Below are 136650 nucleotides of genomic sequence, written 5' to 3'. Positions count from 1 at the left end.
CATACACTTCCGAATTATAAAAAGCAACCAAATTAATCAACCAAAACAATTAAACTTTATTCTTTTGTTTTTTGGGTCCAAAAACAATTAAACCTTCTGGAAAGGGAAAATTACTATTTATTCCCAATTGAAAATGGACACTGTTTTCCTCTTGGGTTAAAAATACAAAAAGAAAAATCTCTACACACACGTCAAACTGTGATTGGCGGGAAAGCACACTCCACCTTTGAAAAAAGTAAATTATTTTGAATTATAAAAAAAAGAAGAAGAAAGAAGTATATTATTAATTGAGAAATGGAGAATATAATAAGCTTCTCCTTACAAGGCCATAAACCATGCAATACTTTGGTATACAATAGTTTATTTTTCTCCTTACTTACAAGGCCTTTATTTTTTGTTTCTTCTTGTTCTTTTCCTCAAGGAACTACAAGTCTGAGAGTTAGATGAATAGACGAGTGGGATACTTGAGGCAAGATACAGTGGGCACAGTAGAGCCGGAATTTCCTTTGGCATTGTTGCAACTTGCGTAAACCTTCTTACTTGGAATCGTTGAGGTGATATTTATTTTCACCAGTTCAATGTTTTGACAACCCCAAATTTGGTTGCAGTCTAATTTGATGGCCTCCTCATTTCCACAAGTTCCTCTAAAATCAGTGAATCTCACATTGCTCACCAGCACAGCTTTGCTCTAATAATCAGTATTTCAAACAAGTTAGCATTGCCAACATATTTAAAACCACGAGAATTGATTACGTTGCCAAATCTTGAATCAAGACTCATTGATTATGTCGATTCTCATTTCAATGTGTAGTCTAGATTCATAATCTAGCAACATATAAGTATGACAGAAAAACGTTACCTGCTTTGCGCAATCGTGAGCACCGTTGCAGTATTGTTGGTCAATAATGATGGGGTTTTTAGTTGCGGTAAGTGTGATGTTCTCGAAAGTTATATTCCTAGCATATCCGGATCCACCCTAGAAATTTACAAGAACAATACTTTAGAGCTTGAAACTAATAGATATCACATGATATATGAGATTCTTAATGGTACATCGATCGTTATAATTACCGGCCATGTCTTGATTCTTGCTCCATTTTGAGTTCCATTAAAACTACAATCTCTCACGTATACATTTTCCACTGCAGCATAAGCCCCATCTGCTCCTAAGCTTCCCACACTGTTTGCAAACAGAATTTGACAAATTAAACACTGAATATGGTAAATTCAAATAACTTCAGTTATGTGTGGTTATTTTGGACAAACCTAATTCCATGACCTGGTCCGCACGCAATCTTGGCGATCCTAACATTGGAAGCACCAGTACCGAGTGCAATGCAGTCATCACCTGTAACAAAAATGGAAAGCAAAAAAGAAGCTATAATTGCCTGCAAAACAATGTGCATGGTCAATGAATGAAAAATGAATTAACTTTTAATTACCAGTTCCAATTTTAGAGTCATGAATATAGACAAAGGTTGAGTTTGCGACGTTAATTCCATCAGTGTTTGGACTTTCATCAGGTGCAATTATAGTAAGATGGGAGATATCCACGTCATTGCTTGTGCCTATACCAATATGAGATTTTGGGCTGTTTATATGAGTGAGTCCACTCAATCGAAGATGATCACATCGGTGGAATTGAAGAGCCTGCATTCACATTATAAATTTTTAACAAAACTTAAAATTTAATAAAAACATAACCGTTCATTCAAATTCAAAGAGTAATGTTTTCTTGTCAGACGTATTTAGAAAAGAAAAAAGAAAATCAACTTAATTATGGGTCTAAATTTACAGTACGATAATATAATAGCAACTAACCTTTGGTCTTTCGCACTTCTCCCTATTCCCCTGTATAAATTGAGTGATAGTATGTGGTATTAGATAGTTGATTATATATAAAATATATAATGACCACAGAATTTCAACAGATGTGAATAGAGTTTTACATTTATAAAAAAGCTATTTTCGGTCACTTTGCTCCACCAAGCTGAACCCTGGCCGTCAATTTGTCCTGAACCATCGAGTATGAGATTGTCCACATTTCTAAATGAAAGCCAACTATATGGTGGACACACTTTCCATGCATCGGGCGTTTTGGGTGCCATCAAATTACCCGAGACCTGCCCTCCACCCCCAACAGGAATAGGAAAGGAAAAATAAAAAAATAAAAATCATATGTGAATAAATAATCACATATGAATAGAGGATTTATAATAAATTAGATTTACTTTCCATTTTAAAATAGTTGAGTTTATTTGTTAAGATTGATTGTCACTGCTAATTATATATATTTTAGTGTTGTCTTACCTGAACATGAACACTCTTTGATTTGCAGGGACCTTCAAATTCCAAGGGCTGCAATAAGAATGTTTTTCTCCCTGGTATGATAAGTATTGGTACGTCATCACCAGCTGCAGCTGCTCCACATAAGGCTGTCCATGCTTTTACAAAAGCCTGTATCATGCAAAGTCAAGAATATAAGACAATGGAAAATGGAAAAGAAAAACAAAATGTTTTAATTTTTGACTTATTATATTGTCAGATTGAATTATGGTCTGAATTGACAGTATGACAACATTAATATGTCGGGCTATCTAACGAAAGAATATTATACTCGACGGAAAACCTATACACGTTAAATGCCTATAGACACAATTGAAAGAAAGAGAAGTTACTTCGGTATCATCAGTTTGTCCATCTCCAACAGCACCAAATTTGACAACATCAAATGTTGTTTTGCTGTACACAATACCAAGCAACTGAGATGAAGCAATGCAAAATACGAAACAGCTAGTAAGTATGGCCAGCATTTTTTCACAAAACTAAACCGAAGTTGAAGCAGCAGAAGAAAAAGAATAGTGGAGTCCACCAGTTGAAAGAAAAGTATCAAATATGTTTTTATAACAATATGATTAGTTTGAGAAATTTACTAGGCTATGTAGCAATATATGTAGTACCCGATGAGAGAAAAAATAATGCTTATCCAACAAATTCATCAAAATGGATAATTTAGATCTTGCTGATTGAGAATTATTTTTTTCCATGTTAATTACGAATCCAGATATATTACTCAGAAAGTGGCATTTTCTTAGAAAGGATGACTAGCTTTAGAGTAAACTATTGATCACCTAGATATCACAGGAAACCAAGTAGGCCGCATATATAAGAATTTGTGTAAATTTTCCATTTCAATAAGTTACGAATCATCTTATTAGCTTAACTGGATTAGATTTTATGGTTGAATGATGAATCAAGCAAGAGAACGTTATGCCAAAAGATTTACGCTTGTTTTGGCAAACGAATGATGGTCATATGCAAGGTCTAAAATATCGATGGTATTGGAAATATCGGTAGTCCAAAAATATGGAAATTTCAATGGAAATATCATGATATTATCAATATCGATAAAAATTAATAAAAATCACATAAATTGTAAGAAAAACTTGAAAATTTTTATTGAAACTTTGGAGGATGTTTATTAGGTCAATTATCTATTATTTTTTCACACAAAAAATTAGAAGAAAATTCATTGCATGATGGGTTTAACTGATTTAAGTTAATTATATAGCGAGTTGACAAACACTTTGAGTGTAGAAAATATGTAGTAATTAATGAAAGAAGATCAAGCACACCATAATCATTTATATATAATGATTTACTACAATATTTTACACTTTATACATTGCATGGTAAGATACATGAGTGACTATGAGGTTCAAAAATTTCAGTATCTTCATCATCTCTATGTGTAGAGTAAGTGTATTGTGAGTAGTTATCAAATCCCCAAAATAGTTTTCCATGTAATTGTTAACATGTCACCTATATGGATCAGAGATTGGTTGACGTTGTCCATAAACAAAATCATTTGAAGATTAAGTCTCGGATTCTTTCCATAAGCTGCTCGATTCCATCCCAAAAGGAAAGGTCAAAGACTCACGTTCTCATATGAAAATATAATTCTTGCAAAAACAGTTCAAAACAAAACATATTTTAGCATATTATCACAAAAACATAAGCAACATAGTGGTTAAGGCGTTGGTGGAGTGAAATGGTAAGGGTTTGAATCCCCTTTTTCCTGTGTGCTTTGTGTTTTTTTTTCCCCATTACATCGATATTTTAGATATTATAGCGATTTTGACAAAATATTGCTAAAGTGTGAGCAAAATTATAGACATCGATATTTTTCGATATTATTGTTGATATCGATATGTGTATGGATACATTTCGAAATATCCGTGACCTTAAAAAACGATAATATCCTCGATATTTTGTCGATATTATCAATATTTTAAACTATGCTCAAATGTTCATTTTTGTAAGCGTTACACACATTAATAACTACTCTGTTGGCATATACATATCGCATAAATATCGATAATATCGATGATAATACATGGATCCTGAGCCTCTGCATTTAATTTTCGTGCATTTACTCGCATTTTACAATATCTAGATCATTGTTATAATTTAATCGTTTAAGACTTGACACATGAGCAAATGTTGAAAAATCTAATAACTTGAAGCAACAGAAATTTTAATTCTATCTAAAATTTAAAAATAAGACTAAAAATTACAAAAGCCAAAATTAAAAAAACCAAAAAGCCAACTCCCCCTTCCCAATCCCTATCCCCGCCACTCCTACCCACCCGCACACCACTCATATCGTCATGCATCTCTCAAAACACTTGTCTGTTCCGGTGATCCTAGTCGGTACAAGGATTGTAGGCATAGGATTTGGCACACTGAAAGCCTAACTCCCCTTTTCCCTTCCCCTTTACCACAAGCACCCCACCAATTACGGCTACACCAGTGAGCCCCCAAAGCAATCTTCTAGTTAAGGGACGAAACCCACCAGCCAATTACTGTCTCTGCCTTAGGTAGAAGAATGATCCACTACGAATGAATGTGAAGATTGGAGCAGCCTCATCCGGAGCCCTTTTGCCAAAGAAGTCGTAGTCCCTTCCCCCACCACCTATGGTGGCAGCTGCGTGATTTTTAATTTATATTTACTTAATTTTTTTGAACGATAAAATAACTGTTTATTTTAAAATAATTTTCTGATAAAAAGAAAAAGAAAAAAAATAAATTTTGATGTGTCATATCATAAACGTTTAGATTATAAGAATGGTCCAGATATTCTGAAATTTCGGTAAATGCATGGAGACTAAATGCAGAGGTTTGTGATCCTCTGATACACTGCATACATCAATCACTTGATTTACTAATTTTCTTTTAAGGTAACATACATCCACTATTTTCCCAATTCACAAAATTAATACATGATGAGCTCAAAAGGCAATTTAAACAAATAATCTTATTATAGAAGAAATTATTCCAGAAAGAAACACATCTCATTTGGATAGGCAATCAACATGAGGGGATGTAGAGATTGATGTTCCATTGGCATTCTTGCATAAAGATCTGAGTGGCTTTCCAGGCACCATGGAGTTTAATTTGACATGATCCATGACAATGTTGGTGCAGCCCAAAGCTACAACAATTCAGTGTTGTTGCTTGCTGGCTAGTCGAAGTTCCTTCAAAGCCACTAAATGTAATGTCGCTCACTTTCACTCCTCTGTTATCATCTACATAGTTTTGGTCAATGATGATCGGATGCTTGGTCTCTGTGACTGTGATTTGCTCAAAAGTGATTGCCCTAGCATACCCTGATGATCATGGCCCACTCTCAATATAGGAAAAGGTTCTATATAAAATAAATAAATAAATAATAAAAAAAGAGAAGAAAAGGCATTCAAATATATTACTTTATAATTACTTAGAATGCTTAGAATGCTTATTAGAAGGTTCATGTTTGAAATTAATCAGATAAACTGAACTGAGTTCATGAGAGTATGAAAGTGTTGGATTTAAGTTTAATTTTGAATTTATATAATAATACGATTTGAATATATTGGTTCATGAATTTACTTATTTACATGTATAAATAGAGTATATAGTTTCAACAGCTTGTGTATATTAACCATCTGCCTCAGTTATTCCGTGGTGTTATTTTTTTAGACTCAAATTGAAACATTTGCATCCAAGCCCTATATGTTTTTTTATTCTCACTATATTAATTACTCAAATTCCCAATCATCAATGAGCCCTCTTCCAAAGAATATTAGACATCAGAATTAAATTCTCTCTAATTCACCACTCCTAATTGAATTTTTTTTTTCTTTTAAGTACAAACGATAGTCTAAACTACAAGAGGGGGTTCTCTCACACACAACCAATATGTCATGGAGGTTCGAACCTTAGATTTATGGTCTGCAAGTCAATGTCATTTTCTACTGGGCTAGACCCTATTGACACCACTCCAAATTCATTTGTGTATATATAACTAAAGAATATACTTGGCTCCTTGCATGTAAAGAGTCATTCCTTCTTGTAGACAAATCATAATATGACATATAATCTTTCATTCAATAATTTGAATGAGTTACATTTGCATATGTACCACGAGACGAATGACTCCTGTAAGGAGTCAAGTAGTGTCCTATAATTAATCTCCATAGGCATTTTGATTAAAATACAAAATCTTCATCTTCTCTATAGCGGAGCCCCAGGCAATCATGGTGCAGGCAAGGCACAGCAGGGGTGGTGCAGCTTGAGGTTCCATTAGCAGAAACTTGATGAGTTCCAGAGGCCCATGATGTTATGTTGACGTGGCTCGTTCTGATATTTGTGCAATTTGTGCTTGCTGCACAGTTCAACGTGATTGCATTCTGCACAGCGCTGGTTCCCCTCATTCCAGTATATGTCACATTGCTCAAAACTGAGACTGCCTTGGTCTGCCACATTATTATAAAGCATATAATTAGTAATTATATTGTGTGTGGATTTAGTTGTTATACTGTCTCGGGTTTAAATCCAGGCAACACTTAATTAGACTTTCGAAATAATAAGCTTATTGCTTGCCTGCCAGGTCTTGATCCTTGCTCCATACATAGACCCTTTAAAAGTACAATTTCCCACAAACACTTCTTCAACTGTTTCATATGCTCCACCTGCTCCAAGGCTTCCCATGCTACAAGAGACAGAGTTATATTCATTTTCATATTTACTCCCTCAGGCAACGTTCTGAGTTCGAGTCCTAACATTCGTGTAGTGTGTGTGAATTTAGTATATTATAACTCATCTCAATAAGAAAGGTCCTAAAAAATAAAAATAAAATTTACCTCATTCATATCCTATTTATACATTTTCATCCTATTGCCGTAAGTGCATCCTGTAAAGATATCAACAGTCCTCACTCTGCCACATGTCAGAAGATTGAAGAAGAGAGTTGTTGAAATATTGTTAAGACTGTTAGACAGTTTTTAGCAAAAGAGTGAGTGTTCTGTTAAAGAAGTTAGAGAGGTTAGGAGGTTAGAAACAGTTAGAAACAGATATACAAAGCTTTGATCAGCTAATATAAAGACCATTGACTGTACTGTGTTGATCATCAATGAATGAATACATCAGTTCTTTTCCTAAGATTTTCTGCTTCTTTGTTCAATATTGCTATTCTGACATGGTATCAAGAGCCATAGTCCGATCCTGAGCTTCTTTGCTTCCGCATTCCTCTTCTTTGCTTACAATCTCTATTCTTCTGTCTGTATCTTCTCCTCTCTTCTTCTTTGTTAAAATTCTTGGGTTTCTTTCTCTCTTCTTTCTCACTACTTTCGTAGTCTTTTGCGCTGCCTACCAGCTGTTTGTTCTTTTGCCTCACAGAATCTTCTCCTTGTTCTATTGCCTATTTCTTTTCTTCTCAAGATATTATCTCCCTAAATACTCATCATGGTGACTGCTACTCAACTTCAGATTATTCAATCTCCAATTACTACCTTAATTCCCACTGTCTCTGCTTCTGTGACAGTTAAGCTTGATGATACAAATTACCTCACATGGAATTTTCAGATGCAGCTTCTTCTTGAAGGTCATGGCTTATTGGGGTTTGTTGATGGTTCACGGCTGTGTCCTGCTCGTTTTGATGAAAATTCTGATGTTGAAGGTGTACAAACTGATGCTTATACAGTGTGGAAAATGCATGATCGTGCCTTGATGCAATTGCTAACTGCAACTCTTTCTTCTACTGCAATCTCATATGTCATCGGGTGTACTAGTTCTCATGATATGTGGGTTCAGTTGAAGGACAGATTTTCTACTGTTACCAAAGCTAGGATTTTTCAGATGAAAAGTGAGCTTCAGAATATCAAGAAGGGTGCTGAACCAGTCTCTCAATACTTGCAAAAGATAAAGGATGCTAGAGATCATGTTGCTGCTGCTGGGGTTTCCTTTGATGATGATGATATTGTGATCTTGGCTCTTAATGGTCTTTCCCTAGAATATAATACATTTCGGTGTATGGTTCGAGGCAGGGAAAATGTGCTCTCTCTCAAAGATTTTAGATCTCAGTTGCTTGCTGAAGAGGCTATTCTTGAACATACTACCTCTGCCACTCTTTTTGCCTCTGCGATGATGGCGAACAATCAAGGGTTCAAAGGAAAATCTCTTGTTCTTGTTGACACTTCCACATCTATCCCATCTTCTATTTCATCTAGCCACAATGGTGGTGTCAATAGTGGTGTCAATGGAGGTTTCCACTCTAGCTCTAATGGTGGCTCTTTTTCACATAATAGTGGTTTCCACTCTGGCCCTAATAGAGGTTCCTTCTATCGAGAAAGAGGCAGACCTCGGCATCAGTTTTCCTCTGGTCCAAGACCATATCAAGCTCCACCTAATTCTGGTCCTGGCATCCTTGGTTCGGGTACTGATATTCCAATTTGTCAAATATGCAACAAGAAAGGTCATCTAGCTGCTGATTGTTATCAACGACATCAGCAATTCACAGGTTCTAATTCATCTGTTCAATGCCAAATTTGTTGGAAATATGGCCACACCGCTATTCAGTGTTACCACAGGGGCAATTTTTCCTATCAAGGAAAACCTCCTTCATCCAATCTTACTGCAATGCATGCCAATTGTTCTCCTTCCTCATCAACTAAGCAATTTTGGGTAGCTGACACTGGAGCAACAGCCCATATGACTTCTGATTTGTCTCAACTTAGTCTTGCTACCCCTTTCTCTGGAAATGAGACAATCACCACTGCAGGGGGTTCAGGTTTGAATATTTCTAGTGTTGGCTCTTCTTCCTTGAATACTCCTCAGTGTTCTTTACAATTATCGAAAGTTTTACATGTGCCAAAGATATCTCAGCATTTGCTTTCAGTGCATCGGTTATGTAAAGATAATAACTGCAGATTTATATGTGATGCCTTTGGTTTTTGGATTCAGGACAAACTCACGGGGAGTGTTCTTCTCAAGGGACTGTGTAGAGCTGGCCTATATTCTATTCCTTTCTTTCCTTCACAATCTCATCCTACTCCAGCTGCTTCTCTCATCAAACAACATTTCTGCTTTCTTGGACATCCAGTAAATACCAGTTTGTGGCACAAGCGATTTGGTCATCCCTCCAATATTATTACTACTGCTCTTTTACGTCAATCACAGGTTCCTATTTCTTCGGACAAAGTCCAATCTGTCTGTCATCATTGTTTAGAAGGCAAACTAGCTAAACTTCCTTTTCATTATCCAGCAGCAAAATCTGTAAACCCTTTAGAGGTAATTCATAGTGATGTGTGGGGTCCTTCTCCAACAATATCTGTTGAGGGGTTCAAATATTATGTTAGCTTTGTGGATGAGTGTACTCGATTTACTTGGATCTTTCCAATGTTCAATAAAGCAGAAGTTTACTCTATTTTTGTAAATTTTCATGCTTACTTAGTCACTCAGTTCTCTGCTTCTCTTAAAGTCTTTCAAAGTGACGGAGGTGGTGAGTATCTTAGTCATAAATTTCAGCATTATCTTCTTGCTAGAGGTATCATTCATCATAAATCTTGTCCCTATACACCTGAACAAAATGGCTTAGCCGAGAGAAAACACAGACACATCTTAGAGACTGCTATCACTTTGTTGCAAACTGCTCATTTACCCCCAAAACTTTGGTTTCATGCTTGTGCTACTTCAGTCTACTTGATCAATAGAATGCCTTGTAAAACTCTTCATTTCAAATCTTCTTATTTCTTATTGTTTGGTTCTGCTCCAGCCATTAATCATCTAAGGGTATTTGGTTGTGCTTGCTTTCCTTTGCTCAAGCCTTATAATACAAACAAACTTCAGCCTAAAACTTCTACTTGTGTCTTTCTAGGCTATGCAGGCCAATATAAAGGCTATATTTGTTTTTCTCTCACTACCAATAGACTGTTTGTTACTCGACATGTTCTTTTTGATGAAACTGTGTTTCCATTCCCATCTGTCCATCCAGTCAGTATTTCTTCATCTCAGTCTCTCACTTCCTCTTCTCCTCCTCCATCTATTTCATTCACTAATACTGTTTTATCGCCTATCCCTTCTCTTTCTGTTTCCTCACCTTCCCCACCCATCTCTGAAGTCGCTGCACCTTTGAATTCTTCTCCTTCTGCTACACAGTCTCCTCTCCCTGTGGATCCTGATTTTCAGCCTGAAAGTCTTCGTGTTATCTTGCCTCTGCCACCTGTAAATCTGCATCCTATGACAACACGGTCTAAGAATGGCATCTCCAAGAGGAAGGCTTTTTCTGCTTCTTCATCTGTTGATTTATCTACAATTGAGCCAAGTTCCTTCAAGGCTGCCTCTTAATCATCGGAATGGCAATCTGCAATGAAGGAGGAAATTGAGGCTCTTCATGCTCAAGGTACTTGGGATTTGGTTCCTCTCCCAGCTCATAAGAATCTTGTTGGTTGTAAATGGGTTTATCGGATCAAGAAGAATGCAGATGGTTCTATAGCTAGGCATAAGGCTCGCTTGGTTGCTAAGGGATTTAGTCAAGAGGAGGGTATTGATTATTATGAGACCTTCAGTCCGGTAGTTAAACCAACCACGGTTCGATTAATTCTTGCTCTTGCTGCTCAGTTTCAGTGGTCCTTACGGCAGCTTGATGTTAAAAATGCATTCTTGCATGGGGTTCTTCAAGATGAGGTTTATATGACACAACCTCAAGGCTTTGCGAGTAAGCATCATCCTTCTGACTTTGTTTGCAGACTCAAGAAGTCCTTGTATGGTTTAAAACAGGCTCCTCGTGCCTGGAACGAAAGGTTTACTAGCTTCTTACCAAGCTTGGGTTTTCAAGCTTCAAATGCAGATCCGTCTCTCTTTATTCAACATTCGTCGCTTGGTACTGTGGTTTTGCTTCTTTATGTTGATGATATCATTCTTACTGGCAGTAATTCCTCTCTTATTACATCTGTAATTGGTGCTTTAACTCAGGAGTTTGATATGAAGGATTTGGGCCAGTTGACTTATTTTCTGGGGATGCAAATTTCATATCAGTCTGCTGGCTTGTTTGTGTCTCAAACTAAGTATATCAAGGAACTGCTTGACAGGGTTGATTTGCAGGATTCAAAACCATGTCCTACTCCTTGTCTCCCATATCACAGACTGTTGAAAGATGATGGCAAACCTTATTCTCATCCAGAGCAGTATCGAAGCATTATTGGTGCTCTGCAGTACCTCACTTTCACAAGGCCAGATATTGCCTTCTCAGTGAATCAAGCTTGTCAATTTATGCATAATCCCATGGAGTCTCATGTTGTGGCAGTTAAGAGAATCCTGCGGTATTTGAAAGGAACTCTTGATTTTGGCATTTGGTTTAAGCCTGGTCTTCTTCGTCTGCATGCTTATAGTGATGCTGACTGGGCTGGGGATCCTAATGATCGCAGATCTGTTTCGAGATTTATTGTTTACTTAGGCTCTACTCCTATTTCTTGGGCTTCTAAGAAGCAACATACTGTCTCTCGTTCGTCCACTGAGGCTGAATATAGGGCTTTGGCTATTGCTGCTGCTGAACTTGCATGGATCAGACAGTTGTTCTGTGATCTGCACGTCCCATTACATGTTCCTCCTTTAATTCATTGCGATAATATCTCTGCTATTGCTCTCTCTTCCAACCCGGTGTTTCATTCCCGAATGAAACATCTCCAAATTGATTATCATTTTGTCAGAGAACGAGTCATTCGAGGTGATTTACTTGTGCAACATGTCTCATCTGCATAACAATTTGCTGACATTCTCACTAAGGGGCTGTCTATTCCTTTATTCCAGCATCATTGTTCCAATCTCATGCTTGGCTCCTCCAAGCATGAGATTGAGGGGGCATGTAAAGATATCAACGGTCCTCACTCTGCCACATGTCAGAAGATTGAAGAAGAGAGTTGTTGAAATATTGTTAAGACTGTTAGACAGTTTTTAGCAAAAGAGTGAGTGTTCTGTTAAAGAAGTTAGAGAGGTTAGGAGGTTAGAAACAGTTAGAAACAGATATACAAAGCTTTGATCAGCTAATATAAAGACCATTGACTGTACTGTGTTGATCATCAATGAATGAATACATCAGTTCTTTTCCTAAGATTTTCTGCTTCTCTGTTCAATATTGCTATTCTGACACATCCATCTCTCACAATAGTGGATGTGGAACTCATAGTTTCACATAAGTTTTTCTCTTATCCGTCCTGTGCTATACCTAATAATACGAGACCAAAAATAAACAAAAAATTTGGTCATTGACATACCTTACTCCATGCCCTGGGCCACACATAATCCCCGTAATATTGATATAAGAAAATTTTTCCTTAATAGCAATGCAATCATCCCCTAACATTAATAATGAGTATTTTCAAGTTGTTATCATTCATAATAATAAGAACAAGAACAACACGCAGTTTTTTTTAAGAGAACCTCGCCAGTACGAAGAAAATTATTTAAATCAAAAAAGAATACCCGATAATTAAGTGGTAGATATATGAGATTACCAGTTGTAATGGTACTTTGATGGATGCTCACATTTGTTGCGGAGTAGAGATCAATTCCATCAGTGTTAGGGCTTCATTCAGGAGCATTTATATTGAGATGAGAGAGAGTTACATTTTGGCTGTAACTTATACCAATGTGACCTTTTGAGCTATTAACATGAGTGAGTCCCCTAAGCTGAAGATTAGGGCAGTTGGAGGTGTAATGCCTGCAATATATATCACGCTTAATAAATTAGCCAATTCTTAATTACCTAAATTCTATTGGGGTTTTTCATATTATGTTTATATATAATATGTAGTGAATAAAAAAAAAAGAGATTTTCTATTTAAATAGCAAGTTCCCACACCCTGAAAAGGACCCGGATCATCTGCTTGGATTTTCTCTGTCATGATCTACTTTACTTTTCTTCTATGCGCGCCACCTCATTAAAATTTCATCTAAGGGACTCTAATGTTGACACATCACACACAAAACCCAAATAGCTCACAATTTTTATTTTAGAAAATAAATATCCGGTTTGAACTAACTTGAGTTAATGTGGTCTTCTTTCTTCATCTTTTTTTTTCAGCATCCCAGCACGCTCTCCTTTCCAACCTCACAGTCTCTCCTCTTCCCATATGAAATTCAGTTCTTGCTAATGCCCAAAATTTCATCATGCAACTCTGGTACTACTTTCATATCATAAACCCAATCTCTCAAGTATGAAATATGAATCAAAACATCTGAACCAAACTAACAAATAGTGAGCACAGTTGGCTGCATCCATTTTTCTTGGAAAACGAATGACCTTCCTAGAGCAATCTTCACTTATGTATAGATCTATTATTTTAATTTTTTCCACAGAATTTCTTGATTTTGTAATTCTAGTTATGTTTTTTTTTTTTTTTTTTTTGAGAAAGAAATGTAGGTTTATCTTCCGATTCAGTTCAATTTTGATACGGGTTACATCTGAAAACCATGGTTGAAATGGCTATGGTGGTCATGTACGACTCATTTGACATCTTCTGATCTTTCTTTGGTGGTAGCCCATTCAGTGAGAATATTTGTGTTGTGGTTCTTATTTTGTGAAAAACAATTGTAGTCACATGAATTGTGTTTGTTTCTATGATGAGAGTGATAGTAGAAGAGGACTAAGATAGAGGCATGGAGAAGATACTGTGTCTTTGGAAGAAAGAAAAATTGAAAAGAAAAAAAATGGAAGAGAAAAGGGCTGCACACGTTAACTCACGTTAGGTTTAGGAATTGTTTTTTTCAAAACAAAAATTATTAGGCATTTAGGTTTTGTGTGTGATGTGTCAACATTAGAGTCCCTTAGATGAAATTTTAATGAGGTGGCGCATATAGAAAAAAAGTAAAGCCGATTATGATAGAGAATATCCAAGCAAAGGATTCGGAAGCCCCTTTTTTAACCAAAAAAATGAGTCATACATAGGTCTCCAATCGTGGATCCACGAGAAATGAGAGAATCAAAATAGTTCAAATCCAAATATCGGTGCCAAGGATCCATTTCAACATGATCATAGCGTTTTGTTTCCTTTTTCCCTTGAAATGGTCGGGAGAGAAAACACTACGGATTGTGAGTTGATTAATTTTTGTCTCGAATTTTGGCCGAAATGGCCGGAATTACTGGACTCTCATCATTTTAGGGTTCAAGGCACCGTTCTATCGGCCTGTTTCTTTGTTTATTTCCAGACCAAAACATCGCTAATTTAACATACAATTTAAAACCAAGTTCCTGTTTTTTAAAATTATTCCTTCATAGGAGAGGACTTTCATAAAGACTGCCTAAATTAAGAAAACTTGCATAGCACGAGAACAATAAAGGAACTGATTCTTCTCACACAAGATATTTTTCTTGTAAAATCTTCATACCGACGTTTAAAAGCGGAGAAAGTACATAAAATTCCCTCCAAGTTGTTCTAACCCACGGGCATAAAAGTTGGAGAGCTAATTAATACAAAATAATACTGCAAATGGATACTAAAATTTCAAACGCGGCTACACCTCAAAGCCGTAGTTATGCCTGCCTGCTGCTACCTTTCTTTGTTGTGTGGAGGAAGGGCTGCAAGTTTCTAGAGACCACAAGTTCAAAGACTTATACATCAACTTTGAGCTTCTACCTCATAAAACAAATCGTTTAAAATCAATCAGTCTGACAGAAAAAACAGAACGTCCTGCGACACACTCCTTCATCCCATCCTCCAATATCCCATGCCTTCATTGTAAACTGAGAGACCCAAACTTCAATTAAGACGGCACTGCATACAACAATAGTAGATTATTATGCGTAAGTGGGATCCTGTTAAGCCATGTAACAAAATGGAGAACAGGGCATAAAATTTGAATGGGTGAACCAAATGAGTACACTAATCCCACCAAAAGCTCCCTCAGTTTTCAAGGGAAGACAACATATATACCACTCGTATTTTACTCTTTTTTCTGTTTTAAAAATAGAACTATCCTTCTGTATTAAAGAGATGAACTGTAACAAAATATTGCTGTTAAATTTTTCGCTCGAGAAAAAAAGTTGCAAGTGGCACTCCATGATCCCAATGAGTTATTCTCCACCCTTTATCCATTTTTACATTCCCATATAAGACCCAAACATTTATGATAAAGAACGATCTCTACTTCTTTCCATTTTCAAATAATATGCCAAAAACTAGCAGTTAGCACACAATGAGAAATCATCAAACAAAAAAACCAAGGCCGAAATACTATTTTACTATCAAAGTCGACCGTATATCAGAATGACACCAAATAAACTTTGAACCCAGCAAGAAAACATACTGTATGTGGCAGTATCAATCTGTTCAGGAAGCTCCTTTATATCAACCTCAAACCTTTCCTGAACCTGCATTTATAAACCCAAAAAGATTAAAACTGACAAACTGCAAAAATAAAAACAATAAACAAAGTGAAAGTTCAGAAGGAAAACTGATTCCATACATCATTAAGAACATCAGAGTCCGCTGCAGATGAAACAAATGTAATTGCCAGACCTTTGGTGCCAAACCTACCAGCTCTGCCAACCTGTGCAAATTTCAATGTGAACACTCGAAGTTAGATGCATCCGAGGTATATTCACCAATGTGTTAAATTTCATATTAACAGTAATAATATAACCAAACATATGTTTTGCATCAGGGATAATCTAAATAAGCTTATTCCATTCACAGTTCTCATATAACTCCTAAGAGATGCACTACACAACAAAATAAAATAATTGAATACCATTTGCATAAAAGATACATAACTCTGTATAAAAAGGCATCCGCAAATAGAAAATGTATTGGGAACAAAAATAAGTTAATATTCCACACCGCACTTGCACTTCATTGGCATGCATATTCGATAGAACCATTGAACTTTCCAACCTTGCATATTAATGTTTGTCAACATGAACACAGCCGCAAGTAAATGTATATGCATTAATATCATATAAATAAATGCATTGTCAATATCAGGCCTCTCATTTTCTCGCAGCCACAAGTAAACCCATAATTCCCTTCTGGAAAAGAAGCAAGGGCATATATTGATGTACCACATACCATCCGCAATACCCCCAAAAGAAGAGGAAGAAACAGAAACAAAATCATAAAGACAAATATGATACCTACATTAAAAATTCAGTTAAAAAAGAGACTACTTTCAAACCAAGGAAATAATATTAACCTACCCTGTGTAAATAAGTGTCAGCAGAATCTGGCATGTCATAGTTGATAACAATGTTAACACGCTCAATGTCGATTCCTCTGCCAACCAAATCTGTGGCCACAAGAATCCTGTTATGACCCTCCTTGAATCCTTTGTAGCGCTTCAACCTACAAAATGCATACCATTTAAGATTAAACACTAGAATATAACTTAGCAAACAATGAGAGTTCAACAAGACACTTCATATTGGAGATCAGGACACTCGAAAAAGCTCGCTTGCTAAGTTTACATCAAACTTTATAAAAACTTCACACACACAAAATCATCAGAGGGAAAATTACAAACCTTTCTTCTTGGTTCATTCCAGAATGGATGCATATAGAGGGAAAATTGCACTCTGAAAGTAACTTGTTCAATTCAGCGGCTCTGCTCACGCTCTTGACGAATATAACAACTTGGTTGAAGTCCAGTGCATCAAGGAGGTCGTTCAACTTGCGGTTTTTCTCTGCCTCGGTTAACTTGATGTAGTGCTGAAATATCGTATATAAAGGTGAGATTCACATTAATGAATAACTATAATCAACTGAAAGTCCACTTGCAAAATACAAACCTGTACTAGACCATGCAGGGTCAACTTGGCTTCATCGTCAACATATATTTCCATAGGCTGAAAGGAACAAATGTCACAGTAAATCATATTAGGGGCCTTCCTCAAGCTAATAGAATCCAGAACGAAATGAATGACGGATGCAGATCTCCTGAATCAAGATTCTGGTCCATCTGTTTTGTCTCCTCGAAGATACTTTTTCTAAACCACACCAAGCCACCACCATTTACACATTGACCCTCAATACTAAGAAATTTGACAGCTTACCCAGGCTGATCCCAGTTGACACCAACTCGATCACCCCACAGACCCACTCACCACCCACCCTCAACTAGCGAACCCCAAAATATCCTTGACTGAAAAAAATTAAACCCACGGGTGACTTACTAAAAACATAAAAAAGCCCAACCAAGAGGGGAAAAATGAACCTAAGGATATGGTAATGCAGAACACAAGGCACTCATCCAACAGAACTGTGAGAACTCCTAAGAGATGGCCTCCTCCTTGTGTCTCACTTTTTCTTTTTTACTCCAGTTGAACACCCTCGTCAAGCCGCAAATTCCAAATAAATGACAGACTATGGTATCCATATTAACAAAATGCCAACGGCAAGCACGTCATGGAACCGCCGCATTCAACCTAATTACATAACTCTCGGAGAAAGTGGGATTATGAAAAAAGAGACTTCAAAATTGAAGTAGAATCAGCCATGGGACATTACATCTTGCATAAATTTCTTGCAAACCGGGCGGATTTCTTTGCTGAGTGTTGCAGAAAACATCATCACTTGCTTATCATGCGGCGTCATCTTGAAAATCTCTTGCACGTCTCTCCTCATGTCTGCACAGAGTATAAGGCAAATAATAAGAAAATGAGTGAACAATAACTGAGACATACATGAAAATTGAAACAGAGCGCAAACATTATCTGTAAAATGAAAAGCAGAAAAAAACATACCTAGTGATTCAAGCATTTTGTCACATTCATCAAGGATGAAATGCCTCACATTCTTCAAGGAGAGGTCTTTATCCCTTGCCAATGCCAATATTCTTCCAGGCGTTCCAACAACAATGTGAGGGCATTCATTTTTCAGCAAATCTTTGTGAAGTTTGATATTGACACCACCATAGAAGACAGCAACCTTGAGATCAGGCAAGTATGTACTGAACCTCTCAAATTCATGACAGATCTGCACAGGAGTAAAGTAACATAAGTAGGGAATTTATATACATGAACATAAGGCAAAAAATTAATTGAACAATAATATTATAAGAAAGAATGCAAATCCCAAATGTACCTGGTAAGCTAATTCTCTAGTATGGCAAAGAACGAGTGCAGAAACTTGGCCTGCTACAGGGTCAATCTGCTGCAAAGTTGATAGAACAAAAACAGCAGTTTTCCCCATCCCAGATTTAGCTTGACAAATGACATCCATTCCCAGGATAGCTTGAGGAATACATTCATGTTGCACTGATGAAGAACCAAAGAAAACCGCATCGATGGAACCATTGGTAAGTAAAACATAACCTCTCCAATCTTTTTATGAAAGTCTTTATCAAAAGCATACTAGTTCTCTGAATTCAAGATTATGATAGTAGAACAAATTACCTGCACAAACATGCATCAAATTGAATTAGAATTGAACACATAAAAAACAAACAAGAAGAAGGTAAAAGAGAACAAGAAAAAAAACCTACTGAATCCTTATAATGGAAGCGAATTTCCAAAACATGTGCAAACTACTTAGGAGAGAAGGACCATTATCTAACCTAGAGCATAGCAATCCAGGAAGTTAAAAAAAAAAAATCCACCAACACCCTTTCCATGAGAGAAAAGTGGAAATTCCATTTTCAATTTTATTTGTGCATTTAAAAGAATTTACATGATACATCAGAACAATCATTTTTAGAATTTAAGATAACTAAGAGTGAATTCATCCTTCTTAGGATTTAATTCTTAAAGGCAAATTCATCCTTTATAGTCATTTGACTTGGAAAGGGAAAAACTGATAAGCAGTGAGTAAACTAAATCTTAATCCCAGCTCTGTATCTAAAAGGAAATTCCAAATGAAACAAAGAGAACACAGGTTTGAAATGTCACAAGAAGAAACCATCCAAATTTCCACATGTTAACTGAAAAATAATTAGTCTGATGAACATTTATGACATAAACTGGAATGAAAGATATACTTGTATATATGAAAATAAGATCACGGGCTTAACTGGCAAACTAAGAGTCAGGATAACATTGTTTGTTTTCGGCTACAAATTCCCGCAGAAAACAAAATCAATAAGTATGAGTTTAAAAGTTTGCCTTCAGACGGATGCTCAAACCCGGAGTCCACAATAGCTCGAAGAAGCTCTGGCTTCAAAAGGAAATCTCTGAACCCTGAACTGTGAATTCCAACATATCCCCTGCACAAAACCAAAAATAACTTAAAAATTATACCTAAATAGAAATTAGAAGCAGTCATGATCACAATTCGTATTTGAGCAATCCCATTCAAGCAACAGGAAATATACAATTCATAGAACAAAAAGGTTGACCTTCTTCATTTTCATCCTAATTTCCTGTGTTTCCTAAGCAACCAAACTACAAACTTATTTCTCTTCGTTGCCTAATCAATCTGATCAAGGAAAATAGGTCAAAATCCATAAAGCGAAAACTCACTTCTTAGGGGCTTCGCCATTGACTTTAGCTGCGGAGTCGGGGGCCTTCTCCTCCTCTTCTTCATAATCGACAAGCTCCTCCTCGTACACATCGTCCCTTGTTTCGCCCATATTCTGCTGAGAGAGACCTCCAATTAGGGTTTCGAAGCTTGAGACGCAAATTAGGGTTTTGAATTTTGAATCGGACAGAGTTAAAACAAATTAGGGATTTGGAGAGAGAGAATATACCTGTGTGAAAGTGTGAGTAGGTTGAATTAGGGTTAGGGTTCGGAGTTTGGAGTCTGCAAACGAAAACGTTAGATGAAAAAACGAATTTGAAATTTTTCGCTAAGAGACTCGAGAGAGAGCCGGGATGAGACCTCGACGAAAAAGGAGAGCAGAGTGAGGTAGATAGGGTTACGAGGATTGGATTGGAGCCACATATTTATATAGCCTAGTCCCTTAATTGCCCTTGCCGTTTACAATAATTACAACAACAGCTATGATTTGTTAGCATTTTTCGTGGGATTTTTTCTTGAGGTACCAACTTGGCATTTTTTTACCGATAATTTTACTTATTAGAAATGAGAGAAGTCATCAATTTCGAATTAGGAAATTGAGGTTTCGAAGAGAGAAGAAGCAAAAATAAGATAAATTGCTCTCTTACTCAATTTAATTTATCTTTCTGTAGATATTGAATTGTTAATTTTTACGGAGAACTCACAAATTTTTTATTCCCATATATTAGGAAATGCAAAATAAACACAAGAAAGTCATAGATTTAATAATTCCAACACATGAGTAATTATATAATTAGCTTCTTTTACTAACTCCAAAAAAAAAAAAAATAGAATTTGGTATTACAAGTGTGTACAAATTATTAATTAATATTTAATTAAATAATGAGAGAAATATAAGTTGCTAATGGTCAATTTTATATTAAAATGACATGTTTTGATGAAACTAACTTAGAAAGATTCTTACACTGATCCAACAACAATGAAAGTGAAATCCTTTTTGTTTTATATCGAAGCATATTAAGATTGAAACAGATTATCACCAACTTATTAATTGTATCTCATGTCATTGGAGAACTTTATTATTAGTGGCTCAGTAACATTTGGCACGTTATTTGTCGCATGAAGTCACACCCTTGCACGTGCTAGAGTCAAGGGAAGGTTTTTTATTTTTTTTATTTTTTTTATTTGTTGGTTTTAATATTAAAAAAAAAAATGTGAAGTATAGCTTAGTTGGTTGAATTCTTCTATCTCTACTCTTGTGGGCTGAGGTTTGAAACCACCAGGTACCTAATGAATACATGGGCACAGAGGTTCGAAACCCTCAGGCACCATATGAATATTTGTGTAAACTTCCCTTCCCAATCGCTTATACTAAAATTAAAAGAAATTAAAAAATGGGAAAACACTTTCTTTATAGATATAACCAAAAAGGTTAAAAGATGCTTTATGCCAAGTTACACAGAACACCATTCTCAAGCCCAATGGCCCAAACAGAACCTTCAAGACAAATCTTCCACCTATGAGAAGATATCTCATTGTGAGGCTTTAGCTCCCAGCCACATCCTGAACTATAAAGCTGACTGATGTTGCTAGCTAGCTAGCTACTTGCTCCCTCATTCTTCAATGGCCTATGCTTTGTACTTGGTACCTTTAAGCTCCCTAAAAGCCACACCAGAACCAGGTCTCTCTCTCTCTCTCTCTCTTTCTCTTGTTTATCTGAGTTGTTAATTGATCACTGACTCAATGCTTACCGAATGTGTAGGCAACCATAGCAGCACTCAAGGGCTTGTTCGAATAGATAACCTGGTTCAAAACTCTACAACTGCTAGGTTTTTCCATGTGAAAGCTAAGGTTCTTTAACTCTTTCCTCCTTTAATCTTACTTGAATTACTTGCTAATTTGCAAAATATTTGGAATTCAAGTTATTTTTCGATATACATAGCTTTGATGCATAGATAAGTACATATAACATACTGGGTTTTATTTATGTTGGTAGATGTTAGATATGTTGGATGCTGAAACTTCGGTCTTTTTGATCCCAATAGGCTGAAAAAAGTAATGAAAGCATAAAACCCAACAGCATGGTTTGCTCTGATTGTGAAGGAAATGGTAAGCTGGCTGTTGGAAATAAAGAGTGCTAAGCATGTAATCTATTTGGATTTGGATAAATTTGTATTGTGCTGTGCAATTGAGCAGGTGCAGTTCTCTGCTCACAATGCAAAGGTAGTGGACTGAACTCTGCTGATCTCTTCAATGGGCAGTTTAAAGCTGGTGACTCATGTTGGCTTTGCGGGTAACCGAGCACCTCCTCCCTCCTTTTTTTTTACATGGCCACCATCCTTCATTGCCATCACAAAAGAACACAATTTTGGAACTCACTGAGACAGATTCTACGTGTTGTTTCGTTCTTATTATTAGCATTTCCTTGCAGTGGAAGAAAGGAGATGTTGTGCGGAAATTGCAACGGAGCTGGGTTTCTTGGAGGATTTATGAGCACTTCTGATACTACGGCTGGCTGATGAAGCTAGCCTTTCTCTCTGCCAAATTTGAAGTATGTCATTTGGTGTACAACCTTCCTAGCTTCATACTTATGTACATTGCACTATGTATAGATGATGAAGTCTATAAGCATATGAAATCTTCAATTACAAAATTTATTTTTCGAAATATATTCATGACCTTGTAGCCTATTAGTACTTGCTATGGATGGAAACTTATGGGATTTCAGATTATAATGTGGAGTTTGCTGTTCGGGATCGAATTTGATTGGGAATTTCATCTTAAAATATGCATATATTTGAATATTATAAGTACAGATAGAAGTAGAAGGTTTTCATATATCCATTAGCTTCCATATGGCTCATTGGGATGTCTTAGTGATGGCCATCTGAAAATGGCTAATGGCTCCAGATGAATTCAGTCATATTTCGCTCAAGCAAACGGGTTGCCTCAGATTCAGGGTGAAAAACATGAAACACATGAGACTCCTTCTCAGCCTCCACCAGCTTCACTTCTGTAACTCCTTTTTTCTGTAGAAACTCAGCATACATCACTCCCCTCTCTTTCAAAAAATCCAACCCTGCCACATAAACTGCCACAGCAGGAAACTCATCGATCCATTCGGTTGCAGACAGTTGTGTCTTCTCAAAGTTACATCCGAAATAGTCACGGTTGGAGCCCTCAGGTATACTTAGTCTCCAAAACATGTCAATGCTTGCCACATCCCCTGCTCCCTCTTCAGCCATCTCTTTCTCGGTTCTCTTTTCACTCCCAAAATAAGGATGTATCAACAATAAGCCGCTTATTTTGACATGACTGATTTTATTCCGAATGACTTTCACAGCAACGTTGTGTGATATGTTTCCCCCTGCACTGTCCCCGGAGAGAAACACCCGGGAGAGGTCAGCTTGGTCCAGCCATGGCTCAGAGCTTACTTGGTGACCAAGCCAATCAAGTGTGCAGTAACAGTCTTCATAAGCTATGGGGAGCCGGTTCTCTGGAGCTAAACGGTAGTCAACTGAAATAACAATGGATTGGGATGCAACAGAGAAGCCTCCTAGGAAATGATGGTAGCCAGGCCATGTGGTTGAGCCAATGCAGAAGCCACCACCATGAAAATAAACCACTACTGGAAGCTTACTCAAGGATGTTGGATTACCAGGAAGGAAAATCCTTCCAGTAATTGGCTTTGAGGAGTCAATGATCACATCCTTGGACTTGAATCCGTTAGTTGATTCTGGTGAGGCAGGGACCACACCCGGCACAAAGCGTTTTACAGATCCATCAGAAAGAACTTCAAGAAAGTCTGGTGCTTCTTCAACTGTGGACATTTTTCTTCAAATGGAAAAGATTACTATGCACCAAAAAGATTCACATGAATGGTTTAGTGTTTTGGGGTTTAAATAGGTTTATTGAGCATTGTAAAAGCTTTACATTTTGCATAATATACTAGCATGAACTGGTGATGAAGGATTAAAAAACCATTAGAAAACTGGTGCTGGTAAGGATTTGATGTTAGGTTCCTCATGTAAAGTGCATTTGATAATAAATAAATAAGTCATCAGTATTAGAGAAAGGGTTGGTAGAATGTAAGAGGAACTGAAAAACTTAGCAGTCAAATAGTGTGTCATGTATGTTTCTTTTTTTTTAATACAAATTATAGTCTAAGCTAATTAATCTAGTTTACGGAAGGAGAACTCGTACTTGAGTGCAAGGGATCGAACATGTTTCTTTATAATAAGCATATTACCCCATGCCCCCATTGTGTTCTTCCCACCCAAATATAACTACTCCAAGATTGTCAAAACTTTCAAAGGAAAAATGAGAATTTAAAATTATAATAAAAATTCCGAAACCTTTAACATGGGATAAGCTTTGAATTTTTTCCTTATAAAACTCTTTTCAGGAGAGATATCAAAATTCCTACAGACCCCCAAACTGCCCATTTTGGAAGAATTGCTGTCTGGGAAAAACAAATTAATTATATCCATACATCTTTACTTGAGTGGCTATCTCGTTCCTCAATTAGACATGCAAACATCACACTCGGACATGGCGATTGACAATGGCCAGGGAAAAAAGAAAGGATTTCCAAGGCTCAATCACATCGTTATGAGCATACCATTTGTATCTGATACTGGTGTAAATTCATTAATAAAAGGAAACCTACATCCCAAATTTGTCAAAGGAATTTATTTGGCCGCTTGTTCTAAAACAGGTATATTCTTCAAATCCTCCTCTACCACATTGGTTTGCAAAGGGGGCAATGAGAAGGCACTGACGGTTGAACTTCCACTCCGAACTTCTTTCAAGACACGCAATGCCGATATAGTTTGTCTCACATACACGCTCTCCATATGCTTTATTTCTGCAAGTTCTGTAGGAGCTCTAAATAGCCTATCTCTATTTTCAGTCACAGTCGTAGACTCACACCGTTCTTCCACTTTGGTTCCTTCAGATGGGACTGATGGGCCATTCTTCGAGAAAACATGATCAAGCATAGCCTCACACTCCTTCACAAGCTTGTTCAGTACATCAGTTGTGAAGAATGGCTGTTGCATGACCCTTTGGACAAAGGGAAAGCGAATTAGAGCACCAGTTCGCTTGTCATGCTTCTTTAGTATCTTCAAAAGTCCTGTTGAGAAAATAGGAAGCAAAAACACCAAAAAAAGAACGTTTCAGGCTTCTAACAGTTAGGAAAAATCAAAGGTTGACAAGTTCCTCTATCAATTCTAGCCATTCATTTTGTGCAGAGGAAAACTAAGACAAATAGCATGCCGGCTTTAACCAGAGAAGAGATCTAAAAGATGTAAACCCAAACCAATGATCTTAAGTAAATTCAATCAAACTCTCCATGTTCGCTTTACTGGGTTTTACATCATTAACAACATGTAATATTGCATAATTAGTATTTTTGCAATTACAACAATAAGAGATTCATCTCATGTGTATTTGCATAACCAGAATGTCAATCTTTTCAAGACTAAGCCTCTCTTCTGCAAGCCCTGCACAACTACGGGATAAAGATTTGTACCTGTATAGTTGAGGGCACTGTAATTCTCTAACAAAACCATCTCTCCATGAAAATCCACTATTTCTCTCCCTACTTTCATCAACTCCTCAGCCGAATCCTTCACTTCTGCTACCCTGTCTTGCAGCTCCTGCATTCCAAAACCAGACCCAGAATATATAAGTAGTGAAAGTAGTCATCAACTCTTGGCAAAGAAGATAATACAGTTAATATAGCATGGTTGACAATGATTGCTGTGGTGATTAAAGACAGAAGAATTACAAGTCACAGTAAAATTAAACTGAGGGTCACAAAATGAAACATGGGCTAAGTTTTTCAATACAATTTTTCCAATCAAACTAGGTGATTAAGGATGGAAGAACAAATTGCAAGTCACAATAAAACTAAATCCAGGGTCAGAAAATGAAAAGTTGGCTCAGTTTTCTTTCTATTCAATTGGCTAATCAAACTCAAATTACAAACATAAATCTACAGCATAGTTACAAGAATCTGCGCCAATCAGCAGCAGAACATGGCCTAAAACAACGAAAAACTAACCAATTTCATCCAAAATTCAATATTATGCATTAAAGACACAATCTTTTAATCTCCTGAAGCAAAATTACCATACAAAACTGAACATAAAGTTTCTGAAATCCCAAGCAGCAATTCAATCTCTCAATTTCTAAGCAAGTTCTCAAATTCCAAAAAGAAAGAGGAAAATTTTTGTACAGAACCAAAAAAAAAAAAATTATACCTTCCATCTAATAACATACTCTTCCTCTTTCTCCTCAAAAAAAACATTGAACTTTTCCATTTCGTTCTCTAACAACCTCACAAAATCGGTGACCTCCTTGGAAACCTCAGCACCTTCGCCGCCCTCGACGGCGATATCTCCACCGTCCCTACGGTCGTCCTCGTCGTCGGGGTCGGCCAATCTGGGCCGTTTATTGGGAGGCTTGTCTCCGTCTTTGGGATAGATCAGCTTCAGCTGCTTCTTCAAGTCCTTGTACGATAAAAACTTGTCCCGCCATTCTGGTAAGGCCTCCTCGATCAGGATGCCGAGGCTCTTTGAGAACTTCATGCTCCCGCGCTACACCCAACACCCGAATATGGAAATTCGCCGGTGAAATGTCGGGTTTTGAGACGGCGACGTTTGGGTGAGATGAGAGACGGAGAGAGAGAGAGAGGGATCGGTGATTATATTTAGAAGTGGAATTAGAATATTCGCCAAGTGGGATATGGGGAATATTCTCTTTGTTGATTAAAGGATTGTATTTTATCTTATCTTTTCCTTTTTCTTTTTCTTTTTGATATTATCTTTAGGACTTTTTTGTTTTGGCCTCATTTCTTCATAATGTTGTTTTCTCTCTATGAATTAAAAATACGGGCTTTACCATATAAGGACAAATAGAAAAACACTAAGATAAAATGATCAAGTCTCTCAAAAATTGGATAAATTAGTTCACTCACTGTCCATAGTGACGTGAATTAACTCTTATGTCATTGTCGAACAATGACCCGATAGTATTTCATGTCATCATTGGACAATGACCAAACCGTTTTATCCAATTTTGGAAGGGTTGGACCATTTTAATTGTCTTGTGTGAAGGACTTTTTAATCATTTTTTATTATAAATTACATGTTTTCAAAATATTTTACCTATAATCCATGTGGCGTGTTATTATTGGACATTTAGACTCCACACATGTGTCAAGTAATCAATTTAATATCATTTCTAATAGAATCTCACGACAAGAACCAATTTGATATACTCAACATAACCTTGAGGACCAACCATGTCACAAAAAAATTACATAAAAGACCAAAGGTGATAATTTCGTAATCATCAAAGACCATTTGTGATAAATAAATAAAAATGCTTTGTATTTATAGATTGAATTCAAATAATAGGGACTGTTTAGATTTTGGGGGTTTTAGATTGCAAATTCCACTTACTTAATAGATTAATCTTGAATGCACAAATTTATAGAATGATGGTGAGAGTGGTGGTGCAAAATCTTGCTTACTTGGTGATATTTCTATTTTAATGCTAGAAGATGTCTAGAATTTGAATTTATCATCTCTCATTCATAAAGAAAAAACGAATACACACAAAAGCGGGTATGGAGTGTATGCCCCTTGATATTTCCCTATTTTTTATAGATAAAATTGCAAGACTACTCTTCAAATCCCTAATGGTATGTTTACTAATCAAGAGTTGGAATTCTCATCAAAAATTGGATTCCACATATGAAGGATTCTTGCGTTTGCATCAAGGAATTGAAAAGTAAGTGAGGCTCACACAAAATTAGGAATTGAATTCCAGATTTTGGAGGAATTCAATTCTTGTGTGGGAGGTGGTATTCTAATTACTGGAGAACTAACCCATTATGAATTCTTTTCTTTTTTTTTACCCATTACATCCTCACACAATTTTTAAAATTCCAAATTTGTCATCTACTTTAACCCAACAACTAGGACATTTTAGTATTAGTACTACTCCTACCCCTATTTCATATGGTTTAGTAAACAACTTCAATAGGAATCCGAAATCTAACTCCCCTCAATCCAACTCCTCCTCAATTCAATTCATCTTCCTCTTAATCCAATTATGGATTAGTAAACATGCCGTAAAGGCATTCATTTATCTTTATTTGCTCATGTTCGCGTTTGTTGTTTTGCTCACTCTCACAATTCCTCTCACTCTCTCACAATTTCACTATTCTTGTGACTTCCACAATCGTAGCTTCATCCACAATTTAAAGGTAAAATAAAAACTTAATTTGAATTGCATATAATAATTTAATGAATGATATAGTTAGATTCAAGGTCTAAAATATCGGTGATATCGGAAATATCGGTAGTACAAAAAGACGGAAATTTGGATGGAAATATCGGGATATTATCGATATCGATAAAAATTGAATAAAAACCACGGAAATCCTAAGAAAAACTTGGAAATTTTTATTGAAACTTTGGAGGATGCTTATTTAGTCAATTATCTATTAGTTTATCACAAAAAATTGGAAGAAAATGCATTGCATGATGGATTTAACTAATTTAAGTTGATTATATAGCAAGCTGACAAACGCTGTAAGTGTAGAAAATATGTAGTAATTAATGAAAAAAGATTAAACACACCACAATCATTTATATATACTGATTTACTACAATATTTTACATTTTATACATTGTATGGTAAGATACATAAGTGACTTAGTACCACATAGAGTTCCTATGAGGTTCAAATTTTTCACTATCTTCATCATCTCTATGTGTAGTGTAAGTGTATTGTGAAAAGTAGTCATCAAATAATAAATCCCCGGAATAGTTTTGCATGTAATTGTTAACATGCCACCCATATGGATCTGAGATTGGTTGACGTTGTCCATGAGCAAAATCATTTGAAGATTGAGTCTCGGATTCTTTCCATGAGCTGCTTGATTCCTTCCTAAAAGGAATGGGATATGAAGGGTAGGGAAATGGTTGGTTATGTGTATAATCATGGTTACTACTTCCCATTCTCATGTAAAAAAATTTGTACTTGCAAAAAGTGTTTGTGTTAATACTAGAAACGACATTCTTCCCTCTTAGGACCTCACTTTGAAAGCAGCAAGGGTAAACAGTGCAGAATGGCCCCCATTTGTATAGAAATGATGAAGAAATTGGTTTCAAGAATCTCATTTTTATACGTCCCAAAAAAAAAAAATTAATGATATACATGTGTGAACTTTGTCAAAGTAAGAAATGTAAGGTCCATCATTCCTTGCATGTCCATGTCTCAATATTCATAAGAAAAAAGAACTTACCACTTGGACGCCACAATACAAAGCAAACCAAGGATGACTAATTTTACGAGAGGAAACACCTTGAATCCCCTTTATGTTTTTTTCTCTCTTTTTTTCCTTTTTTTTTATTACATTGATATTTTCGATATTTTAGCGATATTGTAACAAAATATTGTTGAAAAGATAAATTTATTTTTAAAATAAGGTAGATTGAAAAATAAGACAGGTGGTGGAAATAGCCGCTCAATTTTAAAAGAAGTGCTGAACTGAAAAGTTCTGAGGCAGAAAGATTCTGACAATTAATTTGTCTCAACATAATGATTATCCTTTCTTCATCGTCAAATCAAAGTAAACAATAATCACAGCAGATGGGAAATGAGCGATCACACTTTTTTGACTGAGGCATTTCATCGAGCACTTGGCAGATGGCATTTACTATTTTGAATTTTCTTTTCCTTTTTTCGATTTTAGTCGGAGTCACAAAGCGGGAACTTCTTGAGGAAGGGCAACTGAAAAGGCGTGAAGGACAAGCTCAGTGCTCACGCTTGTTGGGTTTCATTCATATAAGTCTCTCCCCTTACAGGCTCAGTCTCTCTCGCGCATTGTCTCGCTCCGATTTCGAATTTTAGCTTCAAGAGGTCAGTGTGGCTTTTCTCTTTCCTGACTCTAATTTCTGTTAATCTGTGATTGTTTCCCGAAAAAATGTGGGAATAAAGTGTTTATTTTTTGTTTAATTTTGTGAGAATATGATCAGTTTCTGTTCAGTTTGGCTCTTTATGAGCAAAATGAATAGCGGATGATGAGTTTGAGAAAAAATTTCCTCTGGTAACATTACATGTTTTGAATTCTATGCCAATTATTTTATCAATCCTCTGCATTTGTCATGATGTATTGAATTATGGGAAGGGGGTAGGAGCTCCCATAATGTGGAAGCCCTTTTTCCCAAACCAGATACATCGATCCCAATCTGGGTTAGGTGTGGCAGGGCTATGAGTTGATCTTTTGTAAAATAGGTGCAAGGGGGTCTTGGACCTTTTAGTTGTGGAGACCACTGTTCTTGTTTTGATTTACACCCTTTTATGCCTCAAAATTCATTGAATTTCTTGCCGTCTTTGTATTTGAGTGGAAAACAAAAGACAAAACTTTTTGTTTTGTACTTCTTGTGCTATTCTTCAATCCAGATTGATTTAGTGGTAGATTAGAACCTCAATCCTTAGGCCTGTGTACAACATCCTTTTCTGATAAGCAAGGACGTTCAGGAACAAGTCTTGGTACAATATTTGCATTATAGTTCTTTAGTTTTCGTTACGAAGAAAACACAGAGATGAGATTCAACTTTTCCCATCCTCAGTGGTCATGGTTACCAAAAGGTTTTTTTTTTTTTTTTTTTTTTTTTTGGTGTGGTTCCTGGGCTATTACTTTGGTGGTTGAATCCTTTTGTGAATGCTAATCTATGTTACCATATTTGCTCACGCACATGTTTTTTATTTGTATCCATTCAACTGATGAGGTTATTTCATTTTCTTTTTCTCTTTTGTTCTCAAGCTTTGAACTGGCAGTGGATATTTCTTACAGAAAATGGAATTCGAAGGAAGTGAAAATGGCTCAGTAGTAACTCAAGTCAGTTTTGGTGGATTTCAGCATCATGTTAGGGCAAAAGATCTTGTAACCTACTTGGAAGATGAAATTGGGGTTGTATATAGGTGTAGGTTAAAAACTTCTTGGACCCCTCCAGAGTCCTTCCCAAATTTCGAGATCAATACTGCAGATGTTAAAAGAACAGATGATTATAGCAGGGTGGAGCCCCATGCATTTGTGCATTTTGTATCACCTGATTCAGTAACTTTTGCTATGGATGCAGCAGGCCGTTGTGAACTTTTTTTGAACAATGAACCATTGAAAGTAAGTATGGGCCTTGAGAATCCATATTTTTTGAACAGGAGGAGGAGGACCAAAACTCCATTCAAGTTATCTGATGTGCATGTTGAGATTGGAAGTTTAGTTCGCCAAGATGAGTTTTTTGTTTCTTGGAGAGGACCTCCTTATGGGGTGGATTTTATTGTGGATCCTTTTGATGGAACGTGCAAGTTTTGCTTTACAATGGACACTGCATTTTCATTTAAAGGGACAAAGAAGCATGCAGTGATTAAATGTGATTTTAAGGTGGAGTTCTTGGTAAGAGAAATCGCTGAAATCAAACAATACACAGACACCTCATATCTTGTGATTCTGTTGCGGCTGACATCATCACCCTGGGTTTCATATAGAACTGCTGATGATGACATTGACCAATCAGTCCCATTCGATTTGTTGGATGATGACGATCCTTGGATTAGAACCACAGATTTTACTCCTAGTGGGGCCATTGGGCGTTGTAATTCTTACAGAGTTTTAATACCACCCCGCCATGGTGCAAAGTTGAAGAAGGCCATGAATTATCTTAGAGAACGAAGGGTGAAGGAGGTTTGCATCAAATGGCCACCTAGGATTCAGGATGAACCTGATTTTGGAATGTCTAATACAGAGCCTTTCTTCAGTATTCAGTACGAGGAAGATATTTCCTTTGAGATAATGTTCTTGGTTAATGCAGTAATGCACAAGGGCACTGTTAATCAGCACCAGTTGTCAGACAGTTTCTTTCATTTACTGAGGAGCCAACCAAAGGAGATCAATGTGGCTGCATTGAAGCACCTGTGTTCTTACAGAAACCCAGTTTTTGACGCATGTGAGAGGCTGAAAGTTGTCCAAGATTGGTTGCTGAAGAATCCCAAGCTTGTCAAGGATCCTAAACGGTTGGATGATATTGTTGAAGTTAGGAGGTTGGTCATCACCCCAACTAAGGCCTATTGTCTTCCGCCCGAGGTTGAACTATCCAATAGGGTTCTTAGAAAATATAAGGAAGTTGCTGATCGGTTTTTAAGGGTTACCTTTATGGATGAAGGCATGCAGAAAATTAATTCCAATGTTCTGAACTACTATGTTGCTCCTATTGTGAAGGAAATCACGTCAAATTCCTTTTTACAGAAAACAAATGTGTTTAAAAGGTTTAGGAACATTCTGAATGATGGATTTTACTTATGCGGTCGTAAGTACACTTTCCTGGCCTTCTCATCCAATCAATTGAGAGACCGTTCTGCCTGGTTCTTTGCTGAATGTGTGAACATTAGTGTCGGCAAAATCACAAGTTGGATGGGGAAGTTCAACAACAAAAATGTAGCAAAATGTGCTGCTAGGATGGGTCAGTGTTTTTCGTCTACATATGCAACTGTAGAAGTTCCATCAAGCGAGGTAAATGACATTCCAGATATTGAGAGGAATGGGTATATTTTTTCGGATGGGATTGGTATGATCACTCCTGACCTTGCACTGGAAGTTGCGGAGAAATTGAAATTGGACAGAAATCCACCTTGTGCCTATCAAATAAGATTTGCTGGCTGTAAGGGGGTTGTGGCTTGTTGGCCATCCAAAGGCGATAGGTTCCGGCTTTCTTTGAGGACTAGCATGAACAAGTTTGAGTCAAAGCATGCGACATTGGAAATCTGTTCTTGGACTAGGTATCAGCCAGGTTTCTTAAATAGGCAGATTATAACGTTGCTTTCAACACTGAAAGTTGAAGATGAAATATTCTGGAGGATGCAGGAGAAGATGGTTCTCAAATTAAACCAGATGCTCGTGGACACGGATGTGGCATTTGATGTACTCACTTCATCCTGCGCTGAGCAAGGAAATGCGGCAGCTATAATGTTGAGCGCAGGTTTCAAGCCCCAGACAGAACCTCATCTACGAGGCATGTTAACCTGTATACAAGCCGCACAACTTTGGGGCCTTAGGGAAAAGGCTAGGATTTTCGTCCATTCTGGGAGATGGCTTATGGGCGTTCTTGATGAGCTAGGAGTACTTGAGCAAGGTCAGTGCTTTGTCCAAGTGTCTACCCCATCGCTAGAGAGCTGTTTTGCAAAGCATGGCTCTAGTTTTGCTCAGATAGAGAGGAATCTTCAAGTGATTAAAGGATACGTTGTGATAGCAAAGAATCCGTGCCTTCATCCTGGAGATATAAGGATTCTTGAAGCAGTTGATGCCCCAGGTTTGCACCACTTATATGATTGCCTTGTTTTCCCTCAAAAGGGTGATAGGCCCCACACGGATGAAGCTTCTGGAAGTGACCTAGATGGGGACCTCTACTTTGTCACATGGGATGAAAATCTTATTCCTCCCAGTAAGAAGAGCTGGATGCCTATGCAGTATGATCCTGCAGAAGCCAAACGTCAGGGGCGTCCTGTTACTCAGCAGGTACTTATCTACCATTTTTAGTGATTATCTATTATATTCTATGATATTAAATTTTGGGAACATGATTATCATTATTTTTTCTCTTTCCATGAATGCTTTTCTTTCTTAGACAAGCAACCTTCTCATTATCTGCTTGCTTCTACAAGATTATTAATAAAATAACATTGTGGTGTCGTTATATTGGATAAGGCATGTCAGACTCCTATTTTTTAAGGAATTTTCTTGTAGAGTTGATAATGTTAGTACACTGTCCCGTTAACACTTGTGAATCATGTCTAGTTTATCCTTATACAACAATATTTTGTTTTATGCTCTGTGGGAGCATGTAAGCTTTTGTTACCAGATTTCCTGCAAACGCATTAGATGCCACCATTTTGTTATGGCTGTACTATTAAGGATACAGGCCTTAAATTTGTTTGTTTACCCTTAATCCTAGAAGTCTATGCCAGTAAGATGTGGACTGCAATATTTTATATGATAATGTTCCTCCGCACATGGTCCTTTTTCCTCTACTAAAGGTCTGAATATGTAGAATTCAACCTATATTTAAGGATTCTAGGTCAGGATCTTATGCTCTGATACCATGTTAAGTTTTGTTGCTTTACCATTGTTTCTTAAAAGCTTAAATTATTAAAATGCATGTCACTAAATGTTTTATATTTTATTAGCATGAGTTGTCATCATGAAGTTTCCTAGCAAGTGGTTTTTGTACAAGAAACTATTCTATTAATTAACACATCCATGGCAAAATCATATCACTAAAAGGTGGCCGAATTCTGAGCCATTGTCTAAATTAAGAATCAAGCTATGATTCATGGTAACTTGTTTTCATTTATATTAGGTTTACATTCTAAATCGTTTGTTTTTCCTTGTTGGGTTGCACTATTTTGAAATCCCAAGTTTGTCACAGACGCTCTCTTACTATCATTAGAGTCTAAGTTGGTAAGCTGAGGACTACAATTTTCTTATAAGCTGACGTTTCCCCTCACATGTTCCTCTCCCCACTACTAAACGGCCCAAAGTGTAGAGTTCAACTTATACTGGGAGGTTGTAGTTTCAAGGATTTATCTCCCTCTTTGATACAATGTTAAATTTGTTTTGGCTTTGCCATTGTTATTAAAAGCTTAAACTATTAAGATGCATGTCAAGAAGTATTTTATATTTTATGACCATGAGTTGTCATTGTGAAGTTTCCTTGCAAATGGTGTGTGATCACAAGAAATTATTTTAATAAACACATCCACAGAAAAATCATACCAATAAATGTGGTAGGATTCTGAACAATTGTATAAAGTAAGAATTGAGCCATGATTCTTGATAACCTGTTCTGTATTTGTTTTAGGTCTAATTATAAGTAGTGTTTTCCTTGTTGGGTTTACACAATTTTGGAATCCCAATTTGTCACGGACACTCTCTTACTGTCGTTGTGTTTATACCACAGGATATAATAGATTTTTTTGTGAAAAACATGACGAATGAGAACCTAGGGCCGATATGCAATGCACATGTGGTTCATGCTGACCGCAGTGATTATGGGGCTTTGGATGAGAACTGCCTTAAACTAGCTGAGTTAGCAGCATTAGCAGTTGATTTTCCGAAAACTGGGAAGATTGTTACCCTACCACAGCACCTAAAGCCAAGGTTGTACCCAGATTTCTTGGGTAAAGAAGACAACCAGTCATACAAGTCAACTAAAATTTTGGGGAGACTCTATCGCAAGGTTAGAGATGCGTATGATGAAGATGCTGCAACCACTTCTGAGCTACATTATGTTCCCAGTGACATCCCATATGATATGGATCTTGAGATTCCTGGAGCGGCTGATTTTATATTTGATGCATGGGAGAAAAAGTGCTCGTATGATGGTCAGCTGAAGGGTCTAATGGGACAATATAAAGTCAAGAGGGAAGAAGAGATAGTTACTGGGCATGTTTGGTCAATCCCCAAGTCCAACAGCAAGAAGCAAGGGGAGCTGAAAGAGCGGCTGAGTCATTCTTACAATGCTCTGAAAAAAGAATTTAGGCAAATGTTTGAGAACTTGGATTCAAATTTGGAGGCTCTTACTGATGATGAGAAGAATATATTGTGTGAGAAGAAGGCCTCAGCATGGTATCAGGTAACTTACCACCCTAAATGGGTGAAACAATCACCGCCTTTGCAAGAGCCAGATGGTCCTGGAGATGTTGTGGTGATGTTGAGTTTTGCATGGATCGCAGCTGACTACCTTGCCCGAATCAAGATTAAGTGCCGCGGAGTGGAACATATTGACTCTACAAAGCCAATCAACTCTTTGAAGAGGTACCTTGCTGATCGGATATGACAAGCATTTGAAGTCATTGAGATTGTGTCTCCTGTTGCTCTCTGTGAAACTTCATGGTGACAAGGCCATTCTGCCATTTTATTACGTCCATTTTTATCTTTCATTTTCTGTTTGGATTTTCCTTTGAAAGTATGACTTTATTTGAAGCTATAAGTTTATTGCTTGCTTGCAATTAAATGTCTTTTGGTTGACTGCAAAACATTTTTCTTTGCTCCTTTGAATCTTCAAAGCCTAATTGTCAGATCCATTAATCACTACCCATGTTTGAATCTTCAGGAATAAACTGAAATTGCATGAGCTTCTACTTAGAGTCCTTTAATTCCTTATTAGCAAAAAAAAATTCTTCCAAGGTTTCAGTTCTCTTTTCTTTGATGGGTTTCAATATTGTTTTCCTCCAGGATCCAAGGAGTTCCATATGGATTTCATTTCATAGCAAAATTAATGTCCATGAAGATGAAAATGAAAATGCAGCTTATTTCGCTTTTGGGTTTTGTCGGAAACTAAAATTAATTTGGCAAAAATCAAATTGTCCAAAGGGTTTCTTTCACTGTAATGAACGATAATCAGAACTAAAAATCTTCTATATGTCACTGTCACTGTCACATCCACCATCAACTGCCCCATTTGATAATCACATGCCCCGAAATTAATCCTGCAATGAAAACTTGTCCCTTCTCTCTCTCTCTCTCTCAGAGTCTCAGATAGCAAGTGTCTGTAGATGAAGGGCTTTTAGTCTCCTTGATGTATGGAGCATTGATCACCCAACTACTGAGAGGGCTTTCTCTTCACGATTAGGTCAGTTTCACATTCATGGCCTCTCAATCGTACGGACACTAAAGGAGCAACTCATGTGGTCTCAGTTCGTTGTAATTCACACCACAAGACGTGTTCCTCCTATTTTTCTCCCTCTTGGAAGCTCTACATCTATTTATCTTCTGGTCCAACAATACTCTAATTTGTTATTACTTCTTGAATTATTGGCAGTAAGTTAACTTCAAAATCATTCTGCTTACATTCACGACGAGAATTCAATTCCGGTTCTGCGATTTTCATGAACTAAAGTAATCCAACTTGATATGATTTTTTTTTTGTGATCAAAGATCTCTCAAATTGAGGAAAGTTTAAGGAAATATTAAAGTTGGGTTTTTTTTTTCATTCAAATTAAAAATAAGTTCAAGAGAGGATTTGGTATGATTTGATATGTGATGTCTGCTAAGTTGATGCTGATTCTATTGATGTGGAAACAAAGCATGATGGGTATGTGAAAATTGCTTAAACAATCAAGAGATGTTCTTTTCAATATAATTAAGCATAATCAAGTATAAGTTTCTTTTTCATTCCAAAAATTTCATTCATTTCATGTTCTAGGCATGCAGCATAGCACGGAACTACCATGATGGTGAGCACTTTTATGGTAATAATAATATATTATTATTATACCTTTTTGTGAGTGTCTTTGAGATAGGCATGCCCGCAACATCTAATATAAAAAAGTATATAAATTCTATATGATGCATTAAAACAAAACAAAAAATATAGGTTGGCATGTCCTAGGTTCGAATTTACTGAGAAATAAAATGTCAGGTTTTTTTTCGTTTGTTGTTGGAATATAATACGAAATTCCAATTGCTGTGTTTTTTTTTCTGCCTGAAAACTCTCACTGTAATTTATACAGCAATCATCTGAGACACACGACGACACCTAGTGGAGAATCAAGATATTATGACAGTCCTAGGATTTGGCCAAAAAGATAAAATAAACATTCCTATATATGGAAAATATCAAGTATATTTGTCAAATTATTTTTACTATTTTTCTATTTTTGAATTTGTCTGTAAAAGGATGCATGTACGGCCCAATGTTACTGTGTTTTTATTGTTTCATTAAAAAAAAAAAAAAAATTTAAAAAACCACACCAGAACAGTAACATGGTATGATGCTATCAGCATTTTGTCTTTTCTCATCATATTTGGGTCATTAATACAAGATAAAGTGAAAGTATAATTATTATATTTACCAAATTGGCAAGTAAACAAGTTATAAATTATAAAGTATGCTGAAATGAACCAAATCCGCAGAAAGAGATGAGCTTAGTTATCTACATTTTACTATTTCAAGACAAGTATTTGCTACAACCAACCACAAACCTTGACCAGCATCTACAAATGGTTTTAATTTAATTAGTCTTTATACAATTTTCCCAGTTACCAGTCACAACACAAGAGTGAGGTGGCATTTTATGATTTGATATACTACTGCTATGCTTAACTTCAAGGACTGATTAAAGGCTAGGAATTGAAGCAGCTGGTTGGTTCCTAACTTCCCTTTAAATAATATTTCCTTCTTGAACATTACTTGTTGTTGAAGGAATTGGATAATTCCAATTAAGTAACTCTTCTATCATCTGCATTGCAAGCTTATCCTCTTCATCCTGATCTGCTTCACTCATTCCAGCCTCAATCAATCCCACCATTGATGAACTCGTCGATGACGAAAAGGATGAGGAGGATGAGGAGGAGGATGAAGAGCACATGGATCCATGATGATCAGAAATGTGTTTCTTTTTCTTCCCAAGCTCGATCCTCATGACCCAATTGGAGCTTGCCCGTGATCCGGCAGGGCGCTTCTGCCACACCCCAATGTGAGAATTGTCATTGTCAAGCCTCAGGCAAGTGAGGGAGGGAGATGGGTCTTTGCAGCATTTTCTGAGCTTGGAGTTGAGCAGCTCTGAAAGTGCCTTGGGAGACCATGGAGAGTCTTGGTCAGTGGGCTTTGTGTCTTGACCAGAGCTGTTGTTGTTATTTGAAGTGGGGAAATTGGTCTTGGCATTTTGTCCATTCATCAATATGGCTGCTTGGTCATATGCTCTTGCTGCTGCCTCTGCTGTCTCAAATGTCCCTAGCCACACCCTCCTCTTACTAAATAATAATCACAAACAACAACAAAAACCAAAGAGAAATCAAGAAAGATCAAAATCTTTGCAGATAGAAAAATCATAATTAATATGCAGATAGTCTCACATGTTACGCTATGAAGTTATCATATTCTTTCCATTGTTAGAGAGTCTGATATGTTTTGTTGTTAGACGGTTGGAAAAGTGTAAATGTATGGTGGACTTACAGTAAAGGGTGGCGAATTTCTGACACCCAAGAGCCCCACTGGCGCTGCCTCACTCCTCTGAACTTTCTGGACTGTACCATGTTATTAAAATTCAGAGAGAGAGAGAGAGATAGAGAGTTTTCAGAGACGGGATTTTAAGTATGCATAATATTGGGTGGATATCAAAGAGATGAAGAGAGTTTTATGTACAATGTGGAAATTTATAAGAACTGTCGGTGGCTTGCTTTGGTCGGAAAGTCTCTATGTAGTACAGAGTGCAATAAAGTTTTCACCTGCACAACACAAAACCATTATAACACAACCCTCAGGTTCTTGACAACTGGAACCAAAGGAAAAATGAGCATCCTGTTATGCCCCTCTCTTCTGCCCACCCAAAAGAAAAGCATTTATTATTTCCACTATTTACACAACAGTTATCTTTTCTTCACACCCCCAATTTTTTTTTTCTTTTTTCCTCGGATGAGCATTAAGGTGTGTTTGGTTAGAGGTTGACTCAAAAGACTCTTGTGGATTTGTTATTTACTCTGCTAGGACCACAGGGGTCTCTAAATTATTGACCTTTTGATGTCTAAATTTATTGCTGGTGTTGAATTTTCTGACTATTATCATGTAGCATGGGTTGAATTATTGAAAACTTTTTTACATGATTGGCTTAACACTCTATTTTTCAGACCTATCATGCTGATTTGTAAACTGCAACTGAATAAATAATCTGATGAGCAAGAGGCTGCTTTTTTTCCGGTCCATTTCTTTTAATCTTTCAAGCAAAAGAATAACGTGATCATCTTAGATTTACCAATATGTCAAATTTCGATTATCTAATGGGGTATGATATAACTCAGTTGGTTTATATCTTCCACCTTCATTCATATGGGCAAAGGTTCGAAATCCCCAGGTACCCAATGAATTTGTGTACCCCCCTCCCTCAATCACTTATACTCAAAAAACAAAATAAACTTACCAATCAATTAGTATTTGAACGCACCATGGCATGTTACATAGATTGAATTGGTTTGTGATGTCTTGGGAAGGCACCATGGAAGCAAATGTGGAACAGATTCTAGCTTGACTTCTCTGCAGATACATCCCTTCCTTCGTATACAAAATCAACGAGATTCCTCTTCCACTTTTCTCTTTCTACATGTATAATAATTTGATTCATTCCAAACCCTAACAAGCTACCAAATTTTCTCCAACAAAGTCAGCTTTTTGTGCAATACCATTTACATCTCCCAAGTATTCCTTGAAAGTTTTGTTTCATTTTATATGTTGCTTTAACTTTTCCTTGAAGCTATAAATATATATATATATATATGCTTTTATATGTATATATACGTGCATGCTAATATCTTTGTTGTTTTCGTTTTTCTGTAGCTCTCTCTCTCTCTTTCTGTTTGAGCAAATTTCCAAGAGTTTTAGTGAGAGAAGGTGAAATTCAATGCCGCGTTTGCTTCATGGGACACTTTTGGCAACGATATATGAGGTTGACAGGCTATACAGTGGATGTGGGCTCCACTTATTGTGGAAGGTAAGCCATTTTTTTTTCTTTAACATGAACTGAAAACTTTTTAGTTTTGTTCCTATTTCTTTCAGCAAGTTTTGTTGTGACATTTATTTGTTGTTTTATGTTACAATCCATATAAAGTGATCATACTTTTAAGGGAAAAGAAGGTATAAACTGACCAAGGAAAAATGCTTACTTTTTCTTTTTCTCAGAATCATGGTAAGCCATGTAAAGGGGAAATTTCAAAAGTGATAGCCTAAACAATAAATGATATGGTTGTAAAGATTTTTATCTGATTTTTTTTTTCTTTTGGGGTAGAAAATGGTTGTAAAGTTGTAGAGAGAGGTTTGGACCAAAAACAGAAAAAAAAGTTATGGAGTTATGAGGCGGAAAATATATCTATCCCAACTAGAAAAACTTACTTGCAACGAGATAGCACTTCCCATGTGTCATTGCGTTTTTGGTCTAGGATAGAAAAAGTATTATCCTCGTTGCATGAAAGTGTTTCTCCCAACCCAACTACTGGCAATAAAGCCTCAAATGACTTTTCTAAGGGTGCTTTTAGAACAATCATGCAAAAATCTGAATTAGAAAGACAATAGTGGCTCATTTAATTAGAAAGAAAATGCGAGCTTGAAGTTTTGTTTGACTTGTGTATCGGTGATCTCAAATACCATACAATCTATTAGTTTGTTATGTGTTTCTCTCTTTGTAGGCTTGATTGCTCATAAACTTTGATACATCTGATATTTTCATCCAACGAAAATTTCTATTTGCATATGATTTACATCTGGATATTTTTAAAGAAGCTTATGAAATCCCTGACTAAATTATAAAATCACTTTCCCCAAGTTGTCACCAACCAACCATATCTCCAAGAATTTGTTAAACTCTGTTTCTCTTTCTGAAACTATGGAGCATAGCGCTAATGACAAAGTCCTAACAAGATTCTGATGGAAAATACATATCATTTGTAACTTGAAATCTTCTTTTAACTCCTGCAAAAATGAAGAGATGTCCTGTGAGGTGCATCATCTTTGATCAGTTTAGCCATGCAAATTAATCTGCTGAACTTAACTTTTGTTTGCACAAATTTTACTGTCATGCCAAAGTACCATGCATAGTGTCTAATTGAAACTGTTTTGTTTGTTTTTTTTTAAACCATCTTTCAATGGTAAAAGTGTCTGTACAATTTGTGGTTTTTCTTTTCTGGTGAAGTGTTCTTGCCCTGATTATTTTTTTCCCTTACTTTTGACTCTGTCGTTGCACAAAAGTCACCTAAAATCTTTGTAGCTCAAATCAAGAAGTTGGTGCTGTGCGGCCCTAAACAGGTATATTATTAACGTCAATCTCATTTTCCTCCAAACTACTGATCAATCTATTTCTGTGCATAAATTTACCTTAAATATTTTGTAGATTGTTGGATCCAAACTCTATGCAACAGTTGATCTAGATAAGGCCAGGGTTGGCCGGACCAGAATGGTAAACGATCCCAACAATCCCAAATGGAGGGAAGACTTTCACATCTACTGTGCTCATAATATCTCAAGCCTTATATTCACTGTCAAAAGTAACGATCTGATTGGGGCAACTCTGATTGGAAGAGCTTATATACCTGTTGAAGAAATAATCAAGGGTTATGCGGTGGACAGATGGCTTGAAATATTTGATGAAGATGGAAATCCCATCTATGGAAATTCTAGAATTCATGTCAAGTTGCAATTTTCCAGTGTTAAAGATGACTTCCATTGGTCTCTGGGGATTAAAAGTCCCAAGTACGATGGTGTTCCTTGGACATTTTTCAATCAAAGAGAGGGTTGCAGGGTTACACTATACCAAGATTCCCATGTCCCGAATGATTTTATCAGTCACATCCCTATGTATGAGCCCCAGAGATGCTGGGAGGACATCTTTGATGCGATCACTAATGCAAGGCACTTCATTTACATAACCGGGTGGTCTGTGTACACTGAAATAACCTTGTTGAGGGACCCGAGTAGGCGAAAAGATGACATTACACTAGGGGAGCTTCTTAAGAGGAAGGCAAATGAGGGTGTTTCAGTTCTTTTGCTTGTTTGGGATGACAGAACTTCTGTTGAGGAACTGAAGAAGGATGGTTTGATGACAACCCATGATCAAGGAACCGAAGAATACTTTCTAAACACGAAAGTGCATTGCTTCTTATGCCCCCGGAACCCTGATGTTGGAAAAAGCATAATTCAGGGTTTTCAGACTGCAACAATGTTCACTCACCATCAGAAGACAATTGTAGTTGACAGTGAGATGCCTGGAGGAGAATCCCAAAAAAGAAGGATTGTGAGTTTTGTTGGGGGTATTGATCTTTGTGATGGAAGATATGATACGCCAAAACATCCCTTGTTTGCAACTCTAGACACAACTCACAAGAAGGATTTCCATCAGCCAAACTTTGCTGGCTCTTCGATTAGGAAAGGCGGTCCAAGGGAGCCCTGGCATGATATTCATTGCAAACTGGAAGGGCCTGTTGCTTGGGATGTCTTGTACAACTTTGAGCAGAGGTGGAAAAAGCAAGTTGGTGAAAGGTTCTTAATTTCACTAGGCAAGCTTGAAGAAATCACAGTTCACCCACTAAAAAATATGTTCTCAAATGTCAAGGAGTCATGGAATGTTCAGTTGTTCAGATCTATTGACAATGGGGCTGCTTTTGGCTTTCCTGAGAAACCTCTGGAAGCAACACAGCTGGGCCTTGTGAGTGGGAAGAATAACATCATAGACAGAAGCATTCAAGATGCATATATCCACGCCATTCGTCGTGCCAAAAACTTCATTTACATAGAGAATCAGTACTTCCTTGGAAGCTCATTTGGCTGGAAATCAAAAGACATTAAGGATGAGGATATTAATGCTTTGCATCTTATACCAAAGGAGCTCTCACTAAAGATTGTTAGTAAAATTGAATCAGGGGAGAGGTTCACTGTCTACATTGTTGTCCCAATGTGGCCAGAAGGTATACCTGAGAGTGCTTCTGTTCAAGCTATATTGGATTGGCAAAGAAGGACAATGGAGATGATGTATACTGATATCTCTGAAGCCCTTCAGAGAAGGGGTTCAAATGAACACCCCAAGGACTATCTGGCATTCTTCTGCCTAGGCAACCGGCAAATGGAGAAGGATGGAGAATATAAACCTCCAGAGACTCCAGAGCCAGACACTGATTATAAAAGAGCTCAGCAGGCCCGGCGTTTCATGATTTACGTGCATTCAAAAATGATGATAGGTAAGTCATAACTGTAGAGTTCCGTCATGTTTGAATGTGAAATTTTCCCTAGCAACATAACATATTAGATATATTGTAAGAGAATATTTATCATGTTCAAAATTTCGAATACATAATAATGAAAGTCTGCTAACATGTGCCTGTTTCAGTTGATGATGAATACATAATCATTGGATCTGCCAACATAAACCAAAGGTCCATGGATGGATCAAGGGACTCAGAGATTGCTATGGGGGCATTCCAGCCTGAACATTTAGCTACCACAGACCCAGCTAGGGGTCAAATCTATGCTTTCAGGTTATCAATATGGTTTGAGCATCTTAGAGTGCCTGACAACTCCTTCGCGCATCCAGAATCTTTGGAATGTGTCCGAAGAGTAAATCAGATTGCCGAAAAAAACTGGGATCTCTACTCAAGCGCCACACTTCATCAAGACCTTCCAGGTCACCTTCTTCGCTACCCTGTTGAAGTAAGCAAGACTGGAGATCTAACAACACTGCCAGGCTTCGAACATTTCCCTGATACCAAGGCTCGAATTTTCGGTAATAAATCTGAGTACCTTCCTCCAATCCTCACAACCTAGCAGTTGGATCTGCTCAAGATGTGTTATTACTAAATGCCTAATCTGGATGTAAATTCCTACTAGTCATTAACAACATTGTTAAGTCCCTGAATTGTACAAAACATATGCAAATTATTATCCAAATAAAAGTTTAATGTTCATCAACTATGATCCTGCATTGCTTTTCTTAACAACAAAGTCCAAAAATGTCCTTCCTTTTTCCAGTTCCTCCTGTTCAATCATGCAAATCTAAGAGACAACCAGCCATCAAAATGCCCACCTTCACCACTGTAGGCCCAGCCACAGCTCCATCATCATCACCATCCTCCAATACATGAATCATTGCTCTCATTAAAACCTCATTTAATTGCTTCTAAGCTTGTATTCAAAATGTAGGACCCAGTCCAAAAAAGCCAGGCAAACAAGGATAAGATTGCTGATCTAACTGTAGAGTCAGTGGTCATGGTCTCATTGTTTTGGATATGCATTCTCTCAGATACCTTATAATTTCAAATTAAGGGTTTGCCTGGGAGCATTTGTCAAAATGTTGGCAGAGGCTGTTTGTTGCAGATGGTTTCTTGCATATGATGGTCAACACAATGGACAAGAAAGCATGGGAGGTCTTTATCTTAGAAACCATAAAATTTAGGAAACTGATAAAATAACACATACTTCTACTCCCCCAGTGATTTACAGATCAAACAGACAGAAAAATCTCACATTTTGCTATGTGTCACATACACAAACTTTTGACTTCCTCTCTTGAATTTCAATATTTGGACATATCATTTAATATACCTGAGAGGTGCTTTTCATAAGGGCATATAGAATTATAGATTAGTTGATACTTTCTTTTGCCTTATCCACTTCAAGGGTTAAAGTCAATGTCCTGGTTCATTCAAATCTTTAGTATATAATATATCATATCCAATGCTGGAGCAACCAAGAAAAAAGTAATTGTACATATCCACAGCAAACCCACAATGGGTTGGCAATCAAATAATTGAGTTATTGCTACAATCAACTAAAACCAATATAAAAAAGGATCTAAATATACAACAACAATAATGATCCAAAAAAAACTAGATGGATTATGAGAGCATGATTGATGGATTCCATCAAAACCACCATGGACCCCCCAACACCAACACAAATCAAAAATTTCATACAAGTGGTTGTAACCTACAAGAAGAAAATAGAAAGAATAAAAAAAAAACCCCAAAGCAACCTTTGGTTTTGCCTCCTTCCTCCCAATAAATAAAGTAATAATCCTTCCATCACAAAACACATAAAATTAGTGAGAATAATTAGAGAGAGAGAAGAGGGAGTTTTTAAAGAAAGAAAGAAGAACGAAGGGTGCCCCTTTGGTTGAATCAGAAGACAACCAGAGGGCCAGCTTTTCCATGAAGGAGAGAAGAAACTGACCTTACCCAATTGCCCATCCAACCATGCCATCTATCAGGTCCATTATTATAAAGAAAATTAATTCGAAAATAAAAACTTGTTTTTTTAATTGAAAGTGGTTGTAACTTGTATTTCCTTTCTCTGATTTCAATTTCCCTTTTTTTTTTTCTTGGGAATCAAACAGAGCATGAATATTTGTGATTGTGTTTGAATTTGGCTGAAATTAAATTGGTGTTTATCTGAGTGCTCTGTTGCCAGCTCTAATTGTATGCATTACGCAGGATCGTGAGGTGTGTTTCTCTCCTTCGTGGATTTAGCGTATCGGTGGACAAGTTTAAGCTTGGCCGCGTCTAGATGAAAAGCTGTAGATATCTTCCGTCTTGGGTCTCTGCCATTTTCACATGCATGGGGTGAGTTTTTTTCTTAATCCTTTCTCTCTCGCTCTTTTTTTCTTTAAAAAGAAAAAGTTGTGGCCTTTGTTTGTTTTATGAGACAATTAAGGGAAATGAAGAAGAAAAGTTGAAAACTTGGATTGTTTTTTGTGAATTTTCTCAGCAACCAAACAGAGGGGATTTTGCTGTAAATGTCGGGTTGTTGGGAGAAGCAATGAAATAAGAATAATAAAAGTGAGACTTCACTCTGAGAATGATATTTTCTTTTCCTATTATTGAGACTAGAAATCCAAATCTGAGCTCAAATTGGACATGCAACTACTTGGTGTAGTTAAATCGATTTTGCTGGTTCTGGGATGCTGACATCACTGGTGAAAAAACAAAGATCCAAAAGTGCAATATTTTGTTTTTGTTTTTGTTTCTTTTACCCTTAGCTTTCTGGATGACCAAGCAGGGACTTGAGGTTTTCGTCTGTAGCTCAAGCTTGTTCCTTTAACTTTGTTTTGGAATCTTTGTACTCGGGTTTGCTTGTTTGTTAAGCGAGCTTGAACTGAGTGAACAGGGAAACGTGTTGGTGGCTTTTTTATTTGCCATTCTTTGCTTCAAGCCTTAGGCAGTTGGTAATTGTATTCTTAGGGGTTTCCCTTTGGATGGAATTCTATAGAAAATATGTATTCTAGGTGTTGTTTGTTGTCCCAGACGGAGAGATGCTTTGGGAAGAAACCCTGCTGTTCATTTTTTGTATTCACTGGTGCTTGTTTTCGAGCTTTTATGGCTCTACTTACGGAGAAATTCAAAAGGAAATGCGAGGCACTTTTCAGTGTAAGGGAGAATATTTTCTTTCTTTTTCTTACCTAAAATTTAATTCTAATGAATTTCTCCAGGGAATGACCATGCCTTGTCCTTATTTTAAGTTTTTCATAATTGAGTATTGAGTACTGTGGTCTTTGTAGAACTTGGATCTGGTGGTGTGAGTTTGAGTGGCTAAGTTATTTTCTTATGTTTTAATTTGATACCTAGGTTTGTTACAAATGGTGGATTTGATACCACTGATATTTTGGTTATAGAGAATCAATGATGAGTTGCATTTGCATCAGTTTCTTCCTTAAGGTTCTGTCTATTTTACCCAAAAAAGAAAGCTAGATTTGATTATCATTGGAAATTTCGGTAATTGGAAGATTGTACAGTTTTAAATCATGGGAAAGTGTACGCAATTGGGCTTGTACTGTTTCCTATTTTCTTTGTTTCTGGAGTGTGGGTACTTAGGGGGGGTCCCAAAGAACTTTAGGATGCAAACTATGTACGCCCATGTAGTATTATTAATTTTCAATTTGTTTTTTTCTTGTTACAGTTTTTCATAAATCCTGGCTCCAAGACTGGGAATCAAGTTGATAGGTATCATACTATTACTAATCATTTTTTTGTGGTTACTTAAACCTAATTTGTAACAGAGCAGAGGCTGTCTTGGATGCTGTACTCGTACCCAACCCCGACTACTTATTGCGGTCGATGAGCCATCAAACAGACTGAGAATTCAAGGTCGATCGGCGAGGAAAAATAGCATATCAGAGGACTTCTGGAGCACTAGCACTATGGAAATGGAGAACAGTGGAGTCCAGTCCCAGAAAAGCATCTCGTCGGTCAGCACTTCAAACCTCGTTGATTCCCATGGTACTTCTGGCAGCACAAGCAATACACCTGAATTTGTAAATCATGGTAAGTCACATGAAATAACCTCTCTATTTCTCTCTCTGGTATGAACTTGCCCTTTAGTCACTCATTGAAACTGTCTTTGATGTTGTATGTTTATTTTGCCCTTGTCATATTGTGCTGTTTGAGTCACCTACTTCATTCTAATTTATTTAGTATAGCCCAAGGATTGAAATATCGGCCGATATATCGGTATTTTCAACCGTCGACACCGATACTAGGGGGTAAGGCCATATCTTCTCCTGTATCGACGATATATCCCTGGTAAGTGCGATATCCCCGATATTTCCCGATACCCATAATAGAACCCAAAAAAAATTCAGAAGTTTTGAAGGCAATTGAAGCAAATTGAAACACAAAAATAGCTAATCTTTGTCCAGAACCCTATAATTTATTAATATGAAGAATCTATGCACAGTCCATTGCCCACATACCTCAAATCCATCTGAAGAGGAACACAGCGATCAGTTTTGGATCTATGAGCATAGGAACTAGACCTAGTACTCAAATGAATCTTATGATGGCTATGGTTATATCATGTCTGATTCTAGTGGAACTAGATATAGAGTTCAAGATGATAAAACAAATTATGGACCTACTAGTTGGTTAATCCTAACTATTCCATATATGGGAGGATAATAGGGGTCTTAAGAAAGACCCATGTTCAAACATGGTTTACAAACTGCTCGGGTTACATGACTTGGTATGACTATTGTATGAATCCAGATGATTGTTCCTCATTATTTGAACCTCATAGGAGCTCTTCATTGATGTAGATGGACACTTATCTAAATTGTAATCCAATGTTTAAACAAACTATGGATTTATGCATGGTTTATTCATTCTAATTAACATTTTATTTTCAAAATTTTCATTAACGCACATTACATACCATTTATATTTCATCCTATGTGTATCTTATTATTAGTAAATTTTGAGTTTTATTTGTTCAATACATTCTTTGATAATGTACATAACATCTATGAATGTTTTACACCAAAATTATGTGTTCCAATGCCTATATCTGTCATTTTTGTTGATTTTTTCCCGATACCTAAAACGATAACGATATATCCCCCGAAATATCCGTAAATTGGAGGCCCGATATTATTTGCACGGCCGATATTTTAATCCTTGGTATAGCCAAATAGATATGGCCCAGCCAATCTTGGGACTAGGTGGTTCTGATAACCTTGCTTTGGGTAAGTAGTCAGAGAAAGAGCTACCTGTTGGTTGTATGGTTTCATCCATCTCAAGAATTTTACCACTGTTTTCAAATGTGAAAATGCTCTTAAATACAGAAAACATATAACTGGGAGTAGCTTCTTGTACTTTTTATGGGTTTTTCCCGTATGGCTGCTATCCATGTATGTTTTATTTGTCTTCAACAACAAAAGAGAAGACAACGGTGGATATTCAGGAAAGCTTGATTACATAACCATTTTATTTCCTATCTTCATTGTTTTTATTGATTTTAATGTTTTATCTGTGAAAACTTAAGTTTGGTGTGGTGTTGATGTTTGTGTCATTTGATCAATTTTTGTAATCTTTTAGACCTGCAAAGTGAAAGCAATGGGTGATGATAGGTTTTGTGGTGCTTTTCTGAAACTTTTTTGGCTGAACTTACGTCCAGAGTCATAATCATTGTTCGACAATGCCTTTAATTCCAATTATTCTAGCAAACTAAATTTTTAACTGGTGAAAATTTTAATGGGCTCAGGTCTTTTACTCTGGAATCAGACAAGGAGTCAGTGGCTTGCAAATAGGTCTCAACACCAGACGCAACTTCGAGAACCTAGAATAAGGTGAATTTCTGTATTGCCTATGATACTAGAAGTATTTAATCGTCGTAGGGCCATGTTACATTCGAGTAGGAATACGTGCCCTGATTTAGCAACTTAACTATTTACTAATTTTCACTTGATTTTAGCTTTCTCTTGTTTGCACCTTGGATTGCACTAGATACACAGCCTATGCAAGTTTTTGTCCCTTGCAGTTCTATTAGCATTTTTCACATTTCCAGCATCCATAATATATACCAATGATCCAACTACTGTGTTTTGTAGTTGGAATGCCACTTATGAGAGTTTACTTAGTACCAACAAGCCGTTTCGCCAGCCGATCCCTCTCCCTGTAAGTTGACTTGGCTCCACTTGTTTCCTCTGCTGGTATTTGCTTCTGCAACCTCTTTGGTTCTGACTGTTGAATTTAAATGACAGGAAATGATCGATTTTCTTGTTGATATATGGGAGCAAGAGGGTTTGTACGATTGATCCAGCAAAGCCTGAAAAACTTTCTTTTCTTTAGCTTTTCTTGCCCAGCTTTGTAAATTTACGCAAGTCTTTAAATCTTTGATATTGATGCTTGCTTACATATCAATTGCGATGTTAGATACATTTGAGCTTTTTTATGGCTAAGTGCCCCAAAAATACACCTGGCTTTTCTGATTAATTACCCTGGAGATGAAAAAAGCCAGTAACCAGTAAAATCAAAAAGGAAAAGAAAACCAAGACATCAAAACTATTGGCAAACTTATTTTTTTTGGGGTCAAAATTGGGATCCTGCACTGATTATTTCTCTGTGAAGAGAAGACAATGTATTATTAGTTCATCCACAAAAGCATAGTGCTTTCTTGGTGGCATCACGACCTTCATCATTTCATCAGAATTTGATATGATCCGGCCCATGATACCAAGAACTTCAAAGTCATGGATCACTTTGCCAAACGTCTTGCTCTAAGAGCACTTCCAGCAGTGCAACCAAGGGGAGGGATTTTTGGTTTGGGGTGTGGTGTTGTTGGTTTGGGCCAAAATCGCATTTCTAGCAACAAAAAATGGCTCGGGCAGATGGTGGGACCCAATAGACTGGGCTAGTCCGAGGGCGAGGCGAGCTCAAGCGTTGGCTTGAGTTTTGAGATGATGTCAGCGTGGTCAGCACGAACGTTTAAAAAAAATTTGACATGCCCAACACAGTACCGCCAATGGCTAGCTTCCACATGTCGGTGTCTGGGCTCTCCGATCGATTTTTCCTCCAATCCAACGGCAGACACTTTTTGTGCAATAAAAAAATTAAAAAATTAAAAAATTAAAAAAAAAATACTTAATTTTTTTCTATAAATACCAACCAATACTCTTCATTTTCAACACTAAATCCTCATACATTTTCTTCTCCTTCTACTATTATTCGCTTTGTACTCAATATTTTTATCCGATTATGAGATATGAATAGAATTGACACTTAGGAACCCAAAAATCTTATCCGAAAATATTATCCAAATTAATTGTTTAGGTAAAAAAAAGTTGTGAAAAAAACAAATGAATGAATAGTATTTGTCATGACAAAGGGCAACTGCTGGAAACACACATTGCTTTTTGCAATACTATTTACGTGAATAAGAATCGCCTAGCCTCTCCCTTGTCATGGCAAGGGCAAACTGCTGGAAGTGCTCTAAGAAATAAAGGTGATTGGACAATGTCATACTTTAATCATATTTTACACATTTGAAAATTATCAAAGACGTAAATTTGACGGAATTTTTTTAAAATCTAAAAATCAATCATGGTTTGGTAATCAATGATCTTTTTTAAAAACTGAAGATTTAGTTTTGATATGACAACAAATCGAAATGAATCAGACATGAATTAGACTTATCATTCGATATAAACCGGAATTAGACCTAACCACTCAATATGAACCGTAGAAGACGACGGCTTATTAAAAAAAAGGTGCGAGCCATCTCAAATTGACCCAAGTCAAACAAAACTCAGCACTTGATTAATGTGATTAACATTTTATTATCAATCTAGATACAATGTCATGCATGTCCCATGTTTCACGTTTAATAATCCTATTCGAGAATAAAATAATAAACAAAAATGGATGTGTGAAGTATGAAACCTACTTTCTCCTTTTAAATTCAGTCCCTTTTTTTTCTTTTTCTTTTTTGGGGTAAATGCAGTCCTTGAATGCCCCTTTGGTGTGTATGCTTCCAAGTAATGGTGTTATAAAAACCAAGCCCCGCCCCACAGCCTTCTTCCTGTTTCTCTCCTACTACCCACGAGACATTGACATTTTAACACCATGTTTTGTCCCGCCTCTTCCAACATTGAAAGTGGACGTGGGCCACCTCCATTTGAACTTTTAAGATGAGATGGGCCAGCCCAATAATACATGTTCTAGGGTTTTTATTTATTTAATAAAACGATTTGACGTTCACAAATATGGTGGCAAACACGGTCTGAATTGGATCAGTTTTATTTTAGAATTACTACTGAATCAATTATAATGTGGCGGTTTGCTTCGAACTAAATTAATATTTAACATTTTAGTAATGTTAAATATTAAACCAATGTGAAATATGTTATTTACATGTTAACTTTAAGAATAAATAAGTCAATCGTCAACATATTGAATGATGTTTAGGGTAAATTCAAATATTTTAAGTTCGAGCCCAACATAGAAGTTCGAACTCTCACGAATATAAATAAGTCTATGTTTACATTAGAGATGCAAGTAATTGTACCCATTTGAGCTTTGGCTTAAGATAATCGGGTCGTTGTAAGGATTATTTTTTATTAATAAAGAAGAAGAAAAAGAGTAGGTTGGCAACTTGGCATGATCCTTCACAAGATCTTATAGGTTAATCAGGGGATGTCTTCCATTGGATTTTCTTTTTATTTTCCAGGAGGAGTCCTTGCCCTGCAGCTTATTTAACGTTTTTTAGCTGGAAAATATATTCCAAAGAATCATGGAATTTGGATGCTTTCTTCATTGAGAGGATCCAAATCCATATCCCTAACCAATGGAAAGAAGAAAACAAAACATATCTCATGGAGAGCTCAGCCACTAACTCAGCCACTAAGCCAGAGAGGTTGCATGCTAATTAATTAGCTTTAGCTGGCTAATGATCTGCACCTGCATAATTTAATTATACACTTATAGAAAGCATCCTAGTGCTTATTACTTGGGCCTCTGGCTCTGCGTGGGACTAATTATATTATAATTCAAGTTGCTAGATTTAGTTGCTTAATTATATACCCAATTGGGATTAAGAATAGCGATTAATTAGCCTTGGATGAATTGGAATATGGTCAAACATAGCAGGTACGCATGTTATGATGTTCTTCCAAATTGCTTGAGTAGGATACATTATAAAATCTAGAGAGAGAGAGAGAGAGAGAGAGAGAGAGAGAGGTCTTCAAGTAAAGCAAAGATGATGAATGCTGAAAGTGTTCTTGTGGTGGGTGGGTATCAAAATGTGAATCAGAAAACATTAGAATTAATCTTCTTTCCTTAACCTTCCCTTAAAACAGACATTAGGGAATGTAATAGCCTTTGTTCATGTGGCAAAAGAGAAAAGAGAAAACAATTGACTGGCAAACAGCAAGAGCAAGTTGGGTCAAAAGAGAATCGTATAGGGAAAGGCGAAGAATCAGTGAGCCTCGTTTTTTTTATTTAAATTTGAAGGTGCATATCTCTGCAAAGCTGTGCATTGTACATTGTACATGGATTTGCTGTTATATATTGTTTAAGGTAACTAATATAAATAACTAGTGGCACCGGCCAGTTGCGTTATAGATTAAGTTAGCTTAGCTTCGCGTAATTATCGCTACCATAATCATTCTTCTATACTACGCTTGGATCTGGATCCCATGAGAATGAGATGGCTTTTCCAACTGGTGATAACATATTGTTAATTAGCATTTGTTTACCTTGGAGGAGGTACCCTACCAAGTAAGAAAGAGTACCCTGCAATTGTAGGTTAGTTGGCCCCCCAATCCAAGGACCAGGGAATTCTTGGAGCTCTACAATTCTCTTTCTAATTCAGCCAACCCACTTGCCCTGTTTTGCCAATTATGATAGCCGCGCATTGATTGATCATATGAGTGGCTATAATCAATTGTAGGGCATGGATGATTCGATCCACAGCTGGATTTTAATTTCCCATTTGTGAATTGAATAGAATAATTTCAACTTGATGGGCTGGGCAAGTGAAATTACTTAATTATTTCTAATTTGGGACTCTGCCTCTTGGGAAGTTTCCAAGTTGGAAATCTGCAAGTTGTGATTAATTAAGCATTTAAATTAATCTGATGTACTAATTGGATGGTTCAAGGAATGGGAGGGGGAATTCACATTTCTTTTTCATCTTCTTTGTCAAAGTAATGTGATTCAATGTATTTGATATGACTGACAAAATAAACATACCATATGTCATTTTCAGTCCAATTTTCAAACAACACTATAGATTTCAATTCATTGTTCCCTTGTTATGATGCAGAGGGTACGTACTTGGTTGACTCTAAACGATAGTTTTGAATTTCTATCGTCACAAATTTAAGGGCGGCTGTAACTTGTAATTAATTTAATAATGGTTGTGTATTTTTCTTGATGGTCTTAAGGGTTGTTGTACTTAGTTTCTTTCGATTTATAATTACAAAGTTAAGTTTATCCTAAACTCAGTAATCACAACTCATGGCAGACAAGAAACCTTTCAAGCCAATCACAATAAAATAAAACCAATTCGCTATAAAAATTACTCTTGGACCAAACCCAACCAAATTATAATTAATTTGGTTATGTTTGGTCTATTTGGAGATCTCTAAATCGTGCCAAACCACCTCTATATATATATCACTTGACATTTTATTATTGATTGACATCTTTACTATTATGTTTCATCCAACATATTGCTATCAACAACTTAAAACCCTAACTTATTCAAATTTGATGTTCTCTCTCTCAAAATTCTTTCATTTTCAATGGTAAGAAGTTTTCTCAACTATTGTACAAGTGTATAACTTTCACTTCAATATATATATATATATATATACATATATAAGAGATAATAAAACAATTTATTAGTTTCGTATAAAGGGAAATAACTACCAAACTGGTCAATAAATGAATTCATTTGGCTGAGTGTTTGGTTTGTGACCTAACAAGGCCAGGTCGGGTCCACCTTTACGCGTAAAATATATGTATTATTGAATAAATCTAACATAAAAGGAAATCAAAGCGTACCAAGCTGGACCGCGTCCACATCTATCCAAAACAAGTAAAAGGTTATATAACTTTGACTAAATTTAACATAAGAGGAAATCGAACAGCATAAAACCGGACCACATTCACCCCAACACAAAATAAGTAAGAAATTCATATTTAAAAATAAATCTAACATAATAGGCAATCAAATAAATTAAGTCTCTTTATTTTAAATATATATATATATATATATATATATATATTAGAACAATTTCAGTCTTGTTTATCAATTTTAGTCTTGAATAGAATTCTTAGAAATCTTCCTACTTCTAAGCATCCAAAAAGTGTTTTATATTAAGCTTATTCCAATAAGAAAGCTTCGTTATCCTGTTAAACCAAGACTTCTACCATAGAGAGGGATATTTCCACATCAAATCCAAACCAAACAGCACCACACCATAACCTTGTGTCCAAACAGCCCCACTAAGCAAACCAAATACCAAAACCAAACGTAAAAAAAGCAGGTTGCGGTTTCTGGTATTCATTGGGTGGGTGGAAGAATATTACAAAGAAACCCACTTTCATTGCCCAAATACACTGCATGTGAGTTTTCATTGCGTGTATAGTCAAGTACCGAAACCTCCCATTCACAATAAAATCTCCTAGCTGACCAATACGCACCCTTCATTTCTCTCTTCCCTCACCTCCTCTCTCTCTCTGTGTCTCGCTTTCCTTTTTGCCCTATCTGATAGGGTTTTCATGTCCTTGTAAGCTCCAATCTCTCATGCATCACTGCATCCAAGCACTATACGCCGTTGTTGTAGCCTTAATCTTTTCTGGGTCTCTCTTTTTTGCTCTCTTTCGAGGGTTTTTCGGTGGAAAGCTTTGCGGGTTCGACCTCCTGGGGTTTTTTGAGCTGTACCCATGTCAAAGCTCCTTGGTTTACCTGGTAAGCTTTCAGCTTTTTCATGTTTACGTGTTAAGTTTCAAGATTGTTGACTTACCATATTTGGGGGTTTGTTTGAAATTTGTGGTTTCAAGGCTGTTTACCTTAAATAGTTGTAGATCAGAGATGAAATTTTGTGACTTGACATGATCTAGCTTGTTGATTAGTCGGGTTTTCTAGTTTTGTTGTGAAATTCGTGCATACATGATTCAGAGTACGAGTTCTGATTTCAGTTTCATTTTTGAAATGATAATTTAACTGTTATTGGTCATGGATCCTCTTGAAGGCTTAAGTAAAATAGTTGTACGTTTGAAACCTTGAGATGGGATGTGCCTTCTGGTTCATGTATTTAATTTTAGGATTAATCTTTTCCTTTTTTGGGTGAAATTTATTGCTTTGGATAAGTTAAATTAACGCGTCATGGATCTGATCTGAGATCTTTAATATGAATAGCTTATTGCTTTGAATGAAAGTCTAATTTTGAATTATTTTTTTCTCGTTTGATGTTCTATGCATATGTATTGGATTGGATCTTGGTTAGTTTACTGCAAAACTGTATATAGGGATTTGTATCATGTTAGATAACTGACGCTACTTGCAGTTACCTGCCTGCCTTGTAACATATTATGAATGCTAATATTATGTTCTTGGTTAACAGGTAATGATGATTTTTGCCCTGGGGGGTCAATTTATACAAACCCCAAAGAACCTAGCCTCTTTTTGTCCCTTGGTAATCATGCGGATGTCTTTTTTACTCCTCGCAAGAGGTCTCGCATCAGTGGTACATTTGTTTTCAGCGAAGAAGGTTTCGAGCAGAAGAAGCCGGTGTCTATTGATGTTCTACCAGATGAATGCCTCTTTGAAATCTTTAAACGGTTACCTGGAGGTGAGGAAAGGAGTGCCTGTGCTTGTGTTTCCAAGCACTGGCTTACACTTTTAAGTAATATCCATAGGGACGAATTCTGCAGCAACACAAACGACCTATCTTTGAACCCTCAGGATGAGGTCACTGGAAATAAGGATCAGGAGGTTGAGAGTTGTGGATATCTTTCCAGGAGCTTGGAAGGGAAGAAGGCAACAGATGTTAGACTAGCTGCCATTGCCGTTGGAACTGCTAGTCGAGGAGGATTGGGAAAACTTACAATCCGAGGAAGCAATTCTGGTCGTGGGGTGACAAACCTTGGCCTTAGGGCAATATCCCATGGCTGTCCTTCTCTGAGGGTTCTTTCTTTGTGGAACGTGTCCTCTATTGGGGATGAAGGCTTGTGTGAGATTGCTAATCGGTGTCATATGTTAGAGAAGCTTGACCTCTCCCAATGTCCTGCAATATCTGATAAAGGTTTGGTTGCAATTGCAAAGAAGTGTCCTAATTTGACTGACTTATCACTTGAATCCTGTTCTAACATTGGGAATGAAGGTCTTCAAGCTATTGGGCAGTGCTGCCCCAATCTCAAATCCATTTCAATCAAAAACTGCCCTCTTGTTGGGGATCAGGGAATTGCTAGTTTGTTATCTTCGGTCTCTTATGTCTTGACAAAGGTGAAGCTTCAGTCGTTGACCATCACTGATGTGTCTCTCGCTGTCATTGGACACTATGGCAAGGCTATCACTGATCTTGTCCTTACCAGCGTCCCCAATGTGACTGAGAAGGGTTTCTGGGTCATGGGCAATGGTCATGGGCTGCAGAAGTTGAAGTCCTTCACTGTTACATCTTGTCAAGGTGTAACAGATACCGGGCTTGAAGCAGTAGGGAAAGGCTGCCCGAATTTGAAACAGTTTTGCCTTCGCAAATGTCTATTCATTTCTGACAGTGGGTTGGTATCATTTTGCAAAGCAGCAGGATCGCTTGAGAGCCTTCATTTGGAGGAGTGCCACAGGATTACCCAATATGGGTTTTTTGGCGCTCTTTCAACTGGTGCAAAATTGAAGGCTGTAGCATTTGTCTACTGCTTGGGACTTAAAGACCTGAACTTAGGATTGCCTGAGGTGTCTCCATGCCAATCTCTTCGATCATTGTCCATTCGTAACTGCCCTGGATTTGGGAATGCTGGCCTGGCACTGTTAGGTAGACTTTGCCCTCAACTGCAGCATGTGGACTTCAGTGGGCTTGAGGGTATAACGGATGCTGGGTTTCTCCCACTACTTGAGAACTGTGAGGCTGGCCTGGTAAAGGTTAATCTTAGTGGTTGTGTGAATGTAACAGACAAGATGGTTTCATCCATGGCTAAGCTACATGGTTGGACTCTGGAAATGGTAAATCTTGAAGGTTGTAAGATGATCAGCGATGCAGGCTTGGTAGCAATTGCAGGGAACTGCCCATTGCTTAGTGACCTTGACGTCTCAAGGTGTGCAATCACCGATTTTGGAATTGCATCCCTGGCCTGTGCAGACCAGCTAAATCTGCAGATCCTCGCCATGTCAGGGTGCCCTTTAGTGTCAGACAAAAGCTTGCCTGCTTTGGTAAAAATGGGTCAGACCCTTCTGGGCTTGAATCTTCAGCACTGCAAGGCAATCAGCAGCAGCACTGTTGACCGGCTTGTGGAGCAGCTATGGCGTTGTGATATCCTTTCCTAGGCTGGGAAGAAAAGGGGTAATTGTCCACTCTGGAATCAGAATCACCACCTACAACGATGAGGGTTGAATAGTCAGGAAGTCAAGAATCGTAGTCAGCTTTTGTGAGTAACCACAGCTTATTTAGTTTTTGGGTCCATCAGCAATGGGTCTTTAGACATCAAGTTCCCCGGTTCCCTTTTCCAGGGAAAATGGCCATTTACTCCTTTTTTGCAGGTTTCCTATCATTGGAGATCTGTTCCTGGTATTTTGGCGCCCGGTAAAGGGCTGTCGCTTAGTGGCCATGTATCCCTGAGAATATTGCTACCGGGTTCTTGATCTAGGTTGTCTTTCCAGTTCGCATTTGTCCTGGTTTTGTATTGCTAGGTGTAGGGAAGCTCTTGTTTTTGCTTGGTTATGTTTAATGCTTAGGCCAAGCTCTTTTAGGGTTCCTACCATATCTAGTTCTAAGTCTGTCGATTGTTGGTTTTACCGAGTCGTTCACGTTTTTTTTGCTTGTATTCTGTACGTGATGGTTGGGTCTTATGTTTTCCTCAAAGGGTTTAGATCAGAGTTCCGTAGTCATTGATTTGTCTAGAGGTCCTGTGTTGGGTTGCTTTTGGCAGTTCAAAGTTTTGATGCCTTGTGTTTGGGGGCTTTGGCCTTGGCAGCTTTTTATGAGTCTGCCATGACAATCCTTTCCCTTCGTGGAGGGATTGTTTTTTTATTCCAAGCCCCTGTTTTTCAGGCATCATTTGTTCATGAGCTGTACTCTGCAACTTGTTAATTATGTAATGAACTCTCTATCTGCCCTTTGCGATGTATGCTTTGAATTATAATGAATAAAATTCTCAGTCGTGTTTTATGATATAAGATTGTGATCTTGATTTCATTTTTGTTCTAATTTAGTCATATTCTTTCCGCTCCAAAGATGGAAAAATGATGTAAGCAATTCTCGATACTGTGGAAGCTGTAAACGCGTGCCAAATTATGTGAGCTCGCTTTCTGCGAAGCTTCCTTGGCATGTGTTTTGGACATTTCAAAAATGATGACCATAGATTCAGCCTTTGTGGCAGAAGTCCTTGGAAGGAGAAACACGGGTAAAACGGGGATAATATTGTTTTGCCATTCTTGGCGGTCAAGTGTGATAAATTTTTCATGTGACAGTTTGTAATTGGTTGAGAATAACAAAAAAATACTATCTCAATTCAATACAAGTTTTTCCGTGGAGGTTTGAAGGGCCAAATAAAACTTTTCTAAGGGAAACTGTGGAGATAGAAATAAAGGTCGAAGAGCATGTGGGAAGTTAACTTTTTTCGTTTTTTTGTTTTCTCTGGCCCATGACCTTTAGTTAAAGGCACCTACAACAAGATTGTTTGTATGTCTTGATGATGGTGGGCTTGATCTAGTTCACATTTGCCTCTCTATAATGGTGGTTGCCCTAATTATTCTTGTCTCTATGATTGCTGTCTTGTCTTGTTCACACAAGCAAAACACGCATTCATGGAAAGTGGAGCCTTACTAGAATATGATGGTGGTGGTGATGGTGGTGGCAAGTGATAACCACTAATAAGAGTTTGTGCCAAATACTTGAGAACCACATCTCTAAAAGCTTGAATTAATGCAAGTCCTGGAAATTGTTTTATTAATTTGGAAATTGGAAGACAATTTTGCTTTTTCCATTTGATTTTTTTTTTGTTGCCACATAGCAGACAGCCTGTTCATGTTAATCATAGAATACCACTAGCAAGAGTATTTCTTTTTCAGTAAATTTAGGTTTTAGCTACAAAAAATAAAAATTCACTTTTGGAAAAAGCCAAAACTTTTCTGAAGAAGACAGAAAAACCTCTTAACTTTCAAACTAAAGACATGCAAATGTAATAGATTCTTTAGGAAATCCAAAAATTAGTAAGGGCATTTTTATTTATTTTGGCTCTTTAAAAAATATTTATCTCTCCTTTGGTCTTTTCTATATGAGTAACCAATCATTTACTCCAAAAAAGGTTATGCTGTTATCGTCTGAATCAAGTTAAAGAAGAGGATTGAGTTTTACATTCACTGTTTGCTTAGGTCGATTTCATGTTCATATCTCCATTTCAAAGCAAATCAGCTCTCTCTTCAAAAGCTTTTGATACCCTATTAGTCAATCAATGGCCGGAAGGCTGTTGTAAATTGCAAGAAAGTGGAAGAAAGTGGAGAAAAATCGAAAGAAATTGCATAGGATGAACTGGATAAATCAAGGAAAACAGAGAAACTGAAGAAAATGCAGGAAAACTGCAATAGACCTGGTTATACATGCCCAAATAAGGGTGTCTTGGTCTCTATGTAGCCGGTTGTGGCCTTGCGGTTGCATACCACAACCGGATACATAGAGACCACGGCCACAAAAGACTCTGGTACTGCCTTGTGGTTTTTGTTTCCAACACTTAAGACTCACGTCTAAACCAAGCAAAAAGTTTTGACCCAAAAAAAAACCCCAAGCAACAGTAAACAGCTTGGCTTGTTGTTGACCTATAAAACTAGCTCCATCCTGGTTTTCTCATAAATTGCACAAACCATGGTTCGAAGTCAAAGCCATCTAACTTCGAAATTACCCTGCTTGGAGTTGAAGTAACATAAGAAAGCAAATAGGTCAGGATATTTACATCACAAAATCAGCCTTGATTGATTCCACAATTCCTAATTGTTCAACAAGACAGCTTAAACAGGATATATTTCCAAGCACGAACTATCTAACAAAAGTTTCCAAAATTTTCCCCAAGTCTTCTTCCCAATTATCTGGCCAACTAACGCAATGCTTAAACATATAAATTAGACAAAACAACCTGGCACATAGTTACATACAGTGCGGAAAACTGGAGTGCAGAATTCCAATGACAAGACCAGCAACCTTGAAAGCAAGCAAGCACACAACAACAACCATGCTGCTGACTACAGACAAGACAGACATCACAAAACTATAATGCAAAATTCTTCATGCCTTCTTCGTCGAATTGATTCAGGTATAATACCTTTCTTATTTTCATAAACGGAGTCTTTTGAGGGCTCTCTCTGGTGCATCCAGTTTTGTCCATACTTTGTACTCAATGCTCCAAGGCTATAGGTTCTTCTTGAACATAGATGGGATCATGTTGCTCTTCAACCACTGTCTCGTCATCTGTATGGGGCTGTGCTTCACTTGTCTCAGCCTTCGGAACTGCCTCCTGCTCTTGGGTGTCAGATCCAGCTTCACTTTTTGCATTGGGCAAGATGGCATTCTCCTCATTCATTGCATCAATTAAGTTGTTTTTTCCCTCATTTGTTGTCTTAGAAGTAATTTTTCGCTCATTCCCCGCATTAGGTAAAGTGGTCTTTTCAGACGGCAGTCTAGGAAGAGACTTCCGTTGTGGCTTCTTTGGATGCACAGGAGAAGGCCCTTTAGCAGAGTTCTGAGGAACTTTCTCATCCAGACTAAGCCTGCTTGATCGATCATTGGTATTACTGTTTCCTTCAGAAACAGCAGGAGGTAAGCTCTTTCTACGGCCGAGCTTGGGAGACTTAGCCCTTGTTGTTGGTATCTGCATCCATTGCAATAAAGATGTCAAGGCCAAAACAAACTTCACTAACAATCCCATATCCAATAAATAAATTAACCCTGAATGCTGTCAAATAACAGCAAAGTACAGTGAAGCAGGATTATCATGATGTCATGCCCGCTTTAACCAAAAGTAGGCCTATAGGAACCCATTAGAGAAACCCTCAGATGCAACTTAGGAACTATATAATCTAAACATAAGTAGGAATTCATGTTCAGATTTTATATTAGTCAAGAAAACTGACACAGATTCCTTTTTCTCATTGCAAGGAGGTTAACAAAAAACTGAGAATCCATTTCTGCACACGCACTTCTTCATATACTTCCAGTCGACTATCAAAATGAAAATGGTAATAGCTTGGTGCAGTATTGGGTACAAAGAAACTTGTCAACAAAAACCAGATATGAGTAGTTGTTCCCACCAGCAAATTGAATGGGGTAAGATGATGTGTTATGATTGAGTGATTTATAACTTGTAGGATTGGCATGGTTAACATTTGCAAATTGCCAAGGATGAAGGAGGTATGAACTTAAAAGTTTAAGTGATAATAGATGCATTCTGTTCATATCATGCCTGAAATAAAAGAAAGGGTACAATACAAAAGAATAGGCAATTAACTTAAGACTAGTAAATCTACACACTAAGGGAACATTGTCCACGGATACACATGCCACTAAACTAAGAAATATAAGCACAAATCCATGGGAAGATCTACCTCAGGAATCCATACTAATGCACGTAAGACAACTGTAAAGTAAGAAAACTAGCAATGCAACCAGCATGAGCCCAACAGGGGCATGGTCACTAAAGAACACGCTTGCATTACAAATCACCATTCAGAACCTTCTCAAATAATATATTTGCACACCCTGCGACTAATCTATACATAATTGAAAAATGAATTCTCCAAACTATAGCAACCAAATCAGATTCACCAGAAGACTGCCACTTACACATGAACAAAAGAAAATGCACTATGCCATTTGTGATTTTAAAAAGAAATAGAATACCTTCTTTAGCTCCACCTTAGGAGGTGGAGGCTCCTGATAGAAGCTTGGCATTGGAGTTGCTTTAAAAGTCAGTTTCTTCCTGAGCATCCTAATCTCAGCTTCTAGAGTTTCCTGTAAAAGAATGGAATAATTTCAAATTAAGAACAGGTTGCACGAGCATGTTTATCGTTAAAGATTGATTGAATACCACCTTAGACTTGGCCTGCAAATTATTCTTCTCCATCTCCTTTGCATGTATCTTTTCCTCGAGTTTAGTGTAGAACTGCCAAATGTAATTGTAAACATTACATTGATAACAGAAATAATGCTGGAGGACACAGCATAAATAGAGTAGAAGATGCAAACGCAGAAAGCTAACCTCTCTCCTTTTCTCAGCTCGTTCATCACACCTAAAACTGAAACCGTAGTTCGGAAGTGTACTGACCCTAGGCGGTTTCATGTCTCCTTCTGTAGGACTTCTAAGCAGCAGTTAAGGATAAATGATAAAACAATAACGAAAACCTAGACAGAAAATGTAGGAAGACCAACAGCTTTGGAAGACAATAAATGTTTAAAATGAAAAGGATACAAAGAGGATTGTGATTCTCCTTCAGCCTTATTAAGGGAGTCTTTTTTCAAAGGCTTCAGCTTTGTCTTCTCCCTGTAAAAGGAAAATCACAATAAACAAATAGCTAAGTTAAGAAGTCAATAGAGATGGTTGCTAATTTAAACATCTCAACTAGAGCTGATCACCAAAAATTACGAAGAGAAAATAAAACATAAGAGATATAAGGCACTAGGGAGAGACGAAGAAATAGAGCATAAGCACAAGCAGTACTCACATGGTGCCTTCAGACAATTCTGTATCGGATTTCTCAAGTTGCTGCTGCAATAAGATAGAGATTAGATACAATGATCAACAAGCACAATGATATATAAAAAAAAAAAACCAAACAAAAAGGTTATATCCAAATATTGGGCAAGCTGCGAGGGAAAGAAATCAAGGGCAATTATCGACTTTTACATTGGATGACTGAACCTGTCGCCCATTAAATGATCTAGTCTTGTTAGGGTGTTTTGGGCGTGAAGTTGTAGCAGCTGAACCATTTGAGACAGCAGCTGTCACCTCTCCATCATTTCCATCTTTACTTTTCTTCACCCAAACTGGCGAGACATTCTTGGGACCAGAAGGCTTCTCATTCTTGCTCTTACCTTGACCTTTCTGCACTTTGGTTTGCTTTGAATGAGGAGAGCCTTTCACTTCCCCTTCCTGCATCACAAACACATAAATTGGCATTGCAATCAGGTCTGAAGTCATATAATTACTAAAACCAGCCAACCAAATTCCAGCATTCCCTACCTTAGCAATAGTCAAAGCAATAGTCAAACCATTTCTTTCAGGGTTGACAGTGGATTCCTCTTTGGCTTCCCCAGTAGATGAGTTATTAGTCACACCATCATCCAACTTGACAATATTTTCGATTTTCCCATTTGAAGGTGCAGTCTCGGTCGTAGTAGTTTTGCTGACAGTCCCATTTATGTTGTCTGAAACAACACCAGGTTGTCCATGAACACCATTTTGATGAGCCACCTCAAGCCCATAGGTGGCTACCAAATTATCCGAATCCATGACACACAGGAAGCTACAAAAACAAAAAAGACATTATCATTTTTAAACCATAAACAGCTGAATATAGGTCATTGGTCATAAACATTCCTGCATGCTAGGACGAGAAATAACCATATGTTTAAAACTGTTATCCATAGAGGAGTTACAAGACATCTCGGACTGTAAAATATGAACTCGAACTAAGGATTTGCATATATTGCCCCATCAAACTGTTAATTATTTTCCCCCAATTTCTCAGCAACCAAACAAAGTATTCACATACTCGCTGCCCTTAGGCATCAATCAATTGAAGGAAATTCCAAAATGATTTCAATCAGAAATCAGTAGAAGAAACAGAACCAAAATGAATCTGTTCACCTCTATCCTTTGTTTTATCAAAATACACCAAGATTTAAAATTGAAAAATAAATACATATATAATATAATAAAATCCACATCAACCGCAAAACACAAGCGCATTTCCAGGAGCAAGAATCTGTCATTTTACATTGATCTAACATAAACATGCAACAAATAATTAGTAACAGAAACCAACGATCCGTACGGTTATTGAGAAAGTGGAAAACAATAAAAATCGATAATTAAGCTATCCCGAGAGCTCAAAACTCAATCTTGAAGCCGAAAACAACACAAAAGGCACACGATTCAATAGTTCCCTCACATTTTCCGCTCATTTTCTCGGCACCCAAACGGACTATCAATGTAAAACAAGCTCAACAGTTTCCACTCACCTCGATAAGCGTGAATCAATCAAAACTCCATTAGCTCTGGCCGGACCGGGGAGATGTGTTCAAGGATCTGAACGCCGGAGAGCGAGGGTACGACAGTGACGACGGCTGAAGCGGATCGGAGGATCCGAACCCAGAAAAGGGAGGATCTTTTCGGATTCAAAAGTCGGAGCTTTGATTTTTCCTTTTCATTTTTTTCGGGTTTAAGAAAGAAAATGCGAATAATAATAATAAAAATTCTAGTGGATTTGAAATTTGAAGGAGCGAGTTGAAGCTTATGAAATATGGAAAATGGAAAAAGAAATGAAATTATATGTGAGTTGAGTGAGTGAGTGAGTGAGAGAAGACACGGACTGAGTTATGACTCGGAGGGAGAGGTTTGGGTGTGTGTGTGTGCGTTTGTACGATTGGGATTTAAAAACCAAATCCAGGTCAGGTCAGGTCAGGTCAGGTCACTCTCTGTCTCTGCCCCAACCAAATACATCCCATATACGGCTACGAATACCATACACGGTTTTACGGTTTTACGGTTTTCGAACAAATACAGTTTTAAGGTTAAGTAACCACCTACTTACCAAGTAACCAACCCCCACTTTCCATCTATACTTCTAGAATTTGAAGAAATATTTGTTAAATATTAATATAATTTTTTCTGAACATAGGTGGAAAATCGAACTCTTTCATCATTAGAAGAAGAAATACGAGTCAATGAGATCTATCCCAGTGAAAAATGACATTGTCTTGCATACAAGAGATCTCAGATTCAAATCCCCATGACATCTTCGTTGTGTGGATGTGAGAAATCCAACTCCTCTGTAGTTTAGACTATCGCTTGTACTAAAAAAAATGAAGAAGAAGAAATATGAACCAATGGGGTCTAGTGCAGTAGAAAATTGTATTGATTTGTATACTAGAGGTCTCATGTTAGAACCTCCATGGCACCTTACTAATGCGTGTGTGTGAATCCCCCTTCCCTCTTATAGTTTAAACTACCCCTTATATTAGAAGAGAGAGAAAAAAAAAATTTATTTTACTTGCTAGGAATTGAGGAAGCTAACTTTTATCCATAAAATTTTATGTGTTGAATGAATATAGTTTTAATTTTGATATTTCAGGTTTCACTCATATTCACAATTGATATATTGTTTAAAAGAAACTCCTCTTTCAAAAAATAAATAAATTTGAAGGTAGTGGGTACCTAATTTACTAAAAATGATGATTCATATTTCCTTTTCGTTGGTTATTTTGTTTTCAGATCATAGAGGTTTCTGATTTCTTACTTTACTTTCTCTGGTGGAAATGTGTCTCCTCTCTTCTATCACTTTCTCTTACCAATCATATGGAAAGTGCAATTATGGAAATTAGTTTTCTTCTTGCCAATTATGTGATAAAATGCATTTTGCAGATCTAAAATCTTTATTTCCTAAACAAATTTAGAAATTATCACCTCTCTCTCATTCTGTGGATTTTGTGGGGACAATGACTTTTCTTTTCTTTCAGTTGTTATCAAATTCAGTGTTTCTCCACTAGAAAATCGATATTTTACTCTCTATATGGAAGAACGAAACAAAAAATTGTTATATTATTTACATTTTTGTCTATTTTCCTTTTTTTTTCTTCAAAAATATATGGAAAAAAAATAGGGAAATACTAGCTACATAAATAAGTTTTGTAGTATATTAGGCCACACTTGCATTGTGAAATTAATTAACGAGTTGTAATATGGGTAGACAACATTTTATATTGCATGAACTCGAGGTATAGAAATAATAAATATATATACGTGTGATAATATGAGTTAATTAGTAACACCATCACACTGAAAACCTACTCAACTACATATCCTTTCTACATTCTCCGATCTCATTCTAATCGTGCAATGTGATTTGATCATCAAAACCGTCTATCTTCTAAGTCACCCTTTAAATGTCATCTTGAAAAAAGTCCTCAAATCAGAAATGGTTTAGTCATGTAATTGTCATACAATAAAGAGACGATCTGAGTGTTTTAAATTATCACACTATTAATCACATGGCTAAAAGCTGATTTTGTTATTTTTTGCGAGAATTATATATCCTTGAATGATGACCTAGAAAATGAACCATTTCTATCAACATGCCAAAATAGGAAGTGGAATTGAGAATTTTGAAAGAAAAGATGACGAAAAAAGTAGCCTGCATTCCCCAAAAATAAAAACAAGAGAAATATTTTAGAAGTTTGTCATATTTTTTCAAATTGTAAGCCATGCTATAAGAAAATTTTAATCAATAAAGTCTGTACTTTAGAATGAGTTATCTTATTATTTGCAATTTAGCAATACAAATTTGCTCATCAGGCAATCTCAGAGTTATATCTTACTATTTTACACTTTAAAATAGTATCTCAAAATGTTACACTTGTGCCTCTACTCTCGTATGGCTTGACAAGAAAAACTCCTGTCCGAACTAAAATTTTCTTGAATGATAGAAAGAGAAAGAGTGGAAGAAGAGGGGTGAGGTGAGGGGATGAGGTCGTGACAAACCGACCAATTCAGCTGAGTTGTCGGGTGTGTAAAGTAAAGAGCTGCATGCAACCGACACCTTCTTTACGGGCCCGTGGCCACCATGCGATCCGATTGTATGTAACCGAAGAAACTTCCCATTCTCTCTCTCTCTCTCTCTCTCGGCTCTTATTTATAGCCTACTGTTGCAAATTCATACTTCTTCTGTGCCCAGACTTAAATATATGGATGGCATCCACATGCATGGGCATGGCAATCTCTCGTTGGCTGCATCAAATCCCCTTTTAAATTTAATTTGCTAGAGCCAAATTATTTAATGCAAAAAGAATTTTTTTAAAATAATAGAGGTGGGTTATTTTATCTTTTCGAGGCTCAGGTGAAAGGATCTCTCTCTTTATGATGAACAATATTCGATTCCGTCAAACAACTCTAATTGACATAGCTACAATGAATATAACATATAGGGTTAGGGTGTTTTCACAACCCTAAACCCTATAACACCCAAGTTTGAATCTCCCTCCTTATAGATTAGATGAATTTATAGTTTAGATTATCGCTAAAAAATGTATTCTCACTCAATAGTGATTTGAATTATAAATTAACAACATAACATATTAGAGTGACAGTCTCGTATTGCTTTATAAACACACTAGCCTCTTCGCACGCGCTTCTGCGCTTGCGAGAGGCTTTTTTAAAAAAATTTAAAATTTATTTTATAATTAAAAAAGATAATGGTTAGTTATGTTCCATAATGGTTATTTTGAATGTTTCACAATTCCCTACATTTTGCTTTATATATAGATAATAATAATAATCTAAACCGGATTTTAAGATTATAAAAAGGGTTAAGGAAAAGCAAAAGAGAGGGGAGAAATTAGGCAAACAAACTAGGACCTACTACAATTCAAACCACCACTTGTTTAGCAAAGCATTCTCAAGACCGAAGGAAACTTTTCTTTCTTGTTTGTAACTTGCTGTGCTTTTAATATACTTTAAATAAGGATATAGTTTAAGGAACAGATTGGATTAGACAGTTCTTTCTTATATTCAAACTAAACAATTTGCTTTCACTTAATAGGATGTTTTACCTTTAAAGTCAAGTTGGCTGGAAAGATAAGATTTGATCCAAACGGAGTCTTCCTTGTCAACCTTGGACACCTTTGTGCGTATGCACCAAATTAACATATGTTACCACTAACTCTGACTATGTCCATTACCAAAGAGAAAATTGAACCATGTCATAATTTCTTGTAATCTTATCATAGCAACAACAAAAGATTATTTATTTATTGGGGGGCAAGTTTGAGGGTCAGATATATTTTGATAGATCATCGCAAGTCAAAAGATATATAAGAATATGATCGAGAAATTATAGGCCTGTGTATGTCATGATTAATTTACTAAATATATCAAACACCATTCAGATGCTCACCCACCCCAATCCTCGCCACTTGCCCCTCTTTGCCTCTTTATTAGCCTCTCATAGGACTTTTATCAAACAGTTTGTCCTCATAGCATGCCTCTGTAGAAAACGACATCGTTATAGGTTATAAGGAGGAGACACAAGGAAGCAGAGGTGCATGGGAGCTGGCAATGTATGCCCCCTTGTGGTTATAACCCTCCTCTCCACGACATTCTATATCACTTGCACGTGTGGTCTGTGCCCCACTAAATCCTCATTGGCTCTGCGCAGAGGTCAATTAGTCATAAACATAAAGGACTCTTCTTCTTCTTATATTAGGTAGGCATGACATGATTGACTTAGAAAACCTACACATAATTTTGGTTTGTGCTTATCTCCTCCAATCTGCCCACTGCCCTTTCTCTCTGTAACCCCAATTTTTGTACTACATATGCTTTGTATTTTGCAGTCATCAAGAACAAGGGTGTATCATGCCATTGCACCTAATTACACTTGCATTCTACATTTTCATGATGCTTTTGTAGACGAGATGGGCTGGTCTATTTTTGTCATGTGACATGTTGAATAGTCAAACATTCCAATTCAAAAATGACTTGCGTTTGAGAAAAAAAAGTTGATTGTCAAATTTAAACACATGTCATCTTTTAACTGGATTGTTCTGTCACTCAATACTAAAACTGCGTGATATGATTGGTCCGAAGTAAAATTTTCTATTGTCGAAGTGGGAATTCTTTGATCTTGGGTTCTAATCAAATTGTGATGGCGCCTTAAACGATTGCGACTTACAAAGAGCTAGTCTTAATTTGAAATCACCTCTTTCTATATCAAGAGACTTCTTATTCTTAGGTATAATCTGTAGTTTCGTGTAAGAATATACATCTTATATGAGACTTGTAGTGCTGAAAAATAATAGTTCTCATTCATTCACATTAAAGAAAACTTTTCCTTTTTTTTCTTAGAATGTGATTGAAAAAGACCGGAATATAAATATGGAACCTATTTTCTAGACAAAACAAAAGAAAACCTTATGCTGATTACTGACTTTGGAAATACTTCTGGACTTGGCCTCACCCAGGTGAACGAACCACTGGTCAGGAATTCTGGTGGCCCAACAATGTCTTCTTTTACTTTAATTCTTCTTGCCCCCTAATCACTCCCATTGGTATTGTTTTACAACATATTAAAATTTAAATAAATAAGTTATATAAATTTTTAAGTATTGTAACAACTTAATTAGAAACTAGGGTTGAAGTTTTCTAACTGTTAATTCCATTGCCTGAAAAATTAAGTTAATTTAGCGTTTGAATAAGTGATCTCTTAGCGTAATTAAAATTAATTTAATGTATAATATAGAAAGAGTTTTCATTGAGGGATCCATATTTGAGGGACACCCTTGTTGGGCCCACTTTATATTGTATTTCACTAATCCAAACCGTCTATTTTGTATATTATCATTCAAGCATCATCTCTACAAAAAAATCACTTGAATCCGATATTATTTAACCATTCTATTGAATTATTGAAATTTATTACTTTCTTGAAGTAATGTGTTCATTGATTTTGTAGGACATAATTGGATGTCGAAACAGTTTTCGATTTGTCTATTTTTTTGTAAGGATGATCTATAAATGTAGACTTAAAAAATAGATGGCTTCGATCGTTGAAAAAATATATGTAGAGGACCCTAAAGGATATATCTCAAATAATCCTCAATATGATATATATATATATATATAGTACGATAATCTAAATTACATGAGAGAGGATTTCACACTCACACACATAACTATATGTCATGAATTTAACTTGAGACCTCTGGTATGTAATTCAAGGCCGTTTTCTACTGGACTACACCCGTTGGCTAATTTAGTGTTTATTTGATTGTTTTAAAGAGAAAATGGAAAACGAAAAAATGAAAACAGTTTAATGTCCTTTTGGGACCACAACTGTCAAATACTAATCTGGCGCATGTGCTTATACCCAAATCTCATACACACACATTTCTTTCTGTATTTGTACAGACATTATTGTGAAAGCTAGTTGATTACGATCTCTTTTGTTTTAATTAACTAAACAATATAGATTCCTATGCAGATATTTGCTTAAATATAAGTTGGTTCCAGACATGAGACATGTGATCAAAATTTAAATTTGAAAAATCCATAAATAAATCATTTTAAAAAACTAGTGTTTGAGTAATTGATTAAAAGATAAGGGTTTCGTTACTTTCATTACAGAAAGATACACTGAACAGAACCATTCAAAACAAGACCTACAGGCCACAGAGCATACAATGCAGACATCAACACAGGGACCCTCTGGACTGTCCTTATATGGTTTGGTTTTGTACAGGGAAAAAGTAAAAATAAAATCGAGAGGCTCGAGATCTTTTAAGCACTAATGCAAAGCTTTCGTTCTCCAATGTGGGATATTTTCGTAACACAATTAACATTTTTCTTATTTATGTACAAATATAATCTTTTCTTTTTTCGAAAGTTTCATATGCTTTTTTTTTCAATGTTATTTTCTTGGCAACCCTTCGGTGGTGACCACAGAGACGAGAACTGGTCAAATTACAATATCAATTAAAAGCAGAAAGCGGAGTTGAGTTGAGACGTCCATTTAGTTTCAGCATCTAATTCTGCTTTATACATGTCATGGATAAGTTTGGATCCAAGCCAAAAATTAGGACCCTTAAGAGTTGCCTGACTCACAAGGATTAGCATACCTTTGGACATATGTTTTTGGCTCAGAACTTCACTGCATATTATTATTTTTATTATTTGCACCGATGCCTCTCATCTTTCTATTCAGCTCATTTGCGTGAACTTATGTGATCGATAAATGTGGTTTAAATAGATAATATATATTACGAGGAAATGGGCCGCATCTTCGACGAGGAATGAGGGAAGTGGGTCTGTGTTTTTGGTACCCAGAAAACAACCTTTGGGGCCTTGCTGACTTGCAGTTTGCTCAGGCCCAGAAATTAAACTCTGAATCCACATGCTATTAATTGTAATTTAGAAACTACGAAAATCAGTGACACAGCACAGCTGAGAATGGGAGTCCCCACCATTAGAGAGATTATCTTGATGGATCACTTTCTTATGATTAAATTATGAAGCTAGAAATTTATGATTGCTCTATAACCTAGACTTTCTCACATCATACAGCTACACTTCTGGTCCAAAAATTCATTCTTTTTGTGCTTCAAGAGCCTAAACCAAGTAAACATTTTACTGATTGTACATCAAGGTCGTACCTGAATGATTTGATGACATGTTAATTATGCAATATAAAGTCTTGCCTGGGGTCACCTTCCTTACCTGTCAGCTAATCATTTGATTAATGCTGGCAGCTAATCATTTAATCATTTGATGGGTCACTTTGAACAGTTTATATGAGGATCTGATTGACCAACATTCATCACTTCTTGATCTGTACTGTGTTCCATTTCTGCATGATAGGCATTATGTTGCTCCTGCAATTATTTCACAAGCTCTTCCACCTGGCTCCTGAATTCACTAGTTTGACATAAGCCTTCTTGAAATCTTCAAAGAAAACGTCCTGGTCCTCAGCATACTTTGTGATCCATCTGTACACGAAATAAGCTTCTCTTCAGTGGGATATGAATACAAAACACATACTACATGTAACATAAACATGAAAGTTGATACCTACAATGCAAACGAATACTCGTGTATACCGAAAATGTATGCGTTTTGCTTGCATGGATTAGGCAATATCTAATAACTTTCTGATTACTAGAGCATAAACATATCATATAAGTAGACACATATTTATGAGAAATATGTAAGTCAAAGTAACTAAATTAGTTGGCTAGCTCAAGGCAACGTGACAAATTTTCATTTCATTTCCAAATCCAGATTATTAGATACAGACTTAAACCCTTGCATTTTCTTTTTACAAAAGAAAAAAACATGTGATGATCATTATCTCAACTAATGTGAAGAACTTGTGGATTGATTTAACCTAAATTAGATTTGTCTTGCATAACTACTGTTTAAAGAGATATTCGCTCTTTATTTCAAAGTCTTCCAGCCGAATTACATTCATTTCAATACTTGTTTTAATAACTGGTTTGGCTGGCTTAAATGCTTATCAACATATGGAAGAGCAGAAAAAAGGACAGCTGAAAGTTTTTGAAAGAAAATAGACCTTAAGCATTCATCATCCTTGGCAAGTGCACGATCTGAAGGAAGCCCAATCATACTACCTGCATGCAAAGAATAGAATCAGTAACAGCACAGTAAAGAAAAGGAAACTTTCACAAGGGGAGAAAATAAATGTATACAAAGTCATGAATTTTTAGAGGTGTATAGATAAGTCGCAACAATGTTTTCCCTCTATCATGGATCGCATGAAAGCATGCATTCATTGGGAAAAAAAAAAGGACCATATTAATCAAGCAAATTGATTAAATCGCACTTGTGCATGAAAACGAAAAAAATAAACTGTTTGAAGATCAAACAAAAATTGGAAGTTCACTCTTATGAAAAAGCAATTACTCAAATAATAGAACATGATTACTCCATTACGTTCATCTTTTTCTGTTATTATATCATGTTTTAAGTTTGTAACATGAACTCCCCAAGAGAGGCGAGCTTAAGTGAGAGCAGGGTTTTCTCTTTCAGCCTATTATCCATGTCACTGCTATTTACCCGAAGATGGTTTCTCAAGCAGAATTTTGAAGTATGTATTGTCAAAAACTGTTGGACTTCCGAAACCTTTATTTCCAATGGTATGAGCTCCTGACAGAGCAACAAGTTCTTGAGTTCTGCAAAAACAAAACAGTCACGTTTTAGTTTAAACCTGTACCAAGCAGAGCCTGGGATGATAAACTTTCCCCCAGTGCTTTACTTACAAAAAGGAAAAAAATACATCTAGAACATACAAATTGAAAAAGGTATCTTTTAGCATATATGAACTCACGAAAAGCCTTTTGTTTGAAAGCTTTGCCTCAGAGCAAAGGCATCCAGAGATTCTGCAGGAAGTTTTCCTTCAGGATCAGGCTCCCTAAAACAAAAAGATGAGAGAATGAGATAAGTAGCTATTCACAATGTCATTTCTAAAAATTGGAATTATCAATTTTTGGTAGGATAGGATTAGATTGATGCTCCATATTAATGCTGCAGAGAAACAAGACTTAGAGTTTTCTTTCCACTAACTCTACTTTTTTCTTTTTCGTTATAGTATTTCTAGTAGCATTAATAAAACTTGGCAACTGAAATATTGAGGATTCAAGCACGAGGTTGTTTTTCCATTGATGCAGCTTACTTTGAATCTAATCTGCCCAACGAAACTTGGATTGTTGGACCTCCACATATTGAAACTGCTTCAGCTCCAGCCACAGAAATCATGTCTGCCCAGGACACTAATTTTGGAAACATCCACATGTTAGCACAGCGCTAAAACAACCATTAATACGGAAACCTAGTCAAACAGTATTTCAGAAGATAGAAACCTGGTTGTACTGTATCCACCTCACTCTTTGCTTTCTCTAGAATCTAACCAACAATTTAATCCACCAAGAAGTTAGCTGGTAGAAGATCGTTTAAACGACTCTTATTTAATCGATATCTTTGTTCAACAAATTAAGAATTTGGGAATTCGATGGAAAGTAATGAACAGATACGCATATAAGAGAGAGAGGGCATGCCTTGAAAGGACTTTTAAGACCTTTATTTTCTGGTCTATCAAGTTCGTAAATGACAGAACCATTCATACCGCCTGCAATAGCAACATGAATGAACTTCAGACAATATCTATATTTCAAAGGAACACATGTCAGTGGTTGGCAATTGATTGTGCAATGAAACAATTCTGAACCATTGGCGTATCGGCTACTCACAACAAATCTGAACCATTCGTATATGAATTCCAATTCCAGTTGATATTGCTTCAATTTGAAAGGCCAATGCAGCCATGGAAATGAGTAAAAAACAATGGCTAATGCATACAAATATAGACACCTGAATTCTCATCAACTTGAAAGGTCCCTGCATCATGAAACACCAAACGAAGCACACCAGCAGCCTTACCCTTGGTCACCACCTTCCTAATTTCCTCCTTCACAAGCTCATATTCACTTAAATCCGACCTTTCAAATGTCACAGAAAAAACCCAGTAATTACTTTACAAATATTAATACCCACAAAATTGAAAAGATCGAAGATTTTGTTTAACTCACTCTACCGCCTTCGCAGCAAAGGCCTCTATGCATTCAGAGAAAGGAAGAAGCAATGGCAGTGTGGCTGTCAGTGTAAATACCAGTCCTCTTCTTCCCAAGACGCGATCTTTTCCTGTGATTTTGTAATAATTGGTGCATCAAATAGTACAATTCAGCTTCCTTCCATTGTTCTAAGCAACCCAACACAGTCAACACCTAATCTAATCCGTGATTCATTAGGGTTTTGCTTGCTTTTACCTGAAGAAGCGGCGTTGGCGGGGGTGAGAGGGTTGGCGCGAAAATTGACCGTTGAGGGGGATTTGGCGGGAAAATTGAATTTTAATGGGAATGTGGAGGAAGATGTAGTGGAGGAGATAAGGGAGACGGTGGAGGTAGTTGATGCCATCTGTAACGGACGGTGGAGGTAGTTAAGAAATGGGTTTGTGCGCCTTTGAAGAAGAGAGATTTTTATGTTGGAAAGGGGACTCATCCCCTGCGGTCGAGTCCAGGGGATCAATGTACTCTTAAACACCACAAAGCTTAAGATTTGTTAAAAGCCAACCTTTGTTTCTGCGGATGTTGTTTTGGGTTTTTTTTTCTTTCTTCCTTTCTAAAGAGAGGTTGTTTTGGGTCTTAAAACATGCACCTTTTACTTGGGCATCTTGAAAGACGAATGGGGATTGCAAGCTTTGTAATATCTCTTTATTTTGCAATACTAAACTATATCGAACGCTTTATTTACAGAAGAAAAGCAGGAGCTAAGAAACAAGAAAGTGATTAAGCTTAGAAAGTAATGGCTAATGTTACAAAATTTGAGTAATGGAAGAAATATACAGAAATATGGGTGAAAAGCAATGTATACATGGTTTAGCCATCACCCATTAGTGCCTCAGGATCGTCTCTCATCTTGAGTAAATGTTATCTTGGGCCCGAAAGGCGCACTGCAGAAAGGTAGGCATCAGTGTTGCAGTCGGATGGTCCTGAGGAAGTTCCCTCCTCGCTGCTCGATTTGAAGAAATTCGAAAAAAGGCGAGAACCCATCGAGTTGGCAGCTGGAGGCTGAGGAACAGGAAAGAGGCCTTCAAGCATTTGGACAACCTTGGTCATTGATGGCCTCAAAGACATATCTTCTTGTATGCACCATAGAGCAACCATAATGGCTGTGTGTACCCTCTCGTCTGCTTCAACGTTCCCTAGCTTCCCATCAAGGATGTCCTTCAGTCTGCCTTCTTCCAACATCTTGAAGGCATACGATGGAAAATGCGATTTTTCAGAAGTCTCTGTCGGGTCGTAGTTTTTTCTCCCACCAACGATCTCTAGCAGTAGCATTCCATAGCTATACACATCACTCTTCTCTGATATGGCATAGTTGGTGATCCACTCTGGTGCAAGGTACCCTCGAGTTCCTCTTAGTGTTGTGAAAACATGGCTCTGCTCCCTGGTCATTAGCTTTGCCAAACCAAAATCTGAGACTTTGGCAAGGTAATTATTGTCAAGCAGAACGTTTTCAGGCTTTATGTCACAGTGAACAATCTTCGAATCGCAATCTTCGTGCAGATAAGCTAGTCCTTTAGCCGTACCCAATGCTATATTGAATCTTGTCTCCCAATCCAACAGGAATTCTCCCTTGTTTTTCTTGAAGATCCATTTATCCAGAGATCCATTTGCCATGTAATCATAAACAAGAAGTCGATAGCTTGCTTCTGCACAGAAGCCCCTGAGCCGGACCAAGTGCAGGTGATGGATACTGCCAATGATGCTGACTTCAGCTCGAAACTCTTTCTTTCCCTGACCAATGCCTTCCAATTTCTTCACAGCCACTCGAGTTCCATCTGGGAGAATGCCTTCGTAAACTGAGCCAAAACCTCCTTGCCCAAGCTTCACCGAGAAGTTATCAGTTGCAGTTTGAAGATCTTTGTAACTGAAACGGATGGGCATCCCAGTCAAATTTTCAAAGAAATTGTCCTCTTCTGAATTCTCAGGAGATTCTGGGGATTTTCTCTTCCTCCTGTAGTATCGATATCCAGCATAAAGTAAGCCACAAATAACAAGTATTGTCGAGACGGCTATGACCACAATATACGGAAAGTGTTTCTTGTTGCTGCTGCTCGCCCCAGTACCACTGCCTCCATCTTTCAAGACCTTAATGTAAGAAACAAAGCCAGATCCCTTGTCTGAATTTTGGAAGCTACCTATCCTGTCAAACAAAAAGCAATCTCTTGTACTGTTTTGGAAGAACAAAGCAACACATGAACAGTTTCCAAGGCAAGATGTTTGGCAACGGTTCAAATCAGTTTTTGAAGAGGGTGGAAGGAATCCCAGTGCAAAATAATAGAGCCCGTCCCCAGCATTTACAAGTTCTGTAGAACGCTTTGAATTATCACATGAGGAGACAATCCCCGCCTTGCAATTTGGACGGGAGCTGAGACCCGAAGGGCACTGACACTTGTTGTTACTGTAACATTCAAAATATGCATCACAAGGTTCCGGGGTGCTGCAAGGATCGCTTGGTATTTTTGTTCCTGAAGGACCACTTGACCCTCCATTCTGAAGATTGTTAAAAGTGATAAATCCATCACTTCCTAACACAGCAATCCATGTGGCATTTGCATCAGTATCAGTCGAGAAAATAAATTGCCACAACAACGCTTTGGTTCGATCATAGAACTTCCATGAATTTTCACTGATAGATGCTGAGGTGACCACCCCACCGTCTTTGTTAATAGTTTTACGGTTTTCTTTAGCCATAGACCAATAAGGCTGTGGTGTTTGGAAACCTGAAGAAAGAATCATGTCCCCGGACTTGATTTCAAGAACATAGCTCAAGTTGTTGGAGCTAGGATTGCTTACAAGTTTCATTCCATCAAGAAAATCCTGGTTCCATAATAGGGTATCAGTTGGATGGCTAAAACTTTGCCAAACTACCCCACTGTCATCTCCAAGCAAAACCAAATTTCCTGAGTCCTGCAATTCGATTGCAGAAATATTTTTACCACCAGTATCCACAGACCAAATCACACTTCCATCTTTCTGCAAGAACACACCGCCCTTAACATCAAACTCAAATTTATCAGAATTTGAAACCGGGGACACCCTATTTGCAGTCCAGACTACTGTCGAACTGTCCATGTGGACAATAACTAACAGAAACAATGTGACATCTTGGGGAGTAGTATCGAAGCCAAAACCAAATTCAGAACTGTTAGATAATAGAAACAACCCGTTATTATCAATCCAATTCATCTGAGCCCCTTCGAAAGGCGGAGTAATCTTGCCAAATTTTCGAACACTAGCCAGGCATATTTTGGAAGAGAGAAAAGCAGACAAAAATATGAATCCCATGAAATGAAAGAAGTTCCAATTCCCCATGGCTGCTATAAGAACCAGTACTTAGCCAAGATTTCGAAAACCAAATGATTGCAGAAGAACAATACAGCTAACCAAAGAAGAGACGAGACATATTTACAATAGAAAGAATCATAAAGAAAACAAGGATGTGAAGAAGAAAATAATGACTTTCAACAGTCTGCATATGAGGTAGCCAATCACAGGATCTATGTTCAGAAACTGAATCTAACAAATTCCCACTTTAAACATAATCCCAAATTATTTTCAAACGTCCAGACAGTGACCAAAAAAGATTACCACACCAAAGGCAGCATATAACTTCACATGTCAAGCTGAATTGAGAAAGAGGTGAGAGGTACCAGGAGTTGAATAGAACTGGCTAGCCGGTGCAAAGAAGAGAACTTTGACCCGGAAGGATAAAGATGAAAACACGTGTGAATAGGAGGAAAGCCTTTCAGCAGTTTAAGCATGGATTTTCCATGAACACTTTTCTTATCTACCAACTGCCCCCTGAGTCTTACTTTACTGCATTGAATACAGCAAGAAGATCCAAAATTTTCATAGCTAAGCTCGGTGGCTGCAATTTTCAGACAATCCTAGCTCCAGGACATAAAAAAAACACAAAATTTGACAAAAACCCAGCTGAGGTGTGAACTTAAGGTGTGAAAGTAAGAGACTTGACAATGTCAATTGATGGGCAATTATCCATTCAGCCATGAAATGAGAAGGAAACGAACTTTGCGCCAGAAAAGAGGAAAATCAAAGGGTAATTCTCATTTGGCCATGAAACGAAAGCATGTGAGCAGAGAAACAGATTATGTGAAGAGAATCAGATACAGATGTAGAGTCTCATGTTCATCAATTAATGAAGTATTTAGAGGAATAGGACAGAACCACAGAGAGAGAGAGAGAGAGAGAGAGAGAGAGAGAGAGAGATAGAGGTAGCTCTCACCTCCTCAATTTGAAGGTGTGAAACAGAGGTAGCAGAAACAAGACATGGGTCTCTGGCTTTTTCCTTAATGTGTTTCTCTGCTTCTGTCACAAGTTTGAGAGATCTGAGGTAAGGCTTTGTTTCTTTTTAAAATGTCGTTCAGAAACCGTCAAAAGAGAAGGTCTTTTTGTTGATTGACAGATCCAATAATTAATTGTTTATTCATTAGAAACCGTTATTTAATTCATTTCCAATTTCTCATTTCTCATTTCTCATTGGGTGATTTTAGAGCATCCACAGTAGGGAGTGTAAATTCGGGAGTGTAAAGCCACTTTTACATCTCCTTTATATTTTCAAGGTGTAAATATGTTTTTTGTTCAGTGTGGGGTGTAAATTGGGTGTAGCCCCAACCTTTTATGTTGACTTTTCTTCATTTTTCTTCTCTTTTCTCGAGTGGTCCCCAAAGAAGGACGTAAAAATAGATGTAAATATACATTTTATTTTACATCCCCATGGTGGTGATATATATTTACATACATTTACATCTCCGGAATGTATATTTAACATACACTCGCATATACACCCCCCACTGTGGATGCTCTTATTAGCATCCCATTATTTGCTATTTGCACCACATACCAATTTTAAACATGAATAATTTATTGTATCTTTGTACATAATTACCATTAAAGACAAAAAACATTTAAAATAAAAACTAAATTTGCTTACTGCACCCCATATATTTCATGCAACTATTATTAGATTTTTTTCTCAAACTATCGTGTTCCTACAACCCTAACGATGTTTATACGCTTGTATTGGTGAAAAAATATTTTGTATTTATTCATGAATGGTGAGATTAAAGTTATAGAGGCTTTGAATGAGGTATGAGTTTATTTTTTGTCGTTTTTCAAATTTATGATTTTATGATGGTCGTTGGTTGTGTTTAGCACACCAATATCGAACACAATAGGTAAATTCAATGGAATGCCACCAAAATATTACACCTATTTCGGTTGTATTTGACTAGCTATTAACTTAAGATGGCATCTATTTCGGTTATGTTTGGGGGGGCCCCATTCCCATTTCCCATTTCCCATGACTACGTACTACATAAGCCGCCTTCTTCCTTTTCTCTCTTTTTATATATTTTCTTTGGTACGGAGGAGGGCTAAAGCCCCAAACAAAACAAACTAAACGGGGCCTAGCTACACCACTAACATCAGCATCCATATTATCACCAAGAAAAACAGGAACCTCCTCAAAAACATGAGGCTAAGGTTGTAGCTCGTAGTTCTTGGCAGCCAAAGCATCAGCAGCACCATTCTGCTCACGAAACACATGCTGAATAGAACAGATCCACTCCTCTTGCATCAAGCACTTAAAAACAATTTATAAGACTAAAGAGAGGATGGGTAAATAAAAGAAAAAATGAATTTAAATTGTAAATAATTGCCTAATGATATGTGTTCAATCTAGAGTTGAGAGACACCACGTAAAATGAAAGTTAGGTCGGTTGGTTAGGGTAATATGTCCCTTTTGTTATACTTCGACTTTAAATTTTCTGCTCTTAAATTAGAGCGTCAACTCAGTGTGAATTAAAACATTTATAATTTGAAGAAAAAACTGAAAATTTGATTCTGTATGGAGTGTAATTTGCGATGTTTAAATTCTTCAGGCTTTGATGTATTGTATCGTATAAAATATTCCCAACTGTGTAAAAAAGGATATATTTTGGATTTTATTCTGGTTGTTGTTCAACTTCTGGAAATGGCAAGACATAATCAGAAAGGGTGGTGGTTCAACCTTCAAATATTTTTCTTTTATTTAAGTAAGAACTTTATTTATTTATTTAGTTATTACTTGGATAGACATGAAATACTGTGGTGGTTGGAGAGTTGGGACCTTTCTGGGTTTTTACCTTAATGATGCATGGTAGATGAGTTCGAGTTGAATGCAAAAGTTGGATAATTAAATGCTTAGTTGGACCGAGGCGAATTTGGTCAAGTTTCTGGCCAATGGACTCGTTGCCCGTTAGGGCAGGCAGGATGTTTAACTAGAAGCAATTTCAATTTCAATGGTGGGTCCTATAAACTTCTTCTTTGTATATCCAATCCAAGTGGAAGCATTACTTTATGCCAAGTGGAACATCAAGATACAATGTCTTGATCATAAACAAAAATTTAAATGCCCAAGGTATTAGATACCTGGTAACAGAAACAAAATGTATCACAACCCTTTTTTACCAAGTAGAGAAGCAAAAAAAGAAAAGAAAAAGATGACCTAAATTGAGCCCGTGATCCTTCCCCAATTTGTATAATATATGCATATATACGTAGTTGTGGATCAGATCAATTAATCAAAAATAACGTGTCTGTCTTGTTACAATTGATGAGTTTGAATTCTCTTCAACATAAAATTTTTACCCTAAGTTAGATGCATATATATATATATGTATCGATGATCATATGGTTTTCATTGGGATTCTATATGTACGTGTATGGAATGGAATTTCCATCGAGGATATAAGTTGAGGGCTTAACTTGATAACTCGTCTAGTGACGATTAGAGCAACTAGGAATTCATGTATATACAACATAATGACTAATACGCAAGTCCTTAAGTTGCATCGTGTGAAGAACTTATGTATTTTTAATCAAATTTCATTAGATAACTTTCAACAATATAAATAAACCCTAAGTTCGTTTTTATTACGTAGAGTCATCTCTTACGCATTATCCATTTGTAGATATCTAATCGAATCCACAATTTTTTTATACAGGAAACCTTAATTGCAGCAAAGCTGGACAGCCTGTACTGCTGGTGTGGCGGTGGGAACAAAACCATGTGCGGTTGAACTTGTTTTACTTATTTATATATGCATATGCTATGGCTATGCAGCTATGCAGCTATGCAGCTATGCTCGTATTAGTTTTGTTAAGTATATATAAGACATAAAAACAGGTGGAAGAATTAAGTTGGAACAACAAGACAAGATGCTCAAATTCTGATACATATAATTTATATTTATCTGCAAAATTTGAAGAACCTAATCCCGAATCACATCCCAAATATGAAATAAAGGATATATTTCTTCTCTCCGGCTTCTGTAGGAGCAGCAAATTCAAGCTTCACCTTTGCCTCCTTTAGAAGTTGATGATGTATATTGCAGCTATTAAGGCCTTCTTCTTTTTTTCACAAATCACAGTAATGTACGAATGGAAAAAAAGGAATTACTAGCCAAAATTCATTCATACTGAACATATGAGAAAAGTATTGTCAACTGGGGTGTAGAAGACATGAGAGAGAAGATGAGTGCGGGAGTTGGGAGGAGAGAGGAAGACCATGTATAACGGCGTAAGTTTGATAAAAAGGAAACAAATTTATTATAAGTGACGTGGCATCACCCATAAGCAAATGTATCATCTCTAAATATAGAGATTCGGGATCCAAATGTGAAGGTTGTTTTTAAACGGACCAAGAAATGGAACTGATTCCAAACACTAGTTCATTATATGTTTTTGTTTTCTTGGTACGTCTGGATCTGGTGATAATTTAAAATTCTAATAAGAGTTTTTAAAGGGTAAATCTTCAACTTGTTTTTTTCTTTTGGTATTGTATTCGCTTTAACCCACATAAGATAGTCGCTGCATGCATTTCCTTTGGTGCATTCTCCATTTACCTTATCTCATCGAAGAACTTTCTTGGTAATCAAATCCTTAAAAAGAAAAAGCTCACTTCGAAAAGGCAGTCAGTCACATTGGTATTCGATGTTCCTTCTTTTGATATCTCTCTATTCCACAAGAACATAAACTTTTTCTTTTCTTTTCTCCCAAACAACGTCCTCAAACTGTCTCCCCTTGTATAATGAGAGGGACAACAATCAGAATTTGATGGGATGGTCACATGGGCTCATATCACACCACCCATTTCCATTCGTTAGAAACAGAGGTAATCTCAGATAAGATTATTTGGATTAAATATTATCATGTCTCATGTCTGAGCATTAATTTTCCAGATCTTACTAGTGATTACAAACATGCTATAAAATCATATAAATATTTATACTGAATGCATGACACCAACCAATTAAACTCTACTTAAACACAACTACCAACTACCAACTACATATATCTTGGTGAATCAACTATGCCTTTTTGTATATCTATTTTGGAGATCCCAACATGTGATTAGCATATTTTGGAGTTCTCTAGAAGCTTAATTATTCATGAATTAGCTGCGATCATGCTCAAAGTCTCAATCATTTTTTTATTTAAAAAAAGAAAAAAGAAAAATAGCTGTAATGTTTGATGTAAAAACTCCAAAGAGGTCTAATTTATGTTTTTTTTTCTTCTTTCCAAGTTTTGAGACCGCAATTCACAAGCATCATGGCCCCCGTTGTAGTTTATATACTGTTTTACGTAGGGCCACAAATGATTCGAATTTAAACAAAAGATCACCATCTCACGACTCTCTCTTGTTGTCAACTATCAACACTAAAGATCACCTATATATATATATGAATGGTAATTCTTCTTGTTCTTGCTGTCAAAAGTCTATTCAAAATTTCCATGCCTCTATAATCATGGAACCACTATTTGTAAATTATTTAACAATATTGACCATATCAGTCATAATGGTGTGAAAATGATATCATGTAACCCCTAATTATGTAGAGAAACTCTCATGCAACTGAAATAACACTTTTTCCTATCTCCGACTAATAACACAATGATAAGTGAGATAACTTTTAAACTTTTCACTGTGTTATTAGCCGGGAATAGCAAAACAATATTATCCTCGTTACAATAAAGTATTTTTTAAAAAAATTAGGAGATTAAAGTCAAAACAAAACATTAATAATAGTTAGAGAAAAAAGTTTAAGGAGAAAAACATAGATATGACTTTGAAAGCGGTATCAATAATATATGGAGGATCGTGGTGTTAGGCACAACTCAAAAGGGTTTCACATAGCTCGGAGAAATACCTTTTTAAATTTTCAAACAATATCTTAAAGGCGTGAGATTTGAAAAACATACATTAACTTGCAAATTTGAAAAAAACACACCAACTTGCACATAAAATATGCATTAGGTAATATATAAACCTTCTCAATTTCAACGAAGTGGAAAATGCATTGGTTGAGCTTTGCTAAACTCTCAATGTCAAAAATCCATTCATGGTTGTATTAGTGTATAGTGGGTTGGTTCATGTTGTTGACCGGCGTGGATAAAATTTTATATATACTCGATCGCATCTCTTTTTATGTCTACGTCATCACGTGACAAAATGTGTTATAAACACAAAAGAGTATACAACCAAATTACATATAAGACTTTCTCGTCTATGTCGAAGATGTATGGTACACCTTTGATATTTAAAATATGGTGATTCTATTGATACCCAAGTTATTTATGAAGTTGAGTCGGAATATTTTCCTTGTCCGATTATCAATATTCCTCCTTTTGAAAAAGGAAAGAAAACATAGCTGGCCCAAATGAAAATGAAAATGCTTGTGCTGTCTTAAAATTGGGTGTTCCCTCAAGCCCAGCCTAAGCCCACTTACTATTTAAAAAGAGCCTCAAGGGTTATTATTATTATTTTTTTTTGGTGAGAACTTTTCTTAGTTAAAGGGGCAATAATACTAAACTCATACATATTACACGGATGCTAGTTAGAGTACTCGAACCCACAGAGGCTGAAACAGAAATTTAAGTAAGAGGGGAGTTGAAGTTGAAGTGGAGCATTTAGTGGAGTTGAAGTTGGTATGACAATTTAAGAAGATGCACGCAGACAATTTAAGTGGCGGATGCATGCAGCCATTAATATTTGAAGTGAAGTGCCGAAAGCAACTCATGGACTTAGAGGATGATATCTCTGCTAACCTTTATCTGATTGGACAGCTAATCTCTAATGGAGCCAATCTTTCACTAATTTTTATGCGTTTATTATTTAATTTTCAGGTCTATGTTTCCATTTAGATCTGCAATGTCAAACCTAGTACAATAATAAGTGATCTAGGCATGATGATTTGGTGATGCACTCCCATGAGCAATGCCTCAAAAGAGAGAAATAAATATTAAAGGTAAAAAGAGAAGAAGCAAAAATAATATAATTTGGGCCATAATTTTTGTACTTTAAATCTATCAACCCATTTTACAGTTGGTGTTGGCTTATTTTAATTGGGCTTGGTTAGCATTGTAAAACTAACACTAATTTTTATCTTGTTCAAATTCAATAGTACTGGGTTAAAGTCGAGTCTATCCTATACGTAAATTCACTCTAACTTAATATCGGAAGATCCTTGATCGGCACCAAATCGCTGCCCCGTCATCCACGAAGATGTTGCCCCGTCACATCTGAAAGTACAATATGGTCTAAAAACTTTGAATGACATAAACAAAACAATAGATAAGCCAATTAGCAATCCTCTTCTTAGAAGGTCGTTCATTCTACGCAATGCCATTGGCCCATTCACGCAGCACACGCATAAATCCATTCGTCCAAACTCCTCCATCTAATCTTACTTATCCAACAAAAAATGCACGTGTGCGAGCTGTCCGCGTGTCCGCGTTGACGCGTCACCACCCAAGCTCCAATCCCCTGCGTAGCCACCCCAGCCACACCTGTACTGTACGTACGCACCGAAAACCCAACCAACCAACAAACACTTGCCAGATAATCCCTGTTGTCAACTCACGTGATAGTCACGTGCATGTCCCAAAAATTGTGCGTTCTCTCCGAAAACGTGTATAGCCGTGGAGCCCGCACACGGATTTACATTAGACACGGGCGTTTGGAGGCGCTGGACTTTCCTTTCGCAGAGACTTGGCCATGGATACAAAAAGCTTTAGAAAACCATAGCTGTCATCTTACTTCTTTTACGACTCAATAAAGAAAGACCTCCGATACATTAGAACAATTTAGAATATTATTTCGTTATAAAAATAAAAAATAAAAAAAAACTCATACTCTCATCTCCCCTCTGTTTTATTCATTTCCTCTCTCAACCCAATTAATTCTCTGCAGACACATTTTGGTTTCTTCACAGAAAAAGGAAAAAGGGATTGAAGAAGATGAAGTGGTCGCCATGGGCACGTGGGGGAACAAAGAGGTTCCATGTCAAGGTCAAACAGTTAAAGCTTGAAGGGTTTGACTGCAATGGAAAGGAGGTGGGGGATGAGAAGCAGAGGGTTGGTGTGGTGGTTGAGGTGAAATGGAAAGGGTCTCAGGCTGGAGGGGCTGGAGCTCTGGTTCCATTCTATGGCAGAAGATCATCACGGCACCAGAAGAATTACACCAGCCATAGGTTTCTGAGCAGAGGTCATGAGGTCGTTGAATGGGATGATGAATTTCAGAGCCTCTGTAGTTTTGGGTTGAAGCAAGGTGGTGCCTTTAGCCCCTGGGATTTGACTTTCACTTTGTTACATGTAAGTTTCAATTCTTTATCCTTCGTGGGGGTTTTTTTTTTTTTATAAAAAAAATTTAAAAATTTTAAGATTAAGCATTTTGCGTAATTGTTGAATGTTTGAAATTGAAAGTATAAATTTTTTAATTTTTTAAATGTGAACTTTAGGGAGAGAGTGCAAAATTAAAGAGTATGGTGGTTCTGGGGAAGGTTTCGTTGAATTTAGCAGAAATGGCTTGGAAGATGGAGTCTCAGATTCAGAGGAAGCTCTCTGTCACTTTGAAAATGGAAGGGATGAACCCCAGAGAAGCTACCCTTTTGGTAATTAAATTCATTATTTATTTACTATTAATTTATTTTCATTTTTTGTTTGTTTTTGGTAATTAACTTCAATAGTACATTAATGGCAAATTAAGGATACAGACTAGATTTATCATTTATGGTGTTTTCAGTTTTTGGTCATCTGTCATTTTTACCTGTACAAAGTTGCATTTGCTCAACTGTAAATGAATTGTATTAGCCGCTTTAATTGGAAATTAAGGCCATGCTTAGCTATTTTAATTCCCATTTAAGGTAAAGAGAGTTTTTGTTAGGTCACTCTCATCCTAATTAGGCAATAATATTAATACCCAGCATATTTATTTTCTTTAATTTTGTGTTCATTATTCAGAATATTTTCAGGATAAGGGACTTGTAACTCTAGTGGTTACTCTAGTGGGTACGAGCAATTACTTACTCCGTAATTGGGTTCCCTCCCCAGTATCATTTGTTTTAAATAAAAATAAAAATGATTTTGGGCCTCCAAGTAAAAAATATTGTAGTGAAAATATTGCTCTCTGCTAAAATACAAGTCCTTTTTCGTTGTTCATGTCATGAAACGGTGGGATCAATTTACTAGTTAATGTAAACAAATCTTGATAGGATCTTAGTTTTACTAAGTCTCGGCTTTAGCTCCCAAATAAAAAGAAAAGACAAGTTTGTAGTAATTAAATTAATGGTCTCGTTTTCAATTCATTGTAAGCTTATGGTTTTTCAATGTCTGATTGATGGTGCCGTATGCAGGTTTGTCTAAGCTGTTCTGAGGTCAGAAACTCGCATGACTCGGCAGGACTCGGTCAAGACTCAGCTAGACTCGGTCAAGACTTGGCCGATTCAGACAAGGACAGGTTGCTTCGAAGTGTAAGCTACTCTAGGAGCTTTAGAAAGACGAGCAACAATGAGAGAAAGGGTCATGGGGACCGAGTCATGACTTCTAGTGACTGGGACGAGTCATCCCTGTCTGACTCAGAAGGGTCGTCACCAGAAAATGAACTCAGCTCGAATGGTGTCAGTGCAGAGTTGAGTTCAAAGCCCGAGTTGGGATCGTCCCCGAGTTGTTTGATTCGGTTTGACTCGGGCCAGAAGAGTTGGTTCTTGAGGAAGCGGAAGTGGTTGAGTGGCAAACCACCAAGGAGAAGAAAAGTGGAGCCCTCTGTTGAGAAGACTAGCAAGGCCAATGCACTTCAAATTTCTGCCGACAACAATCTCGGTGATTCTATACAGGTATGTGACCTTTTATTAGTTCAAAGTTGGAGTTAGGACAATGACATGGAAGTCTTGCCATTTAGACCACATCTACTCGATAAATATTTTCGTGGTAAAGACTTTTCTGTCACGTGACAGGTTGAATGACATGTCATGTGTTAAAAAATCTTAATTAAAAATAGTTGGACGATATTTGCCACATAACATGTACATTTACTCTCACTTTGGTGATCGTAGTTTTAATAGAGGTGAGACCAAATTACATAAGTCACCTCTATTTAAAAAGTTGTCAACAACATAATGAGTAAATATATTGACCAAACGAGAAAAGGTAATGAGTAAATATGAATCCTTCAAGCTTTGCTAAACATCAATGCTTCTTACTATAATTCTTTATGAGACAAAAGGATGTTCCCAAATGATGCTCATGTGGATTTTCTTTTTCTCCAGAAAACAGATACTACTGTTGAATATTCTTCAAACCACCAACATGGAGATTGTATCACAAGTAGATGGGAATTAAAGGAAGTATTCAGCAGAGATGGGCTGGCAAAGCTCAAAACCAAAGTGTTCTTTGCTTCTTTTGATCAAAGGAGCGAAAAGGCAGCCGGAGAGAGTGCCTGCACGGCACTAGTTGCAGTCATCGCCCACTGGCTGCATTCGAACCAAGACTCGATGCCTACAAGATCCAAATTCGACAGCCTCATAACAGAAGGTTCCACAGAGTGGCAAAAACTCTGCAGCAACGAAACTTACATAAACTTATTTCCCAACAAACACTTCGACCTGGAAACAGTTTTGGAAGCTGATGTTAGACCTCTCGACGTCTCGCCTGACAAGTCTTTCATTGGATTCTTCAGCCCCGAGAAGTTCGAGTGCTTGAAAGGACTCATGTCGTTCGACGAGATATGGGATGAGATCAATAGAAACACCATGTTAGACAAACCAAGGATATATATAGTGAGCTGGAACGACCATTTTTTTGTGCTGAAGGTTGAAGCTGATGCTTACTATATCATGGATTCTTTGGGTGAGAGACTGTTTGAGGGGTGTAACCAGGCATACATGCTAAAATTCGACGATTCGAGCGTCATGTATGGGAAAGCAGAGAAAGCAGAGGCTGGCTCAGAGGACATTGCAGGGTCTGCGAGTAACAAGGAGGTAAGCCTAGAAGAAATATGTAGTGGAAAAGAGTGTTGCCGGCAGTTCATTAAAAGATTTCTTGCTGCCATACCACTTGGGGAGCTTGAGGAGGAAGAGAGAAAGGGGACAGTATCTACTTTACCTCTCCACCGGCGTTTGCAGATCGAGTTCCACTACACCTCCTCCTCCTCCTCCTCTTCTTCCACTTTGTCTTCTGCGACTTCTTCCACTTACTCTCTCTTCTCGGGTGAAGAGTGCATAGAAATCAAGCACCAGAATTGTATAGAAGGGTTTCATTCCTTAACATTTTCTGATACTCTTGAGACTAGATAGATATTTTAATGAGATTTTAAAGTCGACTATATCTATAGGTCACATAACCAAAAGAAAAATAACTCTGAAATATGTTCCAAATTAGAGGATATGCTGAAACAAAGAAAGATGAGCATTTGTTTTGACCCCACAGATGGCCTTTACAATTTATCACCATTCGTGCCAAATTGCAAACAAAGAGCCCCATCCAGTCATTCATTAAAACATTTACTTTTCTTTTGCCTTGTTTGTTAATCAAACAAGAAACCACAAAAGCATAATGGCTCGAGATAATTGTGTGTTTTAAAGTGACAAACTCCTTGTCCCCCACTCACACAAACAAAAATCTCCATCGAGTTCTTTCTTACTAAAATTTCCCCCAACTTCTATAATAGACCGATCTAAAGGTGGGCCCATAAGGACAATAACCTTATCTGTTACCACTAATGAATCAAAGATTATTCTTTAAACAGTAAAGTTTAGGTTTGTGTTTGTGTGGACTGTCCTCCCTTTTTCACATAGATCCCATATACCTAATAATATCCAAACACAACCAGAAAAGAATAATCCTATCCTATGAATCTCTTAGCCACACCATCACAAGGCCAATCTAATCAAACTCAATCTTACACAAATTTGAACAAGTTCAAGCCAGTTTGAGAGAAAGCGTAACCGCAAACCAAAATCTTCATCAAGTCAAAATTAAAGTTAATACCATAACTACATGAAGTTCTAGGTTCTAGAAAGCATCATGGGTGACATATCACCATTTCTACATTGCAGATCCGAAGTCCATTCCCTCATCTAATCTAATCTCAGATTCACTATTTACATTTCATGTCTTACAACACTGCAAGAGCAGCACAGTTCATTACCATGTAATGTAGCTAGGAAGTACATCAAGATTGCAAAAGGAAGCTTTCGGCAATGCACAATCGCTAAGCCAATATCAAGATCTTGAGGCAATTAACTTTACTAAAGCAGGAGTCAGTCTACAAACCTCCATTTCTCATATTTCCAGTCAAGTGACCAAAAGGAAGCTCTGGCTGCCTATAAAATTTGGTATCCCCTGTTGGGTGATTGAAAGCTGCCTTTCGCTTTCTCACTGTCGCTTGTTCATTCATATATTCACCTTCAAAATTCAACCTACTTGAATACGAGTCTCTTGGGCCATATTCATTACCCTTACCAATGAAAGAGGGCCGTCTATCGAATTGTGGTTGTGACTGATCACTGGACATGGTCCCTTCCTGAGCACAAACATCTTTGACCTCTTCAGCCTGGCTGTTTTCACCGATTGAGTATTGAGTAGACAGTGGGCCTAACCGCAGAGACAAATCACACCCAACCATACATGGGTTCTCAGTGTAGTCCCTGGTATCTGTTTGTGTATTGTCATTTGATTTATCTCCATTACAGAGCAAATTGGAAATAACTCCCATCTTCGCAGGTTCTATTGGGTCAGAAACTGGTTTAGGAAGGACAACAAAACCAGGCTTGAGTTCTTCAAACTGAGGAAAATTTCCGTAGTGCAGAGGGTATGAAGAAAAGTTAGATGTTGCCTTACTTTCCCTAGGGGAGAATTGGTCATAACCCAAAGGAGGAATATTTTCGGAAGCAATGCCGAATTTCATAGTAGTGCAGTCATTATTTTGGACAACAGGGAATCTAGATTCAAAGCCAAGATGGGTTGTCATACTTTTGGGTTTCACAAAATTTGGAAAATGAGGCCTATACTGTGAATTGGATGTGTAATCCCTCTGACTAGCATTCTCTACTACGCTAGGAGAAATGCTAGGGACATCGGAAGTGATGGGAATCAGATAACACCGTGGATTAGTATGTCGTTGACTCCTCGAAGTTCTTCTTGGAATGCACCCCAAATTGAGAGCAGCTGGGTTGTTATATGAAAAATTAAGAGTTAACACAGAAAGAAAATATACAATTAAAATTAGTAGTCTTATACATGGATAACAACCAAGAAAATACTAAACAATATCAAGAATTTATGTCTCATCCAAAATTTTATTAACAGTGATAAAAACCCAGATGCAGATATCCAGAGACTGATTCTGGCCCAAATTTGCAAACAGATTCAACCAGAAAAAAATGAAGTCAAAACTGTTTTAGCTACCTTCAATACAAGGCTGAAGAAAGTCTCCAGTTTCAGTACCCTCATCACGCCGAATTATCGTGTTAATAGCATCATTTGTTCGGTCCCAAAGGGTTTTAAGGTCCATGTATTCAGCCTATAAAAGAACAGAGTTCCAAAGCACAAAACTTTACAAGAGCCGAATAAGTAAAACTTCAGCGACATACACCACAACTCTGTTCTGCTACTAAAAAACGTAGAAAATAGAAAAGGCAAAATTGAATTCTTAAAATCAATACTCATTAGTATCTAGAAAAAGGGTAAGCAATTTTGGTTGAGATAAGAGCAGGAAAAGAGTAAAAGACTACCTCAGAATTTGCTTTGGAGTACATAATTTCTTCTGCTTTCAAGACAACAATAGGGAGCTTATCTTGCCATTCTTTGTTCTTCCTGGTAGCTGAGCTATGGATCTCATTCACAACCCTGAGCAAAACACATAAGTGATTACCATTTAGAGACAAACAGACATATGCACAAATGTAAAGTTCAACATTTCAAAACCCACCCAAAACCCAAAAAAACAAAAAATACAAAAAGCAAAAATAGACATGCAAATTTAGAGTTGAGATGAGAGTGGGGAACCTGAAAATTTCTTTAATGAGAGAACCTCTCATGGGTTGGTGTCTCTCACTATGCCAAGCTCTTCTAACACACTCATATGGTCTTGGGCCTGATCTTGGCATCCTCACCAATTCACACACACACACACACACACACACCGAGAGAGAGAGGGAGAGATAGAGAGAGGGCGAGAGAGAGAAGCAAACTTCTTTAACTCCAATTGGGCTCTAATGAAAAAAGTTGAGAACTTGAGGCAGCTTCTGCCTGTGCTTTCTGTCTTCTTCACTGTGACTCCCTCAAAGACTTTTCTTTTCAAGACACTGACCCAAAATGCAGCAGTTCCACCAAGATTTCAAGTGAGCAATAGAAGAGAGAGAGAGAGAGAGAGAGAGAGAGAGAGAGAGGGGCAACTGGGTCGGGTGTCTGTTTGTTTGCTATGCTTTTTTTATTTATTGGTTTTTTGAATGTCAGAAACTCAATAATTTCAAAGGGTTTCAATTGATGAGTTTGGTGTGTCCCCCACTCATCCACATGCCTGCTTCCCCTAACCCCAGGAGTCCCTCTCTCTTTTTTAATTGCTTTTGTTTTTTGGCTCTCTCTCTCTCTCTCCTGACCAGTGACCACAACATTGATAATTCATGTATTCATGTGTTCATGGAATGGTGTGGGGGAGAGAGTACAGAGTCCTGATGATATTTGTCACTGTCGGTCACCTTTAAGCAACCCCAACCTCACACAAACTGTTAATACATGGCTTCCCAACTCAGAAACCAACTGTACTCTACAATTGATCATGTGTACAATTTACACAAATTATTTGACCCAAAGACCAAATTTTTAAAAAAATGTAATTTAGTCTAAAATCTACAATTTAGGGTTTAAAATCTATTCTCTAAAATCTAAATAACATTGTTTCGTGACAATCACTCGCATACTCATCGACGATAATTTTACATGCATCTACAATAATGAGTGTTAATAGTTGGAAATCATCCACGCGTGAGCACCTGCATGGTATTCTTGAAATCTAAATGTGATGAGAAATACGAAAAAATATGCTTGGTAAGTCAACATAATTGTGATGTGATTCTGCCCCTTATCGCTTTGGGACAATATTTCATCAAACTATAGGCTTAAATCAAATAGTTAAGCGTTTATTAAAGGGAACACGTGCAAATTTATTAGGGGGAAAGTGCACTGTACCATACTTTTGGTTTTATGAGGAGACATGTGTCATACATGCCATCCATCATGCATTATTCGCGAAATATATTTGATTTAGTAATATTTAATCTTCATTTTAGAACATGATCCAATTGTTATTGATTGTATTCAATAAATTTCTACAATTTGAAAACAAAAAGATAGCGGGGGACTTAGGATTGCGCCTTGAGTTCGAGTTCAAGATTTTTGTCCATAATTCAAAGTAGGATTCAAGGCCTAAATGAAGATTCAAAATCTAAGTTATAGAATTTGAGATTTAAGGTTGGAATTCGAGGTCCGAGCATATCAAAAATATTTTCTTGGAAAAGTGAAGCTTTGGCATTACAAAACATATGGTACGAATTTTTTTCATCATTGCCAATTAATTTTGGATTCGAGTCCCTTAAAATAGAGTAGGGTACAAATCCGAAACTTGATTTTGGGCCGGAGTCCGATATGGGGATCCGAGTTAGTTAATTTTGTTGTCTCTCCAAAGTCCAAACCCAATTCTGGACACCACACACACGAGGCCTTAAGTTTCAAGTAAAATCACAATTTTTTCTACAAGAACTTGAAAGTCGAAAAAGTTGCGTCCTTTTCTGCCTCCACCAAACCTCCAATTCCAAGCATCACTATGCGGGCCCACAAATTAGAGACTTAGGAAAGGAGGCCCACCTCATCTGCATGCCTACCACGTGTGCATCTACCATGATATCCAACAAAGCTTGTATATAAATTATCCGTCCCCCATTCCATTTTTGATTTGATGTAATCACAAACCTATATCGTGCAAATCAAACGAGTCTGATTTCTCAGATGATGACGATTCAGTCTGCAATTGCGCATAAGTAAGACCCACCCATATAACAGCGCAAAGACAATATACCCCATCGAAATTAATAAATACAACCGCTCATTGACTGTAAAGAAAAGAATCCCACCCAAACCATTAAACTGAGGCGAAAACTCGAACTTAAGTGCAAGAAGACACGCGTATTCTAAAAAATAAAAAAGAAGATGTTATCACTTTCTTGCGAACTTTCTTAATCTGCATTTGCAGTTTTTTTAGCACGCGAAAATAGGGAAGGAGATTAGAACAACTTAGGTACAAACTGAACCACTTAAGCCACACGTCCATTACAAACTATTAGACTGAATTATTCACACATAAACCAGGTTATTTAGCATTAAATCCCCTTTATATCCTCCAAACAAAAGATAACAAATTATTTTCAAAATAAGTTAAAAAGTAATTTAAAAATAAAAAGCGCTTTTAGGTTGTCATCAATCTTATCCCCGCCGTCAATTACCATGCTCCTCATCTTCTTCCACCAAATCTCACTCTCCATTTTTCGCTAAAAATACCAGTCAGTATCTCTGTAGCTTTCTCAGCCACAATACCATGCTCTCCCCAACGCCATTTTCTCTCATCTGCACTGTTCTTCTCTGCTTGCCTCTCACCATAATCTTCACCATCACAAGCCAAACCGCCACCACAACCACCATCATCCCTACCCAAATATCCCAATCCCCAAAACTCACCAAAACCTACAAAACAAATCAACCTAATTTCACTGCCAAAATCCCTCCCATTAGATGATGACTCGCTCTTCCGCATCACCTCCCGTGTCAAGTCCCGCCCGCCCTGCTCCGATCACCCCAAAATCACATTCCTCTTCCAAACCATCACCCATCTCCCATTCTCCCCTCTTTGGGAACGCTTCTTCAACCAAACCCCCAAAACCCATTTCTCTATCTACGTCCATGCCGACCCGAGATTCCCATATGACCCGCCGTTTTCCGGCATCTTCGCCCACCGAGTCATCCCCTCCCGACCCGCCCAGATTCACCTTCACTCTCATCTCTGCGACCCATCATTTGCTCGCCCGCGCGCTCCTCGATGACCCCAAGAATTCCATGTTCATGATTCTCTTTCCTTCCTGCATCCTCATCCGATCCTTCAACTTCACATACCAAACCCTCATCCGATTGAAGAAGAGCTTCATCGAGACTCTGGATAATGAGATCAGGGCGTACGATAGGTGGGCAGCGTGTGGGGAGGACGCGATCTTGCCGCAGTGAAGCCGGAGGAGTTTCAGATTGGGTCCCAATTTTGGATCCTGAAGCGAAAGCACGCGAGGATGGTTGTGGGTGACCACCGGTTCTGGTCCAAGTTCAAGCTACCGTGCCAGCGTTGGGACATGTGTTACCCAGAGGAAAATTATTTTCCTACCCTCATGAACATGAGAGACCCAGGTTGGTGCGTGCCCGCTACCCTTACTCATGTGGACTGGCGCGGGAGATTCAATGGCCACCCCCGCACATATGAGGCTTCCAAGGTAAGGCCTGATTTGATCAACGCCCTGAGAAATGACAGGCTGAAGTATGGTGACGAGAAGGAGAGCGGCAATGGCTCTGATTGGTCCGTGGTGGAAAGGTGGGATCCGTTTCTATTTGCGAGGAAGTTCCCGCCGGATGCAATTGGATCGTTGATGAGTATAGCTAATGATGTCATCTTCAAGGATTAAGATGCGATGACATATTTAGGAATTTTTTTTTTTTTTTTGTAATTTACAAATGAAATTATTAACAAAAAGAAAGAAAAAAAAAATGAAACCGGGACAAACCCGGTGGGTTTGAGGAGTAAAATGTATATATTTTTCATTTATTGGTCTTTGAGGTGAGTTTTCTTGGTTTTTCCAAAGTGGAAAAACATGTTTGGTTAAGCCTAAGCGGTGCAATGTCTCTTTTTAGACTTTTATGAGTGGTAGTGTTTTGGCTTTATAGATTCCCCTACGGCCAAACTAAGTGATTGTCAATGATCAAAAGCTTTGCCCTTTAACAAACTTAAAAGGATCCTAATGTTTTGTTTTCATGGGAATTGCCTAACTTTGGCTCTTTTTTCTTATGTAGTTGACGCATGTTTTAATGTCTACCATTTATCGTGTTACACGACATAATAGATGTCATGTATTGGGTAGGGGCGTAATCAGGGCTATGCCAAAAATCGTCTTGTCATCCCTCCCCATCCAAAATTTTTCATTATCTGAATAGCCAAAAAGGATTGTATAATTAAATTGTGTGTTTCACATTTTGACCCATAAACACTGAAGTTTTGGCTCTAACTTTCTACATGTCATACGTCATTTCTGTTATGTAGGATTTTAGGTAGGAAAAGGTAAAGGGGAAAATGACTTACCACATTGTCGGCTAGAAAATGAGATGAGGTAGGTGGAAGGTACCTAGTAAATCTAGGCGGGGGAGTTGCATGTATTTACATCAGGGTTGGTGAAAAGGTATTAATTTTTTACCAAAAATATAAATAAAAATTACTTTAAGCATGTTGCTTGGTATAATAGGTATGTTGAGATGATTTTAAAAAAATGTTTTTTTTTTTGTTTGGGTCAGGTACTGTGAATGTTATTTGGACACGTGGTCGTCAAATCTAGCGCCTAGTCCGCTAGCGGCTTTAATGTTTTTTTTAAAATTTTTATATTTAGCAACTCACTCACTCACATCACATATTGCATTTGCAAAAGGCTAACGCACTATTGTCTTGACATCTGTCCCCACATTCTCTTTTTATTTTATAATCAATTTCGAATAATTATTTTCATAGAATTATTACAAAGTAGTTATTATTTTTTATTTTCTCTATTGAAGAGAAGTGGATGAAGATTATTTTAAAATAATTTTAAAAATCACCGGGCTGTGGACTTATTATGATCGTAATAGATAAATGAGCTGTTGGCCCCAAATTGGATTAACCAACTCAAAGAAGTTGGATGGTTTGATTGAACCCAGTTACATCATAAGCATTTTCAACAGATGTTGGGCCTATTTAAATGGTCCATATTCATCCATATTATTCTTTAATGGACTGACCCAGATTTGAAAACTAATCTTGTTTCGGTTTGTGCTTCTCTATGTGCACCCAAAAAGAAGAAGAAAAAAAAAAAAACTCTACACTCAACTAATTTGATCCAACGATTATGACATATGGCCTTAGATAAGGCTCTCACTATAGAGCGACTCCGCTACAGAATTCTACCATCTGGATATATGAAAACTTATTTGATTTGAGCCAACCACATTGGCTGTCTAATGATCACAAGGAAATTAGCCCAACCCAACCCAGCAATAGAAAAATTGAAAACTCAATATCTTAAGCTGTTTTAGATACAAATCTAATATGATTTTGTCACAGTTAGAAAGGAGAGATGAAAAACTCACACACACGAATATTACTGAGAATTAAACCACGACCACTTGGAAGCACACCAAAAGCTTGAACTAATTAACCTAACACCCGATTGACAACTCTTAACGACTTCAATTGGCTCATCTCATGCACACAATCAAATGGTGAAAAAGCCTTCTATAATGCTCAAACGCAAAGCTGGTGAATGGTGATGATTATGGGTGAGACAGAAACCCACCAAGAACCATAGATATATATAGTACAAGGAGAGTCCTCCAAATCAAACAAGGAGAAGGGCATGCAAAACAATGATGAGAGAAATTGAGTAACAATCTCAAAATTGACGACCAACGCGTTAAACATATTGGCCCAGTAAGCAGAGCATTATGAGCCTCATAAAGGAGACTTGGACCCATCTGCCCCATCATTGAACAATGCCAAACCAAAATCGCCATCAGCTATCAAATTCAAATCACACCACAAGGGGCAGTTTGCTCAACTCCATTAAAAATTAGCATGGACGTATATATACAATTTTTCTGTGCAGGGCGAAAATGTATCAATAATATACATGTATGTTTTGCCGACATAAATGAGAGATGATGAAAATGTATCGATAATGTATCTATACGTTTTGTTGACATAAATGAAAAATTGAAATATTATCAATAACATATCGACAATCAAACGTCCTGTGGACTACAAAAATATGTATGATTTATGCGGTCCTCAACTACTCATGGGGCAGAGTTCAGATGACCTATCCCCTCTTCAGCCCCACAAGATGCAGAGAGCTGCAGTTGGCCTCTCGATGTTGATTTGGTTTGGGTAACAATTCTAGGTAAACCATTATTTCTGATGTTGGTGTTGGATTTCGAATGTACAAATTCGATATGATTTGTTCAACTAATTTGAATTTGTTCTCGGAAAATTACAATTTAATATAAAACGATGACCCGTTTATACAAATGAAACTTGCGGTCAATCATACATGTGTTATTTGCCACCTTTGTTGACGGAAAAGTCGAAGGAATGAACAGCTAGCCATTTGGTTAATAAGAAAATTTCTGCGACTTATAAAATCCACCGACAGTGTCAAAATGGGAAGGACTGTTTTTTCTTCTGTTTTGTTTTACATTTGGTCCCCCCAATTGGGCTCAATAAAAAAACTTCAAATACCTACTACCAAAAAGTAATACAGTTTTTGAAGTAGACATTATATTTGAGTAGGTTGGTTCTTAAAATTATGAAATTATAGTTGATTTTATTAATCTGATCGATTTCTCCTATGGAAAGAGAAAGAAAGAAAAAATTTGCAACAATCAAATTATTTAAGATAAAGAAGAAAAAAAATATAAAATAAATAAAAGTAATAATCAATTGTCTTTAAAACATAATAAAATATTTATTTGACATTTTACTTTTGGGATGTCAAAAGTAACGACTGAACCTCCAAATTTATTTCACATTAGCTTTACAACTCGGTTGAAGTGATGTGAGATGTTATTTCTAATAGCCGTTAAATGTCTATATTTCACTTTTGACATATCGATTGGAGATACTCTAACTACTCTCAAATGAGTATTTGAAAGATATTATTCTGCGTTTATCGGGATTAACTAGAAGGTTCAGGTTGAATTCAGCCAGTAAGAGTATGACTAATGTCATTATATTATAATCAAAAGTTGGAGTTAGGGTTAAAGAAGCACAAACAAAAAGAAAAGAGTAAAGGGTTAAAGTAGAAAAGCCATGAAAGAAAAGAGGAAGGATGGTGGGTCATGGATGCCAAATTCATGAAAAAGTGGTGGAACATACTGGAAAGGAACCTAAATCCACTGACAGTTGTTTTCCACACAACACACACCACCGCACAAGCCATAACAAGACAATATTGTTCTTTTTCTCCTCACAGCATAATTGTGTGGACTTTATGGCATTGAATTTTTACCTCATCCACTGAAAAATTAACTTCTTAAGAGCATTTTCAAAGGAGATGTTAAATACCAAATATCAAATTTAAATTTAATGACTGATGTGGTAATTTAACATCTTACACAGCTTTACACTCCACTCGGTATGTCAAATTAAATTATTATTTTATTACATTTTAGTATTGATTCATTTTTAATTAAAAAGAAAAGAAAAAATAATAATAAAATATTCATTTGACATCTTGCTTTTGAAATGTCAAAAATAACATCTCAACCTCTAGTCTTCATACCACATCGTTTTGACACATCGGTTGGAGTGATATGAGATGTTATTTATAATGTTAAATATCTACGTGGCACGTTTGACACATCGATTGGAAATACTCTAATACAATGAATTGTTTATTTTTCAAGTCGGCGTCAAAAGAGTCAAAAAATCCAATTTGAGAAAATTGAACTACTTGATTATTATCATGATTATTTAATTGTTTACATGAAATATTATATTCATCTATTTATTTGATCATAATTAGACGACTTAATATTGTCCGATTTCATTGATTTATCTTGAATGTTGAATTAAAAATTGAACAATTTTGTTGAGAGTGTTAACCTCCCCACTTATTGCCAATTCATTTTAGGTTAGGTGCTCGCCTTATTAACTTACTAACCAGCAAACGTCACATCTATAATTCTTCTGAAAAAAGCCGAAAAAGGAAAAGAAAACAAGAACTTAGAATCCTATGCCTTGTTCTTAATGATTAGTGCAGCCAAAAAGTAGTGTTTGATTTGCAGGGGTCACTTACCTAAGACCGTTGATTTGGAATTTGGATTAGAACGACTTCAATTTGGACTTGGGTGAGTACCTGGAGTTACTAGTTGTAAAACAAAGAAGAATCGTGGCCAAATCTGACAAAGGAGGTCGTTTTCAGTTAATTCTCCTCGCTTTCTTTGACGCCACGAAGCTGCTTTGGACTATTGTCTATCGTTTATGTCGCATGTCTCATGTCATTTCTTTCAGGTCTTGGAACTTTCCTACTCTCAGTTTCTGTCCGGATTAGCAAACCATAATCCGAATTTAGTCAAATTATATCCAAATTGGGTCCAGATTAGTTAGGACAGCAGGTAAAACATAGTTAAACAGCTTCACCAAAGAAGAAACTCGCTTTGTATCAAATTGAATGAATTAAATTTGGTTACCAAAACAACAATCAGAGATTCTTGACTGTTGATATATAAAGAAAAAAGAAGAAAAAAATTGTCAACAAATTCTAATATTACAAAACACAAAGAGACATCATCACAAATCGATTTTACGTATATCCGAGCATCAAAATCCCCCCACAATGACGAATCTCTTCATTTCAGTCCCCTCTCTTCCACCCAACCATTTTCATGCACAAGTTGCAAGAACAGGCTTAGAACAATTCATACAACATAGAAAAAAATACTAGGAAAACATCATACAAAATGAACAAAGAGTAAGTCATTTATAGGCAGGCAAATGAGGATCACAATAATCAGTAAGGAGTGTAGTAGTACCCAGCCGCCGGCGGCATCCCAATTCCATTTGCCGGAGGCATTCCATAAGGTACCGGAGGCATACCATAAGGTGCTGCTCCGTAGTACCCCGGAGCGCTCATTTTCGCCAAACTACCTTGGCCTTGCATTCCCTCCTTGGCATACTGATTCCATACCTGCTGCTCCTGCACAAGCAAATGCTGTTTCTTCTCCAGATCCGCCATTTGCACATAGGAAGGCGGTGGAACGGTTAATGATGCAGCAAATGGGTCCTGATTCACCGCTTGAACTGTCCCGTCAGGGGCGGGAAGAGCCAACACCGGTGTGGCGCTCTTCCCTGGCCCGGGCAATGCTACACTACTAGCACTACCGCCACTCAATTGGGAAGTGCTCACATGCTGCCTCACAACGCCCTGATCATACATTCCATCCAATAACAACGGATCAAGCCCGCCACCCAGATTTTGTTTCTGCCTAGATAAATTGCTTGCTGTTTCTACCAATGCCAGTTCCCAATCTGCCTTCCCGGCCTCCGCAGCAGGTGTCTGCCAAGCCGAGGTGACTTGGGGCTGCCCATCTGACGGGAAAGCTTCCCATGATCCATTTGCAGGTCCACTACCACCAGGACCAGCAAACAAAGCCAAAGCCAACTTATTCCCCTGCGCATCAGCTGAAACCCCATCATCCCTCAAATCCACCAAGTCCGGTACCACTTCCTGTTTGGGCTCCGCCTTATCCACAACCTCAGGGGGCGGTGGCGGAGTGTAATTCTCCGGCGCTGGCAATGCCTTAATCTCATTCATATTTTGGGGCTCCTCCTCTTGAGGAGGCGGAGGAACAGGCTCCACTCTCCTCTCAGGACTCTTGGTTCCCTTCGACCTGTCCCTCACAAACTCCTCCAATGTGTCCAATAACTTACTCCCAATCCTCTGCACCTCTGGATACTCTGACGACCGGGCCAGACCCGAATCCTTGCACCAGGCATAAAAACCGACAAGCTCATCAATCTGCTTTGCCGCGCTCGCATATGCATCAAACGCTTTCACACAATCCGGATACTCCATATCGAAAAACTTATCAAGCAAAACCGCCAAAACCTCACAGATATCACCATACAGCTGAAAGCTCTCCCTCACCACCGGGTACACAGCAACCAAAACCATCCGACTATTCTTCGCCAAACCCGTGGGTCGGGTCGCCAGAAACCGATCCAACAGCCTCTGCAAATGACCCATCTTCGCAAAAATCTGCTCCGGCTTCATATCCCTCAACGGGGTCACAGCCCTCTTCTCATCTCGCCCGTTTCGACTCACCGATTCATTCATATCCCCGTAAGACCTCGACTTTCTCATCCCCCCTCCATTCTCATAGTCCTTAAACTCCCGATCTCGCTCTCCTCCATACTCATACTCGTAATTCCTCGGCGGCGGAGACCTGTAATGCAAAGACCCATTAGACCCAATCGAGCTCTGTCGATCTCCAACACCACCACCACCACCACCACTCTTCCTCTCGAACAGCATGAGCTCGAGCCTCTGATCCAAGTACAGAGCGTATGTCCTCACAAAAGCAGAGTGATCCCACGAGCTCGAGTGAGCCTCGTCCCTGAAATCCGATAGGTTCAGGAGGCGGGTCCCCCTCCGGGTCGCGTACACGATCTCGTCCCCGAACACCGGGTCGCCGTCGTTCAGCAGGCGGTGGACGAGCATCAGCGCCTTGAGGGCCACGATCCAGTCGCGCGTCTTCCCCAGACGCTTCGACACCGCCGACACGCACGCGTGGACGTAGCCCCGGGACGATGACGTCAGCGTCAGTATCTCCCGCACGTGCTTCTCGCTCGCCGGCTCGTCCTCGTGCGACGTCGCTTTGACGATCGCCACCTCCAGGTCCGGCGCCAGGTTGCTCGCTACCTTCGCGATGCCTATGCTCGTCTGGTCCTTGACGGCCCCGATCGCCTTCCGGATCGTGCTCGGCGCCATCTCCGCCGTCGATTTGCTTCCCCTCGAATTATATATGCCGGCTGAGATTTGACGGAAATGACCGAAACGGGTTCGCTTTAATGCTTTTTCCTAAAAATACTGAAGAGAAAGATTGAGTTTCTAAAAATAGAAGGGGGCGGACATTTTGGTAATTACCGTCGGTGTCGGGGGTTGTCTAGATCTGCGGCTAGGACAGTCCGGCAAGTCGGATCTCGGAGCCGGTATGAGATCGGAGCAGAGATTTCTCGTGCTTTTTGTTGGGTTTTTCCCTCTTATCTCTTTCTGTCTGTGTCTCGAACAGAGGAGATGGAGAAAAAAGTGAATTTAAATAGTGGGTTGGGGTCCGGGACGTGGAGGGATGTGAGCCGTGGATTGGATCTGAGATCTGGGAGCTGGTTGGGACTTGAGGGTAGCTGGGTTCGATTGGCGGTAGTGTCGGGCGGCGTGTCTGAAAGAAGCATGACACGTGTGAATGAGTTCTGATTGGGTGGAGCGGAGCTCATTTTAGTAAAGGAGGCGTCAACCGAGCGTACGGTTTACGGTGATACTTACCTGATTGAGACGTCTAAAATTAAACTCAACCATCTGACCCAAAAAAATGCAAAGTAAACTCTACTCAAATAGATTCCATCATTTAACTTTTTTTTTTTTTAATTAAAAAAAAAATTTAAGAGAGAAGGAAATTCGAATTAGATGCAGAGTAGACAACACATCATTTCTAGCCAACTTAACTAAACCCGTGTATACTTTTTGTTCCTCCATATCCTAATTAGTAATTAACGTTTTTCTTGTTTAAATTTTGAGCATGATTTGTAGCAAGAGGAAACCAGGTCATTTTGATATTTGTTTATAAGCTTACGTATAAAAATGTCAAGATGTTGAAGGGCCATCTTAAAAAAAATATAAAGTATTAATGATTATGATTTAATCTCTCACTTAAGAATGCCAATTGATTCGAATCTCGAAATCAAATTCTAATTTAGAATAGTTTAGACTATAATTTATATTTAACACAAAATAGCATATTAATTTATTAACAAAATGATATTTACCTTACAGTCAACATTTTCTGTTAGCCAAATATCATTGCTTCTCAAACCCAAATTTTTTTTATTAATAATGTAATGAGTAAAGAATCTCACATGTTTAGTGGTCTTCCTTTTTCTCGAAAGTTACAAGATATTTAGATATTTTTCTTTAAATAATACATATTTTTTTTCTATTAAAACAAACACATGCAACCATAGGGGGACACCTAGAAAACAAGTTTTTCTTTTCTTCTTTTAACATGGATGGATCAAACAGAAGTTCAGTAATGTTTTTTTTATTTATTAATAAAGTTATTTTGCACCTTTTTCTTTTAATAAAGAATGTTATTAATGAAACGAAAAGGCTTTAATTTAATTAATGAATGAGAGGGTGAAAGATAAACTGTACTAACCAAAAACTAGAATAAATAAAAAAGGAATAAATGGATTTTGTAAATTTATACGAACATATAAGAAAAAAGTAGGGGCTTTGAACAACAGATCGCGTGGCCTAATGGATAAGGCGCTCGCCTCCGGAGCGGGAGATTGTGGGTTCGAGTCCCACCGTGATCGCCTCTTTCTTTTATTTTTATTTTTGTTGGAGTTGTGACATATTTATTTATTTTTTGGTCAGACTTTGTGATATATTTATACACAACATAAATTAAAAGAGTTCGATAAACTAGATTTTGCATACTTTGATTTGATTTGAGATTTGACCCCAAATTTAACATTTTTGTGAAAAAAGCCTCTTATTCTCTACACACCCATTTGCCCATTTTTACAAATGCACTTGTTTTAAGCAAACAAATATTTATACCCAACAAAGGCCATCACTTCTCACATTCTCACTTTCATTTGCTCATTTCTTGGGTATATCTGTATGCACCCTCATATGCCCAGGTGCATCATCCTTTATCCACCATAAGTAGAACACTGATGACACTATCACAACAGCAGCTGCACATCCAAGTGAGATCCCCACAATTCTCCCCACTCGCTTCCTCCCACGGTTTGCAGAATTGCCAGCACCTGGGACTACAAGAACGCATTCGCAAAACAATAAACAGATTAGTTAAGCACAATTTAGTTCACTAATGAACGAAATAAGACGCATCATTCGCAATTTTATTTATGCTGCATAATAACTAGTCACGTGATCAATATGTGAATGGAGATGATAATAACCTTGACGAACATTGATTGCTGACACTAAGGGGCCATATGTGCCTTGCAATGGAATGCAGCAAGTGCCTTTGCCAGCCCACATGAAGTGGATGTTCATGATTGTGTTGGAAACGTTTGTTTCGAATGTTTTTATCAGTGCTCTCTTTGACCCCCCTGCTTCCTTCTGGATGTTGAAGTCTTGGAGGACTCTCTCACCCTTAAACAATCGAATGCAAGCATGTCATGAGGGAGGGGAAGAGAGAATAAACAAAGCAAGCAAGAGAAGGTGCAAGAAAAGCAAGCCTTAGTTACCTGAATGTAGACGTCGAAAATGCGCCTTCCAAGACCTTTCCAAGAACTTGTGTCATCTTCCATTGTTATCTCTGCAAAGTGAAGCTCAACAATGTATTTCCCATTCATCAAATCAAGGCCAAAGTACCTCAGTGAGCTTGGCGAAAGTCTTGCTGTCTTGTACAGTTCAGACTCTAGAGTTTCTGTGATTTGAGAATCTGTGCTTGCTATGTACTGAGGTCCATTCGAGTTGAAAACAAAGTTTCCTGTGCTGCTCACTGCCCATCTGGAGCTTTTGTAGAATGAAGCAGCTCCAAGTGTTTCAGAATCGTCGTCATATTCAATGCCGGATGCAGATGTCTGGCTTGTGCCTCCACATTTAATAGAAAATGAAGCTGCAACAAAACTTTTCCTGGTAAATTTTATTCAGTGACTAAAATCAAGATTAAGGGCAAGGAAAGAACTTCACTTACACAATGCTGGGATTTGATTACTGCACTTGGCATTTCCTTGGAGGCAATTCAACAATCCAAAACCCCCCCTGACTCCATGACCATTTTAATAAGGAAAATATCAGAAATACTTCTGATATTATGCTCACAATTGATAAAGTTTTCACATTTTCTTCATCTTTAGTTTGAATCACAAGTATGATGTTGTTACTGAGGTTTTGGATTTTCTTTGAGCCCCCATGACATAATATTTTTGAAAATAACACTCAGTAATATATATTACCTGTCTGGTAAACCATTTCCATTAATAGATGTACCAAGCACATTCCTGAAGAGAAAAACACAGAAACTTCTGCTGAATTACAAGATAAATTACCCTAAAAGATAGTCACATATTTTTTTTAATATGACTGGAAAAGGGAAGGTTAGCTTACATTGAAAATCCTGTTCTGACAAAATTTAGAGGCAAATTCCCAGACATAGGATTGAAGGAGACATCTCTGCCAGTAAACAATAAATTTAGCTGGTTTAATCTCTCCATCTAGGATTGGCAAAGCTAAAGGTACCACTTACAGTGCAATAAGCTTTGGAGTTATGATATTAGTAGGTAGTTCTCCACTCAAGTTATTGTCTCCAAGGTATCTGAGATCCACAAATGAACTTTTTCAATGAGGAAAATCATAATCGTGGTGAACCGAACACATTATTATACCGATAATTTCAGCTTAAAAAGTTAGAAGTAATTCATAATAATCATGTAATAACAGATGCTGCTAGTTTTATCATCCAACCCAATCAGAACTGCAGAATGATGGCTGAATTGATTAAGAGACTAATTGAGTTTTTTTAAATAAGGTTCAAGGAGGGCATGATGCAGCAGTAGCGATAGTCTGTTTGATTCTAATAATGCATTATGTAATTTTAAACAGCAAAATGCAAATAATCTTACTTACAGAAACTGTAACACAGTAAATTCTTGGAATGAGTTTGGTATTTGACCAGTCAACTTGTTGAAGCTCAAATCCCTGTCATAGTGAAGGCATTTGGATAAATGGACATATAACATCATATGTCCATTTGAAATCGTGAGGAGGATTGAATGTCAAGCTACTTACAGGTATTGCAACTTAGCAAACTTGCCAATTTGTTCTGGAATTTTGCCGGAAACTCGACAATTTCTCAAAGACCTACAACAAAATTTGAGAAATTTGATTAAATTGTAAATTAGAGATTTGAGCAGCTGGTACAAAGTTCAAGGAGATTTCAAAGGTATAGGTCATACAATGTAGACAAACTTGTGAGATTCTCCAAAAATCCAAGAGAAGAATCTTCCTCACCAAGATCACCAACTCGCCTACACAAGCGCATTAGAAATGAGAAATTCCAACAAACAACACAAACTAAACCTCATTGATTTAGTAATGAGAAAGGGCTTGTGCAGTAAAAACAAGGCATTACTACAAAAACATCAGTTAGTATATAAGGAAATGAAAATGATACACATCAACCAGGGCTCACAAGATGTCTAGTTTCACCAGAGCACCAAAGTTGCTCGGAATTGGGCCTTCAAACAATGTCCCTTCAAGTCGCCTGTAAACGAGAAAACGGTAGCTGTTAAATTCCAAAAGTAAAATAAAATCCAAGTAGAAATGTAGTAGTGCCAATGAAATCCAAACACACAAGTCTTTGAGTTCTGCAAAAGTCCCTAAGAATTCTGGGAGTTGTCCAGTGAAGAGATTATCAGATGCCCAGCTGACAAGAGAAAAGATAAAGCCACAATTGGAACTTACAGATATACAAATCAAATGCTTCAATATTTCAAAACAAAAGAGTCATGCAAGTACAGAGTGTTAAGGGATTTTAAGTTGGCAAGCTCCTGAGGAATTGGTCCAGTCACTCCACTGCTGTCTAAGTATCTGAAATGAGAATACCAATGGTGTAGGGGTCACATAAGTAAAACCTATCTGAAGATAACAACCCATTTTGACACCTGCTGTGGAAGAAACAGAGAAATTCATATAGATTTTTGTGAAAAACTTACAGCTCCTGTAAGGTAGTTAATTTTCCAAGCTCCATTGGCAATGGTCCAGAAAACTGGTTTGAGCCAAAACTTCTGTCAAGCATAAAAAAGTAACATAACAAAACTATTACAAAGCAAAGCAAAAGAATGACAAAAAGCACTTATTTGAAACACTGCAGAAATGGGCTTACAGGGAAAGCAACTTGGATAAGTTCCCAATCTCTGGGGGCACGGGACCTGTCAGATTGTTTATGCCCAAGCTGCTGCTCAATTTCCCAACATACAAAAAAGTCAAAGCAAAAGATTCAATCAACATAAGAAGAAAAAAGAAAATTTAAAACCTTTGAATTACTCTACAAATTCAAATTGAAAGAATTGTCTTGCAATTACAGGTATTGAAGTTTAGATAACTGTCCAATTTCAGCAGGGATGGGCCCACTTAGTACATTCTGACCAAGATTCCTGCATGCACCATGGTTCCAACATTTTTATTTTATTTTTCAATTTTAGGAAGACAACAACCAAAGCTCAAGGACTAATTTGAGATCCCTCACAAGTCTATCAGCTCCTTCAGCTCAAATAGCTCTCTGGGAATTTCACCAAGAATGTCCAAAGCGTATATCTTCCTGCACACCAAGGTAAATCCAGACACATTTTTAATACCAAAACTTCATGCAAAGCTGAAAATTAATGTTGATGATGGTGATAAACTGACAGGTGGGTGATGTGGCAGGTGCTGCCTGCACAGTCACAAATGACACGTGGATTTGCAGTACTGGATGCCCATGTTGCATTTGGAGTGCAGGGATCAATGGAAAGGCTCAGCTGATTTCCCATGTCCCAGTGGTCTATGATCTTGTTGAGCGCAGAAACTGAGAATCAGAGGCAGCAAAAACAGTAAGCTCATTCAACCCAGAATTAATTCACAAATTGAAATCACATAAACAAAATTATGAACCCAATTGAAGCTTGACCAAAATAAAACCTTCATTCGGGTCAGTGGCTAATTGTGCAGAAACAAGCTGCAATGCAGAAAGAAGAAGAAGCAAAGAAAAAGACAAATTCAAAATACCCATTTCCAAAATTATAAATAAATAAAAGCTTGAACTCATGGGTTGATTTAATTTAACAGAGAAAGATTTGCACAAGGCCGGCTAGAAATCAAAGAGAATCGAATCATCACTAAATAATTTTGTAATTGTGAATCCAAGTACAAAAACCCAAGTCAGCCATTGAAGTCTTTCTTTGTTTGACATGCATGACCACTGACCAAACAGAGCTACCCAATTGCATGCTTTTTTATTTTCTTCTGGCTTTGACGGTTCGCTTGGAGCCAAAAGCAAACTGCCAGTGTTGGGAGTGTTTTTTTTAACTGTGTTGACAATAACCCGAGTACAACGACGTTTTGTCCTGTTTCTTTCTCTGTTCCTGCACACCATGTCATGGTGGCGGCATGGTTCAGAATTTCGTTGGGTTTAATTAACTTGGTCTTTTCTGATAATGATGTCTTTAATAAAATAAATTTAAAAGCAAAAACCCAATTCAGTGTTCATACAGAAATTGAAGTTATAGAATAATTATATTTGCACGGATTTGAATTTGATTAAATTAGGATGGTGGCTTGTTTGTTTGAGGAAATCTCCATGGGAGAGGGAGAGCTCATGCATTGCAGCTTGTGTTGGCTTTGACTGGGTGACTGGGTGACTGGGTGACTGGGTGACTGGGTGACTGGCCTGGGCTTTTTAATCAGTTGGCCCAATATTGGGCCTCTAATTTTATAGTTGCCCAAAGATATTCCAAAACTTTTCAATTTCAACACAAATGTTTTAATTTTTTAATTTTTTTTAATGGTACATATTATGCAAATTTGAAATTGTAATACAACTAGTAAAGTATGGCAGAATCCTGCATGTAGTCTTTGAATTCGATTTTCAAATAAGAAATCAAAATGCAAAGTACAAAACATCAAAAAACTTTGAGAATCAATTCAGTTATGAAATAAATTTGAAATTAGGCTCGCGAATTGATATTACAATTCCTTAACAATATATTTTCCTCGAAACAAAATGAAATCCCATGGACTAAATTTAATCAAATCATATTAGCGACCAAAAGTGTAGGTAACTGTTTAAATTCATCACTAAATAATATCTATTTGGCAAGAGACTTGTAATTCAAGAGGTCATAAGAACATTTACCTTTACATTCTAGGTTGTGGATTCAATCCCCCCCACCCCCAATATTACTTGTATAAAATAATAATAATAATAATACGTACTTGTCCACCGCAAATGTCGATTATATCCTTATTTCATCAAACAATTTTAAAAGTGAGGTTATAAACTAATAAGGTTGTTATACTAGCCAACCGGGTGTATCTCAGTGGAAAATGGTCTTGATTTGCATATCAGTGATCTTAGGTTCGAACCTCTATGACACATTTATATTTTGTGTGTGTGTGTGTGTGAGAAACTCTTCTCCCCCTTATAATTTAGATTATTATTTGTATTTTAAAAAAAAGTTGTTATACTACTGTTGTTCATTCTTCTTTGAAGCCAAAAAATGATTGAAGAAATAAGAAAAGATCGATGAACGATTAAGCACCCTAGAGAAGTGAATCGAAAGGCTTCCTTTCCGTTCTTGGTTTTGGGGATTGAGTCTTGTCGTGTTCAGGCGGCTAAGCTTTATCAATTTCCAACTTTTAAGACTTTGAATTATCTTTCGATAATTGACATCACGTGTGTAATAGAAGCCAATTGTCATTAACGAATATATTCAAAATGAAATTAGGGCAAACAAAGAAACAAATGTGTGCTGCATTCCACTTTTATTACCCCTTTTCTATTATAAAGTTACAAACTTTGATAATTTGGTCGCAAATATTACCTATTCAAGCGAATCTCCTTTTTCATTCTCAATATACATATGCATTCCTTTCCCACTAGGCAAAATATGAACAAAGAGTAGTACTACTAATTATGCTTGACTTAGCAGCAACCCTATCAGCAGAAGCAGCTAGCTCATCAACCTCCATTCCTCAGTATCTGCAGGCGCTGCACGGACTTGATGAAGGTTCTGCAACATCAATATTACTCATAATTAATGTTTTAATATCTTTAAAATATATATATATATATATATATAATTTGTGTACCAAACCGACGAAACATACAAAGGGAATATTATATGGGAAGACAAAAAAGCTTAAAAGCAAAAGCATTTTAGTACTTACTGCCAGGGAACATCTGCAACGAGCAGCCAAGCTCCTTGTTTGTCCTGATAAGCAAGTATATATTCTGCACCTGCACCACCCTCTTTGCCACCTGATCTTTTGCCTGTGTGTTTAATTGAAGCATTATATACTTAATTAATAATAATAAAATGAAGCAATCAATCACTTAATTAGTACTTACATTTGGAAAACATGGTTATCAAGGTGTCTTTGAGCGTCTGATAACAGTGATGAGGCCTCATATCGATCTTCCTCCCAATTCCCACCCCTTCCATCTTCACCTTCACCAACATGGACATGGAATTAGCTACCAATATCTGATTCTGGTGATGAGGGTACTGATGATGATGATGATGATGATGATCATGGCCGACGCCGTGGTGTTGTTGAAGCATCTTTTTCCTCCATGATTTTATTGGTGGCCACCCAACTACATGGTTTCCTTCTCCTTCATTTCTGAGTTGCACATTTGATAAACACATACCCTTGATTAATAATTAACTAGTGCATGAAATACAAATAAAACTACTATAAGGAAAGCTTACTTTAATTACACTATATAATTATGCATATATTTAATTCGTAATGTTCTCTTCTCAAACTTATGTCGACATACACCTCAACTACACGTTCAAACTCGTAATCAATGGCTTATGAGTAATGGTACTTACTTGGTAATGACACTGACAGAGTCTCTTCTCTTTTGCCCTTTCTCATCATCTTCCTCATTTGGCTGGCCACTCCACAATAACAAGGGCAACATTTTCGACTCATTTCCGGCACTCTCATCAAAAGCCACATCAAAACTGCGCTTGTTTCGAACTTGTTTTTTTATGCTTTCCAAACCCACCAATATCTCTTTCTTCTCAACCCCATCCCCATGGTTGCTCATGTCAAACCCTTTAACAGGATTGTGAACTGGAAGAGCCAGAGAAAGACCCAATTGGAGCTCCATAACATACAACTAATCAACAAGAACACCGACAAAGAATAATATGGAGAGGCAGAGAAAATTAATTAGCAAACAAAGCAGGAAAGTTTGGCTGGTGATGAGATTATACTTGAAATGGTTATTTATATACAATTCTGAGAGAGAGAGAGAGAGAGAGAGAGAGAGAGAGAGAGAGAGTGAGGTGATGGAGATGGAGAAGAACCATTGTCTTGGAGAAAAGAAGAAGTTAGGGACAGCATGGAAGTTGGGTCGGGTAAAAGTTGAGCAGCGATGCAGACAGGTGAGCAAAGAGTGCACCAACGTGCCACAACCGCAAAGACTCAAGTACCCACACCATCACTCACTCCTATTCAACCTGCCACATGTCTCTCTCTCTCTCTCTCTCTCTCCCCCTATTCAACCTGCCACATTAGTCCTAGTCTCTCTCTTTGTGGCTTGACTAATCTAAACTATACTTTTTTCTTTGCTAATATATAATATATCTGTCAACGGGATTCATCTCATCAAAAATGTCTTGACTTGTAGATTATTGGTCTCAAGTTTAAAATCCTATGACATCTTGATAATATGTCTGTGAGAAACTCTACTCTCCTTTGTGCTTTAGACTATATTTTACATTTTTTTTATAATATATGGAGTATTATTTTTTGGGTAAATATTGAAATTATTTTGCTTTCTAATTCTTTATGTATATTTTTACAATTTGTAATTCAATACCTGAAAAATAAGAAGGTGAAATGGAACAAGATTTTAATAAATTAAACAATATTTGCAAACAATCATAGTCATGTTCTGCTCAACTAACTTGGCCAGTTACAACTCTTGATGAGTCTAATATAATAGTTAATTAATCAAAACTAAACATGTTGAATAATCAATATGCATACATGTCGGGAAAAAGCCGTCAAACACATGATGATGCATGCATAAACTGTTTAAGTCCATCGTTCAAACTTCCATAATAATGGGACTCAAAAGTCTGAAACATTCCCCTTGACCTTGTTCATCATCCAAATCATTTTGATCCATCCTCAAAACCTCTTCATCCCCAAATTAAAATAGTAACGATTCTCTTTGTCGGAGTTTACATATAAAACCCAATAAATATATATTATATGACCAATAATGTTGGACAAAACAACCAACAACATATGGATACGTTTGGTATGTGTTGGCTCCAAAATCCAAGTACAACTAAACTAAGTGGGTCTCTATGTGTTGCTTTTGCAGAGGGCATACGTATACATATGCAAAAAGGCCCACGTGATGTTCACGTGACAATGAGCATGGGGCAGGACCTATATGTTTGTGAGTGCATGCAGGTGCAGATCAGCATGGGTCGTGTGGTTCGACCCACACGTTTCAAGCCAACTTAAATGATCGGTCTTGTCAACCTTGTCTGAATGGCGCTCGTGTGTTCTTGGTGGAACCCAAATTCTTTAACCTTATCTAATTTATATGTCCCTTATTTTAGCTGGCATTTTGTTTTTCCAACACATCATGGATCAGTGGCTTTGCCATGCAAATTCGACCGACTCTCTCAAATATTGTCATTTAATTTGAGCAAGATTTGTATACTGCATGAAAGAAAAAAGGAAAAGAAGCAAGTTGAATTGATTAAAGTTGGGAGGTTCATGATGAAGAAGGATTATGGGTAATGCTCCACTAATCTGAGGTTCCCAAATGAGATTAAAGTTTGGATTAGTTTAATAATGTTATTTTGTCTTTGGTGTCCCCGAAATTCGAGAGAAACTTCCCTGCAACATGTTGTATGCATTTTTCTCTTTATGTCTCTCTTTACGTAATTAATACATGTACGATAAAGTTGCATACATTCTCAAATTTAGTACAAGACTTTAATTTGTGTTGAAGATAAGTTTCTCTACTTATGTAGTTAGAATAACTTTTTACGTGTAAAATAAAGGGTTGGACTAGCCTAACCTCTACTTTAACTGGCCAAACCTATTCTTTAATCCTTGCCTAACAAACAGGACCAATATGTACCTCATATAGGAGAAGCCATAACAATGCCATCAAGTTAATTTAATTCGTCTTTAGGCGAAAAAGCTTAATCAAAATTTGACCTAGTTTTAGACATGCCTAGAGTCGGGGCCAAGCTCGGAAGCTCCATCAAAACAAGGGACCAAAATTTATGGTCTAGAGTCTAGCATTGCAAATATTCACGAACCTTTTGAGTATGAAAAATCAGTTTGGGTTACTTGACCTAATGAACTCAACCACTACTGATCAATCCTCTCTCGCATGTTATGTGCAAAGTCTGTCTGGCCATTTTCATGTGTCAACCCTTAGGAAAATCTAAAGGACCCACATGCCTATATGCTTTGAACTTTGAAGGTAAGTAAGTGTTAGTGGGAAGCATTTTAATTTAAAGATCAAAAGTAGAGTGCTCAGTCTTCATTTTCTTATCTCTTTAGAGAGGTCCCCTCGTAGGGGGAGGGACCAAAGTATCCAAAAACAACTTCTTCTCCCAATTAAAGGGACACCCAAGGTGCTTCGATCCTTGGCTTTTGGGATAAGAGAATATGATGACCTAAATTGATAGAGACCCATAACTCTCTATAATCTATTCAAAGTAGACTTGTTGTATGTTAATGTCTTGTTCATGACCTGCAATCTAACTTAAATTACTAATGAAAGATCTATGTGCGATGAGGACATTACGATCACCACCACCTTACTTGGTTTCCTGGAAGGTTCGTGTAAATATACATAGCAAACAAGCCAACCAAAGCTTGTCGAGTTGGATCAAAATGTAGAATACAATTCAAAAGGTTACACTAGTGTTATATACATTGTACGTTGTGTTGACCGAAAGCAACTTTTTGTTACAAAACTTATGTTGTTAGACTACGAATTTGATAAGGTGATAATGTTAGTTTTTAAAACTAATAAAATTATCTATGTATGAGAACCCGACTCGTTGAATTCATGGAACAATTGGTTCGAGTTTTGTTTGATTCTTTCTGTTTAGGTCGAAGTCCAAGGTTAATTATTATTAGTTTTGTAGTGTGAACTTGTATTTCATAATTAGATTCGTTTGCTAATTATTAGGGTTTAATCTAATCTTGCAAACAGCCGCAAAAAGGTCATTTCAGTGAGGGGGGGTTGGGGCACCAAGAAAAATACTTTTAACCATCTTGTTTTGTTTTACACATCAAATGGGTTTTAAGAAGTAAATTGCGTATACAATCTGAGTCATCTTTACACGTTTAACATTTCAATATGTGTGTGAAAATGATTTATACTTATCTTTCTTTGAAGTTTTGTGTTCAACTGTCATGATTAAAGCTTTGAACTCAGCCCAAGAAAATGCCAACCCTTCATCATTGTTCATACTTCAATGGGGACCAGAGGAGAGGTAAAACTCAGGAGGACAGAGGGAAAAACCCAGTGACAAAGAAATTCATCAATGCCAAAAGAAGCAACTGCAAGTGGAAGGAAGATGGGCCCCAAAACAAGAACAAAGGACAAAAAGGGGCCTCCCCTTCATGTCAATGTCTTTGCAAATTAGTAACGACCATGCTGATTTCTAGTTTGTTAATCTGAATTAACAGTGAGTTTCATTTGTTGAATGAATGAATGGAGTTGATGATAGGGTCATTCTGGTGTATCAGACGGAAAATATATTTTTCTTCTTCTTGTTATGAAAATAAGGCAAAAAGTTATTTTTTTTTCATGTAGTTTTACTATTTTTACCACTAAAATTCCTGCAATTTCGATTTGATCATTTTTGTCCATGTAGTTTGAATTCCATGCAATTCAAAGACAACTCCCAATTTTTTCTCAAATTACGCTCTAATATGGGGGTGCATTTCACTCCAACTTACAGCCCCTCCACAACCACCCAGCAACCCCTCCAACTACCTAACAACCACCTTCTCCCATCCCTCCCCCTCCTGATCTCGACCTCCTCCTCCTCCTAACTCAACCCGCTCGCTACCCCCATTGCTACCTTATCAAACTCCAAATATAATTCCGTGCATTGCCCAAAATCTCTCCTCATGAACCCAAGGTAAAAGACTTTGAGGTTTAAAAGTATAAGAAAAGCTACAGTATGGGCTATTGAGGGAGTGGTGGTTTGTTTGGGAGGGGTGGAAAGTTGGATTAAAATGCATCTTCATATTAGAGTAATTTGACAAAAGAAAATTTAGGGTTGTTCTTGAATTGCTCGGAATTTAGGGACAAAATTGATCAGATTGAAACTACAGAGACCTTAGTTGTAAAAGTGGTAAATTAGAAAGACCAAAAATGAATTTTTGCCTAAAAATAATGATATGATTGTAAGCATAGAATTGCTCGTATTAGTAAGCATAGATAACAAGTTTTAATGGGTTGTTCAAAGAAATGTGGATTCACAACAATTTTTTTATTGACTGTTAAGTGCGTGAGAGTTTATAGTTTCAGTTGTAATGAGCATTTATTCCCACACTTGAAGTGAGATATTGAAACTCTCTTCTCATTTAACTTCATTCTTGTTATATTTTTTTTTAGCAAATTTAGGTTTTAGCCAAAAAAAAAAATTTCACTTTTGGAAAAAGCCAAAGCTTTTTAGAAAAGGACAAAAAAACCTCTCAACTTTCAAATCAAAGACATGCAAATGTAAATGATTCCTTAGGAAATTCAAAAATAAATAAGGGTAATTTTGTCTATTTTTGCTTATTTTACAAACTTTCTCTCTCCTTTGTATTTTTCCAAAGTCTCTTCCTTTTTTTATTATTATTTATTTATACATTATTGTACTTTTATATTTTTTTATAACTCGAGAGATATTAACGATTGGAGGAATAAAACATAAAACATCGGTTGTATATGCAAAACCCATGTGAGTAGATATAGCAATATTATATGACATGAATTCACACGAAAAATTAGGGTCTTTGACAACCTGTGAACATAATAGGTCATTTGGTACCAACCTGTTAGCTTAACATGTTGTTTCATATCAACCCATTAGCTTAACATGTCATGTCAAATTAGATTGGAGAACAAAAAAAAGGACCAATTTTCCAAGTGTACAACTTGTAAGCTATGGCATTGTTTGAAAGTGCTTTTAGAAAACACTTTAGACTATAAAAAATTATAAGTATTTGACATAAATTTTTTTATCAAACACACTTAGAAAAATATTGCAAGAAAAAAGAAAACTTTCATATATCGTCTCATGGGCATGAGCAGTCCTAAGCCTAGGGCAAGGTAGGCCACTGCCTACCCTAAATTTTTCAAAAAGAAAAAAATACCCATATGTAATGGTCCAGCCCATGTGAAACATAAGAACCTATGCCAACCCAAAAAGCAACCCACATGTATGCATAACCCAAAATTTCTCCTCTCTTTAATTATCTTCTCCTATTGGGTTTCTATTAAAATACATGTATGCATCTTTAATTTTAAGATGTTGTATATGACAACTTTGAATCTAATATATTTTAAATAAGTTAGAAGTTATGCGTTATAGTTTAATTAAGAATGAATTATAATTTGAGGATTTTGTTGAAATTAATTAGGTCTTTGATTTTAGGAATTTTGTGGAGATGTTTTGTTGTTGGTATGTTAATGTTTGATTAAAGGCATTGATGCTATTATGAGAATTTATTTAATTTTTTTTGAGATGTTTGATTAAATAGGTTATCTTTTGTTATGTAAGATCACAATTTGAACCCCAAGAAAATAAGGAATTTGTTGTCTTTTTTTTTTAAAAAAAAAAGACAAAAAAAGAATATATATATATATATATATTTGGTGCTAAGCTTTTATTTATGTGGGGTTAATTACTCAAATGGTTCTCAAACTTATATCGGATTTACATTTTGGTCCCTCAATTAAATTATTCGTTCAAATTGTCCATCTGTTGAGGCCCAAAAATCCAAAGGGTTAAGCCCAAATTAATTTTTGGCCCAACACAAAAAAGAAGATACAAAAGGGGCTTAATCGAAACAAAAGGGCATTTGTGGGACCTGCTAATACATTCTACCAGCCACGCGTCATGCCAAGTAAGCACATACAAAGGGGCCAAATAAAACACACCAACTTTACAAAAATCACGCTCACATGCTCATTAGGTGTTACTTGACCCGAAATAATAAAACTCAAGCGCAAGCATAGGCATCATGCGAAAAGAGCCATTATTCTAGCACCAAGCTATGACATAAGTGGACCCAAGCCACAAAAATTAAACCGAGGCTTACTGAGAAGGTTGTGGCATGGAGGGAAACAAGCAATCACAGGGCCCATTGAGGGTTTGAGGAACACACGTTTTAAGCCACTTGGGGGCATTAAAACTCAAACCCGTTCTTAGAACCCAAACACATGGGTTAGCATGAGAGAGAAGAGAAAATGGTCCAAAGCCTTAGGAAATCATCTAGTAGCCCAGCCCATATCAATAGAATGCCTAAAAAACTAAAGTCACTTCCAGCAGCTTGACGAAAAGCCTATTAGATGCTGGAGATAACACGCTGATAACCCGACACTATACACACAAGCCCAGCCCAAAGCCTTCTAAAAGCTGGCGTCGTGCTCCATCCCTGTTAGGACTCCAAACAAGTCAGACAAGGAGCCATGACAAGAACCAGCGGAGATTCATGGTTGAAGGACAAATACCCATCAGACAAAAGGCTCTACCCGTCCCCTTTCCCATTATGAGCTTTGTTTCGAAAACTAAATAGAGAAAGCAGGTGGCGCCTCACCCTCATGGGGAGGTCCAGCTACGTCAAACCATTGGAACCACAAAGGGTCCCTTACCCGTGCATCTCGAACGGAAGAATTTCACCCAAAAGGTTAAGTGGAAGGAAGCAACGAGAAAGGGAGGAAAATGATTAGACAAAATTAGGGTTCTTCATGCCTATAAAAGAAGGCTCTTGCTACCCAGAAAACCAACCCATTCAGAGGTCTGACCAAGCTTTGTCAAAGCATCTGAGAATTCACTCAAGACACCCAATCTCCTCTTTCGTTCGTTTTCTTCTCCCTCTTAGGATAGGAATCGTTCTAATCTTGCTCTGTTCACTTCAGGCTCTGATTCTCTATAAGGAATTCATGTCTCTCTCTCTCTCTCTCTCAAATTGCTAAACTTGTGAAAGCTTAGCTCTCATGCCATAGGCTTCTCAGGCTAAGCCGTTAATCGATTTATCATGCTTATTTGGTGTTAGTGAGATGAACCTAAAAGTGTTTTTCTAAAGTCTCATCAGATTTTATAAAAACCTTTTTGGGAGCTTGATTTCGAACTCAGGCTTTTTGGGGAATTTTTGTTCGTTGTCTTTGTACGGCAGCCCAAGCCCATTCGTCAGTCGGAACAAAAAGACCCCTACACCATCAACTCTATATTATTCAGTCAATTGGTCATACTGTTACATTCTATCAATGTTGCCATCAAATGTAAGGTTAAAATCATCCATAACCGTCATATGTTCCCCAAATAGGTGATAAAGTGGTGATACATAGGTGATACAGTAGTGATACAATGGTGATAAAGGGGTGATAGAAATTGTTGTTTGTGTTTACCTTTGTTTCATTTCTTCTACTTTTCTTTACTCATTTCTAGTATCCTAATTGTATTTTGCCTTTGTGTTGTGTTAAATAAGTGTTCTTTACGTTATCAAACTAGAACTTTGTATAAGCCTCCAATTCCTCATTGGAATAATCCTGTATTTACAAATCTATACTTCAATAGATTCGTACACTTGCGGGTATTTTTAATAGGATGATTAACACATTAATTTGTGCATGCCAATTATTAATACAACATCAAGCAATGCATTATAATCCAGTACCAATGAATCCTCCAATTGAGACAAAAACCTATTTGGTCTTTAACATAAGGCTCTTTGAATACCAGCCAATCTATCTAGAATAAGAGCTTTCTTTCGTTTCAGGTGGCCAAAAGTATTTTGGTTCCACTGTTTTAGATGAGCAATTAACCCATAGGACTTATCAAGAGCAGAATCAAGAGTCTGCCCTCATTTTGGAGTCACAAAATCTTTGAAACTTTCGTGCTGCGTCCACATCATTCAAATCTAAAGGGTCTGACATTTGTAGAGGAGATCATGTAGGAATGCATAGAGATTTTAATGGGACAATAGTAAAATATAATTATGATACTAGGAATGAGTAAAGAAAAATAGAAGAAATGAAACAAAACAAGAAATCAAAGGTAAACACAAACAACAATTTCTATCACCTCTTTATCACTACAGTATCACTATTGTATCACCATTGTATCACTACTTTCTCACCTATTTATCACCACTTTATCACCTATTTTGCGTACATAGGATGGTAATGGACGGTTTTACCCTTACATTTAACGGCAACATTGACAGAATGTAACGGTAAGACCAATGGATCGAATAATATAAAGTTGATGGACCATTTGAATGAATAATTTAATTGAGGAACCAAAATGTAAATCGAGTATAAGTTTTAGGACCATTTGAGTACTTAACTCTATTTATGTATAGAGATACATTTGAAGGTAAGACTCATTACGTCCCCCTAACTATGTGTATCATTTTATGTTTATTAATGAAATTCACTGATGACATCGAGTTTTTAATATAAGTTTCGCCAATCATATTTCGAATCCTGAATCTGGCACTCATAGGTGTCTCACATCACATATAACCTAGGTGCCACTGACATGACATTCTAAAGTGTGAGACAAACTGGAATTTTTATCGCAAGAAAGAAACAGTGAGAAGTAGACCATGGAATATTCTCTTTTTTATTTTCCCCGCAAGAAACTTCCATGAATTGAATTGTAGTGGTGGAGTGGAGGAACGCGCCATTGCCTGCCGGGTCAACTTCATCAAATTAGCAAAACAGCCAAAAATATCCATTGACTTGACGACGAAAAGCCCAACTGAGCAAAAAAAAAAAGAGTTGACCCGTACAATACCCGACTCACCTGCCCAACCCCAACCGGATCCAAATATCACTGGATCCGAGCCCAATTTACTAGACTGTGTCATAATCGGACCTGGCCATTTCGACCCGCCCCAGATGAGCTTCGTCTCACATTTGAATTGAATTCATCGTTCCTCTTCCCTAACGTTGAACTCTCTCTCTGATCACAACCAGAGGCTCAGAGAGAGCGAGAGAGAGAGAGAAAGAGAGAGAGAGAGAGAGATTAGAGATGTCTCTGAAGGCGTCGAATTCGGGCAAGAATTTGATACTGCCAGTATCGGATTCTCCAAGAGACCTGGAGAGAGAGAGATTCGTCGGAGACGATAACGATGAGAAGCTTTTCAGAGGATCCGCCATGACCAGACGTGGAGCCTACGCTGCAATCTCTTACATGGCCTGCGCAGGTAAATTACGGAGCCTGCAATTTGATGCGTTTTTTGTTCCTAAAAATTAAAATTTCAAGTTTTAAGAGATGAAAATCAGATTTCAAGAAGTTTGAAGAAAATTGGGAGCTGTTGTATGCCATAATTTACTGGGTTCAGAATACGATTGGGCGAAGTCTGTGCTTGATTTTTTTGTTGTTATGAATTTGGATTTTTCGAATTTCTTCTTGGGATTGGCATAGTTTTTCAAAATTTGAATTTTTGTTGAGTTAAGTTATTTGTTCCCATTTTGTTGTGCAGTGTTATTGGTGATGTTCAACAAAGCAGCTCTCTCTTCTTATAAATTTCCGAGTGCAAATGTTATCACACTCTTTCAGGTACCATCCCAATTGAATCCTACAGTAGTCTTTCATGTTTTGAGAATTAAGTTAACTAGTGAAATTTTAAGCGAAATCATCCTTTCAAAAAGTTAGCCGGGCCAAACAGCCTTGAGCAGACACAGAAAGCATTGAAATTTCTGATTACGTGAGCTAAACTTGACCTTCTGGTTGCTACTGCAGATGATATGTTCATGTGGTTTTCTCTATGCCTTGAGACGCTGGAAGATGATTTCTTTCACCGTAGGTGAATCTTTGACCATTTCTGATGACAATATCACAACACTTGTACCGTTAAAGACATTGAAGAAAACCCTTCCTCTTGCCGGAGCCTATTTGCTGTACATGGTATGCATTGTGTAATCTAATGTCGAGCATGCTCCTTTTTTTGTTTTTTTTATATAAATTTATTTTTAAAATTTTAAATTTTAAATTAACCTTTTTGTGAAAGGAAACATAATGATGCAGTGATTCCTCCTAGTTAGATTGTTTTGGTCGGTAACTATTATTCAATAGTTTTCTTAGTTGTATTTGTGATTAATGTTTGCCCATTCATTTATTTCTCCTTGAAAGCTAGCCTCCATGGAGTCTGTCCGTGGAGTAAATGTTCCCATGTACACCACCCTCAGGAGGACTACTGTGGTATTTACAATGGTTATGGAGTATATTTTGGCCGGGCAAAGATATACATCTCCTATTGTTCGAAGGTAAATGGCCCTTTTGTTTGTAATTTATTCTTCATATGCTGATGTTAATCAAGAGGACAATCGTTTCTATTAAAAATAAAATAAAAAATGCTGATGTTAATAATGTACAGATCATCTGCTCTTCTAGATAGACAAAAAGAATTGGATGGTTTCTTTTTTATTGGATGAAAGTTGTGAAAGCTGACCTGTCGGTGCTTTTCTTTATGGTCGTGAATTGGTCCAGTGAGAAAGTTTTACATTATGCCATGAATGAATGAATGTAATGAAAAACGCTTCTACATTATGTGTTTTACTTTATTGACCATCTACCTGATTTTCTCATTTAACTGAAAATTTTAAGGTTGTTATCAGTGTTGGACTGATCGTTCTTGGTGCATTCATTGCTGGAGCTCGGGATTTGTCATTTGATGCCTATGGCTATGCTGTTGTTTTCTTATCTAACATCACAACAGCAGTATATCTTGCAACCATAGCCCGTATTGGTAGTACTTTAACAATTTATCCTTTTGGGAAATCTTTCACTACATTTCCCCTTATTAGCTTGACAGGTTTCTAAGATATTGACTGTTACTTTCTTTTTCTCAGGGAAATCCAGTGGCCTTAATAGCTTTGGCCTTATGTGGTGTAACGGTCAGATAAAACATCCTGAGTCGATTTTTGTCCTTTGGATTTTTCTAATTATTATTTTTTGGTTTTGTGCATAATTAGGAGTTTTCATTAATTAAATTCCAACTGTGACATAAAATGGTACTGTTTTCTCTATGATAGGAGTCATATGTGGGCCGGCTTTGCTGTTTTTGACTTTTATTCGTGGTGACTTGAAGACGACAATCGATTTTCCTTATCTGTTTTCACCTGGTTTTATGGTACTTTCTTTACCAACAGCACTCTTCTCTGCTAATAAATATAAACTTAACGCTTTGAAAGTTGTCTTGCTACTCCTGAAATGTGCCTTATCTGCATGGCATTGTGGTTTTGCTTGCTTATAAGCTATGCATGCTTATTTTAAATATGCTATCTTCTGGTACACTTTATGCCCCACTGATTGCATTTTTATTGAAAAGTTTAGTTTACTGCTATTTGACAATTTTTTATATCATGTAATTTGCAGTTAACGTCATTTTACTTGCAGTTTGGTTCATTGGTTCCCTGTGTATGATATTATTCCAGTGCGATATTTAATTGCAGTTCGCTATTTAATTGAACTTAAGATAAATCTGCCATGTTTCATGTAGAGCTTCATTGATTTCTTTCGCCTCCAGCTGTCTATGTGGGCTGCATGGATTAGTGTTATATATTATGCTTGAAATTGGTGGAAGTGGGGCGTTTGGACCTTTGAATTATTCTTTCATGTTCAGTAGTTTTAAGTTTTGAAACCATACAGAATGAGTTTCAATGCTATTTGTAAGTAGCATTTCACATCGTCATTTGCGGTTGTTGGCATCTCATGGATTGATGTTCATTCAACTGACATCAATCGCCCAAGTATACCATGCCTATTTTGCTTCTTCTTACAGTACTTAAATAAAACTTCCGAGTAATTCGTAGGGTTTTATTGAGAGACATTGTTTTTTCCTTTTTTTCTTTCTTCCTCCTTTTGGCAGGCTGTCTTGCTTTGTTCCTGTATACTGGCATTCTTTTTGAATTACAGCATATTCCTGAACACAACTCTAAATTCAGCGCTCACACAGACAATTTGCGGCAACTTGAAGGTTTGTTTTGGCTAAATTTATTTCTCAGATGTATTACAACATAATTTAGCAGCCTATGTACGATGTTTTCTTATCTTTATTCAAGCTCTTATATGTTTTGGTGACTTAAACTGGTATAGGATTTTTTCACCATTGGACTTGGCTGGATGCTATTCGGTGGCCTTCCATTTGATATTGTAAGTTGAAGCTCTTCTTCATTCTTAAAAAAAAGAACTTGTTTCTCTTTCTATTTAGAAATTGATGTCTGTTTTTTGTTTGTTCTGCTAGTTGAATGTTATTGGGCAATTTCTGGGTTTCCTTGGTTCTGGATTGTATGCCTACTATAAGCTCATAGGGAAGTAACATTTTCAACAAATTGCTGGTTTTCTCCGCTGAAGATGATTAGTTGCTGCTGCCCTTGTTTCGGCCACCAATTTTGATTTTTGATTATGGGCTACTAGTAGAAGTGAGATGTGATACTGTTAATACAGAAGATTTCCGCGCAGCGGATTTCACTCTTAACTGGAAACGAGGCCTGCTACTTTTGCCCTGTAATTATTCTTCTATATGGATAGGTGTTAGAAACAGTGGTGGCAATTTGGCATTGGGAGCTGCTTGCTCATCTAATATATATATATTTTTAAAGCTTGACATTGTGAGCCTTTCTTATTCCAAGGTTTTCAGTCACACATGCTCACTTTCTTTTTATTTATTTTTAATACAAATGATATTTGGGGATGGGGATTCTTGCCTTTATGGCTTTTAACAAAAGGAGTATTTTTTTTCTTTCTTTGGGGTGTGTTTTGTTGAAGCAAAAGTGGTTATAAGAGCAAACGCTTGGGATCATATAGGTATTGGTTGTCATAGAGGTATTGGTTGTTACTCGTTATTGAGATTAAATGTCTAATCACCCATCAATTGTTAAATGTCTAATGAAATAACAGTTAGGTTCTTGGGACTTTTACTTAAAAATAGTGTTTTCAAGTGTTTTCCAAACTATGAAAGCAAATTTTGAGGGACTTATTTGTGAATAGCTCTATTTAATTTATTTATTTTTGGGACATAACAAATATCTGTAGAGAGAGATTCAAAATCGGATGCAAGGGTGATGATGCCTATGGTTCTTCTTCCCAACTCATCCTTTCGAAATGGTTATTTCACGTACAATATATAATATATTGAAGAAAATAGTTCAAAGAAGAAAAAGAAAAATGAAACATATGTGAAAGGGAGTCAAGTATTTGTTTTATAAAATGTAAAGTAATTAGTTTATTAATATCATAGTGTGTTAATTAAAGGTTGTCTTATAAAATCATTACTAAAAAAGAAAAGAAAAAATTGTTCTATAAAATCAGAGGACAGAAGATGGCGCCTAAAGACGGCAGGTCAGTTACTGCCGCAAAAGAGTTAAAACGTCAACTGTCATTCCATTAATTTCTTTTATTTTATTTTTTATTTTATTTTTATTTTTGTCTGAACAACTGGCAATCTTCTCAAGCCTCACAAAACCAATATACCAAAACGTAGAAAAGGGGAAAAAAGAGGGAAAACTTCTCCCTCTCTCTTTCCTTCCCTCGCTTTTCTCTGTTCTCTTTTTTCTCTTTCTTCTTTTTCCTTCTGGAATTGTCTCCGACAGAAGCTCCAAAACTGCTGCCAGAAAGCCCAAACCCTAGAAAATCCCAAGCCCCAAGCGTCTTTACAATGCGTGTTCTGCTTCCATAGGAATCTCTCTCTCTCTCTCTGTCTCTTTTTTTCTGGTTTTTTTTATCGTTAATCTGTAGCTCCATTTTTGGTATAAGGGCATGGGTTGAGAGAGAGGGCCAGGGAGAAATTCTCACAGCTATGTCTTATAGCACGCTGAGAATTGACGACGACGATTTTGTCCCTGTTAGGCCTTCCTCCGTCGAACGCCCTCGCCGCTCTAATTCGTTGCCCTTTGTCCCGTTGCTGCTCATCGATGGCTTCTCTCGCAAGAGCTTCTCATATTCTGCCCTTCCCCAGGAGCCTCTCAGACTCTCCGTTCTTAAATTGGACGGCTCTTGTTTCAGTACTCTCTCTCTCTCTCTCTCTCTGACTTTCTGTGGTTGTTCATTGGTGCTGTTGTTTGGCTGCCGAGAAAATGTTGGAAAATGAACTGAATTTTTCGCCTTCTTTTTTAGTTACATTTGGGTTTCAATCCTAGGAAAGGCTTAGGAATTCTATCTGTCTCTGTAATTCTCTTTCTAGATGGTTAATCTCATTGCTGCTTGTTTGTTTGCCGAGAAAATTGTGGGAATGTAGGCAGTCAACTTATGTCAATTGTGGGTTCTTTTGGGTCTGAAAACACAATTTTACGCGTAATAAGCTTTCAGGGTCAAGGTCGGATTTGATTTCTTTTTTTCCTTTTTCATATTGGGAAAATTTCTTATACAGAGATTTTAGTATTTTACATTATGAAATATACACGGTTTTTCCAATCTTCGTAGGATTTGATTGTTCTTCTTTCTTTTTCCTTATCATATTCTCAGAAACTAAACAGGGGTTAAGGGTAATGTATTGTGCAGTTTGCTGTCTTGATAGTTCTCCAATTCAATCCTTAATACAGCTGACTCTCTCTCTCTCTCTCTCTCTCTCTCTCACTTTTTTTATAAAAAAAAAGTTATTGTCGTGGTTTCTGTTTTTTGGCTGGTGTTTTTCAATCTTTTTCTAAGGACTTGCATAAACTAAGATTTTCACTTTCACAGATATCGAAGTTGCCAAGACAGCCACTGTTTTAGAACTGAAGCAGGCGGTTGAGGCGGTTTTTAGTCACATGCCGCAGAAGGGACCAGGAAAAATTTCATGGTATTTTCACATCCTTAATTGAAGTATTTTGGGTTAAAACAAAAAATGATTTAATCACAGAAATTTGTCTTTGCTTAGTATTCAGTTGTGAAGTTTAGAAAATCTATTATAAGGTTGCTCATTTTCCATGGAAACTTGCATTTTTTTATACTCTTGAGTTGAGAAGTTCATTGTACAATTGGATTCTTATCATGTATAATTAACCTTGTTTAAATATGGTTTACTTAGGCCACACGTGTGGGGGCATTTCTGCTTGTGCTATGGTGCTCAGAAGCTAGTTGTTGAAACTGATCATATCAGACATTATGGCATCAAAGATGGTGATCAGGTATGTGGCAGATCCCTTCAGTTTTTAAAATATCTTTTGTCCCCTTGGTTAATGTCACGCTGATGGTCTGCATAAAGCTTCACCAAGTGATTTTGCTGAGCCTTTGGTGTGTGCTACAGTTGGTTTTGTTTGATCTACCTGAGGCACATTCATTGTTGTTGAATTACAGAATTAGCATCATTAAGAAGTTGTATTTCCTTCTATTCGGTTCATATGCGTGTTTAGAATATAGTTGCATTTTTGTTCTTCCCTCTTCTATTTTTTTTAATAAGGGGAAGGGAAGTAAGAATCGAGCCCTTTTCACACACAATTGTATATTTCATCTTCATTTGGCCTACGCCTCCTATGTCATTGGAATTTTCTTCATTTATGTCAACCGGTCTTGTTTGGTACATGCAGCTTCATTTTGTCCGGCATGTTTCAATCAGCTACACCCTGACAAAGAAGCAATCAAAGAAAGGGCTCATTGGTTCGAAACAAAACACGACGTGAGGCTTTTTCTATTGGCATTTCTGTTCTATAAGAATTTTAAGCACAAAAACATGGAACCACCTACACAGATAAGGACCATTGTTGCCTGGCCAGCCATGTTGTGTATTGAGTTCATATGTTCGATAATGTGCAGGTCAATACCACGATCAATTAGTCTTGAAGAGATAGAAGCGATTGACAAAGAGGAAGAGCAGAGTGACAGAGACATCGAACAGCATGACGAGGTATTTTATGATTCTGATGACATCGAGAATCCAAAGTCCACGCATTGTAATGGTGAAGTTTCTATCGAACACAATGAGAGCACACTGCCTAGCTTGTTGGGAGAGTGGTTTCCATACTCCAGGCTGTCAGCTGTAGGAACCACATCTAAAAGAAGTTTAGCGTGTGCCCCAAGCATTGCCACTGGGTTGCTGGTTGGGTTTAGGAAGATGTTTGGGCTTTGTTTTGAAAAACGTGATAAACGCTATAGTCGAAGGGATACTTGGAGAATAGATTAGTGCTGAGGAAATAATATGCATTTGTTCCTGCTGCCCAGAATTTGGTTAGAATATCATAAAATTATACTTGGCCTACCTACACGAGACAAGTCATTTGCCACTTTAAAGTCTGATGTTCTATTCCCCACATTCACAGCACCTCAAAAAAGAAAAAGAAAAAAAACTTGTACCTCTAAAGATTTTGGAATTCATCAAGTACATGCAACTGATTCTTCTTCATGAGAGAGGGTTTTGTCTTTTTGAAGCTTTCATTGTAATTATTTGATGAGAGTTCTGTGTCTTAAGCCAGCCACTATTTGGGCCAGGACAATTCCAAGAATTGAATTTTGGGCCAATTGTGTTTCATGGGTCAAATTCTAATTTTGACCCATGAATTGGATCCAACAATCATAGAGGCTCCTGTGGGTCAAGTCACAATCCAACTCCTCCATCCATCAGAACCTCATATCAAAATGTGTGGCAAAGAATGAGATAGCCCTCTCTGCGAAGATTTACACTCTCAGCCCCCAAAATCCCACAAACTCTGAATATCCCAGCTCCAGAGAACAAACAGAAACCAGAAAGAAAGCAGCAGAGTCGCCATGGCCAACATGATCATGGCCTCCTCCAAAGTACCCATTTCTTCCCCTTCCCCGTCTCCCATTTCGAAGCCCAGAATCCCAATCCAAATCTCCATCCCCAAAATCCCAACCCTCCCAAAACTCTCCAAGTCCCAAATTCTCTCCCTCTCGTCGTCCCTCTCCGTTATCGCAGCCACCTCCCTCTCCTGGGCCCCACCCTCATTGGCGGAGGAGATAGAGAAGGCAGCCCTCTTCGACTTCGACCTCACCCTCCCCATTCAAATGGTGCAGTTCCTGCTCCTCATGGTGGCCCTGGACAAGCTCTACTACAGCCCGCTCGGGAAATTCATGGACGAGAGAGACGCGGCGATCAGAGAGAAGCTGGGCAGCGTCAAGGACACTTCGGAGGAGGTGAAGCAGCTTGAGCAGCAAGGCATCGCCATCATGAGAGCTGCGAGGGCAGAGATATCGGCGGCGCTGACCAAGATGAAGAAGGAGACGCAGGGGGAGGTGGAGCAGAAATTGGCGGAGGGGAGGAAGAAGGTGGAGGCTGAGTTGCAGGAGGCTTTGACCAAGTTGGAGGAGCAGAAGGAGGAGACCATTAAGTCCCTTGACTCTCAGATTGCCAATCTCAGTGACCAGATTGTCAAGAAGGTCCTTCCTCTCTGAGCGAGTGACTTGTTCTGTTTCTCTCTCTTTTTTTATTTTTCTTTTGAGGTAATTTGGGAATGGAAATTGGATGATGTGTCTATGATTATAATGTAATATTTGTAATGGTAAATGAATGAATTACTGTGTTTTCTTATTGTTTGGACTTGGTTTTGACAAGGGAGTCACTCGTTGTACTTGTAATTATTATAATGTTTTTGTTAATCTAATCTGGGCTTCTCTTCTGCTATATGATTTTGGGGAAGTGTAATTTGTATAATTGGAGAGCAAAAAAGAAAGAAAGAAATCATGGGATTTGTAGCAATGGGAAAGATGAGTAGGGTGAGGAAAATAGGTTGAGATTTAAGCATACATTGGGTTATACCAGTTGATCAAGTCAGTCTCATGTTCATTAATTAGAGTACTTTAAACTATCGCTTATGTTTTAAAAACGTGTTGAGACTGCAAAGCCATAACAGATTACCAATACATTTTGTGTATGTGTATTGACATGTTCATCGCCACACGCATGGTGACCAATGGCAGGAGCGATGGATGGTGTTGATGCTCCCGCACTTCGTTTTTGCTTACCGTTACAGCCTTTACATATTTAACAAGAAAAAAAACGAAAAGAAAAAATTTGGGCAATGTGGAGTAGTATTTGGACTTTCTTCTGCCCGTGGTTTCGAACAACCCCTTGCACGCATGGAAGTTTGTTCGTCGTTGATGTGATGTGGGATTCACTTGTATATAAAGTTACGAACAAACTTTTGCATGCATGAATAATTATCAATCGCTGATGTGATGTAGGACTCATTTGTATCGAGTGTCAAACAACCATCTATACGCTGAAAGACAAATGTGTTTATGTCAGGGGCGGACGTACCAATTGACCCCTTGGGATGCCGGCTTTCGGCTGTGGAGGTCTCAGGCGAGCAGTTGCAAACCCCTTGGCCAGCAGCCTGTTGACCCCTTGGGTGCACTGAACGTGCTCGAAGAAAGTCTCCACAGAGAGAGAGAGAGAGAGAGAGAGAGAGAGAGAGTTACTACGATGGTAATGGGTGGGTGCGAGAGAAAAGGAAAGGCAAGGCAGAGCAGATCAAAAGGAATTTGTGTTGCAAACCAGAGGAGCAAAGGAATCACTGGAAGAAGAGCTACGGACAGAGAGTTCGACTGGAGAGGGGGAAAGAATAGTCTATCTTTGATTTGTGTTGTGTCGTGGGCTAGTCTTTTTTTTGTTTTTTGTTTTTTCTGAAGGCCTGTTTTGCTTCGAAAACAACATAAAAATATAAGTATTAAAAGTAGCAAAAGTTCATGTGGCAGGGAATGGGAAGAGGAATGCAGGCAGGCCAACAACAGCAAACATGTTATATTATATGTAGTATTTTTTTTGTTTTTAATAAAAGTTGAGAAGGTACCGGGAGAAAGAAATGGGGTGGATGTTGCAGAGAGTGAAACTGTGAAAAAGAAAATGGAGAGGTATTGTTTTTCGTTTTTTATATTTTCTTTTTCAAAGTGTGGGGTTGGGCTTGTTTCATTTTAAATTTTTTTTTAAGGATAATTGTAGTCTCTATACGTTATAATTTTATTCTTTATAAAAAAATGTTATTCTTTTTTAGATGAGACATTAATAAAAGTGCTTAAAATTATTAAAAAATAAATTATTTATGAAGCTATAATGCAATGTTTTTAAAAGAAAATTCGTCGTGTATAATTGAAGTTTGGATGGAAAGTACTCGTTTTTTGTTTTTCTAGTATTATCTTCTTCTAAATTGTTTTTGAAGCTTTTATGCTGTGATCCCTTCGCTCGATAATCCTGGATCTGCCACTGTCGGTGAGGATGACTTGAGGGAAGCTGGTGGCGTTAGAAATGGTGCCGTAAAGATTGATTCCTTTGCCGACGTTGGGGACGCTGTGTAATGCCTCGGACCACCACTCGTAACTCGGGATGCCAAGTCGGGGAATCGGAGGGGCCGAGTTAAGAGTTGGGAGATTTTCTCATCCAATGTGAGGCGCAAGACCAGGTCCTGGACTCTTTGGTTGATGGGGAGGGCGGTTTTGCAGAAAGGGTAGGAGCTGGCTGATTGCTGGGACGAGTCACAGGCATATGGATGCTGAGTTGACTCGGTAGGGTAAAAGAGGAGGGTGGTGAAGAAGAAGAAGAAGAAAAGAGGTGTGGGTGGAGTGAGAGCTTGAAGCTTCATGGTGTGTGGTTTGGTCAGCTGCGGAAGTGAAAGCAGAAAAAAGTGAAAGTTTATAGGGCAGAGGCATGGACAAAGGTCTGTCACTGAGGACTGAGCCCACTGCTAGTTTGAGATCATTCTCTAATTAAGATAGTTTGTTATATTACTAAAATTGTTTTTTTTTTTTAACCTTTTTGTTTGTGAGGACAAATTGTTTCTAAGTGAAAATTACTTTATTATATTGGTTTTCTATTTTTAAATAAGTGATATTAGAGAATAAGATGAATTCAACTATGACCTTGAATGCATGAGTAAATGTTCTTAATTATTTGAGTTACAAGCCCTTAGTTAATTTATATTTGAATTAATCTATATATATATAAAGTAAAAGGCAGAGAATGGTGAAATATTCAAAATACAAAAAATGTCATTGATTAATGCAAATATTAAGAATAGAAATTATTAATTAAATGAGAATAGTATGGTAAATTCATACTTTTTTATATTAAAAAAATTAAAATTAAAAGAAAAATCCGATAATGAATCCTATTTTTATGGAACACAACTACCCATTATCTTTTTTAATTCTAAAATAAAATAAAATTTTAAAATAAAAAAAAAAATCTCACAGGCACGTAAACGCATGCGGAGAGGCTAGTTTTACTAATTGAAATTTGAGGAAAAAAAAGATAGACACAAAGGGAGAAAGAGGAGAGAAGTGCCACTAGTTGATGGATACAGTCAAACAAAAGAGTATAAAAAAGAAAGCAAAAGATAAATGACTCACCCACTTCAATCAGCCTCACTATCCTTATAAAACTATCACATTTCCTTTTTAGATTATCAATTTTATTAAAACCAGAACCTTCTAATTTCCTGCTGGAAATATAATTAAAATCGTTCAACAATCACTATTTCAATTCCTTGTAAATAAACCCATAAGTTTTGAGCCTTTTCTCTTTGCAAAGCCCATCTGTGTGTATGCTGATATTAATAGACATAATATTAAAACCCATCATGTCAACGTAGGGATGGCAACGAGCCAGTTGGGGTTGGGGTATGACAATACCATCCCAACGTGCACTGGTGGTGTATGATAATACTGCTATCCTTTTTTATAATAAAACTTGAGTAGCAGTAACGAAGCCAGGATTTCATGTGTGTGGGGGCCCCTTACAAATTATAAAGAATTAAAAATTCGAACTCACAATACATACAAAAAATAGTGTGTATATATATATATCACATATGTCAAGAATTATATTGCTTATTGGTTGCAATCATAATTGTTTTCGACAAAGGGATAGACAAATACATTCTAAGCAAAAAAAATTGCAAGAGATAGACAAAGAGTAGCGATTTAGCAAATATCTTTAAAGTTTTTTCCCCCATTAAACCCAATAGAAAGAAAAAAAAAAGCAAAATTTCCCAAATTAAAAACAAACTTAGGCCCCTTCATGCATTCATATCATACATGAAAATATATTGACTAAGTATGAAAAATGGTTTTTTGGAATAATCATTTTCAAAAGATAATTTTTGGCGACTTTTATTCCTTACACATCCAATAAGAAAACTTGATTTTATGGTATTTTAGTATGAAGTATATATTGACTTAATGAGCCATCATTTTTAGCCTAAATCGTATTTTACACTAAAACCGATTTTTCATATTTTGATTTGGTGGGAATTTGATTTTCTAGTATTTTTATTTGAATTCAATTGGAGGGTACTTCCTTATTTACATTGTAAACTTAAGTAAATGGAGTAATATAAAAATAAATTAAAGTCAAAGGACAAAGACATTTACTTAAATATTGAAAATGGAAATAAGGTAATCTGTACACATGCAGTGCACCACCACCAGTTGAGCAATAACGCAATTTGAACTACCTCCTTGTGCCTTAATAAGTTCACCACAACACATGTGGGTGCATATCAAAACGTAAAGTATTTGAAATAATATACATATATAAATACATAACAGTATATTACTTTTCAAATATAAAAAACTTGAGTGGGGCCCGGGACCACACTGTCCCAGTGGCTCCGCCCTGTTGAGTAGGGACTTGGGACTGCACTAGTCCCAACGTGCCTTTGTCCCCTGAGTAGGGCAATATCATCCTCGTGTCTGCTTCCCATCCCCGATAAGAATTTTCTGAGAATCCCGTCCTCATCCCCATTGGGGGTCTTGTCTCCCAAACTCGCCCCCGATTCCCCGATTTGTATTTCAAAATTATTTTATTATCTTATATTATAACACTTAACTTGCAGACAAGTGGTTTAATGTTCAAACCTCACGGTATTTTGATAATCTGTGTGAGAAATCACCGTGCATGCTTACCTCATTAGCTACTTTTGGCCCTTTGATGAACCTGACTATAAAATATTTATAACTTGTGGCCAAAGCCCCAAATAATTATTCTAATATGTTCTCCCAAAATTTAAAGCAAATGATCAATGGCTCGTTTAAGCTTCTTTTGATACTAGAAGTCTAGATGCATGTTGTCCCTGAAATTTGTTTTACTTTTCTTTCATGTTATTGTTCTGTTAATTGGATTTTGGTTTCATGTGGATAATGTTCTTATGGTAAGTACTCTGAATATAGTATTTCAATATGCCGTTGAAGATTATATATTAATACTTGAGAGAACCCTTAATTTGGAGGTGATAATTTTTTATTTTTTATTTTTCGCATTTTATACATATAGGCTGGTCTTATTCTTACAACTCTGCCACGAATGAAGCACTCCAAGAAGTAATAAGGTCTTTCTTATCAGCCAAAACATGAAAGGAACAGACTTTCATACTTGGGTCAACGGATTTTAAACGAGCCTTAGTATAATTAAGTTGTATTATTTAATTTGCAGTAGCAAAGAAAAAATGATAAATTGTATTCTACTTGATGAAATTATATTCAATTGAGATTTTAATAGATTGTTTTGACGCTTAAAAATCCAGTGGTATCCAATTAGTACTTTTAAGTAATCAATGAATATTGAAACATTAAGAAAGGATATGAGTATACAACCGTCAACAATATATGTAAACTGGAATGCCCAGGTCTTTGGGGCACTTGCAGCAACAGAAGAAAAAAAATGTTGGCTAGACTACCCTAAGTTGGCGCTCCGGTAAAGCAACTGGTATTTGATCGGATGGGAGGGGGGCCGCGGTTTGGTTTATGGCAACACCCTAGCAGCAGGAAGAGGCTGTTGTCTTTTAATTTCGTTTCATGCGCGTGCCACTGTTTAAGATAATATGTGTCTTGTGTGCGCTAGGATGTCACCACACAGTGCCATGATCGTTCTCTTTGTTAATTTTGTAAATATCCAGCATTTCGTCTTCCACCGGATGGGTTGCCGGCTATGACAAGGCAATGGAGAGGTGCTCCAACATCAGCCAAATGCAGTTGATTCATTTTACCAGAAACTATCTTCTGATCCTTACTTCCCAGCCGAGCAAACCCAATACACAGTGTCCTCATCATATGCTGCAAGGTAGGTTATGCAAAAATCAAAACTACAGCAACTAGAAGTTGTCGTCTTAAGTTGTGTACAAGCCAAACAATAGATAACATTATGTTTGACAGTGAAGGACTCAAGATATGAAAATTTTGGGGTCCTTACCAGATTCTCCTCGATTGTCCTCAACCTCCAAAAGCTGCTCAATTGCAGTGTTTATTGACATATGTCTAGGTTGTTCATACTGCTGCTTCCTTCCACTGAAAGATTCAAGGGAGGTAGAAAAGAGTAAATAAGTCTATGCAAAAGCAGAATCACAAAACACATAAAAACAAGACACAGTAAATCCCTCCAAGCTGAATATCAAAGAGAAGGCAGTCAATCATTTGAACACGGACCTGCACAAAGATTCCAGAGTCGGTTCCTTCACGCGTATATCTACAGTGAAAAATAAATTTGTGATGAAAGTTTATACAGAGCAAGACAAGCGTTTTGAGAAAATATTTAAAATCCAACCTAACAAGCAGAGAGTATGCAGTCCAAGCCCGCGATTGTTTCGAATCTTGTCGTAAAAGCTATCAGGCCTCCAAGTTTCAGTGAAGAATGGAATTGAAACTGTCTCTCCATAGTGGTAGAGTTGTAAGCCACAGATTCCAACTGCATTCATCACCGATGCATTATGCACCACATTGACATATATCCCCAACTTATTGGCTCGAACAACAAGATCAGAGTGAGTTGTAGCTCTGTGTTCCAGATCAAATTATGCAAGAAATGAATTTGTATATTCAGAAAAAACAAACTGATCAAATAAGTCTCCCATTCAATCATAATTCCCATACTCTACTTCAATTGATCAAATAACTCAATTAAAATGAAAAGTTGTTGGGAACCCAATTTCAATTACTTGTCAAAAATAATTCTTTGGAAACAAATATATAACATAATAAACTGACATTCCAAAGAAAGGCATACCCAAAAGGATCTCCAGCTACAAGGAAAGCCACGTTAGAAGCAGCAGCTGCACTTAGAATTTGGTCGGCCTTTTTTATATAGGAAAGCCGCGCGGCTATACTATATAAAATTAA

At 37.2% G+C, this 136650-nt stretch overlaps 22 protein-coding genes, 1 non-coding gene and 1 pseudogene across 39 annotated transcripts; 11 read left to right on the top strand and 13 right to left on the bottom strand.

The window, feature by feature from the left end:
- Positions 1–439: 439 nt before the first annotated feature.
- On the bottom strand, positions 440–7032 carry LOC103319867 (putative polygalacturonase At3g15720). The gene is made up of 11 exons (XM_089044383.1): positions 6925–7032; positions 6540–6797; positions 2679–2762; positions 2311–2457; positions 1977–2123; positions 1822–1851; positions 1443–1650; positions 1267–1348; positions 1072–1180; positions 860–976; positions 440–688 (listed from the first exon to the last, which is right to left on the bottom strand). The coding sequence occupies exons 1-11, from the start codon at positions 7030–7032 to the stop codon at positions 440–442; spliced, it is 1539 nt and encodes a 512-aa protein (XP_088900509.1).
- A 7648-nt stretch (positions 7033–14680) lies between these two features.
- On the bottom strand, positions 14681–20212 carry LOC103319692 (DEAD-box ATP-dependent RNA helicase 15). Of its 5 annotated transcripts, none has more exons than XM_008221264.3 (13): positions 20124–20212; positions 19993–20045; positions 19766–19878; positions 19409–19509; positions 18393–18565; positions 18053–18284; positions 17817–17935; positions 17099–17155; positions 16834–17018; positions 16511–16655; positions 15781–15864; positions 15622–15685; positions 14681–15089 (listed from the first exon to the last, which is right to left on the bottom strand). In XM_008221264.3, the coding sequence occupies exons 3-13, from the start codon at positions 19873–19875 to the stop codon at positions 15079–15081; spliced, it is 1281 nt and encodes a 426-aa protein (XP_008219486.1). In that variant the 5' UTR covers positions 19876–19878; positions 19993–20045; positions 20124–20212; the 3' UTR covers positions 14681–15078. The 5 variants fall into 5 exon arrangements, with proteins under 5 accessions (XP_008219486.1, XP_088901391.1, XP_088901390.1 ...); XM_089045265.1 differs by having other exon boundaries at positions 19766–19881; positions 20124–20159; XM_089045264.1 differs by having other exon boundaries at positions 19993–20164.
- Positions 20213–21249: 1037 nt separating this feature from the next.
- LOC103319694 (protein BUNDLE SHEATH DEFECTIVE 2, chloroplastic-like) lies at positions 21250–23838 on the top strand. 3 transcript variants are annotated; one of them, XM_089046476.1, is made up of 6 exons: positions 21265–21444; positions 21526–21614; positions 21809–21872; positions 21960–22056; positions 22195–22314; positions 23107–23838. In XM_089046476.1, the coding sequence occupies exons 1-5, from the start codon at positions 21387–21389 to the stop codon at positions 22280–22282; spliced, it is 396 nt and encodes a 131-aa protein (XP_088902602.1). In that variant the 5' UTR covers positions 21265–21386; the 3' UTR covers positions 22283–22314; positions 23107–23838. The 3 variants fall into 3 exon arrangements, with proteins under 3 accessions (XP_088902603.1, XP_088902602.1, XP_008219488.1); XM_089046477.1 differs by lacking the exon at positions 23107–23838 and having other exon boundaries at positions 21250–21444; positions 22182–22524; XM_008221266.2 differs by lacking the exon at positions 23107–23838 and having other exon boundaries at positions 21268–21444; positions 22195–22524.
- LOC103319693 (putative carboxylesterase 17) lies at positions 22525–23593 on the bottom strand. The gene has a single exon (XM_008221265.3). It carries the CDS (start codon positions 23591–23593, stop codon positions 22661–22663), a length of 933 nt encoding a protein of 310 aa, XP_008219487.2. The 3' UTR covers positions 22525–22660.
- A 483-nt stretch (positions 23839–24321) lies between the features above and the next one.
- LOC103319695 (SPX domain-containing protein 1-like) lies at positions 24322–26481 on the bottom strand. Its single transcript, XM_008221268.2, has 3 exons — positions 26030–26481; positions 25297–25423; positions 24322–24897 (listed from the first exon to the last, which is right to left on the bottom strand). The coding sequence occupies exons 1-3, from the start codon at positions 26354–26356 to the stop codon at positions 24455–24457; spliced, it is 897 nt and encodes a 298-aa protein (XP_008219490.2). The 5' UTR covers positions 26357–26481; the 3' UTR covers positions 24322–24454.
- A 2856-nt stretch (positions 26482–29337) lies between these two features.
- On the top strand, positions 29338–35873 carry RDR6 (RNA-dependent RNA polymerase 6). The gene is made up of 3 exons (XM_008221269.3): positions 29338–29702; positions 30610–33354; positions 34796–35873. Exons 2-3 carry the CDS (start codon positions 30643–30645, stop codon positions 35672–35674), a joined length of 3591 nt encoding a protein of 1196 aa, XP_008219491.2. The 5' UTR covers positions 29338–29702; positions 30610–30642; the 3' UTR covers positions 35675–35873.
- A 1875-nt stretch (positions 35874–37748) lies between these two features.
- Positions 37749–38986, bottom strand: LOC103319698 (ethylene-responsive transcription factor SHINE 2-like). The gene is made up of 2 exons (XM_008221270.3): positions 38795–38986; positions 37749–38592 (listed from the first exon to the last, which is right to left on the bottom strand). Exons 1-2 carry the CDS (start codon positions 38872–38874, stop codon positions 38001–38003), a joined length of 672 nt encoding a protein of 223 aa, XP_008219492.2. The 5' UTR covers positions 38875–38986; the 3' UTR covers positions 37749–38000.
- Positions 38987–40154: 1168 nt separating this feature from the next.
- Positions 40155–44281, top strand: LOC103319699 (phospholipase D alpha 1-like). Its single transcript, XM_008221271.2, has 4 exons — positions 40155–40322; positions 41573–41629; positions 41715–43554; positions 43704–44281. The coding sequence occupies exons 1-4, from the start codon at positions 40233–40235 to the stop codon at positions 44135–44137; spliced, it is 2421 nt and encodes an 806-aa protein (XP_008219493.2). The 5' UTR covers positions 40155–40232; the 3' UTR covers positions 44138–44281.
- Positions 44282–45288: 1007 nt separating this feature from the next.
- On the top strand, positions 45289–50073 carry LOC103319700 (uncharacterized). 3 transcript variants are annotated; one of them, XM_008221272.2, is made up of 6 exons: positions 45289–45578; positions 45802–45930; positions 47369–47628; positions 49343–49427; positions 49689–49755; positions 49842–50073. In XM_008221272.2, the coding sequence occupies exons 2-6, from the start codon at positions 45875–45877 to the stop codon at positions 49893–49895; spliced, it is 522 nt and encodes a 173-aa protein (XP_008219494.2). In that variant the 5' UTR covers positions 45289–45578; positions 45802–45874; the 3' UTR covers positions 49896–50073. The 3 variants fall into 3 exon arrangements, with proteins under 3 accessions (XP_008219494.2, XP_008219495.2, XP_088901389.1); XM_008221273.3 differs by having other exon boundaries at positions 45293–45578; positions 47364–47628; XM_089045263.1 differs by lacking the exons at positions 45289–45578; positions 45802–45930 and adding an exon at positions 46155–46734 and having other exon boundaries at positions 47364–47628.
- Positions 50074–55270: 5197 nt separating this feature from the next.
- LOC103319701 (EIN3-binding F-box protein 1-like) lies at positions 55271–58975 on the top strand. The gene is made up of 2 exons (XM_008221275.2): positions 55271–55555; positions 56211–58975. Exons 1-2 carry the CDS (start codon positions 55531–55533, stop codon positions 58124–58126), a joined length of 1941 nt encoding a protein of 646 aa, XP_008219497.2. The 5' UTR covers positions 55271–55530; the 3' UTR covers positions 58127–58975.
- A 1767-nt stretch (positions 58976–60742) lies between these two features.
- On the bottom strand, positions 60743–65484 carry LOC103319702 (TPX2 (targeting protein for Xklp2) protein family). Of its 4 annotated transcripts, none has more exons than XM_008221277.2 (9): positions 65028–65484; positions 64027–64309; positions 63691–63936; positions 63509–63549; positions 63256–63327; positions 63046–63145; positions 62878–62949; positions 62688–62798; positions 60743–61659 (listed from the first exon to the last, which is right to left on the bottom strand). In XM_008221277.2, exons 2-9 carry the CDS (start codon positions 64294–64296, stop codon positions 61186–61188), a joined length of 1386 nt encoding a protein of 461 aa, XP_008219499.2. In that variant the 5' UTR covers positions 64297–64309; positions 65028–65484; the 3' UTR covers positions 60743–61185. The 4 variants fall into 4 exon arrangements, with proteins under 4 accessions (XP_008219499.2, XP_008219498.2, XP_088901387.1 ...); XM_008221276.3 differs by having other exon boundaries at positions 63509–63552; positions 65028–65440; XM_089045261.1 differs by having other exon boundaries at positions 63509–63552; positions 63706–63936; positions 65028–65440.
- Positions 65485–72126: 6642 nt separating this feature from the next.
- Positions 72127–75744, bottom strand: APX6 (ascorbate peroxidase 6). 2 transcript variants are annotated; one of them, XM_089046780.1, is made up of 10 exons: positions 75396–75744; positions 75159–75270; positions 74941–75068; positions 74628–74698; positions 74433–74475; positions 74246–74342; positions 73901–73984; positions 73696–73745; positions 73127–73184; positions 72127–72542 (listed from the first exon to the last, which is right to left on the bottom strand). In XM_089046780.1, the coding sequence occupies exons 1-10, from the start codon at positions 75625–75627 to the stop codon at positions 72440–72442; spliced, it is 978 nt and encodes a 325-aa protein (XP_088902906.1). In that variant the 5' UTR covers positions 75628–75744; the 3' UTR covers positions 72127–72439. The 2 variants fall into 2 exon arrangements, with proteins under 2 accessions (XP_088902906.1, XP_008219501.2); XM_008221279.3 differs by having other exon boundaries at positions 73630–73745; positions 75396–75735.
- A 152-nt stretch (positions 75745–75896) lies between these two features.
- SD2-5 (S-domain-2 5) lies at positions 75897–79565 on the bottom strand. Its single transcript, XM_008221281.3, has one exon. The coding sequence runs from the start codon at positions 78504–78506 to the stop codon at positions 76056–76058; it is 2451 nt and encodes an 816-aa protein (XP_008219503.1). The 5' UTR covers positions 78507–79565; the 3' UTR covers positions 75897–76055.
- A 6672-nt stretch (positions 79566–86237) lies between these two features.
- On the top strand, positions 86238–89883 carry LOC103319705 (EEIG1/EHBP1 protein amino-terminal domain protein). The gene is made up of 4 exons (XM_008221282.3): positions 86238–86846; positions 86993–87145; positions 87887–88366; positions 88799–89883. Exons 1-4 carry the CDS (start codon positions 86493–86495, stop codon positions 89822–89824), a joined length of 2013 nt encoding a protein of 670 aa, XP_008219504.2. The 5' UTR covers positions 86238–86492; the 3' UTR covers positions 89825–89883.
- A 589-nt stretch (positions 89884–90472) lies between these two features.
- On the bottom strand, positions 90473–92956 carry LOC103319706 (histone acetyltransferase). Its single transcript, XM_008221283.2, has 4 exons — positions 92538–92956; positions 92264–92378; positions 91938–92052; positions 90473–91697 (listed from the first exon to the last, which is right to left on the bottom strand). The coding sequence occupies exons 1-4, from the start codon at positions 92636–92638 to the stop codon at positions 90796–90798; spliced, it is 1233 nt and encodes a 410-aa protein (XP_008219505.2). The 5' UTR covers positions 92639–92956; the 3' UTR covers positions 90473–90795.
- A 1900-nt stretch (positions 92957–94856) lies between these two features.
- On the top strand, positions 94857–96357 carry LOC103319707 (Core-2/I-branching beta-1,6-N-acetylglucosaminyltransferase family protein). Its single transcript, XM_008221284.3, is given in 4 exon segments — positions 94857–95271; positions 95273–95559; positions 95561–95796; positions 95799–96357. Coding segments are annotated over 4 exon segments (1122 nt in total). The 5' UTR covers positions 94857–95121; the 3' UTR covers positions 96248–96357.
- A 4752-nt stretch (positions 96358–101109) lies between these two features.
- Positions 101110–103651, bottom strand: LOC103319868 (ENTH/ANTH/VHS superfamily protein). The gene is made up of 2 exons (XM_089045260.1): positions 103508–103651; positions 101110–103392 (listed from the first exon to the last, which is right to left on the bottom strand). The coding sequence occupies exon 2, from the start codon at positions 103349–103351 to the stop codon at positions 101372–101374; it is 1980 nt and encodes a 659-aa protein (XP_088901386.1). The 5' UTR covers positions 103352–103392; positions 103508–103651; the 3' UTR covers positions 101110–101371.
- Positions 103652–104879: 1228 nt separating this feature from the next.
- On the top strand, positions 104880–104952 carry TRNAR-CCG (transfer RNA arginine (anticodon CCG)). The gene has a single exon. It is a non-coding gene; the product is annotated as a tRNA-Arg (tRNA).
- A 91-nt stretch (positions 104953–105043) lies between these two features.
- On the bottom strand, positions 105044–109593 carry LOC103319870 (uncharacterized). Of its 5 annotated transcripts, none has more exons than XM_089047405.1 (19): positions 109268–109593; positions 109025–109181; positions 108864–108935; positions 108700–108771; positions 108501–108572; positions 108331–108402; positions 108134–108205; positions 107970–108041; positions 107808–107879; positions 107572–107643; positions 107405–107476; positions 107243–107314; positions 106863–106931; positions 106724–106789; positions 106573–106641; positions 106311–106378; positions 105859–106232; positions 105568–105763; positions 105044–105417 (listed from the first exon to the last, which is right to left on the bottom strand). In XM_089047405.1, the coding sequence occupies exons 1-19, from the start codon at positions 109419–109421 to the stop codon at positions 105242–105244; spliced, it is 2049 nt and encodes a 682-aa protein (XP_088903531.1). In that variant the 5' UTR covers positions 109422–109593; the 3' UTR covers positions 105044–105241. The 5 variants fall into 5 exon arrangements, with proteins under 5 accessions (XP_088903531.1, XP_088903532.1, XP_088903534.1 ...); XM_089047406.1 differs by having other exon boundaries at positions 106573–106617; XM_089047408.1 differs by having other exon boundaries at positions 109284–109593.
- A 1516-nt stretch (positions 109594–111109) lies between these two features.
- IAA29 (indole-3-acetic acid inducible 29) lies at positions 111110–112618 on the bottom strand. Its single transcript, XM_008221285.2, has 4 exons — positions 112213–112618; positions 111723–111997; positions 111542–111644; positions 111110–111384 (listed from the first exon to the last, which is right to left on the bottom strand). Exons 1-4 carry the CDS (start codon positions 112494–112496, stop codon positions 111333–111335), a joined length of 714 nt encoding a protein of 237 aa, XP_008219507.1. The 5' UTR covers positions 112497–112618; the 3' UTR covers positions 111110–111332.
- An 8882-nt stretch (positions 112619–121500) lies between these two features.
- On the top strand, positions 121501–125218 carry LOC103319709 (Nucleotide/sugar transporter family protein). The gene is made up of 10 exons (XM_089045829.1): positions 121501–121813; positions 122093–122169; positions 122353–122517; positions 122743–122876; positions 123228–123358; positions 123462–123506; positions 123645–123742; positions 124481–124588; positions 124708–124764; positions 124856–125218. Exons 1-10 carry the CDS (start codon positions 121639–121641, stop codon positions 124928–124930), a joined length of 1065 nt encoding a protein of 354 aa, XP_088901955.1. The 5' UTR covers positions 121501–121638; the 3' UTR covers positions 124931–125218.
- A 1039-nt stretch (positions 125219–126257) lies between these two features.
- Positions 126258–128789, top strand: LOC103319871 (Ubiquitin-like superfamily protein). The gene is made up of 5 exons (XM_016792454.2): positions 126258–126614; positions 127291–127390; positions 127619–127718; positions 128118–128206; positions 128344–128789. The coding sequence occupies exons 1-5, from the start codon at positions 126410–126412 to the stop codon at positions 128708–128710; spliced, it is 861 nt and encodes a 286-aa protein (XP_016647940.1). The 5' UTR covers positions 126258–126409; the 3' UTR covers positions 128711–128789.
- A 439-nt stretch (positions 128790–129228) lies between these two features.
- PDE334 (ATPase, F0 complex, subunit B/B', bacterial/chloroplast) lies at positions 129229–130075 on the top strand. Its single transcript, XM_016792455.2, has one exon. The coding sequence runs from the start codon at positions 129292–129294 to the stop codon at positions 129937–129939; it is 648 nt and encodes a 215-aa protein (XP_016647941.1). The 5' UTR covers positions 129229–129291; the 3' UTR covers positions 129940–130075.
- Positions 130076–135247: 5172 nt separating this feature from the next.
- Positions 135248–136650, bottom strand: part of LOC103319872 (putative diphthine methyl ester synthase) — a 2629-nt pseudogene continuing 1226 nt past the window's right edge.

The sequence above is a fragment of the Prunus mume genome, linkage group LG2, assembly GCF_029339155.1.
Source record: "Prunus mume cultivar Tortuosa linkage group LG2, ASM2933915v1, whole genome shotgun sequence".
NCBI lineage: Eukaryota > Viridiplantae > Streptophyta > Magnoliopsida > Rosales > Rosaceae > Prunus > Prunus mume.
This window is presented reverse-complemented; position numbering and strand designations above follow the sequence as displayed.

Bases quoted from the DNA above. Each gene is read 5' to 3' on its own strand.
- SD2-5 (XM_008221281.3), bottom strand. From the start codon at position 78,506: ATGGGGAATTGGAACTTCTTTCATTTCATGGGATTCATATTTTTGTCT.
- RDR6 (XM_008221269.3), top strand. From the start codon at position 30,643: ATGGAATTCGAAGGAAGTGAAAATGGCTCAGTAGTAACTCAAGTCAGT. The intron at 33,355-34,795 runs GTACTTATCTAC...TTTATACCACAG, and splicing joins GGCGTCCTGTTACTCAGCAG to GATATAATAGATTTTTTTGT.
- LOC103319701 (XM_008221275.2), top strand. From the start codon at position 55,531: ATGTCAAAGCTCCTTGGTTTACCTG. The intron at 55,556-56,210 runs GTAAGCTTTCAG...CTTGGTTAACAG, and splicing joins AAAGCTCCTTGGTTTACCTG to GTAATGATGATTTTTGCCCT.
- LOC103319695 (XM_008221268.2), bottom strand. From the start codon at position 26,356: ATGAAGTTCTCAAAGAGCCTCGGCATCCTGATCGAGGAGGCCTTACCA. The intron at 25,424-26,029 runs GTATAATTTTTT...TTTGGAATGCAG, and splicing joins AGTATGTTATTAGATGGAAG to GAGCTGCAAGACAGGGTAGC. The intron at 24,898-25,296 runs GTACAAATCTTT...TTTTCTCAACAG, and splicing joins CAGTGCCCTCAACTATACAG to GACTTTTGAAGATACTAAAG.
- LOC103319694 (XM_089046476.1), top strand. From the start codon at position 21,387: ATGGCCTATGCTTTGTACTTGGTACCTTTAAGCTCCCTAAAAGCCACA. The intron at 21,615-21,808 runs GTTCTTTAACTC...TGATCCCAATAG, and splicing joins TTTTCCATGTGAAAGCTAAG to GCTGAAAAAAGTAATGAAAG. The intron at 22,057-22,194 runs GTAACCGAGCAC...ATTTCCTTGCAG, and splicing joins GACTCATGTTGGCTTTGCGG to TGGAAGAAAGGAGATGTTGT.
- LOC103319698 (XM_008221270.3), bottom strand. From the start codon at position 38,874: ATGGTACAGTCCAGAAAGTTCAGAGGAGTGAGGCAGCGCCAGTGGGGC. The intron at 38,593-38,794 runs GTAAGTCCACCA...ATTATTATTTAG, and splicing joins GAAATTCGCCACCCTTTACT to TAAGAGGAGGGTGTGGCTAG.
- LOC103319702 (XM_008221276.3), bottom strand. From the start codon at position 64,296: ATGGATTCGGATAATTTGGTAGCCACCTATGGGCTTGAGGTGGCTCAT. The intron at 63,328-63,508 runs GTGAGTACTGCT...TTCCTTTTACAG, and splicing joins GAATTGTCTGAAGGCACCAT to GGAGAAGACAAAGCTGAAGC. The intron at 62,950-63,045 runs GTTAGCTTTCTG...TACATTTGGCAG, and splicing joins GAGCTGAGAAAAGGAGAGAG to TTCTACACTAAACTCGAGGA.
- LOC103319871 (XM_016792454.2), top strand. From the start codon at position 126,410: ATGTCTTATAGCACGCTGAGAATTGACGACGACGATTTTGTCCCTGTT. The intron at 126,615-127,290 runs GTACTCTCTCTC...TCACTTTCACAG, and splicing joins ATTGGACGGCTCTTGTTTCA to ATATCGAAGTTGCCAAGACA. The intron at 127,391-127,618 runs GTATTTTCACAT...TGGTTTACTTAG, and splicing joins GGACCAGGAAAAATTTCATG to GCCACACGTGTGGGGGCATT.
- LOC103319706 (XM_008221283.2), bottom strand. From the start codon at position 92,638: ATGCCAAGATCAGGCCCAAGACCATATGAGTGTGTTAGAAGAGCTTGG. The intron at 92,053-92,263 runs GTAGTCTTTTAC...GTTCTTTTATAG, and splicing joins ACTCCAAAGCAAATTCTGAG to GCTGAATACATGGACCTTAA. The intron at 91,698-91,937 runs GTAGCTAAAACA...ATAACAACCCAG, and splicing joins TCTTCAGCCTTGTATTGAAG to CTGCTCTCAATTTGGGGTGC.
- LOC103319699 (XM_008221271.2), top strand. From the start codon at position 40,233: ATGCCGCGTTTGCTTCATGGGACACTTTTGGCAACGATATATGAGGTT. The intron at 41,630-41,714 runs GTATATTATTAA...AATATTTTGTAG, and splicing joins TGCTGTGCGGCCCTAAACAG to ATTGTTGGATCCAAACTCTA. The intron at 43,555-43,703 runs GTAAGTCATAAC...TGCCTGTTTCAG, and splicing joins GCATTCAAAAATGATGATAG to TTGATGATGAATACATAATC.
- LOC103319709 (XM_089045829.1), top strand. From the start codon at position 121,639: ATGTCTCTGAAGGCGTCGAATTCGGGCAAGAATTTGATACTGCCAGTA. The intron at 123,507-123,644 runs GTCAGATAAAAC...TCTCTATGATAG, and splicing joins TGGCCTTATGTGGTGTAACG to GAGTCATATGTGGGCCGGCT. The intron at 123,743-124,480 runs GTACTTTCTTTA...TCCTTTTGGCAG, and splicing joins TGTTTTCACCTGGTTTTATG to GCTGTCTTGCTTTGTTCCTG.
- PDE334 (XM_016792455.2), top strand. From the start codon at position 129,292: ATGGCCAACATGATCATGGCCTCCTCCAAAGTACCCATTTCTTCCCCT.
- LOC103319692 (XM_008221264.3), bottom strand. From the start codon at position 19,875: ATGGGCGAAACAAGGGACGATGTGTACGAGGAGGAGCTTGTCGATTAT. The intron at 17,936-18,052 runs GTATGTTTTTTT...TACTCTGTGCAG, and splicing joins CAAAATGCTTGAATCACTAG to ACATGAGGAGAGACGTGCAA. The intron at 16,656-16,833 runs GTTTGTAATTTT...TGCATTTTGTAG, and splicing joins GGAATGAACCAAGAAGAAAG to GTTGAAGCGCTACAAAGGAT.
- IAA29 (XM_008221285.2), bottom strand. From the start codon at position 112,496: ATGGAGCTCCAATTGGGTCTTTCTCTGGCTCTTCCAGTTCACAATCCT. The intron at 111,998-112,212 runs GTAAGTACCATT...TGTGCAACTCAG, and splicing joins TCTGTCAGTGTCATTACCAA to AAATGAAGGAGAAGGAAACC. The intron at 111,645-111,722 runs GTAAGTACTAAT...TTAAACACACAG, and splicing joins GATAACCATGTTTTCCAAAT to GCAAAAGATCAGGTGGCAAA.
- LOC103319700 (XM_089045263.1), top strand. From the start codon at position 46,582: ATGTATTCTAGGTGTTGTTTGTTGTCCCAGACGGAGAGATGCTTTGGG. The intron at 49,428-49,688 runs GTGAATTTCTGT...TGTGTTTTGTAG, and splicing joins CTTCGAGAACCTAGAATAAG to TTGGAATGCCACTTATGAGA. The intron at 49,756-49,841 runs GTAAGTTGACTT...TTTAAATGACAG, and splicing joins GCCAGCCGATCCCTCTCCCT to GAAATGATCGATTTTCTTGT.
- LOC103319693 (XM_008221265.3), bottom strand. From the start codon at position 23,593: ATGTCCACAGTTGAAGAAGCACCAGACTTTCTTGAAGTTCTTTCTGAT.
- LOC103319867 (XM_089044383.1), bottom strand. From the start codon at position 7,032: ATGGGAAGCCTTGGAGCAGGTGGAGCATATGAAACAGTTGAAGAAGTG. The intron at 2,458-2,678 runs GTAACTTCTCTT...TGCATGATACAG, and splicing joins GACAAACTGATGATACCGAA to GCTTTTGTAAAAGCATGGAC. The intron at 1,181-1,266 runs GTTTGTCCAAAA...GTTTGCAAACAG, and splicing joins GGACCAGGTCATGGAATTAG to TGTGGGAAGCTTAGGAGCAG.
- APX6 (XM_008221279.3), bottom strand. From the start codon at position 75,627: ATGAGTCCCCTTTCCAACATAAAAATCTCTCTTCTTCAAAGGCGCACA. The intron at 74,699-74,940 runs GTGTCTATATTT...TTGCTATTGCAG, and splicing joins TCAAGTTGATGAGAATTCAG to GCGGTATGAATGGTTCTGTC. The intron at 73,985-74,245 runs GTAAGCTGCATC...TTTTTGTTTTAG, and splicing joins TTGGGCAGATTAGATTCAAA to GGAGCCTGATCCTGAAGGAA.
- LOC103319870 (XM_089047405.1), bottom strand. From the start codon at position 109,421: ATGAGTTCAAGCTTTTATTTATTTATAATTTTGGAAATGGGTATTTTG. The intron at 106,932-107,242 runs GTAAGTAAGATT...TGTGGATCTCAG, and splicing joins TTTACTGTGTTACAGTTTCT to ATACCTTGGAGACAATAACT. The intron at 106,233-106,310 runs GTAAGTGAAGTT...GTTTTGTTGCAG, and splicing joins TAATCAAATCCCAGCATTGT to CTTCATTTTCTATTAAATGT.
- LOC103319868 (XM_089045260.1), bottom strand. From the start codon at position 103,351: ATGGCGCCGAGCACGATCCGGAAGGCGATCGGGGCCGTCAAGGACCAG.
- LOC103319705 (XM_008221282.3), top strand. From the start codon at position 86,493: ATGAAGTGGTCGCCATGGGCACGTGGGGGAACAAAGAGGTTCCATGTC. The intron at 86,847-86,992 runs GTAAGTTTCAAT...TGTGAACTTTAG, and splicing joins TGACTTTCACTTTGTTACAT to GGAGAGAGTGCAAAATTAAA. The intron at 87,146-87,886 runs GTAATTAAATTC...TGCCGTATGCAG, and splicing joins CCAGAGAAGCTACCCTTTTG to GTTTGTCTAAGCTGTTCTGA.